Source organism: Lygodium microphyllum, chromosome 22 (genome assembly GCF_053477565.2).
Source record: "Lygodium microphyllum isolate KBCC chromosome 22, Lygodium_microphyllum_v1.1.10, whole genome shotgun sequence".
NCBI lineage: Eukaryota > Viridiplantae > Streptophyta > Polypodiopsida > Schizaeales > Lygodiaceae > Lygodium > Lygodium microphyllum.
Window position 1 is genome coordinate 100,067,780 of NC_141156.1, and position 144,179 is coordinate 100,211,958.

The 144,179-nt window shown below is 40.7% G+C and overlaps 1 protein-coding gene across 1 annotated transcript; it reads right to left on the reverse strand.

Moving 5' to 3' along the window:
* Positions 1–19,003: 19,003 nt before the first annotated feature.
* LOC148017441 (selenoprotein O) lies at positions 19,004–106,913 on the reverse strand. The gene is made up of 8 exons (XM_087663070.1): positions 106,272–106,913; positions 74,639–74,748; positions 66,676–66,732; positions 66,256–66,555; positions 45,149–45,408; positions 20,098–20,404; positions 19,719–19,992; positions 19,004–19,606 (listed from the first exon to the last, which is right to left on the reverse strand). The coding sequence occupies exons 1-8, from the start codon at positions 106,854–106,856 to the stop codon at positions 19,352–19,354; spliced, it is 2,148 nt and encodes a 715-aa protein (XP_087519196.1). The 5' UTR covers positions 106,857–106,913; the 3' UTR covers positions 19,004–19,351.
* Positions 106,914–144,179: the final 37,266 nt, after the last annotated feature.

Genomic DNA, 144,179 nt, shown 5'->3' on the forward strand with positions numbered 1-144,179 from the left:
TTGTGGTAGTAGTGGTGATGCATGGTCTAAGAACAATGGAGTCTATGACTTGAATGATGATGTGGATTTGACAAGTTTAGTCTACAACTTTTCTTGAGTTGTAGTAGTGGTGTACGGTTGCTATTGTTGTAGTTCTCAATCCTCTGATCCTAGATTACTATCAGTGGTTACTATAATATTGAAATGCCTTGGGAGAAGACTAGTTGAAGGTTGATGGATAAGTTGTGTACATTGCTCCATTTGTTCATACCATAATTTCTCAATCACCATGATGGATGGCACGAGGCCATCAGGTTCCTTCATTGATGACAATGCAAGTAGTGCCCTAGAGGGTAGTAGCATTCAATAAGGCTTTCATTGAAGTGACCAATGCTTTGCCCATTTAGGGTTTCTAAGTTTAGATTGCCCATCTTGCTAATGACACGGATCGTCTTACTAATGACACAAATAGGATAGGGTCCAAGTCTCAAACATTAAGTTTTTGCTTAAAGACCTTAATTGAGTATGGTAGCACAAGGTCACCTTTCTCAAAGAATTGTATCTTAACATGTTCATCAAACAAAGACTTTTGGTGGGTTTTCTTGGCAAGCAAGGCAGCATGAGTTGCGAGCAACCATATTTCAATCAAGCATTCTAATTTTGTAAGGCATTCAATCCAAGCTTTTGTATCTTCCTAGTGTTCTCAAACTAGATGCTCTGCTTGGCCATTTGCTGTGTATAATAGGGACTAGACTTTTAGTGCAAGATCAAGAATGTGAACAAAAGGTATTCAATAACTTCATTCAAAAAATGAGTTCCTTCATCACTCACAATCTCAATGGGGTAGCAGAGGTAGGAAGTAACCTACTACCATAAGAATTCAGTCCTGGTTCTAGCATCAGTTTTTATTGTGGCCCTCTCCTTTGGCCACTTAGTTATGTAATTGATAGCTATGATTATGTAGTGTGAGGTGCCTCCTCCAATAGACCTGAAGGAGTCCTCTAGTAGTCGGCTGAAATTCATATTCATGCAAATCACCATCCTGTCTCCCCATGGGAAACCTTGGACTTAGTTGAACATCGGAATCTCATTTCTACTTCACAGGGAAGCATGAACAAGTCACCCCTAACATCAATCTAACGCCCACCTAAGAAAGACCACTTTGTAATCAATCAAATGTAGGAGTGAGGTTAACACCACACTTGGTTCAAAGAGAGTGAGAGACGGGGGAGAGTGTAACTTGATTCCCCTACCCATAAGGTAAAATCCCCCTAAAACAGTGTTAAACTTGGTAACTAATCCTACCGGTATGTGGAGGGTCACAATTTAATCAGCTCTATCTAATGTTGAAAAGTTACCCAACTTATCGAGCCCACCCAACCACATGCGTCCAATCGTCAGGATCAAAGCCTCCCACTTTCCTCGATGGGTTTGCTTAGTTTTCTAATTAGCAAATCATACTACCACACTATTTAGACATATAAAATCAGTCTCCTTTTATTACTCCGTTAAACTAGGTTTGTTAAACTCAATCTTTAGCACATAACAAACAATTTGAAAATCAGATACTTTATGTCACCATCACTCCGTAGAGTGATACAAAATTGTCTTTCTGCAAAAAGACACCGTCCAACCTTCCAATCCCTTGGGATTGGGATGTATGTGATCGCACTCCATCCCAATCAACAGGGAAATTTACTGGCTCAGAGCCCCTCTAAGCTTCCGTGAGCCTCAAGAGCCATCCTCATAATAGGGGCACTTACCACTTGTCCCTTTGCCCTCTCATGTGCTCGAGTGATCAAAATCAAAAACACCTACCTCCCTCGGAAGCGTAGGACCCCCACCCACAAGTGAGTTTTTCCACACTCCGCAGAGTGTAAGGGAGCATTGGATTGGGGATCCCAATGTCTCGAACCACCACAATCCACAACTCATTCGAGATGTGCAAGCTTGGAATCATAAGATCCATAATTCATCATTCACAAATCTAAAAGCAGTCATAATCATAGGTCATTTTAACACAGTTGCTAATGCGATGCATAGAATCTATGCTCTTCATCAATTTTCATATTCCTTCCTAAAAAGCACTTGATAATACTAACATGCTTTTACAATTCTAAGTTCTAACTAATCGTGATCCATATCTTGGGTACTAACCTGATTATCTCCATTTGGCCATCCATCGTGACTACGGTTTATAGCCGCAACCTTGATTTGTTGTGGGATGGCTGGTTCTTCAGTTTGAATGGGTTCGGGGTTAACCTCTACTTGTGCTTCAGCATCGTGTTGAGTTTTGTTAGCAACAGCGACCACCACTTCCTCGTGTTGGGGAGGTCTCTGAGCATGACCTCGCTCAGCATCTCGACATCTCTTGGGAGCCATGGAAGAAGCTTGATGGGTTCGAGTAGCGCTTCCATGTAGAAGTGGAGAGAGAGAGAGAGAGAGAGAGAGAGAAAGAGAGGCTCGGCTGATTGCAACAAAGCTTCATTACATCAATAGCAGTAGAGAGACATGTGCATGGGTCGTTGTGTGTCTGTGTGTGTTCTGATGTGATACTCTACCCGTGTTTATATAGTAATCAGAGAGGGGGAGGGGAAGGGGGGGAAAGAGAGGGCGCCTGCTTTTTGGCATTTTTTATGACATCATCGACGACAAAGATTTTCACTTATTTCTACCCTGCAACTTGTTTGGATCATAACTTCATCATATGAACTCCAAATATAGTTGTTTGGATACTCAAAACAATCAAAACGCATATGGTCGACAAGCCAATATGGGCAGAATTGCGAAAATCCATCAAAAATAGGCGAAAATAACGATTTTTGTAAATCGCGTTATTTTTATCGATATTTTATCTTGGACGACTTATTCCCTTCAAAATAAGTCACAATATATATTTGAATTCATCTAGAGTGGAAATTAAGTCATCTAAACATGATACTAAAGATTTCAGACTATTCTAGTAAACCAGTCCTACTTCCTGTAAATCCTATAGGGATTCTGCAGTTTTTTTCCATGTGTGGATACACAACATCAATTAATTTTCTTTGGAATGTATATGCACATTGTTTATTAAAATAAACTAAGTAATGGGGACATTACATTCTTCCTTCCTTAGAGAAATCAAGATGTCCTCATCTCAAGAGAAATTGGGGGTATCCTTTCATAAGGATTGCCTCATCGACCCACGTGGCATCTTCTTCAGGATAATCCTTCTATTGTACTGAAGCATAGCTGCGTTCCAATTGCTTGGAATAGGCAAGTACAAAATTTAGAGGTGAATCTAGAGTCTCGGTCACACTGATTATGCTCTTTGGTAATCCATGTGCCCTAAATACTTCTTTGATAAAGACTCGAGCAATGTCAGATGACTTATAGGTTGTTTTGACTAGGATCAAGTGTGCAACTTTTGTCAATCTATCAAGCACTACCATGATGGAGTCATATCCACCACTAGCAGTAGGTAATCCAACAACAAAGTCCATACTTATTGAGTCCCATTTCATTTGTGGAATGTCTAAGTGTTGTAACTCTCCAAGAATATTGATCATTTCTGCCTTGACTCTTTAACAAGTCAAACATTGAGTAACATACTTTAATACATCCCTTTCTAATCATGGCCAGTGATAGCTCTTACAAACTAAGTTGAGTGTCTTGGCATACCCCGGATGTCTTGCAATGGGGATGTCATGTGCTTCCCATAAGATCTTGGTCTTCATTTTTTGGTCTTTTTGGGATACAAAGGCGGTCATGTTAATATAGACAACCATTGCTAACACAATAATTCTTAATCTTAGATCTTTCTTTGTTAGATCTTTCCCCTTGAAGTACCTTAGCCATGATTCCTTCATATTCTTTATCTTGAGAAATAGCTTGGCGTACAACCTAAGTACATGGTTATTAGGCATGGATATGATTCTTAAGCTTCGAACTTCTACAATGCTATTAAGAAAGGATTATTGGATTAATGCATCTGCAACAACATTGTCCTTCCCTGGATTATATTTGATTTTAAAATCAAACTCTTGCAATATCTATATCCATCTTCTTTGGCTCATGTTTAGGTTAGCTTGGGTGAAGATCCACTTAAAACTTTTATGATCTGTCACTAAAGTGAATTCCCTTCCCAATAGATAGTGTCTCCATAGTTTGAAGGTATGGGTTACTGCAAGTAACTCAAGGTCATGAGTAGCATAGTTGGATTTGTAGGGTTTCAATTTTCTGGAGTATAGGCCACTGGGCTTCCTTCTTGTACTAGCACCCCACCGATTGCAAGTCCACTTACCTCAGTGATCACTTCAAATGGTTGATTGAAGTCAGGGAGTTTTAATACAGGTGTAGTGGTTAGAGCTTCTTTAAGCTTATCAAAGCTTTCTTAATGCTCATTGGTCCAAACGATTATTGTATTTTTCTTCAAAAAATTTGTCAAGGGTGCAGCAATGAGGGAATAATCCTTGATGAAGATTCAATACCATCCTGTCACTCCCAAAAATTCTCAGATTTCTTTTACTGTCTTAGGTATTGGCCATTCTAGGATATATTTTACTTTGGTAGATTCTACAAATATTCCATTAGTGGAAACAATGTATCTAAGATATTCAATCTTGTTAGTGAGAATATGGATTTACTCATCTTGGCATAGAGTTCATTTTCACGAAGTGTTACTAGGGCGATCTTTAAATGACCTTCCTGTTCCTCTATTGATTTGGAGTATACTAGTATATCGTCAAAAAATACTAGCACAAAATCATCTAGAAATGGTCGAAAGATGTCTTGCATTAGATGATTGAATGTAGCTGGGGCATTAGTCAATCCAAGTGGCATGACTAAAAATTCATAATGACCATACCTAGTGCTGAAGGTGGTCTTTGGGATATCTTGTTCCTTGATTCAAATTTGATAGTATTTAGACCTTAGATCAATCTTGGAAAAAACCTTGGCTCCGTGTAAGCAATCTAAAAGTTCAGCTATCCTGGGTATAGGGTACTTGTTTTTTATCATAAGTTGGTTTAGTCCTCTGAAGTTAATGCAGAGTCTAAGTGTTCCATCCTTCTTTTTCTGGAAGAGGACAGGCGCTCCCCAAGGTGAATTACTTGGGCGGATAATTCCTTGCTCTATAATTGCCTCAGTTGTTCCTTAAGCTCAATAGCTTTAGGAATAGACATTTTGTATAGTCGTTCGACTCCAGGAATCAACTTTATCTCATGATCAACCTCACGCTTTGGAGGCAGTTGAGTCAACTCTTTTGGGAAGACATCCTCGAAGTCATTGATCCCATTTGGTCCTTGGGTGATTGCATTAGCTCTACCATTTCCTCTGGCATTGGTCATGTTGATACCACGGTTTGGGTAGCCCTTCCATAGTTGTTTATTGGACAGCTCCTTTGTCCATTTCGAGAGATTTCCTTGGCCATAGGTTTTGCTCGCATAAGAGCATCTTCAAGAGTCATTGGTCTCATTGATTCAAGGTAAGTGTCCAAAGGTAGATTTAGTTCTTGGCAGGACCTTGCGATCTGTTGAGATGTTGTCATTGGGGGTGCATATTTGCACAGACTCACAAACTTGGAATAGTATCCTTCCAAGGTTAGGCTTAATTGTCGTAAGTTGTAGAATTCATTCATCTTGATTGATTCAAAAGATGGGGGAAGATAACGTCCTTTCACAACTTCTTTGATCTCCTCCCAAGTTTGGGAAGCTTCTGTTACCCCTCTAGCTCGAAAAAATTGTTTCCACAAAAGCTTAGCTTCGCCAGTAAGATGAAGACGAGCAGTCATGGACTGATTTGCAGCAGTAATTTCAGCGGCTAGGAAACAGTCATCCAAAGCCTCAATCCACGCTTCTGCATCTTGCTCCACCTTGGGTCCTTCACCACTAAACCTAGGTGTTGGTGTTTGCTTGAGAAGAAACTTCTTCTCTTGGAGTTCCTTGTATGTTTCATCACTTCGCACTAGTTTGGTGATTCTAATTATCTCCGTAACTTCTTTGTTACAAAAATGAGGTGCTGTAGGAATCGATAAGACTTTGGGAGATTGGGATACTCTGGAATCTCATAAATTCTTTACTTTACACTCCTGTATAAGGGTTATCCTATCAAGAGAAATAACCTTTGTATATTGATCATACACCCATTTATTTCTCATTACAATTTTTCAATCTATATATCTTACCTTATCATTTTGAAGAATATCATACTTATAAAGTCCTATCAAATTGAGGTCCTCAAGCCATTTCAACAACTTGAGATGTACTTTCACATCTTCATTTACAAAGTTGAGTCTAAGTACAGGTAAGGTTCATCCCTTCCCTAAATTTTGGCTCCAGTTTTAGCCCCTTCGTAAGCTTAAACAATTCCATAGACAAGTCTTCTCTAAGATAGCCATTAAGCTTTCTCTTAATTCCAGTATGTCTAACTGGCACACAAGTAGTGAAGTATATAATCTCAAAAATAACTCGCATAAAGTGTACATCATTAACTTCTCAAAGGAGCTCAATTCTCATCATAAGCTCATAACTCACACTCTTTAAAAATAATAACGATACTTTATATTTATGAAAATATTTACAAAGATGTATTTGATCATACTATGATCTACCAATACATCATCTGATGGATCCTTTCCTCATGAAAAGTATCAGGGTCTATATTCTCATATCTTGGGGGATTCTCATGTACATGGTAAACAACATAATGTGGTGGTTCCTGGGGATGACCAAAACATCCTGTACCAAAATAAGGCCTTCTTGGTACTACAACAACTCTCTCAGGTGGTACTATTTGTAACACTTTCCGATATACCCACAAGGTTTCGAATAAAGGCTCATCCCCAATTTTTAGTAACCGCTCAGCAAAGGCACTGAACAAAAGATATATCTTAACTATCCTTAATCATTCAGCCCATCGAATCCTCCATAGTTCATAATGAAGAAGGATGTTATGCCCATAATATATCTCCATATGTGACCTTTTCCTTGGCCATAAATCTCTCACATACCATGAGTTAGGAGGAGGTTGCAATATAGTTGTAGGAATAAAGATCATTTCCATTATCTCAAATATAGCCTCGCGATAGGAGAAATTATTCGACCCTAAGGCTACTTGATACATGATGGGAAAAATATCCCGCAAATGTGTAGCTTCCTCATCACTAAGTTCCTGATGAGCACAATGTGTATGCTAGTGTTAGTGCGAGATAATCAACAACAATTTCCTTCAAACATGTGGTTATTTTCTTAATTCCTTTTATACGTTGACTACTTAATCTTACACTAAAAGCTATTTTGAAACCTAGGCTCTGATACCACATGTGAGGTGCCTCCTCCATCAACATCTCTTGGGAGCCATGGAAGAAGCTTGATGGGTTCGGGCAGTGCTTCCATGTAGGGGTGGAGAGAGAGAGAGAGAGAGAGAGAGAGAGAGAGAGAGAGAGAGAGAGAGAGAGGCTCGGTTGATTGCAATAGAGCTTTGTCACATCAATAGCAGCAGAGAGACATCTGCATGGGTCGTTGTGTGTCTATGTGTGTTTTGATGTGACGCTCTATCCCCGTTTATATAGTAATCGAAGGGGGGGGGAAGGAGGGAAGCGAGGGTAAAGAGAGAGCACCTACTTTTTGGCATTTTTTATGACATCATCGATGACAAACGTTTTTGTTTATTTCTGCCCTGCAACTTGTTTAGATCATAACTTTGTCATATGAACTCCAAATATAGTTATTCGGATACTCAAAACAATCAAAACGTATTTGGTCGACAAGCCAACGTGGGCAGAATTGCGAAAATCCATTTAAAAAAATAGGCGAAAATAACAATTTTCATAAATTGCGTTATTTTTATCGATCTTTTGTCTTGGATGACTTATTCCCTTCAAAATAAGTCACAATATATATCTGGATCCATCTAAAGTGGAAATTAAATCATCTAAACACGATACTAGAGATTTCAGACTATTCTAGTAAACCAGTCCTGCTTTCTGTAAATCCTGTAGGGATTCTGCAGTTTTTTTCCATGTGTGGATGCACAACATCAATCAATTTTCTTTGGAATGTATACGCACATTGTTTATTCAAATAAACTAAGTAATGGGGACATTACATGTAGCATGCTTGCAAGTGTACTAGACAACATAGCTAATGGGTCCCATAAACTTTATCCCCTAGTTTTCAAAGGTTTGTTGGGTGATTACAAGGGAAAGCACCATTTTTTTCTTTCTGATTGTTGGAAGCTTAGTTCTTTGAAATTTTTTGCATTGTTTGACACAATGAGTGATGTCTCAAAAGAGAGTAGGCCACCACAACTAAGAATATAGAACGTTCCTTTCTATGGAATTTGCATCAAAGTTTCTTGCTACAATTCCTCCATGTTCTTCTTTTAGCACACCCTCTATTTCACGCTCACAAATGCATCTATGAAGAATACCATCTTTCCTTAGTTGATAGAGTTGACTGAAAATCATTTGATAGGGTTGGGTCTACAATTCCTCCATGATCTTCTTGTAGCACACCCTCTATTTCACACTCACAAATGCATCCATGAAGAATACCATCTTTCCTTAGTTGATAGAGTTGACTGAAAATCATTTGATAGGGTTGGGTCTTAATCATGAGATGGATGAGATGCACCTTTCCAATGGGTCTCTCTAGAAATCTACTTTGTAATACATAGATGATATCACCTACCCAATAAGGTACAAGGTCTCCCTTGAAGAGTTGAGATTCTTGTTGTACACAAAATAAATGGGTGTTGGGGAGATTCTTGTCAACCCTAGTTGCTTCTTCTTGCTGGTGATATGAAACATGTCGTTGGAAATAAAATGTTGCTTCCCCTGGTGTATGGCCATTAAAAAATAAAATTGTAGCAAAAGTAGAATCCATCTAACAATGTGACATGTAGCACAAAGCTTGTTCACCAAGTAGTGTGTGATGGTCTATGAAAAACATGGGGTACCCAAAAAAGAGTGTCAAAACTTCTTGAGAATGAGAGCATCACTATTCATTCATGTTCTATGTCATGAAATAGCTCATTTTGTATTTGATGAGCTTTCTACTAGAAAATCTTACTAGAAAGTCCATATTATGCTCACCAAGTTGGTACAACATAGCTCTAATTGCAATTCTAGATGGGTCAATAAGTACATGGAAAGCAATTGTCCAATCCAAGATTCATAAAGTTAGTACAATCATGAGAGCCTTTTTTGGAGCTTCATTTTATGAATCCTAGCATTCGTCTATCTAGTCATCATTGCACACAACTAGTAGCTTGTAAAGAGATCGTGCTATGGAAGCATAGTTTAGTACAAAGCAATAGTAGTGGCTAGTATGTCTAAGGAAACATTGGATGCTTTTGTGGGTGGTGGGAGATTCACCTTAATCTTGGTTGTCTCCATTGCAATGCAACTCTTAGATATCACATGGTACAAAATGATGCAGTATTTAACCTTGAATTGGTACTTCAAGGGATTCAGAGGTACGTGGTATTGCAAACATTGCTTGAAGACTAGTAGATGCTTTTCAAGGTGTTTCCCCCAACCGGAGTGAACATAGGGATCATCCACAAATAATTCAAGCCAACATCTCAACATGTCTTTGAAAATAGTAGATCTGAGTCTTTCGAAAGTGGTTGGTATCTTTGTCAAGCTAAAAGGCATGACAATGTAGGCAAACACCCTCCATTCAACGGCACAAAGACTATCTTAGGCCAATTATCTAGGTGCAATGGCACCTAATTATAGCCCAAAAATTCATCCAAGAATATGTAAGCTTCCTTCCTTGCCATGCATTCAATCATGTGGTTTGTGTATGGCAATGGCTAATGGTCTCTTTTCGTTGAAGCATTTAGTTTTATGTAGCTAATGCAAACTTGACTTTTATCATTTTTCTTAAGTACCATCATGATGGGTAATAATGAGTCTATATGCTCAATCTCGTAAATAGATTGCTACTTTTATTAGTTTCTCTAGCTCTTCTTGCATGTGTATGCATAGTGAGGACTCATGGAATAGGGTTGTTCTTTAGTGGGCTTGGTGTCCAATCTCAAAGGAATAGTATGTGTCAATACTTGAGGTGAAATACCCTTGAGGTTAGAGTAATTCCAAGCAAACACATCATGATACTCCTTGAGTAGATTGACAAGTCGCTATTTATCTTCTACAATGAGATCCTAAGCTTCATAGACTAGTTTAGGGGTTTCCGCTACTTTAATAAGGTTGATCTCCTTGACCTTCATCTAGCCCTCGATGGTTCACTCATTTGGCCTTCCCTCTTTGTGTCAAACAACACATAATGACCGATCTCTTTTTTTGTATCATGTAAATCATTTTGGGAGATCATATGGCTTCTTCTAACCCTTAATATCTAACTCATTTTTAGGTTCAATGTGTTTAAGATGTCTATGCTTGAGATGAATCGAGAGTTTCATTCTAGCTTTGCAAGACCAAGATGGTGGCAGTATTTTAGGGTTTGAATCTTCACTCCCATTGGTCTCTCTATGTTGGAGCATCAAAGGAGGCTATGTCTTTTCCCTTATCAACCAACAATATTTCAAGAGTGGAAACTAGTTCTAAAGCATATCCCATTTGCCCATAGCCTAATATATCTAGATTCTCCACCCACTCAAGTTTGGATTTACTTCTAAATATGCTCACATCAAGGAGTAACCTCTTGTCTATGATGGGTTTGGATCAGTCAAGATTTTATGTATCATTCACCATCAATATCATAGTTGGCTAAGTTGGTATCTGTATCATCATCTTCTTCATCATTTGTAGATTCTTCGGTTTCTTCCTCGATGTCAACCTCTACTCGATTTATAGTAGCCTCACATACTTATAAATAGCCTCACAAATGGCGTGTGACAGGACAACCAATTAGCCCTCAAAATCACTATTTGCTTAAACATCCAATCGACCCTTAAGAGATCCACTGTATATTATATTAATTCATGTGGCGCATCATCCAAGATCCTCACCCTTATGCTAACTAGCCTACCCACTTGAAGCCTCCACCATATTCAACCACCCTTATCCATTTGTGCAAATGATGATCATTAGAAGAGACTTCAAAGGTCAACCTAAGCCACATTATTCATCTAGTAGAGCCATACAAGTGACAATAGCTTAGAAGAGACTAATCCAAGGCTGTTGCTTTTCCACAACATCTTGGTGATCAACTTATAGGAGAGTTAGTCTAGACTTACTAAATTCACATTGACACAAAATTGTCTTTAGCCTAGCGCTAAGCATGTAGCCCATATAATGTGGGGCTAGCAAGATCAATTTCCACTCTTGACATACTTTTTTAATGGAAAAAAGTGGGAAAATATGATGGGATGGACATGTGACTAGTGTTTCCTCCATATCTCTATTTCAATTGTTTCAAATAAATGTATATCTTATTGAAAAAGAATATTTTTAATTTGAATTTCAAAACTCCCTCCCAACTATCATTGCACATGTCATATTCAAAATAGTGAACGTCATATTCAAAATAGTGAACAAGACCACTTATCTCCTAGGAAAGCCACCTTTTTGGCAAGGCAATAAGTGGATAAAATGTGCACTCTATCTCTCATTAGCACATCTCAAATATTTGGTAATTAGAAAATGTATTAACTCTTAATCTAAATGGTCTATTTGGAATCCATATTTTCCCTAGAAGTTACATCCTACATATGCGGAGACTCCATAAGTTGGGTAATTTTCCTAATTATAGTAACGATGCTTTACAAAATGGTTTGTCGACCTTAGCTAATTTGTTTTAGGGGAATGTGATTGAGGCCATGCTTGCTAGCCATAGAAGGGATCTCACACTCCTTAGCTCACACTCTCTATGAATCAATTGTGGATTCAGTCATCTTATTTTGAATGCTCACACACCACAATAAACACAATGTTCCATTCAACTAGATAACCATAGGATTGTACCTAAGCTTAAAATTGGATAATTGTAGGATTGGACCTAAGCTCACAATAAACGTAATGTTCCTTACAACTAGATAACCATAGGATTGAACCTAAGCTCACGATAGTTTACATCCACTAGTAAAGCCAAAAAGGATGCCATATTTATTTGTGTGGCGGAACTAGGGGTTCCCTAAGTGGCTAATTCTAAGTATACGAGGGAGCTTAGATGATATCAATTATGATTAGAAGATCGTTGACTACCATAGGGCACCACTCTTGGCCTAGCTAAGGGCCAAGTACCTTACACATATCAAAGAGTTGCAAAGGTTAATACAATGATTAAGACACCTAGAATTTTATAGGATATATCGTAGGCATTGTACATTAAGAGTTATCCATGCAATCTTTTTGTATGCTACTAATGGAACCTTATCCTCATTCTTATGTATAGAAAACCATCAATGTGCAATATAAGCAATTTCTCTTGTTGTAGTCAATTGGGCACTTCTATGACCACTTTGCCTCACGCTTCTCCACACCTTTTGATCGAATACAACTCTTCATTTACAAAAGATCTTAAACCCCATGACATTGTTGCTCCTCTCACAAAAACAAAGTAGATATTTGGCATTTTTGTGATATGGCAATCTACTTTGATTGTTTGATTATTAGCTTCAATTTCCACACATGTTTGGCCCTTGAGTACACATGTGACAAAGGCAATGGCCATGTATAATGTCCAACAATTATTGTTGGGATGCCACCTTCTCTTGTCCCATGTTGTGGTGGTTACTTCATTGTCACAAAAATCTAACATCATTATATCAAGTATTGACCTCAACTCTTGCTTCAACACTTTTCCTTCACCTCTCTCTCTATCTCTCTAAGACATGGTCAGGGTGATGCACATACCAATCTTGTGCAATCAGTGGCTATATATAGAATCTTTCATTTGTCTTATTTTTGACCTAATTTAGCTTTCCATCCAATGCTTACCTTTGGTACCACATGGCACATGTCATGGATTCAAGATTCAATCTCGAGCTAATCATTAAGTTTGAGGAAGTCATTAAGCCTACCCACATCCATGGATATAATTATTAGACCTTAATTCACGTCCTATGGCAACTCCACACATTATATGGGCAATTGGTGATGACTTCTTAGTAAGTCATTACATTTCAATAACAATTGTAAGTGAATGGTGAGCCACAAGGTGAATCATGACACAATCTAGATATGAACTCATCTAATACTTATGAAATAATTTTCTTGCTCCATCATGCTCTTGTCGAATGTGATGCATATTTTAAAACAAAATCTCCACATGATCCCAATAACTTGAATGAATTGAAGAAGAAACTTGAGGGATCTATCTACCAATAATTCATTACACATTCATAACATTCCTCCACCCACTAGGCCCAACGATACTAAGTGGTGTAATTCCCAATGATTAAATAATCCATCTTAATAAAGCAACTTTTTATCATTCATTGAATACAGACTCATTGATTTTTTTAATAATGTGTTTTTAATTCATGTTAAATATTTACATCATCCCACGAAGATGCTTCAAACTTACTTCAATCAATTACAAACCTTGACAACTCTTTAAAAAAACTCTAAAAGTAGAAGACCTTTTACCTAGACTCTTCAAAGCATTCATAATTTTTATTTACAAAGGGTCTCTAAGGAGACAAAACTTGGCTACCTTCCCAAACACCTTCTCATTCTAATGAGATGATATGTGTATGATCACCACCACTCTAATCACATTCCAATGAGGGGCCTTTGCCTTTTCTAGCTAAAAAGAATCACCAAAAAGGGCTACCTTGACATCAATCTTAGCCTATAGACCAATATCTTCAGCCCATTTGATAGATGCCTTCCATAGGCCTCGCACCTCATTACACTCTTAGAACAAATGCTGCATAGACTCTATGTCCCTTCCACATAACCCCCAAAGTGGAGAAATGTTGTTGAATTTTGAGATGCTTTGGAAGATGCTAGACTCATCGATTTCCCAATGATGATATAGCATGTATTAAGAAATTGAATTTATGTCATAGATTATGTACTCAAATAATGTTTATGTTTGAAGAATGAAAAATGTATTTTCCAAGGATGCACAGTCTTCTTCCTCATTGGTGTGCTATATTTAAAGTCTTATCTTGGCCCTCCAAATGATCTTGAAATTGTCCTTTTTTTTTTGAAACCTCTCAAGATGTACTCTAGTCAAAATGGTTGATTGACTAAGAACATCTCAAACATGTAAGTCACATATATGTGAGTGCTCCATGACAAGTATGACCTCAAGGTGACATGCATGTTTAAATCATTATAACTATTCGAACCTAATAATGGTGATAAAGAAGGATACAAGCATGATGTAAAAACCATTTCTTTTTAATGTTAGAGCTTTGTTCACATAGAGACGAATTATTTATCATGTGAAGTATTCATTTTGAAACCTATGTTGCTAACACATTTGAGTCCAAGAAAATCAACAAGGTTTTGGGGACTAATTACTATCACTCATTAAGGGAACATTTGCATATACTCCAAGTAAAATATCTTTTGTATATGTTAAATAACATATCTACCATAGCATAATGAGAGGTGGTTTTCATGTTATGATTTTTTTAATCTTTATCTATCTTCATCCATTATCAAGGTGTATTCTTTTCTCATATGGAAAAAACATGTTATCTTTGAGGTTATGCTTGAAGGTTAGCCCTCTATTTAATTTTATTCATTAAATCTTACTATTCCCTTTCTTCCTAGAAAGAGCTAATATATGATGACTTGTGAAATTTCATTAAAATTTGAACTTATCCAATCAACATGGTTGCAACGTGTTTGGATTGAACTTAGAAATAGTAACAGCTAAATAAGTTATATGGCAAATATCTAGATAGTATTAAAGGCATAATCACCTACATTGTACATGGCCAAGAACCATGAGTAGCCCATACATGACATCATGTATCTATAGCCCATACATACACCCATGCATAGACAATTTTACGAGTAATTCTAGCTATAAGGATAGGCCATGCATATGCTTTCACTAAGCAATGAACTAGGTATAATTCATCTAAGAAGCCCTTAAAGAACATTGCCACTTGTTTTCACATGACCTTCACTAACACTATTGGGAAAATGAAGTTCTCCTAATTAACATTACTATCCTTACTCCTACAATTAATATTTCTCATGATTAACATTATGATATTCTACATCTTGTTTCTTGCAATCTGCAATAATGTTATTACAAAGAGACTGTATAAAACTACAACCTAATTCTTGTCACGATGGGAAGATCACAAGTTTTCTTTTAGAGCCTTATTGGCCCACCTACCAACACCAATAGGGTAGCCCCAAAGAACCCAATACAAGATCCATGAAGGTCATCCATACAAATCAACTAAATTTCTCTTTATAATGCAACCTTTACCAACCAACTACCATCATGACAATAAATTATTAACTAAGGACTTTACATCCAAGGCTGTTTATATATCCCAAACACATGTGCAAGGTTGTATATCCCAACTTTGATAGTATTAATTTTGAACAAATGCAAATCAACCTAAATTAAATTGTTGTTTATCTAAAAACGCACAGAGAAGAAAATGCTAAAATAGTCCTAAAAAGGATGGTGAAGAAGGATTTGAAAGGATTATTACCGAGCAAGGAGCAATAGGACCTAGCAAATCTATTCACCTAAAAACTCTTTTATACATACACATATGCATGCCTACACATGCCCACACAAACCCCATGCACACAATTGTGTATAGACAACACTTTGTGTGTGGATCTACATGTAGTAAGGTTAAATGTTTTATCACATGATGTGAGTGAAAGGTACATCAAAATATCTAAAAAATGATATTTTTTTTCATTGGTTCAAAATAAATATTTCATTGTACATTAATTTTCTCCCCTCTTTTGAGTTTCGATAAGCAACTTGATTCCCTCATGTCCCCACCACCAAAAACTATTATGGAAAACTAAGGACATGACTTTTGAGATGTGATTGGGCCTACCCATGAAGCTAACATGAAAGATTGTTTGCACTTCACCCTTTATGAATTATCTTGAAAGGCACCCTCATTAAGTTCAACATTGAAACCTAGCAATTCGATTTGAACTATGAAACTATCAATAATGTCCAGTTAAATAGGATAGGTGAGAGCTATTCACAAAATGTGCTAGCAGCAAACTTTTGCCACATTAATGAGGTGCTAGGAGAGAGACACGTGATGAGGTCTAAGTGACCCAAAAGGAGAAACATTGAATGTATATATAGGGACTATTGATTGCAAAAATACAATTCCTTCAAGATTAAATATTTTGAAAATAATTCTCTCTTAGGATGTAACATAGAGATGGAAGGTTTCATGCCTCTCATCGTTATAGCACACTAAAAGCTTCCTTGGTTTAGTAATTTTAGGCCAAAAAATAGCTCAAGAAAAATGGAACTCCTAGTTATAAACAACATATTTTGAACGCCAGAATGCAAACCACGCAAACAAACTATTAAACATGTGTAAGGCATTCAAGTAGTGCAAGATATCAAAAGCCAAAGTATGATAGCTTTTGCATCCTATATTTTGGATGACATTATTAGTTCACTTAATAATGCCATGCAACTAGTTTCTCCCCAAACTTGTGAAGTGGCAATTTGGATTCAAGCCTATGGAATACTGCTCTCTTATTAAGTACAAGTGCAATTGCCTATTAGATATTTTTATGCCACTTCAAATTGTTCTAGCTCAATCAATATTATAATATGATGTGTACTTTTTAGAGCATGCACAATAGTAGGCTCTCTAAATGCTATGAATAGTTCACAAATGCATGGTTCTCAATATATCACATACATTACAATACTTCCATCACTATTTGTGCTAGTCTATTTATAGTTGCCTTGAACCATTTCTTGTGAATCAAAACTTTTCTATTGTTTCTAGAAAGTTTAGTAAGATGAAGTATTAATAAATATTTTGCATGACACATTAGAGTTAAAGGGAATAGTGATTTGAAACATCTATGTACGAATGTGTTGGCAACCAAGTATTTTACCCCTAATCCCAAGTTGCTTATGTAACATTGCACAGATTGATATAACCTTCATTGTTGTCACACACAATTCCATACCCTCACATAGTTTACAAAATAGCTCGACTCTACAAAGAACAATCAAAACCTCAATAATTTTACTCTACTTTCAACGACTCTCTCACCCCTTCTCTCTCTAAATATATACACTTCAATGGCCTCTAGTTAAATGAAGACTAAAGGTTTTAGAATTATGGCAACAATAGATACCCTTCACTATTTAAATGAAAATTAACATGCATTCCACCCCTTGTAGAGCAAGACACCCTATAAGTTTAGACATTCACGAAATATCAAAACATAGTAATCTTTTAATCTCTTAGCACTTGTCTTGTAGCTTTAAAAAAAGCCACTTATGTGGCTATCTAGACCCTTTAAAAAATTTGTTCACATTAAGAAAAAAGGGCAAAGAAATTGTTCAAGGAAAATGTGATCAATCCAACATAGTAATTGTAAAAATAAAGAGTAAAAATATGTGAAGTAAATATCTTAATGGCCAAATTTGAAAACATTTTTGCAAAAGTAAAAAATAATTCTAATTACTTGATTATGATATCACAATGATTTGTTTGTGATCAATCAAACATAGTAGTTGTAAAACATAAGAGAGTAAAAATGTGTTAAGTAAATATTTCCATGGCTAAATTTGAAAAGATTTCTTCAAAAATGAAAAGTGACTTTAATTACTTGAATCAAAATCATCTCAAATCTCAAAATTTTATTTATCAAGCTAAAACCTCCAAGAAAAATACAAAATTCTTTGATTAAATACAATTAGAATATTTATTGACTTTTCCTATAGCTCAAAATAGTGCTTAGTATGTTTCGCGGACTTTCAAATTTTCAATATTTTCTAGATAGTAAACATTCACTTGAAACTTGTTTCACACCTCCAATACTCTCAACTAGTAGCATTAGTCAAGTCCCATCAAAATTTAGTACTTTACACATCTTAAAAATGTCTAAAGCCACAAAAGTGGCTTGCCAACTCCACTTTTCTGGCAATTTACAATACTAATTTTAACAACTTTTAACCATCAAGGGGTTTATAAGCTTCTCACTATTCCTTGGCACCTTCATAAGCCTTGTAATTGATGGAGGGCACAACATTTGAAAAAGAAGCCATCATCATTTCTGGAGATGTCTCTTGGTTGCATTGCTAAATACCCATCAACTAGTGGTCAAAAGTATTGCATCAACATCTAATTAAGGATGCATCTTTGGACTTCAAGGAAAGATAAATGCAAAGACTCCTAAATATTTAGTCGTATTTCCACATTTGAGACTAGGTTGTTGGTATTATCAACCATCAATAGACTTCAGAAATAAAATCCCATCAAAATTTGATATTATATACGAATCTTAGTTAAATAGAGCCTGAATCCACAATATTGGCTTGCAACCACTTTTTTGGCAAATCACAATAGTGAGTTTACCAACTTTTAACAATTAAGAGCTTTATAAGCTTCATTCTATTCCATAGATTCAAACATCGGATTCAATTATGGTGCATTCATAAGGCTTGTAATTGATGGAAGAACAAACTTCCACCATTTGGAAAAGTAAATTATCATTGAAACAAAGTGTTTTTGTGAAGATGTACCTTGGTTGCATTGCCTATTCAACTAGTGGTCAAAACGCCTATTTAAGGATAATTAAGGATGCAACTCTAGATTTTCAAGGAAAGATAAATGGCAAAAACTCTCAAATTTTTCTTAAATTTCCCTTCATTGCTAGATTTATCAATCTTCACATTTGGAATTAGGCTTTCACTATTATGGACCATCAATAGACTTCAAAACCATTGATTCTTCCTAAAATTCATGGATAATTGATGAGAGGCTTATATGCAACTCCTGTTTTCCCTCCCAAAGCTTATACGCTTCTCCCTCCACATATTGAAATACATGAAATCAAATAGCAATAGCAATGGTCACACCCAAGATCCTTCATAGCACAACTGTCAGATTTGCTTAAGATCCCATTTCCAACAGGACAAAGATTGAGATTAATTATTTATTAACCGTTTTTCAGCTTCACAAAATAGTTAATCTGCACTGCATGGAACCATCTGACATTTCACCAATCTGATTTCCCTTCATATATATCTCATCGACATTTGTACACCGCCGACCAACAGAACCATTATCACAAGCAACAATAGTTTGTAAGTAAATTAACATTTCTGGCATGAAGCTGCACAAAAAATCAACACCACCTACTCTCATCTAGGACACATGAGGAATTTACATTGCTTTTCCATGTACAGAAAACATAAGGGGATATTAACACAATATGAGGATTTCCCCTTCTCGAAACTTTCTATATTTCAATCCATTCTTGTGTATCCTATGAAGAGCAAGATAGCATGCAAACCCCTGGGCGGTAAGCCCAGGCAGGTGGAAGCCTTGCATATTTCTCATTCTCTGGTTGCTCACTGTAGGGCTTTTCCATCACTTTTAGAAGCTTTTTAACTTCACCATAATCCCCCTGTTCAGCTGCATCAATGGCAAACTGGCAGAGGTAATTGCGTAGTACATACTTGGGGTTTACAGAATCCATATTTGACTTTCTTATCTCATCCAGTACTCCTTCGGCAATTATCTGCTTCATGATGAAACCGGTCCAATTTCAAGAGTGAAATTTTGCTTACATGCAGTGTAACAAATCTCACTAATACATGATCTCAAACTTCACAGTTAATGTTAACACTCACCTGCTTTGTGTACTGTTGCATCCAATCAATCCATGCTTTCTTCCTCTCTTTGCTTGTTTCTAGCAACACCCCCTTTACTGGCTTCAGAAGCTCTTCATCTGTAACATCCAGAGAGGTCTTCACATTTCCCAAGGCACGAAAGCAATTTGTGTAGTCTACTTTGTCAAAGGCCATATTACTTAAGAGCTTGTTGATGAGATCACGATCGTACTCCTTCAGACCAAGCTTTTGTCTCATCATCTGTTTATATTCATCCATAAATCTTTCTCCGTACCTGAAAGATGTGACATTAGCTTTGCAATTCACACCCTTACACAATTACCACCTGTGTGAAAATGCTCCCACAATTACTATCTACATTTCCCCATGGAGAGGTTACCTGTTAAGGCCTAGCTCAGCTTCCTCCTCAGAAATCAGCTTGCCTTCTTTCAGAGTAGTTGCAAACTGCATGAGATTCCACAAACCAATGTCTGGCTGATTTGCAAAGCAGTACCTTCGCCCTGGTAAATCTGTGGTGTTTGGTGTGAACTTTGGATCAAATGCATCCAAAAATCCAAAAGGTCCATAATCGATAGTCAGACCAAGAATACTCATATTGTCAGTGTTCAAAACACCATGTGTGAAGCCGACGCCCTGCCACTTGGCAACAAGAACAGCAGTTCTTTCAGCCACCTCAATAAACCATGCTGGAGAAACCATGCAAGCCATCTTAGAATTAGTAACCAGTCACATTATCTAACAACCACCTTATAATATAGGGTAACACATAAAACCTATTTAGTGAACTATCCTAAAAGCTCAGAATTCAAGCATCGACAGAACAGGAGTATAGAAAACAAAAGCAAGGGGTTACACTCATCGTCAACCATCCAGCTTTAGGGACAGATTCAACACCTATATGTTCTTAAAGCATCAATTTCAAACATAGTTGTCATCTAATCCACATGACCACAGATTTGTTTAGATGTCTGCCTTATTGATTAATAGATAAGCTACATCTGCCCTCACTTTCACCATGCATACATGCAACCTTTATTTGTTTGATCACCGGCCTCTCTTGACCATGCCCAAGGTTATTTGTCAGAATCAACCTAAGGGAATCCACCAGACATCAATTAAAGTACTCCTGACTATTTGAACAAAATGCACAAGAGGTGCGATGTGAACTAGACCACATATCTGTGAATAATTCTGTAAAGGCTAAGAACTTACCATCACTGACAGAGAGTGGTTAAGTACGTTTGTGGCTGCAAGAAATGGCTCAGTCTAGAGGTAATTCAGACAGCCAAAACTCAGGAAGGTGGCACCTTGTGACAACCAAACCCTGGAAAAGCACCTGAGGGAAACTTTAGCCCTAAAGGCCAGCACAGCCGTCACAAGGCTGGTTGCAGTCGGCCTCAAGGGCAGTTCACATTCTGAGAACCAGGTCACCTATCTGCGAGCTGCTAGGGTGGTTTGGAGCTTGATGGTTGAGGGTGGTTGGTCACTAAGTTGATGGCAGCTAGGACAGAGGAGCAGCCCAGTGCAGCCAACAGTAAAGGCAGTGCATCAGACAGTGCAACCCATGAGGGTGGTTCTGAACTGGCCTATACAGCCAAAGGGCAGTTCCTCATGTCACTTGGATGATTCCAAATAGGGACCCCAGCTAGGGTGGTGCACCACCATATTAGGGTAGTTCTACCCAAGTACCATTGGGGCAGTTTATGGCTGCACTTTCTTGCAGCCAGGTTAGCCAGTAAGGCAGTCTTTGGGACAGTGTAATCCAGCCATTAAGGCAGTTAGGCGAGAGTGTCAGTGACGAAGAAAATGGAGAAGTATGTGCTGCATGCTGCCATAAGGCTCTGCCATAGGAGACTGCCATACGAGATACCATGAATATGGTAGATCCCAGGTCAACCACTCTTTGATGAAGTACAAGGCTAATATGATCAAATGCAAGCAGTTTTCAACCTTGGATGGGCACCTGCAAATACAGATTTTCCCCTCATCCAAAGTGTTGCATTGACAAAAACACAATACCAATGCATGATTTATGCAAGGGATAATGTAAGTGTTACGCTCAAACAGAATGTGTATGCAACACTGCCACCTCAACAATGCCCTTGCAGGGGAATTTTTTCACTTGCCCAAAGTGCCCTTTTACAAGTATGAACTATCAAGATGCAGATGATGATACAAAGACATGAATGAATAATGTGACCAAGATCTTGTAAGCACCAAGAGAAGAAGACCTTGTCTCTCACAATCAGAAAGTAGAAGGAGAAGCACGCACCCCCTCTCACCCCAACATGTCAATCTTGATGCGGAAAGGGAGAAGCACCCATAGAAGATGAGTGAGATGCGTGTCCAGCCAAAATGTATTAAATGAATGGCCTCCATGGTGGCCTCAAGGAAGACTATAACTTGACCTAGAGAGAAGCAACATCCATGTTGGTTCAGAGTGTGACAACCAAACAAAGAGCGGCAAACAAGATAACTATCCAAGTCTCGACTCCGATTAAAATGGTAGGTCATCTAGGGTTTAACTCCAAAGGCTTAATTCCAACCTGAAAACAAAAGTTAGGATCTTAAGTTGTAGGTCATCTCATTGGCTCTTCATTGATGCCCTTTACTCCATTTTTTGGGCTTATTAGAGTGTCTAAACTCACTTAAGGTAGCTGTTACCCCTAGTCACCTAGGCTAGGGTTCAAACTTAGGGATGCTAATAATGACTAGTTAAGCCATTTTAGGGCTAGATTTGTCTATAAAAGAACACTTTATGCAACCCTAGCATATGAAGTGAGGCATTATTCATCGTGATCTTTTGAGAGTTGTACTTTCATTCAATCATTAGCACATTGGCTCCCATGTGTGATTGAGTATTATTGTGCTTCAAATCTCTCTCTCTCTCTCTCTCTCTCTCTCTCTCTCTCTCTCTCTCTCTCAAAAACACACACACACACACACACACAAAGCAACCCTTGTTTTTAATTTTTAAATATGGGCATGGGGGGAGGCACACGACCAGCAACAAAGCCTTCACCATAGGAGTCTTACCCACTACAAGAGCTGAAAAATATTCAAGGAGAGTTAACAGCAGTAAAACAAGAAATGATCAAGGAGGAACATATCAAAGAATTGCAAGAACAGCCATAGACTAACAGACTAAAAACAAAAATTGAATTCACTTGATTCAACACTTTTTTGTAAAAAGGTTATTTCAGTAATCAAGAAGAATGAGAGGATGAAAGTAATAATAATATTTTAAAAATTAATATAATTAGGCTGAAAATTATCTGAAAATACATTTAGAAGGCCACCACATTTAGCAAAATGTGTTTGTGCAAGTGAGAGAAAGACTATTAGAGGTTGCTAGAGCTCATTCCAATTTGCTGGAGATTAGGAGAGGAGGAGAGAGAGTTGATGCTGCAATTTTCCAACCATTAGAGATAGGTGATAGCCCTTGTAGACTGTATGTAGGCAGGTGACAACAATTTTGGAGCCCACAAGGGTAGGCAATCGCATGTGGGGCTCCTGTTGATGGTGGGTTGTGGTCAATCAGCCATTCATAGCAACGTAGCACTAAATTTGAGCCAATTTTGGTTACGAAAGTCTGCAATTTCCATAGTCACAAGGGACATTAAGGTAAATCTAGGGGAACACGCACGAGGATGACCGTCCGGGCTCTTGGGCGCCCGAACGGGGTTAAGGGGAGCCTAGAGAATAAGAGAGTCCAAGAACAGTAGGACTCACCAAAAGTGGACGGCTGGCAAAGGAAACGGGGAGAGAGGTGCCAGCACTTATCTAGGCGAGGTTGGGTGGAGAAACGAATCACTCGTGTTCACAGAGGAGAACAGTTTTTCTTCTGGCTTGATAGTCTTCTTTTGAGTCATCAGACATTGGTATCAGAGCTTACAGGTTTAGCCGTGTGGATTCGTGGAGTTCTTCTACGAAAAGGCAGTGACGGATTTTCAGGTCCCGCTATCCATTCAGTCGACAGTCGACGGTTGATGGGTCTTACAGGTCCCGCTATTCGTCTCAGTCGACGAGTTACAGTCGACGAGTCTCGCCGTGAAGTCGCTGGTTAAGTAGTCAGTCGACGGACCCGTAAAGCCGCTGGTCAAACGTTAGGTGACATGACACATCACGTAAAACTTGACGTGACGTGTATCTATGTCATGTAACTTATCGAGGGGGCAGCTACTTTTTCACGGAACGTCGTAGGCTGAATCGTGGGCCACCGAATCCTGGTCACACCTGTCCGTGAACGCCCCTCCGTGAACACACCAACGAAACACACATTCTTCTCCTTTTCACAAGCTAAAGCTGAAGTTATTTTCTGATGCGTGTTTGATCAGTCGACTGTGTGTTCGAAATTCTTCTTTTCAGCCTCGACTGCATTTACATCACAAGTACAAGCTCAGCAGAGAGCAAATTCAGGAAAGGGGCATTGATGGCCTACGTGATTATTAAAGAAGGGGGCTGAATACTAGTCATTTCTGCAAAGAAGCTCCATTTCCTGCGTAACCGACTTTGTTCGGGCGATAAAATTTATTCCTTACTCTTCGGGTTTATTTTCAAACCAGCAACAATTGCTTGCCATTAAAATCAGGGAAGTACTTTACTTTGTATGCAAATTTCTTATCTTTGCTTTCCAATTCCAGTGTATTAATGGCAGAAAAAGGAAAAAAGAGAGTAATGGAAGGTTCTAGTTCTGGGGACCACCCTATGGTAGATCCCCAGGAACCAGAAATGCAAGAAGAACAGTGGGAAGAATTTTTTGCTACACGAGAGCAATTTGATGATCTTACTGCTCGTGTGCAAGCTCAGGGGGTTCAAATGGAATTTTTAACCCAAACACTCACTGAAATAAAATCTCAATTAACTTTATTGTTAGAAAGAGATAAAAATAAGATACAAAACTCGGATGTCCCATCTTCATCGAAAGATTTAGATGTGACTATGCAAGATCCTAAGGAACCCCACCATAAATTGAGGGATAATCCAGTTCTAAAGGATATGAAACCACCTCAATTTCATGGGGAGGAAAAAGATAGGAATAAAGATACAATCTTTAATTTCCTCCAAAAATGGGAAGATTTACATAAACTTAAGAATACCCCACCACATCTCCAAGCATTGGAGGCTAGTTTAACTTTGGGGCCCAAAGCATATAAGTGGTGGCGAACTTTAAAGGAGGCAAATAAAATACCTGAAACTTGGGCTCAATTTGAATCCGTCTTTTTGAAAGAATTTCTTCCTGAAAATGAAATGGAAAGAAATTGGGAAGATTGGGATTATGTCAGACAAAAGGGACGACCCCTGCTGACATATCTGGAGGAATATCGTGAGATAATCCTCAAATTGGAAGGAATAGATGAATTTCAAAAAACAAGAGGATTCATTAGGGGACTAGATAAAGCATGTAAAAAGAAAGTAAAAAGGAGTTCACCTAAGACGCTGGAAGAGGCAATTAAATTTGCATTAATTCATGAAGATAGTATGCGTCCAGGTACACTCACTAGTCTCACTGATACGGAGCCCAAGAGGAATTGGAAACCTCAAAATATGTGGGCAAATTTAAAAGAAAAATGCCATTCTTTAAGGGTAAAAAACAACCTTTTGAAAAGAAACCATATGTGAGGCCAAAGTTAAGTCGTGATGACTTTGATAAGGCCAAAAAAGAAAAGTTGTGTTTTAATTGCCTATCCCCTAACCATGCTGCTTGGAATTGCCCTCAAAAGAAAAAGGGGAAAGATAAAGGAAAGGATAAGGACAAGGGCAAGGGAAAAGAAAAACAAATCCATGTAGTGCAGACCTTAGAATTAAAGGGGCATGAAAAGTACAAATCTTTAGAGGTCTTGCACATGGATGTACAACATAAGTATTGTATGTCAACTTCTATGTGGCAACCTACTTTTGGGCCACATGATTTACTTAGAGTACATGGATTGATAGCTGGAAAAAGGGTTAGAGTCATGATTGATGACTCTGCCACGCATAATTTTATAAATTATGCACTCGTCAAAAAATTGAAAACTTCCCCAACAAAAGAGTGGGCATCAATATGTTGTTCGTATGATGCAAGGCCAAGACAATAAAATATGGGATACAATGGTATCCAATTTGGAAATTGAGATTCAAGGATATAAAGATAAACTTGATTTCCAAATTATGAACATGGAAAGAGCTGATATTGCTCTAGGGAGGGAGTGGCTATGGGGATTGGAACCATCCTTAAAACGTAGTTATCACCATAATACACTGAAATTTGAAAGGGATTGTAAGACTTTTGTCATTCAAGGTGAACATAAAGTATCTGATAATCCTTTGCTGTGTTCTACTGAAGTTCAGAAGCTGATAAAGAAGGAAGTTTGTGAGGTATATATGTTATGATCTCTTCCTGTACATAACGCTTTTACTTTCTGTAATATAAAACAACAATTTTCTTATGTTTGTGAGTTGAATGTTAATAATGAATTAAGTAGTTTGTTAGATGATTTTAAAGATGTGTTTCCTTCTGATTTACCAAGTGGCCTTCCACCAGATAGGGGTGATATAAATCACCCAATTGACATAAATAAGGATACACACCCTATTTCTAAACCACCGTATAGGTTAAGTGAAACACAGCATCAAGAAGTTGAAAAACAAATTAAGGATTACCTGGGGCAAAATTCTTCACAAAGATAGATTTAAAATCAAGTTATCACCAAGTAAGCATTAAGGCACAAGATGTTCCCAAGACAGCATTTCGTACTAGATACGGACATTATGATTTTTTGGTGATGCCTTTTGGCCTCACTAATGCACCAGCTACCTTTATGAAGCTGATGAATAGTGTTTTACGGCCCTATCTAGGACATTTTGTAATAGCCTTCTTGGATGATATCTTGATCTTTAGTAAATCAAAAGAACATTTGGAACACTTACAATTAGTATTCCAACTGTTAAGAACACATTCCCTTTATGCGAAGAAAACTAAATGTGAATTCTTTGCACGAGAGGTCAAATATCTGGGGCATATTATCTCGAAAGAGGGAATCAACATGGATCTAGAAAAAGTAAGGGCAATTATTAAATGGCCACCTCCAAGGAATCTGGAAGAGCTGCAAATCTTCCTAGGTTTATCTGGATTTTATCATAGATTCATTCGAGATTATGCCAAAATAGCTGTTCCAATGACAGACCAACTTAAAGAGAAAGGAAAAAGTTTTAATTGGGGAACAGACCTCTAAGATGGCTTCGTAAAGACAGAGAGAAAACCCATGAAACCACTGAGCACGAGTGATTCTTCTCCTCCCAACCACGCCTAGATAAGTGCTGGCCCCTCTCATCCGTATTCCTTTGCCAGCCGTCCCCTTCTCTAGAGTCCTACTATTCTTGGACTCTCTTACTCTCTAGGCTCTCCTTAACCCCGTTCGGGCGCCCAAATGCCCGGACCGTCATTCTCGTGCATGTTCCCCTAGATTTACCTTAATGTCACATTAAATGTCACCTTTAATGTCACATTCCATATTTATGACCTTAACGTGACATTAAATATCACTCTTAATGTCACATTTCCTTCCCCTTAAGAATCGGTTTCGTCCTCGAAAACGATACTTGGAAGGTCTAACTATAAATCGGGAAACCTTTTCTTTAAAGTACTTACTCGCTCCCATGTTGAGCTTTCTTCTGAACAATCTTTCCACTTAACCAAACATTCCTGATAAATAGTATTCCTTGTTCGTCTATTACGAACATTTAATATTTTTTCTGGTTCATGTGGATTAGATTGGTCATTGAATAGCTTCTCAATATCATCATTTAAGATTAAATTATCCAAATCACCCAGCTTCTTCCTTAATTTACTTACATGAAAAACTAGATATATTTTACTACCAGCAGGTAGTTGGAGCTTGTAAGCCAATTCTCCCACCCTTTTAAGTATTATGAAAGGACCACAATACCTTGGTGAAAGCTTTGGACATTGTCTCTTTTTTATAGTTTTAGTTTGTTCAGGCACCTTAAGATAGACCAATTCTCCTTCTTCAAAGGAGATGTCTCTTCGGTGAGGATCTGCATATGCTCTAGCTCGATTTTGAGCTTTTTTAATATTTTCTTGAGCAAATTTTAACATACTATTCATATCCTCCAAAAAGTCTTTAGCTGCTTGAACCTTTTCCTTATGCAGACCTACTGCAAAAGGAGCTCTGGGCTGAAACCCATACATTAACATAAATGGACTATATCCAGTGGAAGAGTGCTTGGCACTGTTATATGCAAACTCTGCTATCGGTAAATACTCTTCCCAATTAGTTTACCTTTTACTTACATATGCCCTAAGCATATCTTCAAGAATTTGGTTAACCCTTTCAGTTTGCCCATCTGTTTGCGGATGATCCGCCGTACTCATGCTAAGTTTAGTATCCAATTTCCTAAATACCGCACGCCAAAAATGGCTATCAAATTTTCTATCCCGATCAGAAACTATATTTGCCGGAAGGCCATACAATCGGTATATGTTCTCTACGAACAATCTAGCCAATTCTAGTGTTTTAACATCAATTGAAGTTGGAATGAACCTAGCCATTTTGGTTAACCTATCCACAATCACCCACACCGACTCGTGCCCCCTCTGTGTTCTAGGTAAAGCAACAATAAAGTCCGTGGAGATACTCTCCCATTTTCCCGAAGGAATTTCTAATGGATGGAGAAGTCCTCCCATTTTTAATCTTTCAGCTTTATTAACCTGGCATTTATTACATTTGACCACATAGCCAAGGACGTCCTTATTCATTCCAGGCCAATAGAACTGCCTTTTAATAAGACTATAAGTCTTATTAACTCCTAGATGTCCCGTACTAGGGGTATCATGACACTCAAAGAGTATCTGGCACCTTATTTCTGTATCTTTCGGGACACATACCCTACCCTTGTAGAGTAAATAACCATTATCAATGGTAAAATTCTTCCACTTGAATCCAGTTTGAGCAACCCCTAATGCTCCATTTCCTTGTTGAACATCCTCAGATATTCCTTCCTCAGTAGAAGCACTTTCATTTGGATCCCCATTTTTTATTGCTTCCCATATGTTGGAATATGCGGGATCAACCTGGCATTTCCCTTTTAAAGATTCAAGCAAGTTGGAAGTGAACTGAGTAAAACTCAATTCATTAATGATGGGCATTCTGCTGAGTGCATCAGCTACTATATTATACTTTCCTTTTCTATATCTTATCTCATAGTCGAACTCTTGGAGGAGTTCGGCCCATCTGGCTTTACGCCTGTGTAAATCCGGTTGATCATTAAGCCACTTAATGCTTTCATGATCCGATAAAATCAAAAGTTTGGCACCATACAAATAGTGCCTCCATTTCTTCATTGCACGTACTATTGTATACAGCTCCCTCTCATAAACAGAATAATTCTGTTTTGCACGATCTAATTTCTTGCTTTCAAAAGCAACTGGTCGACCTTCTTGTAATAAGACCGCGCCTATTGCCTTATCACTGGCATCAGCTTCAATCACAAATGGTTTATTGGGATCCACTATTAATAATACTGGAGCTGTAGCAATAGCTACCTTAAGTTTTTGAAAACTTTCATTTTGGTCTGTTCCCCAATTAAAACTTTTCCCTTTCCCTTTAAGTTGGTCTGTCATTGGAACAGCTATTTTGGCATAATCTCGAATGAATCTACGATAAAATCCAGATAAACCTAGGAAGATCTGCAGCTCTTCCAGGTTTCTTGGAGGTGGCCATTCAATAATTGCCCTTACTTTTTCTGGATCCATGTTGATTCCATCTTTCGAGATAATATGCCCCAGATATTTGACCTCTTGTGCAAAGAATTCACATTTAGTATTCTTCGCATAAAGGGAATGTGTTCTTAACAGTTGGAATACTAATTGTAAGTGTTCCAAATGTTCGTCTCTTGATTTACTAAAGATCAAGATATCATCCAAGAAGATACTACAAAATGTCCTAGATAGGGCCGTAAAACACTATTCATCAGCTTCATAAAGGTAGCTGGTGCATTAGTGAGGCCAAAAGGCATCACCAAAAAATCATAATGTCCGTATCTAGTACGAAATGCCGTCTTGGAAACATCTTGTGCCTTAATTCTTATTTGGTGATAGCCTGATCTTAAATCTTTGTGAAGAATTTTGCCCCTTGCAATTGATCAAAAAGATCTTCCATTCTGGGCATAGGAAATTTATTCTTCACCGTTATTTTATTAAGTGCTCTATAGTCAACACAAAGTCGCATAAAACCGTCTTTTTTCTTTACCAATAAAATTGGTGAAGCCCAAGGTGAATTACTGGGTTGTATAAACCCTTTATCCAGGTAATCCTTTATTTGTCTTTCAACTTCTTGATGCTGTGTTTCACTATTTATATCCTTATTTATATCAATTGGGTGATTTATATCACCCCTATCTGGTGGAAGGCCACTTGGTAAATCAGAAGGAAACACATCTTTAAAATCATCTAACAAACTATTCAATTCATTATTAACATTTAACTCACAAACATAAGAAAATTGTTGCTTTATATTACATAAAGTAAAAGTATTCTGTACAGGAAGAGACCATAACATATATACCTCACAAACTTCCTTCTTTATCAACTTCTGAACTTCAGTAGAACACAGCAAAGGATTATCAGATACTTCATGTTCACCTTGAATGACAAAAGTCTTACCATCCCTTTCAAATTCCAGTGTATTATGGTGATAGCTACGTTTTAAGGATGGTTCCAATCCCCATAGCCACTCCCTCCCTAGAGCAATATCAGCTCTTTCCATATTCATTATTTGGAAATCAAGCTTATCTTTATATCCTTGAATCTCAATTTCCAAATTGGATACCATTGTATCCCATATTTTATTGTCTTGGCCTTGCATCATACGAACAACATATTGATGCTCACTGTTTTGTTGGGGAAGTTTCAATTTTTTGACAAGTGCATAATTTATAAAATTATGTGTGGCAGAGTCATCAATCATGACTCTAACCCTTTTTCTAGCCATCAATCCATGTACTCTAAGTAAATCATGTGGTCCAAAAGTAGGCTGCCACATAGAAGTTGACATACAACACTTATGTTGTACATCCATTTGCAAGACCTCTAAAGATTTATATTTTTGATGGCCCTTTAATTCTAAGGTCTGCACTACATGGATTTGTTTTTCTTTTCCCTTGCCCTTGTCCTTATCCTTTCCTTTGTCTTCCCCCTTTTTCTTTTGAGGGCAATTCCAAGCAGCATGGTTAGGGGATAGACAATTAAAACACAACTTTTCTTTTTTGGCCTTATCAAAGTCATCACAACTTAACTTTGGCCTCATATATGGTTTCTTTTCAAAAGGTTGTTTTTTACCCTTTAAAAATGGCATTTTTCTTTTAAATTTGCCCACAAATTTTGAGGTTTCCAATTCCTTAGACTTGGGCTCCGTATCAGTGAGACTAGTGAGTGTACCTGGACGCATACTATCTTCATAAATTAATGCAAATTTAATTGCCTCTTCCAGCATCTTAGGTAAACTCCGTTTTACTTCCTTTTTACACGCTTTATCCAGTCCCCTAATGAATCCTCTTGTTTTTTGGAATTCATCTATTCCTTCCAGTTTGAGGATTATCTCACGATATTTCTCCAGATATGTCAGCAGGGGTCTTCCCTTTTGTCTGACATAATCCCAATCTTCCCAATTTCTTTCCATTTCATTCTCAGGAAGAAATTCTTTCAAAAAGACGGATTCAAATTGAGCCCAAGTTTCAGGTATTTTATTCGCCTCCTTTAAAGTTCGCCACCACTTATATGCTTTGGGCCCCAAAGTTAAACTAGCCTCCAGTGCTTGGAGATGTGGTGGGGTATTTTTTAATTTATGTAAATCTTTCCATTTTTGGAGGAAATTAAAGATCGTATCTTTATTCCTATCTTTTTCCTCCCCGTAAAATTGAGGTGGTTTCATATCCTTCAGAACTGGATTATCCCTCAATTTATGGTAAGTTTGGGGTTCCTTAGAATCTCGCATAGTCACATCTAAATCTTTCGATGAAGATGGGGCATCTGAGATTTCTATCTTATTTTTATCTCTTTTCAATAATAAAGTTAATTGAGATTTTATTTCAGTAAGTGTTTGAGTTAAAAATTCCATTTGAACCCCCTGAGTTTGCACACGAGTAGTAAGATCATCGAATTGCTCTCGCGTAGCAAAAAATTCTTCCCATTATTCTTCTTGTATTTCTGGTTCATGGGGATCTACCATAGGTTGATCCCCAGAACTAGAGCTTTCCATTACTTTTTCTTTCCCTTTTTCTGCCATTAATACACTGGAATTGGAAAGCAAAAATAAGAAATTTGCATACAAGATAAAGTACTTCCCTGATTTTTAATGGCACGCTGTGGTTGCTGGTTTGGAAAGAAGCCCAAAGAGTAATGAACAAATTTTATCTTCTCAGACTAGAGCAGTAAAACAGTCATGCTGGAAATTCAATTTCCTGACTTCAGTCGTATATGACATCCTTCTGTCCCTCTCACAGCAGTCGCAGTCATGTCCATCTCAGGAGCAGTTGCAGTAACCCGTCAACAGCAGTCGTGACAAAGTCACGTTTCCTCGTGACCCCATGCCTGATCCTCGCGACCCCACGCCCGGTCTGGTCTGGTCCTCGCAACCTCACGTCTAATCTTTTTCCTTGCCCGTAACATGTCACATTAATGTGACGTGGCACGTCTTACTTTTCTTTGTCTTCACGGCCCGTCGCGTTTTCACGGCGCCTGGCACGTTTCACCTTTCTTTTCCTTCACGGCCCGTTGCGTTTTCACGACGCCTGATACTCAAGCGACCTTGCAAAGAGTTGACAACCTGGCGGGCGACTGACGATCTGGCGTATTATTGACAATCTGACGAATAACTGACAATCTCTGATAGACAACGGATCTGATCGTTGAACCATAGGCTCTGATACCAATGTAAGATGGCCTCGTAAAGACAAAGAGAAAACCCATGAAACCATTGAGCACGAGTGATTCTTCTCCTCCCAACCACGCCTAGATAAGTGCTAGCCCCTCTCATCCGTATTCCTTTGCCAACCGTCCCCTTCTCTGGAGTCCTACTATTCTTCGACTCTCTTACTCTCTAGGCTCCCCTTAAACCCGTTCGGGCGCCCAAATGCCCGGACGGTCATTCTCGTGCATGTTCCCCTAGATTTACCTTAATGTCACATTAAATATCACTTTTAATGTCACATTCCATATTTATGACCTTAACGTGACATTAAATATCACTCTTAATGTCACATTAATGTCACAAGACCAAAATGAAAGTTTTCAAAAACTTAAGGTAGCTATCGCTATAGCTCCAATATTACTAATAGTGGATCCCAATAAACCATTTGTGGTTGAAGCTGATGCCAGTGATAAGGCAATAGGCGTGGTCTTATTACAAGAAGGTCGACCAGTTGCTTTTGAAAGCAAAAAATTAGACCGTGCAAAACAGAATTATTATGTTTATGAGAGGGAGCTGTATGCAATAGTACATGCAATGAAGAAATGGAGGCACTATCTGTACGGTGCCAAACTTTTGATTTTATCGGATCATGAAAGCATTAAGTGGCTTAATGATCAACCAGATTTACACGGGCGTAAAGCAAAATGGGCCGAACTCCTCCAAGAGTTCGACTATGAGATAAGATATAGAAAAGGAAAGTATAATATAATAGCTGATGCACTCAGCAGAATGCCCATCATTAATGAATTGAGTTTTACTCAGTTCACTTCCAACTTACTTGAATCTTTAAAAGGGAAATGCCAGGTTGATCCCGCATATTCCAACATATGGGAAGCAATAAAAAATGGGGATCCAAATGAAAGTGCTTCTACTGAGGAAGGAATATCTGAGGATGTTCAACGAGGAAATGGAGCATCAGGGGTTGCTCAAATTTGATTCAAGTGGAAGAATTTTACCATTGATAATGGTTATTTACTCTACAAGGGTAGGGTATGTGTCCCGAAAGATACAGAAATAAGACGCCACATACTCTTTGAATGTCATGATACCCCTAGCGCGGGACATCCAGGAGTTAATAAGACTTATAGTCTTATTAAAAGGCAGTTCTATTGGCCTGGAATGAATAAGGACGTCCTTGACTATGTGGTCAAATGTAATAAATGCCAGGTTAATAAAGTTGAAAGATTAAAAATGGGAGGACTTCTCCATCCACTAGAAATTCCTTCGGGAAAATGGGAGAGTATCTCCATGGACTTTATTGTTGCTTTACCTAGAACACAGAGGGGCCACGACTCTGTGTGGTGATTGTGGGTAGGTTAACCAAAATGGCTAGGTTTATTCCAACTTCAACTGATGTTAAAACACCAGAATTGGCTAGATTGTTCGTAGAGAACATATACCGATTGTATGGCCTTCCGGCAAATATAGTTTCTGATCGGGATAGAAAATTTGATAGCCATTTTTGGCGTGCGGTATTTAGGAAATTGGATACTAAACTTAGCATGAGTACGGCGGATCATCCGCAAACAGATGGGCAAACTGAAAGGGTTAACCAAATTCTTGAAGATATGCTTAGGGCATATGTAAGTAAAAGGCAAACTAATTGGGAAGAGTATTTACCGATAGCAGAGTTTGCATATAACAGTGCCAAGCACTCTTCCACTGGATATAGTCCATTTATGTTAATGTATGGGTTTCAGCCCAGAGCTTCTTTTGCAGTAGGTCTGCATAAGGAAAAGGTTCAGGCAGCTAAAGACTTTTTGGAGGATATGAATAGTATGTTAAAATTTGCTCAAGAAAATATTAAAAAAGCTCAAAATCGAGCTAGAGCATATGCAGATCCTCACCGAAGAGACATCTCCTTTGAAGAAGGAGAATTGGTCTATCTTAAGGTGCCTGAACAAACTAAAACTATGAAAAAGGGACAATGTCCAAAGCTTTCACCAAGGTATTGTGGTCCTTTCATAATACTTAAAAAGGTGGGAGAATTGGCTTACAAGCTCCAACTACCTGCTGGTAGTAAAATATATCTAGTTTTTCATGTAAGTAAATTAAGGAAGAAGCTGGGTGATTTGGATAATCTAATCTTAAATGATGATATTGAGGAGCTATTCAATGACCAATCTAATCCACATGAACCAGAAAGAATATTAAATGTTCATAATAGACGAACAAGGAATACTATTTATCAATAATGTTTGGTTAAGTGGAAAGATTGTTCAGAAGAAAGCTCAACATGGGAGCGAGTAAGTACTTTAAAGAAAAGATTTCCCAATTTACAGTTAGACCTTCCAAGTATCGTTTTCGAGGACGAAACCGATTCTTAAGGGGAAGGAAATGTGACATTAAAAGTGATATTTAATGTAACGATAAGGTCACAAATATTGAATGTGACATTAAAGTGACATTTAATGTGACATTAAGGTAAATCTAGGGGAACACGCATGAGGATGACCGTCCGGGCTCTTGGGCGCCCGAACGGGGTTAAGGGGAGCCTAGAGAATAAGAGAGTCCAAGAATAGTAGGACTCACCAAAAGTGGACGGCTGGCAGAGGAAACAGGGAGAGAGGTGCCAGCACTTATCTAGGCGAGGTTGGGTGGAGAAACGAATCACTCGTGCTCACAGAGGAGAACGGTTTTCTTCTGGCTTGATAGTCTTCTTCTAAGTCATCAGACAGGACAAGTTGTGGGGATGGGGATGAAAACAAGGATGGAGGCAAGAATTGCCATCCCTCGTTACCATGAGAGGGGGATCTAACATGGGGACGAGACTAGGACAGTATGGGGACCGGATGGGATTGAGACAGGAAGCTAGAAAATGGACATTCTTATTAATATTGAAATTTGTCTCTACAACTTCCTCTCTATTCTCTTAACCAATTCACAGCTTTTCTCAACAGATCTCAACTAAATTCAATTATAGGAGGGGACAATTGAAGAATTTATGCTGCTAAAACTCTAATTTACAACAAAAATCAAGGTTTACCAACCACCCTGAGAAGAGTGCTCAAAATTCAGGGCCTAGTACTTGAAATTCAACAGCTGAAATTCGAAGATTTCACAAAATTTCAAGAAGCTAGCCAAGCAATATTAAGTTTGGGGCAAAATCTATCATCCAAGGAGCAAATTCAAAGCCAATCCCCAAGCAAACCAAGGGTCAAATTGGTTCAAAGAATTGTTGGTTGCTACGGACAGCAAGATGTATTAAAGATTGAAGGATATCATGTTAAATCTCAATGTACTTCAATCTTTAGCAATAGAAGTAAAAGAAATACCACAAGGTGTGCCAATTATAGGGCCCACAAGGTATCATTTGCCAAAGATTAAGTGGTAACATTTGTATTTTTAATTTATGTGAATTTTATGCTGCTTGTAACTAGTGCTTAACCAGGTTATTTACCACCCTTGCCAAGAAGGTTGGTCGGTTTCAATTATATACATGGACATGACAAAGAAGATAGAGGTGATGAAGCAAACCAAGTCCCTATAATGAACAAAGTGTGCAAAGCAAACCAATTAGACCTACTCCAACTCAAAAATTGACCAATAGAATTATCCAAAGTCAAAGAGGCACAGAAATGGCAAGTGGACCGTGTATCGAGAAAAAAAAAAGCAATCATCAAGGACTTCAACACCCCACTTCCCTGAAAATAAATATATCTTCTAGTGTAATTAAGCTATCGTCTATACATGTGATGGAGCATGATGTTGTAATTAAAGCTCTTATTAGTCAAAAGGGCTCAAATTTTATACTATTCTCTTTTTTCTTTTATGTGCTTTCATGGCACCGATACCCAAAGTAGAAGGTATTGAATCACTCAATTTGTCTTATAGTTGGCCTCCAAAGGACATTAATAGCTCTAGCTCTCTCTCTCTCTCTCTCTCTCTCTCTCTCTCTCTCTCTCTCTCTCTCTCTCTCTCTCGTGTGTCCCCGCTAGAGGCACCACAAGAGGATACCACGGTATAGGCAATACTAGCACATCATCGAGCAAATATATGCCGACGCAAGCCTATCCATGTTAGATAAACCCATGAGAGATATCTTGGGATATTATTGATGCCCATATCAATTCCACATTGTACTAGATTCCTAGTGCTTTTTTAGCATTTTCAATCATTCATTGTTTCCTAGCTAGATATTTCCTTTTAGATTATGGTTTCTTTTTTATACTTGGAAAAAACATGACAATTCCTTGAACTTCACATGTATTTATTTTTGTCTCATAGGCAAATTTGGCTCTTTTGTCTCTCTCTCTTTATTAAGAGTAATTATACAAATTACAGAAAACATACAAGAGTACAAGAGTAAACAAAAACTAAAGAGATGGCATAACAGCTAAGGAAACTTATCATAGGCCAAAAGACTAAATCCTCCCGAGAGAGAACACCTAAGTGTGAAACAGGATCCAACTACCAATGAAGAAGACCTTTCAATCTGGCAACATGGCTTTGAGTACCATAACTAGAATCAAAAGTAAGAATATTCTTGGTGACCAAGTTATACAAACAACCATAGAATTTGAGAAAATGGAACATTAGGGTAAAGGAGCCAATTACAAAACGTGTGCTAGTAGTGAAACACATTCTCGACACTAGCAAGGGATAGTTATAGAATGCTTTGTGGACACTTGCAACAGTAAATGAACGTGGCCACTTCCATTGCATGAGAATGTGGGACCCTTGTTTCACTATTGGATCTATCTTGTCAAAATTTTTGGCAACCGCCTATTGATATTTCAAGGGCCATTTTTTTAAATATGATTTCATTTTTATGTGCGGGATATCACTAATGTCCATTGCACAGCCAGAGTAAAACAGAGATTTATTTTGTTGCTTCCCCTTGATATCACAAACAAGTCTAGAGCAAAACACTAGTAGATTTTGAATCAATTGATGAGAGTGTCATGTATCAACTTAATTGTTCCAACACCGGCTAGTTTACCATATCTTCACATGTCGCTACACAATAGTAGAAAATTTCACTTTGCCAAACACCCAAACAATCCCGACACATTTCACCAAATCTCACACGAGAGAGACCAAATCTTCCTGACCAATGAACAAAAGATAAACTCTACCAAGAACTCCATCATGGAAGTGTAAAAGAAGAAGGTGCCATTAGAAATATGACTTCTATAAAGGACCGAAGAAAAGGGCAAGCTACCAATCAACATTCTTCAAAGAAAGACCTTGCATTTGGATGAGGTTTTATCAATCTATCCTTCGATAATAATCAATTTCCACCATGACTTGCTTTTGTGAAGGCCTCAAACAGAATTAGCTTTAGCTACCAACTAGTGATGATCCCTAACAAGCAGGTGATAGATTGGACGAATAGAAACAACCTCGAGATGCAATCGGATTGCAAGTCTCCAATCCTGCCAAGGATAATATAAAGGCTAGGAAAAGGCTGTTGATCTTGCAAATGCTAGGAAAGCATGTCCCACAAAACACAGTATCCGTGAGGAATCCGAAAAGAACCCGTCAAATGCTGCAAAATGACATCAAGACACCTCATGCTAGCAATGTTGCATCAGCAGTAGGAACCAATCCAATCATGCCATTTGATTAAACTTGGGCCATCATCCTGTTTTTCTTTCCATGAGACTAACCTAGCAACCAACAATTCAACATGCAAAGAGTTGGCATGCCTCCACTAGATGCCAAACTACCTTTGAAAGCACAACCTTCCATCAACACACCAAATGAGTTGATCCAATAGAAGATGATATGGTAACTAACTTATCAGTGTTAAGCACACGCCACCAAAAGCCATGGATTTTAGTATTCCCATGCACAACACCCTAGTCCTTCAGAAGATAGTGAGCAATGGAGACCCGAGACTGATGACCACCACACATGGCTTGAAACAACAACCATGGATTTTAGTATTCCCATGCACAATACCCTAGTCCTTGAGAAGATAGTGAGCAATAGACACCCAAGACTGATGATCAGCTCACATGGCTTGAAACAACGACTAACTGAGGGCAACCCTACGAGTCTATACATCCAAAAGCAACAGCACCAACAATGTTTTTAGAAGTGCAAACATGGATATAGGAAACCCAAGAAATACCAATATGCAAGAAATCCCTTTTTGGCAAACATGGCTCCGAGAAACCCAAGAAGTATCACCATGTAAGGAACCCTTTTTCAAAACCATACAAGGCAATGATAGGATTTGATGGTTGTCCACCTGTCCCTTGCCACTAACTTGTCCGATGACTAGCAACTAAATGTCGAACTATTCACAAGAACAAGAAGTAGAAAATTTACCGATCCTAATTGACTTGTAACCTTTTTAATAAAAACACACTAGATTGGCAACTTGAAGAAGTGCCTGTCCAAAATCACAAGTTATTTTAGAGGGCATGTTTAAGTAGATATTGATTTAATTGGAATTAAAATTAAAAAAATGAATCAAAAATTACCAAAAGGATGGTTCAAAGTCGATTTTATATTTCGAGGCTAGGACTAGGGACTCGAGAGCTGAGTCAAGACTCCAAAGACTCGAATTTCAAAATCTGGATTCTCAACTTTCAAGAAATCTCAGAGAAGTTTAGGGTGCGGCCCATACATCATACAATGTTATGCTTAGTTTGGTTGGTCGTGTTGTTGCCTAGAGCCTACTGCTACTATTCTAGAAGATTAGATATACTAAACCAACACAATAATGACACACAGCACACCTACATGTACTATTCTAAATAGTCTAAGGTCTTGCCCTCAACTCAAGAAGCATCGAATCTTCCAAGCTCCAGCTCTCAAGATTTAATGTGTAAATGTGATGTAAATACCTTTGTCTAAATGTTGTGCAAGGAGGAAGAGTTGGACTCTCAGAGCCCAAACCCAAGTTCACACCAGGGCTCGAGTCAACGCTCATTGTTGCTCTTTGTTGCCTGCTGCCACTGTTGTGGGCCATGGCCACCACTGTGGGTCATGACTTGCAACCACCATTATGGACCACGGCATAGCTGCCAGTCTCCAATTAAGCATGGCACAGTTGTCAAGCGGCCAAGCCAACTAGTGAACCACTTGCTCCGTCCAATGGAATATCCTATGATTCATTGGCATCCAATGTGAGTCTCAATGGACTCGTACTATCAATTGCAACTTCATAGCGGTTGTATCACATGTTGATGTGAGTCGTGACCCAAGGAGTTGCAAGGACTGACCCAGTTAGCAGACTGTCACATGACGCATGTTAAGTGACACCAATCCATTGCCCAATCCCACTTGCAGGCTACTTGTGAGTCTGTGACATGTAGCTTGACCCAAGCATCAATGACCAGCTTGACTGCACCAAACATGGGGATTGTTCGATGGTGTGAGTTTAAGCCAAACATGGAGAGTGCGGATCACCATCATTGTCAAGGGTTTTTGCAATTATCTCATTCTTTGAGCTTCTAAAGGTTGATAAATTGATTCTCTTTAGTAGATTAAATCATTGTGTGATTGGAACAATGGCATGCAACATATGCTCTTTTACAAACTATTAGAGAGGCAACATTCTCCAAAATAACCACCACATATAGCACAAGGATTTGGACTCTAAAGACGAGAAGTTGGAGCAGTGGCATCATTATCATTCTCCATATACTTGATTGCTACATGCCGTATGACACTTGAGGTATGTACATATCATCCTTCTTTAAATATTTAAATATAAAAGTGATATTGAACAAGTTAGTTGATTATCAATACATGCTTTTCTTATATAGCAAGTTGCTATTAATATGGCCACTATGAGAAATAAAAAGAAAAGCAAGAAACATAAAATTCTTAAAGCGTCTCTTGGATCACATGTTTTACCAAGACATACGGGTCTTGATGCATCAAATGTTACAAATCTTCTCACTAGTATTGATTATGGCCTAGACAATTGTGAGAAAGAACATCATAAAGTATTTGTTGAGCGCTCGAAAATTCATCAACCTTTGGTCTATTGTATTGTAGACAATGATGGAGATGAAGGGGTCAAATGCAAAAGGTGCTCATTCGCTCACAAGGCAAACACGTTTTCCAAACTTGAAGAATAAGTGCAAGGAAGAATGTTGGCATTTAACATGTTCACCTTATAGACAATTTGCTATAATGTGAACGCATGGAAGAATGTGAAAATGACAATACTTTGAACCTAACCAACTTGATGATAGAGAGAGAGAGAGAGAGAGACACCAAATTAAGAAGGAAACCAGCCTCTATCCCTTTACAGAAATGTATTGAAACAAACCACATGCACTAAGTGCATAAACCATATACAAAAGAACTGATTTACTGTAATTCTAAAAATTAGCATTTTTAAACCCTAATTTCTACAAACTCTAGGTAGCAAGCTAATTTTCTTCTTTGGTGCTTGGATTATATCAAGCTAAGTAGAAAGTGCTTCTCAGATAAGAGATAGATAGGAGAGTACAAAGCATATTGCTGAAATTTCAGCATGAGAGCTTATCTCAAATAAAGAGAGAGACCTTTAATATATTGATGCGGGCTTGGGAGCACAAAAGTGAAAGGTAGAAGCTACAAATGACAAGTGTTTGTTGAAAATGACGAGTATAGGGACACTTGTCTCTTCAAAATGACACGTCCTATTCTAGATGCCACATGTCACTTTTCTAAAGAAAAAACTTCCAAACCTTCTACTCTAAAAATCTCTCAAAGGATTTGAGATAGCTACTTAAGACAAAAATTTTCCTTGCAATATTCTGGAGCCTTTGATACAAACAAAATTTCCATTTGAGCAACTTTCAAAAATAGTAATCTCTTAAATTTTAGGAGTCATTAAATTTCAATCCTAAAGAGCTTTATTATATAGATTCACCGATTTATGGTTTATTTATTTGATCATGAGTATCTAGTTTCACTTTCTAAAGCCACTCACTATTTGGGCTTCTAGTCAATGTCACTATCTGAGTCTAAAAAGGTGTTAGTCGTCTGAGCTTTCTGGTTAATCTGACCACCCAACCAAACTTTTTCTTTCTCTTGGATATCTCATCAATAATGACCCAAGTATATAATTATAAGGCGTGCTAGCCATTGGCCACCCTTAAATAGAAAGATAAACATTTAATTATAAAATACTCAAATAATACAGAATGCCTTTCAAATTACATGAGCATCAAATTAATTTGGAATCATTGAGCCAATATGTCTTGGTAATAATTAATATGTAAAAGGTTGGTTACATTACTATTGATACTACCCACTCAGAGAGCTTTATAAAGAATATACATAAATAGATAAGAGTCTTAATATACAAAGATACGCAAGGTGTAATGCATAAACACTATTTGCATTAGGAATCTATGTGTGAAGATGATGTCACCAATCCACATGAGATATATGATAGTGCAACGGAACATATGGTATTTTTATGCAACTGCTACATCACAAACATAATCAAAGCTTCACGAGATATGTTTAGAGATTATTTTAATGTATTTAAAGCATCAAAGTTTCTCTTTCCAATAGATTATGATAGTAATATAGAAAAGCTAGATACTTTCACCAAAGAATGATTGCAAGATTCTGTGGACACATTGGTCAAAATGCAAGTTCTTTGATTAGTATACAAAAATACAAAGATGAAAGATCTTTTATTACAAGAATGCGTAATTGTGTTAAGAAAAGAGGAGGAATATACACTCAACTTGGTAAGAGTATTGCAATCATGATGAGTAAAAGTATTCATTTTCATCAATGATCAAGTTATGGAGAGCATTATTAGTCTTGCCTCTCCCTTCAGTTCCATGTGAGAGGATTCTCCAGGAAAAATAAGATCAAGGGTAAGCTTTAGAATCAATTGTCACTTCATACTGAGTTTATTAAGGTTTGCCTAGCATCAACATTGAGATTAACACTTGTATCCAATTTTCCAAGGTAGTTAGCTATGAAATGGCCCACAGGAGAAACAATGACCACTGTTAGAATTTGACATGCATCCCTACTCTTCACAAGACACTTTCTATTAGACCTTGTCATTCTGATAAGAATGGCAAATTTGAACGTTGCGAATACATCAAGAATCATCATAAATTTATGCTTTTCACACTATTATGATTATAGTCATAAATATATAGCACGAAAAATACAAATGCTAACACTTGAAAGTGCTAAGCGTGTAGATCTCATAGTTAATGACCTTTTGTTAAGTTTCTATAAGCTTATGACATATGATATGAAATAAATAATATGGTCTAAATATCCAAGTAACGTACCGTTTTCTAATCAAAATGCATAAAGATTTTAATATCTAGCAAGTGTTGAAAAAGTTATTGTATACAAGTCTACAAAACACAAAAGTAACATCTAATAAAAGCATCGAGATATTTCTCAAGTTGTTTGCAAGGTACCATATCTACTATTCTTCATGCCCTTTCGAGCATCATAGCATTCACTCCATGACGCTTAATTCAGATTGATACTTTGGGGGTATGGTTAACAAGTTTGATGTTGATGATGAACACCTTGTACATAGAGATTTGGCTAAAGGCAAATAGTCCATTGTGGATGGATCATGGCATAGTTCCTCGGACGGCGATCATAGTTCACTAGTTGGTGTGCCCGCCTAGCAGCTGCACCACGCTTCGTTGGAGGTTGACAACCTTGTAGCTACACCACGGCCCATAGTTGTGGTTGCAAGCCACGGTCCACAATGGCGGCAATACACAACAAGCAACAGCAAGGAGTGTTGACTCGAGTCTTGCTATGAATCTAGGTCTGAACTTCGAGAGTCTAACTCCTACTCCTTGCACAAGATTTAGTCATAAGGCATTAACCTGATCTACAAGTAAACCTAGACAGAATTGCGAAAATCCTCTCACAATAGTCAAAAATGGCAATTTTCGTAAAAAAACATCTCTTTTATATTTCTAGGTATGGACAAGTTGTAGCACTCAAGATAAGTCCTTGCATGTATTTTAATCCACCCAAAGTTGTCATTAAGGTTGCAAAAATTAATAATGGAAACTATTTCTGTAGACTAGTTTTGAACCCGAAAAAACATGCTCGCAACTTGATTAAATCTTCCATAAGTATATATCTAAAATGCTTATATAGATATTTTCCCTTACTTTTCCTTCACTAAATATGTAGCCACGCAACGTGGTAGAAAGTAAATTGTTACTCTAACACCAATGAGACGCTCCATAGATCTCCAACTTGCACACATGACATGGCATAAGCCATATGAGCATAGAGAGAAACATAAAGCATTGGATATCAAATGCACTTGCCAACCACTAAGCCAAATAGGCTCACTTCCAAGCCTCCTTGAACCTCGAACGCACATGTCAGGCCAAACTCCTATTGCAAGGGATGATGTCATGATCAACACACTTACCAAACACTAAGCCAAATAGGCTCACTTCCACACCTCCCTGAGCCTCAAACCCATGGCATGTCACGCCAAACTCCCATTGCAAGGGATGATGTCATGTACCATCAGCTCACACCATCTTGATGTGTGATTGGAGATGCCTAGGGTCCAAAGTGTAAGTAATCAGGACAGAGAGATTGGATTCAATGCTAAAAGATGGATTGAACAGAACTTTAAGGGCTTTCCCTATCTCGCAAGGGATGTCACACAAATGAGCTTTGAGTTTTTTTAATAGGACTCCACCACCCTAGCCTTAAGGCATGTTCACGCTACAAGACCCATTAACCATCCTAACTTTAGGTCACATTCACACCTAGTGACCAAATGATCAATGGCCAATGACCAATGTTACGAGCATCCATCCAAGATGTCCAAGGATGTAACACAATGAAAGTTGCACCCAAGACAGCTAGCTTATAAAGTGCAACCTGTGCACCAACAACATCAACTTCGTCCTAATATAAACAATTCAATCTACAGCCAAGTGTGACACATGTATCAATGTTCGAGGTCCTGTTGGATAGGTATTCTAGAATCTATCTTCAAATTCAACAGATATTTGTCATGAAATTCTAGACAACGATCCAACCACAAGATAGTCTTTGAGAGTTCTACTACAAGAACATAAATTGAAGTTCAAGCAGCAGAAGCAAGAGCTAACTTTATTATAGCTAGGATTTCTGTTTCATTGGATTATTTTGATGTCATTGCATCAATATTACTTTTCTTCTTGCAAAAAACCTAATGCTGGAGGAAATCACAGAAAAAGGTGTAAAGGCCATAAGTCAAAGAAGAAGACAATTCACTAAACTACTATTAAATTGACTCTCTTCCAGGCACTGCACTGCCACTCAAAAGGAACAATTGCTTGTGAGATACTCACATGCTGCTGCAGTTCGTATTCATAACTATTATGCAGAAAACATAATTTTTATGGTGATAGACACAGAGAACAACAATCACTTTTCAAGACGTAGATTGTGACTAACATTACCCAGATTTATGAGTTCTTTTTGCTTTGAGAGACCACAACACACCATATTTCCGTCAGTTTTGAAGTTACTTCTAAATAATCTTACCTAGATATTTATTATTTTCTGGTGATAACTCAATTGTGTCCTGGACTCCCCCTGAAGTTGGATCCCCCTGACTTGTTTGCGGCTCTGCACATAGATTATCAAATTCTGAAAAGTGATGCCGGATTGCATAATCTGCTAACTTGCGAACAATTTGAATATCTTCCTTAGTTCTCGCTGCATGTATTTGAAAAGACCCAATCCGAAGGAACGATTGGGCCACACGACAGACCACTGCGCCTGGCTCCTCCTTTGGATTACCACTGCAGTAAGAATAAAATAAGCATTAACAATGTGATTACAAAAACTTTTAACATCATCAAAACCTGCACCAGATTTCCCTCCTGATATAAGTTGCCAGACATACTGCTTGCTAACTTTACTGGTCTCAGAAGCTAATACTGCACCTTTCTGTTCAGATTGTTTAAGACATCTTTCCCCAATAAGAGTTAAATCATAGATCAGTAAATCAGTGTAAAAGACCATATAAAACAACAGTGAATCAAGATGAAAATGTACAAACAAAGAGGGATTTGTCACCTTGAAAGTCATGTACGATGGGCTCCCGGAAAATCCAATCAGGGCATCTCTAGTACCAACACGTATAATAAGCTAGGGTTATGGAATGCAGTAATCAACATTGAATCAAGATGGAAATGAACAAACAAAGAGGGATTCGACAATCTCCCTGGCTGTTATGGACAATGGGTTTGAGATCTTTAATACCAGCATAGCACTGATTAAAGTCAAAGAGAAGATGAGGCAGCCTCTTCTCTTCAACAACCATTTGAGATCAGAGTCTGGCCATACCCTGGGACAAAGGAATCATCTGTGTTGGGGGGATTCTCCACACAGCTTGCTTTGAATAGTAGAAAGATGGTTTGTTTTTCAAGATTTACCGGACATGGAAGGATAAGTCTGGAACAAGGTGCCTGAATCCCAATTGCTGAGGAAACCTCCCCTCTCCTCTGCACATTCTCAGAATCACCTTGGAGTCCACCTGGATTCTGATCTACCTTTGACGACATGAAATCTAAATGATCACTTGCTGTCCACAAAAAGACTAGCTGAATACCACGGAAACTGATGATCATACATTGAAAACCAGGCAACTGATAATCAACCTCTAATTATCATAATCTGATGCATATACAGTTTCAGAGCTGCAATGAAAACCATAGCCATCTACATACCAGCTACAATGACTACTACAATCAATAGTGGCCTCCTAGCAGACATTTTGTCAGCAAACAGTACCTTGGGTGCATGCTGAAAACACAAAAGATCCACTGTATACTAGAGTTTTCCATCACTAGAGGACTGGAAATGCGGCTCGAATTGAGAGGCTTCTAGGTGAAGCTGCAGCAACTGAGAATGGCCTGCCAAGCCACCCTCTTCCATCCATTTGGCATCCACTAGTGAATAATTCTCAAATTTCACCAAGTACCTCTTGGAAACTTTACCTCTAATCTAGTAATCTTCCTTAACTTCACCTTGCTTCCTATTCGGATAGTCTCTTGCCACGTGCCCCTCCTGCACACATACAAAGCATTTATTTGCAGCCATTCATTGGTTGCATTGTTCAAGTGATTCCCAAGTGTTTCCTTGTTGTTTTCGCCTTTGAAAACTTCTTGGACAGCTCCTCATCCTCATCTTGGACACCTAAATCCTTTACACAGCAAAACATCGATTGTAGCAAGTTCAGTTTCCAACATTTGGTATCAAAGCCATACACATGCACGTTCTGTTCAGCCACCGTCAGCCAGTGCCACTCCGCCCCAACTCCTGCAGCCACCAGCTCAGCTCTCAACCCAACGAAAAGGAGTAGTACGAGCTGTATCTACAGCACATGCTCCACAATAGTAGGTACTTGATGATACTTTACCTTCAATAGTGGAACATGTAGTACAACAAGAAAGGGGTGCTATAAATGCAGCAAAAACTATTCCAAGATGGCTATTGCAAACTCTCTAGGATTCCAATCTGGTCCCTTTAAAGGGGAGAAGAAGAAATATATGTTGAAACAAATATCAATTCATGGTTGGCCAAATGGACAGTATATTTTGATTTCATTCGATTCAATAATGCTCAGCGTATCGAGCAAATACAAATCATGTTCCAGGGGAAGGTGAATGCTTGGCAAGTCAAGCTATGCCCCAAGCCAAGACATGGACTCATTTTCAATTTGCTTTTCCAAAATGTTTCGTGACCAATGATTGGATTGAAGATTTTCAAAAATTATTTGAGCTTGACATGGGGAAGAAAACCTTGGATGCATATGCACAAGAGTTTAAAGATATGTTACACAAAACAAAGATCTTGGACAATCCTAAGCACTACTCTATATGTAATATCTTTTCGGATTGCTGTCAAGTACCAAAACGAGGTGCTCCACAATCTGCTTCACTCACTCAAGGATGTCTACAAATATGCAAAGAATTTTAACAATACTTTGGTTGTGAGTAGGAACAACCAATTGACGGGGGGTTACTATCAAGTTGCTTCTATCTGTAAGTCAAAGAAGCCATTTACCCTATCAATAACTCAATAGTCATCTTTGCAAATGCTTTTTTTTTTTAAATAGTGTAAGGTTACTCACAGTAAGGATCACTCGAAGGGTCATTCTTTCACTTGCCATCAGACAAATCACTTTCGCGATGACCAAAAGTGCCCCAAAAATAAGAAGGCCAAGTCTATTTCTAAGACTTCAATAAATGCCCTTGAAGCTCCATGTATATCTTCTCAAATTTTATTTGAAGATTATGTAGTTAATGCTAGTATTTGCAATAGTAGTTCCATTAATAAAACTCTATTTAGACAACATGACCTTTTAAAGGTCCTTACGCATATAAATGGCCAAGAAGTTAACACTTTTGTTCAATGATGACTCTACTCATAATTTCATTTGTTCTCAATTGGTACAAAAACTGTGACTTCACATGCTAACCACTGACTGAATTTATTAAGTCTGGTATGCGATGGGCCCTACCGTGAATCATTGCAATCAAAACAAATAAAAGTAGTGACAGTTGGATTGAAAAATCATTAACTAAATTTTGATGTTAAAATTATGTGTATATTATTTTTTGTGATTGTTGAGGATAAACAACCCTTGTTGACATGGAAACAACGATTAAGCTCAAAAGAAAGTACATGATTTTATAGTTAATGTATAAAGAGGAGTATTTATAAAAAAAACCATGATATGCTAAGAATGATATCGATGTGGTTGAGGCTCATAAGTTGGAAGTCCATAAGGTAATGGTACCGTTGGATCGATAATCATCTGATTCACAATGTAGTTCAATTTCTTAACATGAATTCAATTATGGATTCAATATTACATGAGTATCTCAATATCTTTCATTCAAAACTACCTAACGAACTTCCATCATCTTGCGAAACCTTAGACCATAGAATCAAGATGTTACTCAGAAGCTATCTCATTCCTTAATAGCCTTATAGATTTAGCCTGAAAGAGAAAGACGAGATAGCTAGACAACTTCAAGCTTTAAAACAGCCCAGGATTATGCCACATTTTATACTAACCAACGCCTACTACTCAGAAGCTCCACGAAGGCATGTGGATTTATCTTAAAGTCCCGGAGTACTCCGATTCAATGACTACCAATAAGTGCTATAAATTGTCTTCAAGGTATTGTAATTATTTCCAAATTACGAAAAAGATAAGCAGTGCATCCAATCAATTCACCTTATCCAATTCTTCACTCTATGTTCCATATGAGTCATTTGGAAAAACAATTGGATAAGGTGAACTAATTGTTCCAATTAAGGAAGTCTCGTGGTTTAAGGATATTGCTCATTACATTCCACTTGAACCCAAATTAATTCTTGACCTTAGAATTAAACAATCCCGTCAAACTATTTATCTCGAGTATTTGGTCAAGTAGAAAACCATCCAAAGATAGAGACTACATGGATGAAACCAACCTTCCTCCTTGGATAAAGTGGTAACAACTTGAATTAACAATAATTACATCAAGTTATTAATTCACATAAATTGAAATGCATATTTAACCTCTTAAATCTTAGACAATGGACAGCTTATTGGCCCCAAAGCTAAGCACCCCTTTCAGTATTTCTTTATCTTTTATTGAAAATGGATGGAGTACAGCTAAGATTCACCAATCTCCTCCACTAATAACTACTACTTGTTGTCATTACTGACTAGTAAGCCTTCAAACCCGTTTGGCCCTTGGTTTGCTTGGCAAATTGACCTTCACCCTGCTCCTTGTGAGAAAAATTTTGCCCCATATTAAAATTGGTTGGCTAGCTCTTGGATCTCCTTGAAATTCTTCAGTTTCAATTGCTGGAATTCAAGTGTTAAGCATTCAATTTTGGGCATGCAAGCTATCAAACACTAATTTATGCTATAGATTAGGGTTTATAGCACAGATTAGTCAATATCTCCACCTCCCATGGCTGATTTTGCTGAAAATTGCTATGTGAGGATGAGAGAGAATGCTGAAGAGTGAAATTTCTGATTTTCTTCACAAAAAACCACCTTTAATTTGGTGCTGCCCTGATCACAACTCCAATTTGCAATCACCTTCAGTCTCGCAGACCAAAACAGCAAAATCCCAAGTGTTGCTATCTGCCTGTTTTGGACCTTTTGGGATTGTCACCTAATGTTGTAGGCCTTCAAACAGCTGTTCTTAGCTTTTGAAGTATATCTCCAATGCTGTAGAACACTTCAACAGCCTCTCCTCCCTCTCTAACAACCTCCTCCTCTCTTACAATGGTGGAATAAACTTCCATCAACCCCCAAAAACGTTTTTCTCACTTACATGGGCAAGTTTTGCTAAGTGGCAACCTTCTAATCCCACTTTTCAGCATTATCCAATTTATTAAACTAATCTTCAAAAAATAATTTTAAAAATTGATCTTAATAATTATTTTAGTGATAAAAATTTAATTTCACCAACCAATAATTAAATTGGCTAGGCCAAATTGTCTCCCAAGTATCCTAGGGCAATTACTCACCCTTAGACTGGCATTAATTAATTAATGCCTAGTCTCTAATATCACCACTGATATCAATGGCCAATAATTGATGCCTAGCGTCTAATGTCACCACTCACATTAGTAGCCAATAAATTAGTCTAGGCTCAAATCTAACACTAGGTGCCACCTAGTATCTATCGGGCATAACTTATTACAACTTTTGCCTTTGGCACCAACTACTATCTCAAGGTCCCAAGTCCAACATTGTGAAATAATTAACTTGCACCTCACATGTGCAAGTCACATTTACACATTTGATTAACTCTTAATCAAATGCTAAGCAAAGCAATAAAGTTTCACATTGGGAGTTGATACGTTCATTGAAGCATTTATTTCCTCACTTCGTTCTTGAGGATATTACTGAGGGTAGCCATCATTCACAAGGGGAGCAATATTACGTCCTTCGACATATGAATGTGCACTAGTAGCATTGGTCATAGTGGTAATGAAGTGACTTAGTGAAAATACACTAAGGGGGTTAGGGCAACTTAGTCCTATTTATAGGACTCACGGCCCAATTGTCCGCACCTATTATGTAATTGCCACTCTTGGACTCTTGGATCGTTGGCCAACGCATCCGTACATCGGAATGGTTTGGGCAAGTGGTATGGAGCACCAACTCTTGGGATATGGGGATGATCCAAAATGCTGCTAGCTCCCAAGCTCGAGGGTGAGCTTGTTTGGCTCTACAACCGGAAGATAAATCTGATGTCCAAACCCTTTTATTGCAAATATGGCTTGTGTCGTGTATCTTGTGCAGATTGGACCCTGAGGGGACATCTCACACCATGTCATGCACTTAAGTGGAACATGATAACCCTAGTTAACCACAAGCCTTTTCAATGCTACTCACCTATCTAACACTTCCCACAACCTCCCATTCTTCCAAACTCGTTTCAATGGATTAAACTTTACAACTTGGTCTAATTTAATCTTGTATGTTTTGGAGCCCCAAAACTTGCGGGACTTTATTTAGGAGTTAAGCGGGACTATATTCAGGAGTTAAAACCCCAACCTGACCCTCATTGGTTCTTATATGAGATAGTCCACTCTTGAAAGGGCAAAAACACCATCACAATTATCAAGCTCATGCAAGGTTCCACGTCAGAGTTTCACTCACAACTACAACATTCTGAATTTGCAAGGCTCCAAGATCTCAAATCACTAGAGGGACAACTTGACTATCAAGTTAGCAAAGAATTTGCTTGTTCAATCCACTACCATAAGCCCACCAAAGTCAAATGACAACCAATTCACTTTGCTCATGAATAAGCTACCTCCTAAATATTTCTGTTTCATGCAACAAATCATCTCACAACTTCATCACACACCTTTTATGAATTTGAAGGACCACTCTTGCATTACATAAGGTAGATTCACAAAAAATCCCCTGTCATAATCAAAAGAACCCCTTGTTTCCAACCCTCAGATTGGGAAGCAAAGGAGGCAGAAAAAACAATAATAAGACCTAATCAACGTGAGCAAAGTAACTCCACACCCCCCTCCTCGGATTGAAACTAGGTCGGCAAGATATCCCTGAGAAAAATGAGTATCGCCAATATTACCAAAAGACCAGTCATGTTGATCAATATTATTCAAAGGCCTTGCAAGAGTGATCCACCCAAACACCGACCCTCTACTCCACCTAAGACCTCAAGTATATTGAGAGGGCAATATGGCCCTCTAGAGCAATGAGGGGGTCATTGCTCTAGCACATGTGGCGTGTCCACCACATCTAGAAAGTGCTCACGCTAATCAATAGAGTCTCGGCGGTCATATGGCTACTAGGCCACCCCCTCAACCAACCCCTGTCATAACACCTGAGGAATTGTCTAATTGGTCCACTAGCCCTTCCATGGACTCCAGAGTTACCATTGTCAAAATGATGTGGATTAACAAAAGCAAAGAGACAGAGTTGATAGCGCTACGATAAACACATAAAACTGAGGTTATAGCTCACATGGTTGACAAAGCCTCATACATAAGCTAAAGCTTCTCCCACATCTCTAGAGATGTTCTACATGAGGTAACTGCCAAAAGGGCTTCTTTCAAGGTGCATAGAAGGAGAGCTGAATATGCATTGGCATCCGCATTGTCCCAATCAAGGATTGCTTTCTCATAGTTGTGTTCGTCCCAATCAAATGCTAGACGAGATGGCTTTCGAGGACGCAAGGCAAACCTTGAATCAATGTACCAAAGCCACTTCTGCACAAACCGAGCTTTCATCACACCATTGCACTCCGGGCTAGATAGTCGGTCATCAATATTGCAACATGGAGGAGCCATTGTAGATGAGATGCAGAGAAGAGAAGATAAGCGGTATGATAGAGAGGTACTTAGCTGCCCACACCCCATCTGGTCTTGCTGCTGGTCCACCTCAGCCTGCTACCAGTCTGGGGGACATCGCCATCAATGGAGGGCATCTATGGTCTGCTGTCCAGCCAATCACCTGATGCTATGACCTGTTCCACCCTGCATTTTGGAGGCTAACTGCTGTGTATCAGCTGTTCTAGTGAACCACCCCAGCTGGCAACATCAGTCCAGCTGTTTTCACCCTATTTCCAGCAGCTGATACCCTGTGTTTTGCTGTTAGGCCGGTTGACCTGCAGTCACCATTACCATCTAGAGGCACACAGACTGTTGGCATCATCACAGACATTTGCCCACTGCATTTTACCAGTGTATATCTGTGTTTTTGCTGCCATCTACATCCTTGATGTCCAGACACTGTGGAGTACTGCCCCCTCTATTGGCATCACCATCATCATTCCAGCTTGGTGGACTACTACTGCTGCATTTTGGGGATCCATCACGAGTAGGACACACTCCAACAGTATTCTTGATCGCCTCTGCTCTAGTCCTTCAGATGAGGAGGTTGGAAGCCCCCTGATTTTATCATTCATATTCTCTTTCAGCATTCTACAGATTGTGTTCTACATGATGTCATACATTTTGCATTTCTCTAGGTTTGCCGTAACGTTTGTTAAACAAGGTTGTCCACTTTCACCAACTCTCTTTAGGTTACCCATTGATGAGATAAAAGATTATGTTGATAGATTGGGAGGAGATGGAGCTAGCCTTAGGGGAGTATTGATACCTTCACTACTATGTATTGATGATATTGTGCTCATCTCAAATACTCCGTGGGGATTGCTATGGCATGTGAAGATATGCTAGGGTTTGAGCTGAGGAAACACAACATGTACAACCACGACTTAAACACAAGACTCAAACAATGACAAGCAAAACTCAAACCCTAAACGCAAACCACAAATGCAAAACTCAAAACGCAGACGTAGAGACAAACACAATGAGAAGAAACTCTTAAGTGAATGAATGACATAAATGTATGTAAGAGCATACAAAATGCCCAAGGGCAAAGCAATGGAGTGTCCGAGAGTGACGTCCACCGAAGACGAATCCCAAGTGCTATGACCACCAATCAAAGTGACAAAAGGCAAGGAAACACCAAATGCTGATCACCAAACTGAGGAGAGACAGAGACAACTACAGAGGATGATGCCTAATGACGTGGGTGAGGCTACAAAACGCAGCAATAGAACCCTACAATAGAACACTGCAGTAGAACACAGTAATAGAACGCCGCAATAAAACACCGTAGTAGAACGCCAAGTGGAGATGGTGGATGGTAACCATAAACTACAATGTCCTCCAATAGGGATGTGAGCAACAACAGTAGCAAGGAGAGAGAAGGGTGAATGAATAAAAAAGGAGAGAGAACTTGCACAAAAGTGATATGTTGGAAGCGATAGGGTCACAGCTCGAGCAGGAATGAACGAGTGAGTGTGATGGCTTGAGAGAGTGTGAGCAGAGTGAAAGTACGAGACAATAAGAGTGTACCAACAATATGTTGGTACACAAAGAATAAAATGTATTTATACTTGGGGCACGTAAAGGGTGCATTCACATGTACAATGTGCCTGTACTATACATGGAGGTTACCGGGCCTTTATATCCCAACAACCTTCCACTTAAAGGTCCGATATGAACTTCTAGCTAACCAACTCCCACTAGTCGAATCCAATGCTCGTCCTGAGCTTTGCTTAGACTTTTAGTGAGACCATCTGCAGGGTTATCTTGTGTTTTAATCTTGGTCAATGTGATTTGACCATATTTCAAAATCTGTCTGATGAAGTGATATCGCACATCTATATACTTTGTGCGTGAATGATACATGGAATTCTTAGCTAGATACACAGCACTCTAGCTATCACATCCCAAAACTGCAGTACCCATAGACATGCCGAGATCATCTGCAAGTCTGCTCAACCATATAGCTTCCTTAGAAGCTTCAATAGCTGATATGTATTCAACTTCATTGATACTCAATGCAACAATATTCCGCAACCTCGAACACCAAGAAACAACCCCACCAGCAACTGTAAAGACATACCGGATAGTGGACCTATGAGTGTCCAAGTCACCTGCCATGTCTGCATCACAATAACCCCCTGCATAGCTAGCTCCCACTTACTGCTGAACTCACATGACTTGGCCTCTTTGTATGTAAGAGGCTCACCATCATTTGTAAGCATCACATAATGCAAGGAGGGGTTAAACCTATGTGGTTGCCTTATTACACATGTAGACCTGCATACCCAATGATCAACAATTTCAAGAATTGGGTCTACATCTAGAGGTATATTATTTTCAGCATTCATTTGCTGTTGTAAACCATTTTCAACATGTTGTTCATGCTGTACAGCACCTTCATTTTCATTTCCAACACCTGCATTTTCATAATTAGCAAGTCTATCTTGATGTCCATGACCTCCTTGTGCTTCTATTTGCTGTCCATCATCATCTGGCTCAAAAATAACCGGCTGATCATCAGTTTCAGCATGTGGTACAGCACCTTGAGGCTCATTTTCTGAAGTAATGGGTGGCTGTAAACTCTAAAATTTCACCTTTTTCAGATCTTCATTAGAGACTAAAGAGCCTTTCAACAATTTTGCCTCATTAAACACAGCATTACAGCTGCGAATAATTTTCTTGGACTGAGGTAACCACACTCTGTAGCCAAATTCACCCTCATCACCATAGCCCATAAAAATGCCTTTGGTGGAATTTAGGTCAAGTTTGTTCCTCAGCTCATCCCTAACATGTACAAAAGTATCACAGCCAAATATGCGTAAATGGCCATATGAGGCCGATTTGCCAGACCAAATCTTCTCAAGGATGTCATTATTTTAAGGACCTATTTGGAGAGTGGTTACAAATGTGAACTGCAATTTTGAGTGCCTCTCCCCAAAATGCATGAGGGAGATTAGCAATGGACAGCATGCACCCCACTCTTTCACATAAAGTCCTATTATATCTTTCAACCACCCCATTTGAAGAAGGGTTGTAAGGGGCTGTAAGCTCCCTCTTAATACCATGCAAGTCACAAAAGGACTTGAATTCAGTCGATGTGAACTCACCCCCATTATTAGTTCTCAAGCATTTCAACTTTCTACCTATCTGAGTGGTCACAAATGCATGAAAAGTTTTAAAAACAGCAAACACTTCACTTTTCTTTTTCAGCAAATACACCCAAATCTTCTTGGAACAGTCATCAATAAAGGAGACTAAATATGCAGCACCACCCAAAGATTTCATGGGCATACTACATACATCAGAATGCACTAAGTCCAAGACATTGGACTTACGAGAGACACCAGAGTAAAAGGAATTTTTTATTTGCTTTCCAAACTGACACTCATTACAAAAATCAAGTTTAGAGCCTTTTCCTTCAACTCTCTTCAGAGAGGTAAGGACATCAAGTCCTTTTTAGCTCATATGGCCTAATCTCTTATGCCATAACTCCAAGTGGCTGCAAATTTCAGCAACTACAAGAAACTTGCCATTCAAGGCTTTACAGTGCAAACAATACAATGAGCCCTTCTTGGTTCCTTTTGCAATCAGCATGGAACCCTTTTTCACTTTCCACAAACCACCACCAAACAGTGTGGTGTAGCCATGCAAGTCAAGCTGACCAACAGATAGTAAGCTCTTTTTAATGCCAGGCACATATCTAACATCTTTCAACACAAGCTCTTGACCATTGTCTAAAGACAAGTGTACTGTGCCAATTCCACCAATGCTACAAGCATGGTTATTTCCAAGATACACTTTTCTATAACTGCCTGCATTAAACATAGCAAAACACTCCAAGCATTAGTTACATGGAAAGAGGCACCAAAGTCTACAATCCAAGTCTGAGTGACACCTTCATCAACTGACAAGAGTGCATCAATCACATCAGCCTTGGTAATCTGCATATCCTACATGTGACATACAAGGACATCATAATCAATTGCACATAATACATCAGCCTCTGCATCTGAAAGCTCTTCTATGACCATGCTAGAGGCCACATTGGCCTTCTCTTTGCCTTTGGTTGTCTCCGATGCATCTGTCTTTTCTTTCTTCTTCTTTTTATCTCCTGCATTTTTCTCTCTCTTGTTCCTTCTTGTAATACCTACAATCAGGTTTCTTGTGGCCCTTCTGACCACAGTGATAGCAAGTAATGTCACTCTTATCCTTTCCTTTGCTCTTGCTCATGTTTCTGTGTCCTGCATTTGCATTTTTCTTTTCAGCCCTGCCTCTTACATTATAAGCTGAGTTGCTGCCTTCTCCACTAGACATACGTCTAATTTCTTCATTCAAGATAGAACCCCTCACCCCATCATATGAGAGATTGGGGTTATTGCTGAGTGAAACCACGAAGGTTTCCCAAGAGTCAGGCAGTGTCGTGATCAAAAAGATCGCCCTCAACTTATCATCAAAGTCCAAGTTTGCATCTTTGGGCTGATTTAGAATCCCTGTAAATGCACTCAAGTGCTCAGTTTGCAGGCTTTGACTCATCCAGTCGCATATTCACCAACTTTCGCATTCAATGCACCTGATTAATAGTTGTGGTGATCTCATAAGTAGTTTTCAGCTTCTCCCATATTACATAACCTGTGTCTAAACCCTTAATGTCTGTCAAAATGTCATCAGTGACCCATCTTTATGTAAGCCACAACTCTAGCCCAATCTACATCAGACGTAAGTGCGGGTTTATCTTCCTGCAAAGCATCCTCACAATCCTTCAAGAACAAAATGCCTTGCATACGGTCTTTCCAAAGGTCAAAGCCATGACCATCAAACCATTTGATCTCCATCAAACTCTTGATGTCTGAACCGGAAGAAATTGCAGCCATTTTATCACGAACACAAGAGTAAATGCACTAATCTGCGGAAGCACAAGCCGAACCAGTAAGATACCTTGCTGTTTTTCCTCAACCAGAAATAAATCTCTGCTGTTTGTACATTAACCAGCCACTCGACGGGCAAAAGATGCAGAAATTTACCAAATTCTGCGCAAATCCCCAAATTTTCAAGTCCAAAATTGCATGAATGTCAGTCAATCTGACCCGGTTGAGTAAAGCTTTGCCAATACATAAAAAGCCCCAAATTTCTAGGATCCAATGTCAAGAAATTTTGCCCAAAAAATGTAAAATTTCGACAAAATTGGCAAAATCCCCAATTTAATTGAGGTTAGCGCTCACAATGTCTACAATTTCTGACTCAAAAGTCACTGACATACATGAATTGTGTCAAATCTGGGAAAAGCCCCAAATTTCTGGCTCAAATCCTCACAGATCTGTGATTTGTGCTTCTAGCATGTGAACTCCCGTCACTGGCAAGTGGTAATGATTTTAAAACCAAAGGAACTGTCAGGCGGGGGTGCAAGGGGGTCCATTGACCCTTTAGGCAGGTCATGTGGCCTGTCCGCCGGCGACTCGACGACTGGCCGTCACAATCCGCCCGCATCGGCTGCTACCTGGTCCCTTCCATGTGCCACTGCCCGTTTTGCCCACGACCAACACGCTTGGTCGCTTTGTCTGCATGCATGATCTTCTGCCGTCATGCCCGCGTGTGCCCTATAGGTCATCGTGACTCCCTATAGCGTGTGCCTGCTGGCGCTGCCTGGCACGCTGCGACTCTATCGAGTGCACCTGTTGTCCCGTTGAACAATCAGCTGCAGCAAAACTCCAAGCCCAGCAATCGTCGCCAGAATCTTGGGAAGCGTACAAAGTCTTGGCTCTGATACGAGTTGTTGGAAGCGATAGGGACGCAACTCGAGCAAGAGTGGACGAGTGAGTGTGACGGCTTGAGAGAGTGTGAGCAGAGTGAAAGTACGAGTCGATAAGAGTGTACCAACAATATGTTGGTACACAAAGAATAAAATGTATTCATACTTAGGGCACATAAAGGGTGCGTTCACATGTACAATATGCGTGTACTATACACGGAGGTTATCGGGCCTTTATATCCCAACAGTGATAAGGCTAGGTGGGCAGCCTGTATACTTATAGATGTTGAGGGATGCCCCAAAAATTATAGTTTTGGGGGACCACTAAAACTCTCTCAAACCGCACACCAATTTCGCATTTTTCATTAATTAAGTGTATTTTAGGGTGGCTTAAATATGTTAATTAGTTGTAAGCATGTTTTAGCTCAACACCCCCTCTAAGGCCCAAAACTAAGCCGAAAAGGGAAGGTCTGCAATGTTTACCCCAAGGCATCCCATCCCAAAGCAACCAGGGCATCTGACAAACGGTACACGTCACCTGCCCAGTGGCCTGCCAAGACTACAAAGGCTATGCTTATCTTACCAAGGGAGTCCAAGTAGTCACCCCAAAGAGGACAAGGCATCAAACAGGGTGCATCATCAATTGGCCAATGACATACCAAGCCCTATAAAGGCAGATGGAACCACATTGAACTATTGATTTATTTTTTTGTTTTTTTGGGTTTTTAGTTGGAAAGTTAAGTTGAGGAGTGGTGGCCGATTAAGTAATAGTGATCCAAAAGATGAAAGTAGAAATGCTACACCTCAACACATCACAAACAGTACAAGCTTCCCATTCACCATAGTAGCAAGAAAACACTATTCCAACCCATTGGGAACGTGGGAAGGCATTCCGCATCAAAAAAAAATGTAAAAAATGCCAAAGGAACAAGGGAACGCCTGTGAAGATAAAACGATTGGGGAAACATGGGGGAACGTGAAGGGGAATATCAATATTGTCATTCCCCGAAGGAAAACATTAGAGACAGGTGTTACTGGGACTATTGAAAGTCACATAAGAGGTGTCCGGATTGTCAGGAGTAGCATGTAATGTTACGACTCACAAGCAATCATTTCAGCCTCTAGGTAAGAGAAAATTGTCTAGCAAACTGCATCTCTCTCTCTCTCTCTCTCTCTCTCTCTCTCTCTCTCTCTCTCTCTCACAAACAGGTTGAGTCTCATGGAGGGTCGACTTATGCTTTGATTCCTAGGTAGAAGTCATGGCTTCATTAAGATCAAAGCGTTCAAGCAATAAAGGATCCCATCCTAGTTGGCGGAACGAGGTTGAGAAAGTGCACCATTATGGATCAAGGGAGGTGCAAAGAAATGGAAATGCAAAAGGTGTGACCATATTGAAAACAGAAAGATCCAATAGTGTGAAGCAACAATTATGCCATGTTGACATAAGAGCCCAAATAAATTTCTGCCCATAAACCACACCCGAAATGCAAAGGCAGCTCTTAGCAAAGTACCCAAGTGGATAAGACAAAGCATGTGCAAGGAAAAAGCAAGCAATCGATATCTCTTTTTTTAGTGAACAAGGTGATGACATAGTCATGGACAATGGAGCCATGCATAGGAGACTTGGAACTTTTGCATTCTCACACTCCCTTCATGGAAAATGCAACAAGCAGCAAACCTTGGAAATAGCTTGGGATCCTCGTAGAAAGGAAAGGGAGGATGTAGCAATGGCAAGGTTTTTCTACCATGATCGTGTTGCATTTAATGTTATAAGATCATGGGCGATGGAGCCATGTATGGGGAACTTGGAACTTTTGCATTCTCACAATCCCATCATGGAAAATGCAACAAGCAACAAACCTTGGAAACAACTTGGAATCCTTGTAGAAAGAAAAGGGTGGATGTAGCAATGGCAAGGTTTTTCTACCATGATCATGTTGCATTCAATGTTATAAGATCTCCCTGCTTCCTTGGGATGGTCCAAGAGATTGCAAAGTATGGTCCAACCTATAAGCCTCCGTCATATGAGACATTGTAAACTATTTCATTGCAGTCCAAGATTTATGTAAGGCGAGATGAAATGCTTATCACTCACCTATGCACACAATAGCATATGTATTGCATCTTGAGTTCCAAGGGTGTGGTCAAGAGAAGCATGATGAGGTAATGCAGGTTGGGACGACATAGTGCTTTCTAGGTTGGTTCCCATTGATACTAAGAGAAGATTGGTGAAAGATGTTGGGTGTAAAGTCCCTTAATCTCCATGTGTATAAACACATACGGGTGTGAACACACCCTTATTTGTACTTTAACATATAAATACATTTTATTCTTTGTGTACCATGACGGCTCATACACTCGTCTTGGGATTCTCTCACTCTCACTCTCACTCTCAACATTGCTCCTGCTCCATTTCTATCTTGCATTCCATTGCACACTCATCCCAACAAACTAGTATCAAAGCTGCAACAAGAGTGTGCAAGCTTCCCAAGAACAGTGCGAATCGGTTTCAACTCGCACGCTTGAAGAAACATCAAGTAACAGTGTTTCACATTCGTTTTCTCCTCAGACAGGCCAAGCGTAGCTTTTCCAACCCAGCGTGGTAGCAAACATGTGCATCATGGCAGCAAGCACTCAATCCCACGTAGGCGACAAGTCAGTTTTGACTAGGCAAGGCACTTGACAGTGTTTCCAAGCAAGCAACGGCTTTGGCGGAGACCACGCAACAGCAAGTGACTACTCAAAGCAACTCAATAGCTGCCTTTCTTCACGTTTCGGGCAATCCTTTTTTTCGTCAGTTTTTTTTTTAAAGAAAATATAGGGATTATTGTCAAAAGATGATGTACCAGTGAGACAATATGGTTGGCGGGGAGGAACTCGGAGTGAACTCGACAAACATGGAGAAGAGAAGAGAAGAGAGAAGAAACTCTGATGAATGGAATGATGAAGTTCTGAATCATGGAGTGAATGTGATACAAGGGAACAAGGATACAGTAGCACAAGGAAGATGATGATGACAGCCACGAACCACGAACCGCAATGTCCTCCTAAAGGGGTGTGAGGGTAGTGGAGAGGCTGGAGAAAAGAGGTGACTAACTGAATGAGTCAACCGTGGTGAATGAATGAGAGAATGGCCTATAAATAGGCATAGTCAGTCTAGGATGGCGCCCCCTTTTTGGGGCTGCAAACCCTAAACGCAAACCCTAAGCGCAAAATACAGAAACGCAAAAAACGCAAACTACAAGTGAAGGGTTTCTCAACACCCCCTCTCAGGCCCAAAAAGGGGAACAAGAGAAGAGTGAGGTGGAGATGCAATGCTACATGCTGAAGAATGCTCGTGCAACAGGTGCCACTTGGACAGTGTCCCTCATGGGAAAATTGTTCACTTGCCTAAGTGCCCTAGTACAAAGATGATGAAAACATGCAATGCATAGAAGGAATGTTGGACTTTGTGCGGTGCCGAGAACCATAAGGATATGTCCGTACTCGATCTCGAAAGGTGGCTCCATACTGACCAAGTGACGAAGAAGATCCACCTTATAATTTGAGAATACCACCTGAAAGGAGACCTTTGAAGATAGTCAGGAGACTGGATGAGCTGTAAAACCCGAAACTCAACTTCAGGAGAGAAGCCACTAGCTCCGTGACTCCATGCTGGAAGGAATACGAAGGCCTAGCCACCAAGTCGCTACTGAAGACCCAAGGGGCCTAATCTAGATAGACCCTCTAGATCCTGGGTATTAGTAGAAGAGATGACTGGTCGAAGACAGCACAGCCACCCCAAGAAAGTAGAGGATGAGTGAAGAACTTCATGTGGAATAGATTCCCCCTCTGAGGTGGAAGATGAAGGGGCCCCCGCTAAAGTCAAAGAAGTAGATGTCCCCTCTGAGAGCAAAGAAATAATATCCCCCTCTGAAGTAGATAGGGAATCCAAAAACTCATGGATCACGGACTCTGAAATGTCTGATGACGAAAGAAGTGACGTCGGTCATGCTGAAGAAGGTATCTGGGATGCCGAAGAGCTTCCAGAGGTAGCCTCTCAAACCTGAGTAGTTGAGGGTGGGAAAGGGTGGGGCTCAGAATGAGCAAGAGGTAGGCAACAATCGCTGTCTCTCAGTGGAGCAGACTGGGTAGCCGAAGAAGAGGAAGGAGTCGACCAATCACTATCTCTCGAAGGAGTAGACTGACGAGGAGATGGTATCAAACAATCACTGTCTCTCGATAGAGCGGACTGCAGATCCGTAGGTCGTGGAAGCCACTGTACCTGAAAATAAGTAAGAGAAAACTGCCACTGGCATTGCAACGATCTCCAGGAGGTTGTAGCGCTAATCGATCCTCCATGTGCTCGAAAGGACTTAGTGCGCATCAGATGCGTCTTATTGCCTTGAGCATAGTACGTTGATAGCTAATGCAGAACGATCTTTGTGGCCCAAAAAGGAGAGGTGGCACAAGGAGTCCCTAGTGGAAGACGCATATACTCCGCGGGGGGTGGGGAGCAAGGGTCGAAGTCGTTAAGCATCAGTGGTGTGTCCAATGATGCCACAGTAGGAGCACCCAGTAGTCTGGTCATCTGTTGGTAAAGAAGCCATGGAGACCAGTGTGCCTTGCTAAAGAAGGGAGAGGTCATCCACCATGAATCACGAACCGCAATGTCTAACTCCTCCTCAAGACCGTAATGCCCTCTCACAATCACCAATGATAAAGACACCTGATAGGGCATCATAAGATCCCCAAAAAAAGGTACCTAAAACATTATAGGTTAAATCGAGTCACGTGTGAGTCTTGCTCAAAGACTAGCCTCCCCAAATACCACAAGATACTCTTTAGAAGAGTACCAACTCTGATACCATGTGAAGGTATGCTAGGGTTTGCACTGAGGAAACACAACATATACAACCATGATTGAAACACAAAGACTCAGACAGTGCAAGCAAAACTCAAACCCTAAATGCAAAACACAAACACATAACTCAAAACTCAAACACAGAGAGAAAAAACTTCGAAGTGAATGAATGTTGTAAATGAATATAAAAGTGTACAAAATACCCAAGGGCAGAGCAATGGAGTGTCAAAGAGTGACATCCACCGGAGACAAATCCCAAGTGTTGTGACTACCAATCGAAGTGACAGAACGTGAGGAAACACAAATGCTGATCACCAGAGTGAGGAGAGACTAAGGCGACTACAAAGGATGATGCCTGATGATACAGGCAAAGCTACAAAATGCAGTAGTAGAGCGCGGCAGTAGAACGCCACAATAGAACACGATTGTAAAACACCACAGTAAAATGCCACGATAGAGCGTCGTGGTAAAACACCATAGTAGAACGCCACAGTAAAACACAACAGTAGAACACCAAGTGGAGATGGCGGATGGTAACCACAAACTATAATGTCCTCCAATAGAGGTATGAGCAGCAATCGCGAGGAGAGAGAAGGGTGAATAAATGAAAAAGGGCTGAGGGGTGAGAACCTACACAAAAGGGATGAAGCTAAATGGTAAGAATTCTATCTATTTATAGATGTTAAATGGTGCCCCAAAAATTAGGGTTTTTGGGGACCATTGCACTACATGCCTTTTGCCAAGACATAGACCTTATGGTGAGAACATTGGAAAGGCCAAGGTTATCTTATTTAACAACTCCACCCAATGCATCCGACAATCAATGCCTTAGTTGTGGAGCAGGCCAAGAGATATATCTATCTAGGGATTACTTTTGCAAGGCTAAAATTTTCTATGACGAGAATAGCATAGAACAAGGTTGACTAGAGATAATGTTAATACTAGGAGCCTTGCAGACCCAATGTGCACACATACAATTCAACCAACACTCGACATTGGTTGCATCAACACTAATATAAGGAACCCCTATATGGTGGCTGAGCCTCTATAACGGGAGAAGAACACACAACAGAGCAACCACCTCTAGACAAAGGGGAGATTGATAATGAATCATAACAAATGGAGAGGCCCCTGGTGATTATGATCTATCGAATGATTAGGATCAAGATATCAATGTTGCATGAAATACAGCAAAGATAGGATCATCACCTATCGTGGTTGGCGCCCTTTCCCTAACTATCACTTTTATATACAGGCTTTGGAGCTTCCTGAGACAAAGATACTCTATACTCGCTCTAGAATCATCAAATCGCTAGCATTGTAGGGCCACACAGACTACTAGCACACATAGACAAGCATATGGTTACAAGCACATGGACTACATATGGATCACCTCTCACCTCCATTGTACAACATGTCCCTTTTCCTACAGCTTGTTCTAGAGGAGCTCAACATGATCATCGAGGTGGACATCGTTCAACTACACACTACCAAGACATGGGTCATGGGTAACACCTACAGAGCCTTTAGGGATGAAGATGACTTTCTATCGAGACAATCTACCCCCTGATAGGATTGTGATTCCCTCAAGGTGCATAGACACACCTCCCTCATAGAGAACATTGTGCCATTGAGCAGCTATGCACATCCCCACACTAGTGGTGGATAGAGACCAATTGCTATGGAGCAAATTCACTCTCCTCCTAAGAATCAAATGCCAGCTTTGGCTAGAGACTAAGAAGTACATGTAGGTGTGTAATGTACTAAGAGATCAAAGGGCACTTCCACTACTTATTTCAAGAGAGATTTGGACCACTATCTAGGGTGATGGACTTTTCAAATAAGTGTAGCCCGGGACTCTTCCTTTTCAACCTACAACAACAAAGAGAGCACCTAATGCAGTCTCAAGGGAGGCACCTTGAGGATCTAGGGCAGTGCACTCCTAAAGACCTTTCCAAAGCTGCTGCCACATCCTATCCTTCACAGCGCACCTTCAATAGATCTGTGGATCCACCATGGGTGTTACCTTGGATACAGACATTGCAAACGCTCAGCCCCACACTTTGCCTGTCCACATCCCTGCTTGATGTACCATTCTAGGTTCCACCAAGCACCTGAGGGAAGTCCTCATGGGGTCTTCAATCTTGTTGTCTAGTGTCACATACCTAAAAACATAGGATTTATGCCAATTAAGGAGAAGACTTAAACTCTCCTAAACATCTCCATGATTGCTATAAAGACCCTAAAGTTGCATTCATCCCCATCTAACTATATTGATGTGTGATCCTCAAACTCCATGATCAAGTAGCTTATCAAACTCTGGAATGGGTAACCTGCTCCCTCAGATACTTGCAGACCTGTCTTTGACAAAAGAACTTGTACAGTCATACATTTTTCCATATTTGGAAGCTTGCAAGAGAATGGAGAAGAAGCCGAGTAGTGGGAGCATCAGATGTTAAAGCCTTGTCAATGTCATTAAGTTTTGTATTGTGCATCTTCCTCATAGCTTTGGAAACAAACCTGGGTGACTGAATAGCTATCAAATTTTTAAAATGTTGTTTCTTAATATATTCTTGTTAGTTGAAATGTTCTTGTTAGTGGAAGCTGAGTGAACAGTTGGTGCAACATAGCAGGGAACAGTTAATCAAATCAAGTCAGAAGACAGATTTTAATCACGGATGCTAATCAGAGGCAAAAGAATGTACACATCATGAATTCCACAAAACGACACATTGTAACTCAACAGCTAGTAAAGAGATTAAAGAGCACACCTGAAAACTTAGCTACAAACTAGGATTGATGTATCCAAATCCAAGACTGAAATTTTCAGTAACAAGAATAATCACAACACTCAGATGCACATCGTGATATGATTAAACAGAATGCATAGCCAAAGGAAAAGTGAAACTGAATCATTACGGCAAGTGTCAAAGCAACAATGTATATGCATAGCTCTCCACCTTTTTGAAACATGGTTTAACATCTTGTGCATAGAACAACCTACGCTAAAGGTTTACATTGATTGAATTGCAATGCTAACATAAAGCCCTTTTGACATGCCATAACTTGGCAGTTCTTTTCACACTCCACAGCAGAAGCAGCAAAATAGAAGGAACAGTAAATACAATATAGAAGTTTGCAATCTCATAAGAGAAAACATACTCATAGAACATGTCTCGGATAACACCATTTCCTGTTGTTACAAGACAAAGAGCACGAGTTGTGGGTACTCCGAGAAAATGCATTGCTTCACTGCATAAGAATTCGCGTATGCTACTGCGAAGAACTGCAAGGCCATCAGCTGAACGACTATAGGGAGTTCTGCCTGCACCCTTCAGCTGCAATTCCCATCGCTCACCTCTTTTATTTATAAGTTCACCCAGTGTGATAGCCCTTCCATCTCCAAGCTGACCTGCCCAGAAACCGAATTGGTGGCCTCCATAGCATTGAGCATATGGCAAACTGCATGCAAAACACAATTCATGTAAACATATCATCTTTTAACACTTTTTCTTTCATGTACTTCTGCCCAGTATTTCACTCTGCGATAATCACTACATAAACCTGCAAACACATCCTCACCTGCCTTTCAATGGTTCAGCACCAGAGAGAATGTGCGGAAAATCTGGCCTTTTAAATCTACACAACACATGAAAGTGATATAATTGAGCTTGATCAAGAAAAAAAAAGTCTAAAAAGCAGTTATCATTGTATGAAACCTTCAATCCAGCTGAAGCCATTGTTATATCATTTATATTAAAGGATGAGAAGCTCTACTAAAGTGTCACAGATACTACCATACTATCATTGTTTTTTTCATACGTTTTCCATATGCATACACACATGGATATGGAAATATGGTAAAAGTATCCCCCCCCGGCCAACCCCCTTCCAAAAAATAAATGTTTTCATATTTCCAAGGACCAAAGTGTACTACATGCATTCTAGAAATGCATCACAATGATTAAATTACGAACATCCAAAGCTTTGTATAATTAATCACTCCACAATATATCCAGAGTCACAGATTTATAATGCTCAAGTACATAGACTTTGTGCTCTGTTTTAACCTCAGATTTCAGTTTAGTTCAGAGAATTTATTGGAAAAAGAAAGATTTCGGTAATGTAGACTTTTAGAAAGAGCGAATAAGCCATGAGGGGAAAAAAATGAGTTTGAACCCAAAAGATTGGGCCAATACTTCTATTTTTTGAAAATTTTCATGGTCAAATATACTATTTTATGCCATATGACTTTTTATTGAACCAAAGTTAGAAATGTATGGCATTTTTTCCATACTACAATCAATTAGAAGACAAAACGAACATCAAGCTAATAAAAGTAGAGCCAATGAAAGAGAGGATGTTGAAGGAGTAATACTAGTCAACACGCCACACATGAAAGTGTGTATTGTTGCCATCAACTCTTAAGTTTGGAGTGCCTTTTATTTTTTCTTTTTTCTTTTTGCCGCGGGGGAGGGGGGGGGTCGCGCTTTGTAGCTATGCCATGCCGTTGCTATCGATTGCACCTATATAGGGAGTAGTAGTGACTCAAAGCCCTGCCTTGTTTCCACTCTACGTGTGATTCCCTATGCCCAGTGGTGAACCCTCTTATGTGCGGCGTCACGAGGGTGTAGTCCTGGGATGTGTCTATGTTGTCCCGCTTTTGGATTGAATAATACAAGAGTATACCTTGAGCTCATATCGTGTTACCTTTCTGTGCCGTGTTGAGTGCGTAACGAGTGCAGGTTTATCACACTTGGTATCAGAGCAACTCTTGCTCGGAGTGAAGAAGTGCTCACGGAAGCAGGAGGAAAGATCCAGTGCCCCGAAGAGATCGAAGTCGTGACGACCCACAGCGTGATGCCCCACGTCGTGTCGCCCCACGTCGCGACGCCCCCCCGACGCGTCGCCCCGGCGTAACGCCCCAACCTCGACATCCCACCGTCTGAAGACGTGACGCGGCTTCCCCGCGGCACGACCCACACCACCACAGGCGAAACGCGGCTTCCCCGCGTCGACACCACCACCAACCACATGGAGGAAGAAAGGGAGAACATCATCCTCCTGACATTGGAGGAGAGGAAGAAGAGTAGGGGACAAGAATGGAGAGTGGCCCAAGAGGAGAAGGTGGCCGGACTAGAAAGACAATTAGATGGTATGTCAGGCATGCTAGAATCAATATGGAGGAACATGCAGATGAAAGAGGAAGAGGAAGAAAGGAGGAAAAAACTAGAAGTAGAGCAGGGCTATAGAGAATGGGTGAGTCAACAACAAGAAGAGGAGAGGAGACACCGAATGCAAGAGGAGATGGATAGAACGGGTAGAGAGGAGTCATCTAGGAGGGCGCAAGATACAAGGAAGGAGAAGGAGAAAGTAGTAGAATTAGGAAGCAAAAAGAAAGACAAGAAGAAGGAGAAGAAACACCATCGCAAAGAAGAGGAAGATAGCAGTAGTTCAGAAGATGATTATGGAAAATTCAAGATGCCCCAACCCGCCAAGTACAAGGGAGAGAGAGATGGGTTGGTTTTGAAGAAATGGATCGCAAAGGTGGATAGGTACTTAAAATATTCAAGAATCACCGAAGACAGGAAGGCGGAAGTGGCAGCCATTTACTTGGAGGAGGACGCTGCCAGTTGGTACCTGTTAGAACAAGAGCAGGGCCACACAATCTGTTCGTGGGAAGAACTCCAGGAAGAACTGAAGGACTACTTTATTCCAAAGCTGGAGAAATTCAAAGTGAGAGATGAATGGAGAAACCTCAAGCAAGCACAGGGAAAGATGAAAGAGTATGTCAACAAATATAGGCAAATCATGCTGCAGCTACCAAACATGGATACCGACACTAAGCTACATGGATTTTTGTTTGGAATGCAAGAATGGGCTAGAAGAGATGTGGAGAGACAGGAGCCAACAAGCTTAGCAGAAGCCACGAGAATGGCCGAACGACTGGTGGACCTGGAAGGCAGAAAAACAGCATAAGGGCATCAAAACAAGTTCAACAACAACTTCAACAACACCTTCAACAACAACAACTCCTGGAACCAAAGGCCCAATGCTCCTAGAGGGGCATTCACAGATACAAGGAGTCAAAACACCACTAACACCACGGCCGTATCCCAAACCGCATTAGTACCAAGAGGAGCGGCAGGGAGATGGGGAAACAATCACTACAGGCCAACCCCTAGCACATCATATGGGCCCGCAGGATCAAACACATCATGGTGGAGACCCCCAGGCCCTTCCACCGGCATCAGATGCTTCAAATGCGGAGGTCCACACTACCAAAACAAATGCCCAATAGAAGACACAGCTTCATCGAGTGGATCAAGGGTAAATGCAGCTTGTGCATATGGAGGAGAAGAACCACAACCACCGCGTATCCAGGAAATTCCAAATGGGAGTGAAGAGAGCATGGACCACCCAAGGGTAGGGTCAGTTAGTGCCCGACCCCAAAGCATGGCAGCCAGAGTAGCGGCAATCCACCATCTATACATCAAAGGTCGAGTGGGCGAAGGAAACCAACCTATCATGGTGGGAGCAACCCACAACTTCATGACACCACAGTGTGCAGCAAAGCATGGATTGAAACTATCCAAAGCCCCAGAAGAATTAACAGTAACATTCGCACAAGGAGAAGCCAAGGAAGTAAAACAAGTCTTTGCAGTCCAAGTGGAAGCCGACAAGTGGAAAGCGAAACTCAACTTCTTAGTAATCCCCATGGATGATTTTGAAGTGATATTAGGCTTAGAATTCTATGACAAGTATGTCATTGCAATGTTTGGTAAGGGTGTGAATGAAATGATGCTAGATATGCAAGGAGAAGGCGTGAGAGTACCATGCGAAAGAATGCAGCTACCTGGTAGGACCCCAATCAAGGTGCAAATGAAGGAGAACAAGCCAGGAGTATCATGCCAAACAATAAAACCACCTACAAACCAACCAAAGGGCCAGACCCAAAAAGCACCGGTCCAAGGGACCGTCATCAGGCCACGTATCATGACATGCAGTGCAAAGCAAGTCGAGAAATCAGTCAAACAAGGAGATATGGTCTATCTGTGTATGATCCGACCAATTGAAGAAGAAGAAGATGGGAAGAAACCCAAACAACAAAAGAGGAATACAAGAGTGGCAAAAATACTTGAAGAATTCAAAGATGTAATGCCAGCCGAACTACCCAAGGGTCTACCACCCAGACGAGATGTGGATCACAAGATTGAGTTGATTCCAGGGTCTTCTCCACCGGCCCGTGCTCCCTATCACATGAACCACACTGAGCTCATGGAATTGAAGAAGCAACTATATGAACTAGAAGAACAAGGATTCATCCACCCTAGCAAATCCCCCTTTGGTGCTCCAGTGTTGTTTGTAAAGAAGAAGGATGGGGGACTTAGACTCTGTGTAGATTATAGGGCTCTTAATAAAATCACCATAAAGAACAAATACCCTATGCCCCTAGTGGAATACCTCTTAGATAGACTGCATGGGGCCAAGCACTTCAGTCGGATTGACCTTAGATCAGGATACCACCAAATCCGCATAGCCGAAGAAGATATCCCAAAGACAGCCTTCCGCACCCAATATGGTAGTTTTGAGTGGTTAGTATTAGGGTTCGGCAAAGCAATGGACTAGGCACATTTTATGGCCTCATGGATGGAATTTTTAGACCGGAGATAGATATCTTTGTCATTATCTACATAGATGACTTCCTAGTCTACAGCAAGGACCTTAGAAGAGCACAAACAACACTTACGCCAAGTTTTTGAGAAACTGCGGCAACATCAGTTATACGCCAAGCCAGAAAAATGTGAATTCGTAGTGAAAGAATTGGAGTTCCTAGGCTTTATTGTAGGAGCAGATGGAATCAAAGTGGACCCTAAGAAAGTGGAAGCTGTCCAAAAATGGCCTGTACTAAAAACTGTAAGAGAAGTGCGGGAGTTCCTAGGCTTCACAGTATTTTGTCGAAGATTCATCAAAGATTACAGCCTCATCACTGCCCCCCTCTCCCACCTCACCAAAGAAGACCACTCATTTACATGGGGGAACGCGCAACAGGAAGCCTTTGAGCAGATGAAGAAGTGCATGAGCCAAACTCCCGTCCTAAGGTGCCGAACTTCACCAAACCCTTTGAAATCTCTACAGATGCATCTGACTATGGCATAGGGGGTGTACTGGTCCAAGAGGGACACCCCATTGCGTACGAGTCAAAGAAATTTACTGATGCTGAAACAAGGTGGAGTACACATGACAAGGAAATGTTGGCAGTCATCCACTGCCTTAGAAAATGGAAGCACTATGTTCAAGACAAGCATACAATAGTCTTCACCGACAATATCTCCCTCAAATACTTCGAATCCCAACCCAAGTTATCAGCAAAGCAAGCCCGCTGGCTAGACTTCCTAGCCGAATTTGACCTGGAAATTAAGCACAAGCCCGGCTCTACTAACAAAATAGCAGATGCCTTGAGCCGGAAAGCTGACCTGAAAGCTGTTAGTGTTGTCAGCAGCAACTTCATAGAACTTGTCAAAGAGGCCCTAGAACAAGATCAAGGCATGCACAAGATAATCAAAGATATGGAAGCAGAGAAGATCCCCCATGGAATGTACACTTTAGAAGAGGGTATTCTATTTTTAGACAAAAGATTGTATATCCCCAACAATGTGGAATTAAAGAAACTCATCCTACATGAGATACACGACAGCAAGATTGGAGGCCACAAAGGACAAAACAAAACCTTGGAGGCCCTTAGGAAGCAGTTCTTTTGACCGAACATGAAGGAAGAAGTGATAGACTACATCAAAACTTGCCCCACTTGCCAAATGGTCAAAGCACCCAGATCAAGACCAGCCGGACTACTACAACCATTACCAGTATCTAACCGCCCATGGGATGTCATCAGCATGGACTTCATTGTGGAACTACCGGAGTCCCATGGGTGCACAATCATCTTTGTAGTGGACTATTTTTCCAAACAGGCCCACTTCATCCCGGCCAAACCACCACTGAATGCCAAGGAGGTAGCACGCCTCTTCTTCACACATGTATTCAAATTGCATGGCTTACCACTGGCCATTGTATCAGATAGAGATGGAAGATTCATGAGCGACATGTGGAAGGAACTCTTCAAGACTCTGGAAACCCAACTGAGATTCTCATCATCCTTCCACCCGGAGACAGATGGACAGACAGAACAAGTCAACCAAGGCATCGAAGATTACCTCCACAACTATGCTAGAGTGGATCAGAAAGATTGAGCCTTGTACCTTGATGTCTTGGAATTTCACTATAATAGCTCCATCCACTCGGCTACAGGGTACACTCCCTTTGAGTTAGCCACAGGAAAAGAAGTCATCACACCACTGGCCTTAGCATCCGGAGTGGCCAAAGCGGAGGATCAAGATGCAGAAGAATTCTTGAAGAAATGGAGAAATCGCAATGCAGCAGCTAAGCAAAGTCTCGAGCGGAGCAAGATAACAATGACAGAGCAAGCAAACACGAAGAGAAAGGATGTACTATTTGCCAAAGGAGACATGGTCCTAGTGAGCTCTAAGAATATGTGACTTCCCAAAAACATGACCCCAAAGTTCAATCACTGCTACTATGGACCCTACCGAATCACTCAAGTGCTGAACGAAGTCACTTACAAGCTGGACCTGCCAAACAGTGTTTGTGTTCATAATACATTTCATGCTCGTCTTCTGCGCAGGTTCTATCCCGACAACCAATGGGGACGGCGCATACCAATGCTCCATTCCAATGGTCCCTTCGAAGTAGAAGCATTCCTCCGACGCCGAGAACAAAGAGGCTTCCCTGAATACCTCACCAAGTGGCGTGGGCGTCCACTCAAGGAGGCCACTTGGATCTCAGAAGCAGAGGCCCGTGAACGCGGAAAGGATGCCTTCGCCCTTTGGCTCGAGGAGAACCCCCCTGCTCCTTCTACCGACCCTTGAGCCGCCCCAACACTCCAACAAATAATGTGGTTCTCAATCATAGACCTCAAATGTGCCTCCACTCCTCAAATGTAATCGAGTCGAGGGTGGACTCACATGGTAGCAATCATCACAAACAACTCCATCAAAAAGAAAAAGCCCCAATGTCTTAGTGCGGCAGGCACTGGCCAGTCTGATAGTATAGACTGTGTTAAGACCCCGCGGTCCCTTTAGACCGGCAAACACTTACCAGCTTGCTAGGAAAAGCTGCGTTAAGACCCTGGATGAGTCAAATAACAAAGGCTACCCTTAGATTGCTGAGGTCAGCAATCCAGTAAGCGGGGGTGAGTATAAGGGCTTTGTAGCTATGCCATGCCGTTGCTACCGATTGCACCTATATAGGGAGTAGTAGTGACTCAAAGCCCTGCCTTGTTTCCACTCTACGTGTGATTCCCTATGCCCAGTGGTGAACCCTCTTATGTGCGGTGTCACGAGGGTGTAGTCGTGGGATGTGTCTATGTTGTCCCGCTTTTGGATTGAATAATACAAGTGTATACCTTGAGCTCATATCATGTTACCTTTTTGTGCCGTGTTGAGTGCGTAACGAGTGCAGGTTTATCACGGGGGGGCAGGGGGGGTGTTTGTGTTGTTGTGGTTGTTGTGGTTGTTGTAAGGGCTTTGTAGCTATACCATGGCATTGCTGCCAGAAACATATAGGGAGTAGTAGTGACTCTGAGCCCTGCTTGGTTTCCACTCTAATGTGATTCCCTATACCCAGTGGTGAACCCTCATATAACGCCGCTGCTGCTGGGTGGTGGATGTGTAGTTTGGTTGGTCATGGCGGCATGTGGTGGGCTGCTGCTGCTGCAGCAGGTGTTTTGTGTCTCAATGAGATCTACACTTCCCCATTTTCCATCCTCTTGTGCATGTCTGACCTGCTCCCATACAAGACCTACACATAACATAGCCTTCTATGTATGACCTATTACTTTTCCCTAAAAAATATCCCTATCCAAAAGATTCTAGTGGCCAATTTTATACACTTAAAAAGCTGAGCACAAGTCCTTAAAATTTATCCAAGGCTGCTCTTGCAAAATAAGCAGTCAAACAATCCATCTGATTTAGTATTCAATACAGTTAGACCACCATGCATTTTCACTGTGAAGAATAACTTCAATTGAAAAATTCTAAAGCTTTTTTGTTAGTTGAGTTTCTATAAAGAAGTCCGAAGTGTTGGCGGTGTAAACATGAATTGGGATACAATACATGCATGCATTACACATGCGTCTGAGAAACATTAATGCGGTACGTCTACTCTCAAAAGTGTTGTGTGAGTATGCATTGGAATACAATACATAAATGCATTAATCATAATTGTGGAAAACATTAATGTAGTGTGTCTAGCCTACATACATATGCAAGCAAGTACACACACATGGTTTCACATTTGCTAGCAATTATTCATGAAAACCTGAATCAGACACTCTCGTGCTTAATAAAATATCACATCTTTACTTTCAAAATAGTGGCTGTTTGTTCCATGAAACTCAATCCTTTTGAAATGAGCTGTCAATACGAAGGGGTGATTCAAAAGGACACAATGAAGGGCAGGAGCATACTCGTCAGCATCCAAATCCAATAACTCTGCACAACTCTCAGACCATGCTACAAGTTCTGGATGATTGACTTTCACAGATGGAGCCACCTTTGTATAACAAGAATGCAAGACCTGTCCACACAGAAAGAAGTCAAATAATTACTTTGTTTTGAGATAGAAAACATGCAGTTCTCTCCCATCTTACAATAGTACTAGGAGTATTTTAAAAGGCAAGAAATAAATACTCGTAAAATGGGATGGCTACACTAGCACAGCACATTTACTGAAAAGCATCAGGAGTATTTAAAAGGTAAGAAACAAATACTCATAAATGGGATGGCTACCCTAGCACAGCACATAGACATGCACATACATGAATCCCCAATAAATTTGAACTGATAAACTTTGTTCACACTAGGTCGCTCCTTGACCCAAGGCTACGACCAATGCAGGGGCACATATCCCAAACGTCCCAAGGATGTAACACTGCCTGTAACACCCCACTAGGATCCATCCTACACACAACATGAATACAAGCCATACAAGGACATAGACAAACCTAAAGCAATGGAAGTCGTGCTCCCCTCCCAACCATAGAGCCAATACAGGCTCACTCCCAAGCCTAAGAACCAGCCATTAGAGGTTCAGCTCCTGTTCTATGACAGCTTATCCACAATCGATCAGTGTGTGGGCAATCAGCCAGATGACAGTAAGGCAGACAGTGTCAGAGAGCAGCAAATGCGGAAGCGTGTGGACAAGACTGAAAGACAATGAACATGAGAGAAGATGAAGAGAGAAAAGAGACAATAGAACACAGAAATCTGCAGTCAATGAATGATGAAATGAGGAAGGCAAATATACAAACAAGCTGTCGAAGTATCTCCTCAAGCTGATCTATCTCAACACCTGAAAAAACAAGTGATTGGGGACAGACTGGGGCTCAGCCTAAATAGCTGGAAAATAACCATTAAAAATGACTAGGTCAGCCAGTTAAAACTAGCCAACCAACTGCCAAACTGCGGACTCCACATAAAATAATGGTAAAAACAGCAATCTGCAGCAGATGTGCCACGTGACACTGCCACCTGCCCACAAATTGTCCAACCTGCCCAGTAGAAGGTTCTCGCTCCTAGTGACTACAAAATGCCCAAAACTGATAGGAAATGTGTGGTTGTGCCCGAGAGAACTAAATATACAATTTTAGCCTTACAATGCCCGTCTAAGGGATGACTAAATCTCTAACACCCCCTCTCAAATCCTAGACAAGTCATAAGGCTCAAGGATTTGGAGTGATGTCAAAGAACCACCTGAGGAAGCGCCTTCATGAACAAATCTGCCAAATGGTCCTGTATCTTGCAATATACCAAATCAATGGTCTCATCCATCTTCTCCCATATGAAATGGAACTAGATCTCAATGTGCTTCAACCTAGCATGAAACACAAGATTCTGTGCCAAGGCAATGCAACATTCATTGTCGAAATGAAGTGTTGTAGGACCTATTTGCGAGCAGCCAAGCTATCCTAGTAACCTCAAAACTCACATGTGGTAGAAGACTCTCCTCTATACTCCACCTTTGTAGAAGAAAAGGCATATTTCACTGCTTTTTACAACTCCACAAGATAACATCTACACCCAAAGTAAAGCAATGTATTGTTGGTCAACCTCTCGAATCCAATATAAATCTGTCCAGCCTAAAAGAACCAAAGATGAATCGCCAATACCTACTAGATAATAAATACCAAGATCGGGGGGGCACCTCAAGAACCGCACAATCCTCATAGCAGTCTTCCAATGAACAAGCTTGGGTTCACTCATGAACCCTACAAGCAACCCTATAGGAAAGTACAAATCAATTTGAGTGTTAAGGAGCCATATCAATGATCCAATCAACAACCTGTAGCGGGTAGCATCTACCGCCGATGAATCTACATGGACCCTAGCCTTCCAATTTGAATCCATAAGAGTAGAAATAGCCTTGCATCCCTCCGTCTCAAACGTACTCAAGCTCCTACACATACTGTTGTTGAAAGATGAAAATCCCCCTAGAAGTCTACCAAATCTCATGACCTAAAAAGAAATGAAGGCGGCCCATATCCATCATCTTGAACACCTCATGTTGTGCCTCTTTTGCCTACTCGACCTTCTAGGCATGGTCACCTATCAAGATGAGATAATCCACATAAAGCACAAACAACGCATGCCCTCTCGCTGAGATGTGGATATATAACTACAGATCTCAAGAGGAACATCAATACCCTAACTTCCCTTGAAGGAACAAGTCTATCTTCTTGTTTCAAGCATGTGGAGCCTGTTTGAGACTGTAAAGGGCCTTTTTCAACCTGTACACTTTGCCATTGGATGAGGAAAAGCAAAGAGGCTACTCTACATAGATTTCCTCCTTTAAATCTCAAACTTCACATCAAGCTGATAAACTGGCCATCTCCTATGGCTGCCTAAGGCAAGAACGGCCCTAATAGTAGCCATCTAAGCTATAGGTATAAAGGTGTTATGGAAATTCACCCCTAGCTCTGTTGTGTGAAGCCCTTTGCAACAAGCTATACCTTGTGCTTATCTAGAGTGCCATCATTGTTAAACTTGGTCTTAAAGACCCATTTGCATCTAATCATCTTCCTATGAGCACGCCAAGACAGTGGACACAATATCTCCAAGTGCCATTCCACTCAATCGCATCCTACTCTTGCTCTATAGCTTTCTTCCAATGCTCTGACTATAAACCCTCCTTCACAGAGGTGGGCTCTAAAACCAACCTTCCTTCCGTGGATGGATGGTAAATCCTTGATTACAACTTAATTATAGCAGCAAACAGTTAATGCAAAATCTGAAAATACAAATTTACCTACTAATCTTGGACAATGCACATCCGATTGGCCCCAAAATCGGCACCCCTTTTGGTATTTCTTTAGCTTTGTTAAAGAAGAAGTTGATTTACAATGGGATTCTCCCAATCCCTTTCGGTATTTCAACTCCCCTTGCTATTCAAAATCACCAGCAAGCCTTTAATCTGATTTGCCCCCTGATTCAGGCAATCAATTGGCCTTCACCTCCTTTGATAGAGATGGAAAATGCCCCAAATTCAATTATTTGCTAGTCTCTCCACTTGAATAGGCTAAAAACAGCTTCAGTCCTGTTGCATCCAAGTCTTGGAGCTTCCAATTTCTGGCACGCTTCCCGAGGCTGCTGCTAAACCCTAATTTCTGCTACAAATTAGACTTTACAACAGAGAAATCTGAAATTTCTCTGCCTCCAAGGGTCCAAATGTTGAGATCTTCGGAGCAAAGTTATGAAATGGCTGGGAGATGAGAGAGAAAGCTGTAGAGAGAGAAAATTCAGAGTTTTGTCACAAAGAATGATGAAAATCAGTCAAATGCAGTTCACAACAGCTTGTAGATGCAAAAAACTGAAGAAATCGATCATTTACTGCTACTGCCCCGTCTCAACAACCTGCAGATGCTGTCGCATACTATTGATTGGTCTTCTCTTGCCCTAGGCTACCTCAGAAGGTCCTCCATGGCTGCAAATCAGACCAACAGCATTTCCTCCCTCTCTCTTGCAAATTGAATCCACTAAAAATGCCTCTCTCCAACCTCTAAAGACATTTTTTAGTCTTGCATGGGCATTTTTGACAAGTGGCAGCATTTCCAAATGGTTTTTTCAGCATTATCCATAATTAAATATTAATTTTCAATCTTTAAATACTGAAAATTAATCTAATAATTTTTTTGGTGCCCAGAAAAATAATCTGACTGGCTAATAATTAAATTGGCTAGGCAACTTCGAGTGTCCTTGCGCCATCTTTGACCATCGGATTGGCGTTAGGTACTATTAAACACCACTTCTCTGGTGTCATCATCAACTAACACTTATGGCCAAATGAATAACCTAGGCCAACAACTGATACTAGATACCACTAAGTACTTGTGTGGCATAACTTATAGCATCTTTTGCCTTTGACATCCCGTGATTTCCTCGCATCTTGGGCTTGTAAATTTACTTTAACCCCAACTGCACCTCACATGTGCAACATTTACTTAATCATGTGATTAAAAATTAATCCACATGTTAAGTGAGGTTTCAAAAATACATGTTCTCATGACAAGCTCCCTATCTTGCATTGCACGAGACATCAAACAATAGTTAGTATAAACAAGCTTGGTGGAGTGCGTCTGCTTCCTCCAAGAGCGTTGATGGCAAACCTACAGCTACCACTCCTCAAGGGCTCCCTCAATTCCTGAATCACAAAGTGTATCACAAACCCAACAAAGGGAGGCTCAATAGTCTCCTTGTTGCTTTGCCTTTGCCAAAGTAACTGGAATATTCATAGGGACCGGGCCAGCTCAACAAGTGAATCTGATGGTAAAGCAATCTCTTTCTCCCTGTAGAATGAAGCCTCAATAAGCAAGGGCTCCAAAAGCACTGGAGAAGGTGCCCAACTTTCACTTGGATCTCCAAGGACGGGTGCTCAACAACCCCCTCTATAACTGGGAACTTCAAACCAAACATCTCAACTCCTATATACCTCCCATAAAACAAGATCATAAAGTCTATATCCTTGAAATAATAAGCTATAACCCACGAACACCTAACTTTTAGAAGCCAGTTCAAACTTGTCTCTCTTTTTCTTTGGGGCATGAATCTCACAAGAATATGAAATTGTATTGCGTTGCTTAGCATTTGATTTAAAGTTTATCAAATATGCTAATGTGACTTGCACATGTGAAGTGCAAGTTAATAATTTCACAATGTGAGACCCAAGACCTTGAGATGTTAGTTGGTACCAAAGGCAAAAGTTATAATAAGTTTACTTGACAGATACTAGGTGGTACCCAATGTCAAATTTTGATCTAGACCAATTTATTGGCCGCTAATGTTAGTGGTAACACTAGAAACTAGGCATTCATTAGTTAATTAATGACAGTCTAAGGGTCAATAACTCCTCACGGACACTTGGGAGACTAATTGCCCTAAGCAATTTAATTATTGGCTGGTGAATTAATTTTCTAGACACTAGAATAATTGTTAGATTAATTTTCAAAATAAATAATTAATTCAATAAGCTGAATAATGCTGAAAAATGAGATTAGATGACTCCCATTTGGCAAAACTTGCCCATACAAGTGAAAAAAACGTTTTTAGAGGCTGGTGGAAGTTTATTCCAACCATTATGAGTGAACAAGAGGCTATCTAAAAACAAGGAGATACTGCTAATGTGATTTGCAGCCACCAAGGACAATTCCTACAACAGGTGACACTAGTCTGAAGCCCTCCAAGAACAAGTGACAACAGCCCAAGGTCCTTCTAATATAGGTGACACCATATAGGACAAGGCAATAAAATTTCTATTGGTTCTACACTATAGGTGATAGCTTCCATGGCTGTTTAAGCAAGGCAACAATAGTTTTTCAGCATTTCTCGCAGCTCTGAAATTTCTCTCTCCACAGCATTCTCTCTTATCCTCCACCCATCTCTCAAGTTATCTTAGCAGAATCCAACCATTGAATCATCAAAAATAAAGATATTAGAAAATATTTGCTATTAACTAAAACCAGCCTTCCTCCTTGGATAGAGTAGTAAATAACCTAATTAAGTACTATTTACAGCAATTAACAAATTCATAAAACTGACATGCATACTTTAGCATGTAATATTGCGCATTCGACACCTTGTTAGCCCCAAAACTAGCACCCCTTTCGGTATTTATTTACCTTAATTGAAGAAGAAGTTTTATGTACAATGGGATTCTCCCAATCCCTTTCAGTATTCCAACTCCTCTTGCTGTCCAAAATGACCAAGAAATCTTCAATCTAATTTGCTCCTTGATTCGGACAGTCAATTGGCATTCAACTGCTTTGATGGAGATGGAAAATGCCCCAAATTCATTGATTTACTAGTCCCTCCGCTTGAATTTGACTAAAAACAGCTTTAGCCCTATTGAATCCAAGTCTTGGAGCTTCTAATTTTGGCACGCTTCCTGAGGCGGCTGCTAAACCCTAATGTATGCTTCAAATTAGGGTTTATAGCAAAGAAATCTGAAATTTCTGAACCTCTAGTGATCTCAATGATGTAATCTTCGGAACAAGACTGTAGAAAGGCTAGGAGATGAGAGAGAATGCTGAGGAGAAAATTCAGACTTTCTTCACGAAAAACTAAAGAAAATCTGTCATTTGCTACTATTGCCCTATCTCAACAACTTGTAGATACAAAGAACTGAATAAAATCAATCATTTACTATTGTTACCCTGTCCCAACAGCATATAGATGTTATCACCTACTATTGATTGGTCTTCTCCTACCCCTAGCTGCCTCAAAAGGTCCTTCAATGGCTGCAAATTAGACCAACAGCATCTCCTCCCTCTCTCTTGCAAGTTGAATACACTAAAATGCCTCTCCCGCCTCTAAAGACGTTTTTCAATCTTACATGGGCATTTTTGACAAGTGACAAGCTTCCCAAATGGTTTTTCCAGCATTATCTATAGTTAAATATTAAAGACTGAAAATTAATCTAATAATTATTTCAATACCCTAAAAAATGATTTGACTGGTCAATAATTAAATTGACTAGACAACTTTCATTCTTGAGTGTCTTTATGCCATCTTTGACCGTCAGACTGACATTAAATACCATTAAATGTCACTTCTCTAGTGTCATCGACAAACACTTATGGTCAAATGAATGACCTAGGCCAACAACTAGCACCAAATACCACCAAGTACTTGTGCAGCATAGCTTATAGCAACTTTTGCCTTTGATATCCTATGATTTCCTTGGGTCCCAAACTCGTAAATTTACTTTAACCCCAATTGCACCTCACATGTGCAACATTCACTTAACTATGTGATTAAAAATCAATCCACATGTTAAGCGAGGTTTTAAAAATACATGTCCTCATGATAGCCCTCCCTCTTAAACTCCTTGCAATCATCCTCGATTACACTGTCAAATGCATCAAAAGCATAATAGTGGATTGAAATGTCCACAAGGCATCATAGTTAACACAACATTGCGCATTGTTGCTCACCCATTCCATATGCCCAACACATGCTGAAAATGACCAGTCAATCATAACATAACATAAAACTCACAAAATATCTTAAAAACATTGCCAGATTATCATGTGACATGCCTATTTCTCATAATCTCAACTTATCTAGCATAACCAAGCATAAACCATGGCTAAAACATCAATGGCATCATAACATAGGTTATTGTCCATGGAGCCTAATGTAAACCATTGAAAATCTAATCATAACTGATCACTTGCTAATTTGAGAACTGATCACAAACTGTTGCAAATGTGACCCCAAATTTATCACAAGCTCATTGTAAAACTAACCAGCAATCAATGCAAAAACTGATCGCAAAAGTGACCATAAACGGTTCTCAAGCTGATCAAAAACTGAGCTGAAACTGATCATAATTTTTGTCTCAAAATTGAGGCAAATTTCATGCCAATTTGATCATAAGCTGATGCAAAAGTATAGTTCTAATATCCATGTGAAACTTATATTCATCTCCATACATCTCACAATGACTAGTATACTAAGTAGTGACCTCATGGCAAACATACTGTCAGTACAGTACCTTGGATACATGCTGAATACATCCGAATCCACTACATACGAGAGCTATCCATAACTGGAGTGGAAGTGCTACCTCCCCCTTGAGCATTAGGCAATACTCTGGACCCTTGCTCTATTGAACCTGGCGAAGTCCAAACTAAAGTCAACTCTAACCGAAAGGCATCTAGGTAAAGTTGCAACGACTGAGGATGGTCTACTAAGTCATCCTCTTCTATCCATTTGGCATTTGTTGGTGAATAATTATGAAATTTCACGAAGTATCTCTTGGAAACTTTACCTTTGACCTTTCTTTCCTTATGTGTCAAAATCTGCTCGGGTACTAAAATCTCATCTAGCTCCTCAACCTTAGACTAAATTTTAGCAGATATATTCTCTGGCACATCACCATGAAAAGGCCTCAACAAACTGACATGAAAGGCATTGTGTATCCACCAATGTGGACGTAATTTCAGCCAATATGTCACATCACTGATCTTCTCCAATACCTAGAAGGACCCATAGTATCTCATACTCAACTTCGGATATAATGTTTCTCTTCCTTTCCTCTTTTTCAACCTTGCCTTTTCAAAACACAACAATACATAATCACCCTCTACAAACTGCAATGCACGTCTATGGCAATCAGCTGCCCTCTTTTGCTTTTCTTGCGATCTCTGAAGTACATACTTTATGTTTGGATAGGCTACATCCAAGTTTTCCACATAATGATCAACCTCAAAGTCTTATCCTTAGTTTGCAGAATAGGTGGTATCTTATTGCCACCCTTAACCACCTCAAATGGAGCTTTGCCCGTAGAACTATGCATTGTATTGTTGTAAGCAAACTCAACCAAGGGCAAATACTGCTCCCATTATGACTTGTGGTCTGACTCAAAAGATCTAGCACTATGAAATTTGCTTTCTCAGACTGACCATCTACCTGTGGATGGAAGGATAATGAGAATTTCAATGTGGTACCCATATTCTCAAACCACCCCTTCCAAAATAAACTCGTTATGCGGAAGTCTCGCTCATTAATGATTGACTCTGGCATACCATGACGCTTAAAGATGTGCTGCAAAAATAATTGTGCCATATGATCAGCCTTTATTTTCTTCCTCACCGAAATGAAATGAACTTCTTTGCTAAACCTGCAAATGATAGTCCATATCACAACATTGCCTGTAGGTATCTTAGGAAGCTCAAAAATAACGTCCATTGCAATGCTATGCCAAGGCCTATCTAGAATAGGCAAGGGCTACAACAAACCCGGCATCTTTTGCCTATCATACTTGACCTTTTGGCATATGATGCATGTCTTAACAAACTGTTCTACATCATGCCCCAAAGCTTGCCAATAAGAGAAATGCTCCACTACCTTGACCATGGCATCAATACCTCTGTGTTCTGCATACAAAGAAGTATGACTTTTAGTGTAACTCTAGGCCTTAACTGCTTTGTGACACAGTCGTCCATGCATCATCAGAAATCCATCTCTTAGCACAAAGTATTCATACCTTTGGCCATTGCAAAGCTAATCATAAACATTAACAAAGTCCGAATCAACAACATATTACTCTTTCATGGAATCCAAATCAGTGTGATAAACCATGGTGACGACTGAAATTGGTGGCTTACATGACAGTGCATCAGCCACAATATTCTTTTTATCATCCAGCTTATTCCAAGCAGTCATGATGTCCACCTCAAAGGTACTTGTCAACCAATTCCATCCAAACATTTGCTTGAATTGTACCCACACTAACAGTGCTCTACCTTGCATCAAAAGAATGGACAACTACTGTAATGCATTCCCTTTCAGAAAAGTGGTTGCCTTTCGAATCTTCGAGGACTCCATGAAGTTCCCCCCCCTGAATAGGCTGCATCAAACTGCTGAATGAAAGTCAAAGCTTTCAACCTATCTTGTATACCACTGAAGGACTCATACTTCATTGCTTTTCCACCCTCATCATAGTCTTTTGCTGCCCCTTGGGTATCAAATTGTCATACATTGGCTATTGCAAAAAGGGTGCATTTGCTGAATTCACATCAAAACCAACACTAAATGGAGCATGTGCATAACCAGCATTCATTCCTTAAGCCCCATAAGCATTCGGGGGTGCAGATGCAGTACCAAACATGAAACTTTATCCCCTAGGCATCAAGCCAGTGCTGCCATACATAGGGTTTTGCATATTTTCAGCCATACCTGAATACATTGGGCCTTGCACACCATGCATTGGTTGTTGCATACCATAGAAATTTGTGTCATACATTCCCATATGTGGGATCCTTGTCCAACCATAGCACAAAAAATCGTACTTGCACCAAAATATCCTTGCTGCCTGTCATAGCATGCATGCCTGGCTGTCCAAAATCCATTAGATTGGCACTTCCGTGATGGCCTTGCATTTGCATTCCTTGCCTCGTAGGTACCAATTATTTTATTTCATTAATATCTTTGAAAGCTTCAAATGAAGGGTTTGGCATTATCTTCGGTGCATCTTGCTGTCCCAAAGGTGTAGAAAACGTCTTTTTTTTCTTGCCTTTGCTGTCCTTCTTTGGAGCATTCAAAAATCCGGTAAATTGAGGATCCTCTATCAATTCAGTATAGAGATTTGCGAAAGTGGAGGCCTTGACCACTCTAATCCACACAACAGTGACACCACCAGCCAATTACGACGAGTACGTTGCCGAGCTGCTCTCCCAACTGGAGAAGGCTAAGGAGGAAAAGAAGATAGCTGGCTGAGTTGGTGGCGGAAAAGGAGTTGGTAGCTACATTCCAGCTCAAAAGCAAAGAGATCTCTGATCTCAAACAGGAACTGAAGACCAAGGAGGACATGTCTCGACTCATCATATGTTTCTAGTCCTGTCTCGACTCATCATATGTGGCTAGTCTCTTTTGCCCCATGGTCGTGGTCTCCATACTCTTTCCCTGGGCAATTTCTTTATTAATAAAATACTGCATCCATGCCACAAAGTTGGAGACATCTGCGCTGCGGTGGGGATGCTAGGGGTGAGGGTGGTTGGTTCGGTGGGAGGCACCATGAGGGGAGGACTAGGGTGGATAAGGGCCTTGCCTTTGCCTTCAAGGACAATGGGCGGTGTGATTTCTGGTACCTGCGTGCTGGAACAAGACCCTTCTTCCCTCAGCGGGCTCAAGGCTCCCGGATCATTGGCCCTGCTCTGTTGTTCGATTGACCGGTGTATAGCTTCGGCCAAGTCCTGCTCCTCCTTTCTTCTCAGTTCATCTTCTTCCTCAACAGCTCTTCTTTGCCTTTCTTCTTCATGTGTCCAACAGCAACATTTTCAACTTATTGTCCATGATTTGAACCTTGTCCGAGGTGAGACATTGCATTTCCTTCATTCCCAGGTGAATGTTCATACAAAAAGGCATCATCACTGCTTGAGTCCATCTCACTGTATGAAGACATATTGCTGTAATTTCTCAGCCGAGAGTAAAAATCAGCACTCGCACAAAGCTTTGGCTTGCAATCAAGTGCTTCGGGCCCCACCAAATCAAGGGATTGAGTGGTATCCTGACAATGGAACCATGAAACCAACCTTCCTTCTCGGATAGGGTGGTAAATAACCTAATTAAGCACTGTTTACAGCAATTAACAAATTCACAAAACTGAAATGCACACTTTATCATATAATCTTGCACATTGGACACCTTGTTGGCCCCAAAATTGGCGCCCCTTTTGGTATTTATTTAACTTAATTGAAGAAGAAATTGATATGCAATGGGATTCTCCCAATCCCTTTCGGTATTTCAACTCCCCTTACTATCCAAAATGACCAACAAGTCCTCAATCTGGTTTGCCCCTTGATTCAGGTGGTCAATTGGCCTTCAGCTACTTTGGTGGAGATAAAAAATGCCCCAAATTCATTGATTTGTTGGTCCCTCCACATGAATTTGACTGAAATCAGCTTCAGCCCTACTGAATCCAAGTTTTGGAGCTTCCAATTTCTAGCATACTTCCTAAGGCTGCTACTAAACCCTAATTTCTGCTGCAAATTAGGGTTTATAACAGAGAAATCTGAAATTTCTCAACCTCTGGTGATCTCAATGCTGTAATTTTCAAAGCAAGGCTATAGAAAGACTAGATGATGAGAGATAATGCTAAGGAGAGAAAATTCAGACTTTCTTCGCGAAAAACTGAAGAAAATCTGTCATTTACTGCTACTACCCTATCTCAATAGTTTGTAGATGCAAAGAACTGAAGAAAATCAATCATTTACTGCTGCTGCCCAATCTCAATAGCCTGTAGATGTTGTCACCTGCTATTGATTGGTCTTCTCCTACCATTGACTGCCTCAAAAGGTCCTCCAATGGATGCAAATCAGACCAGCAGCATCTCCCGTCAGAGTGAAGCAATGCAAAAGCAAATGACTGACAAAGAGTAAACAAAGAGAGAAGAAAGAGAGAGAAAGAGACATGAAACACAGAAAACCTGCAGTGAAGAATGTTGTATAAGGATGCAGAATTATACACGGGTGCAGAGAAAATATATGCATATGTCTCCACCTCGAGGATCTCGATCTCCGTCAGCCCCGAGAGCACTCTCCGCAGTCAACTGAGATCTGTCAAATACAATGTGACAAGACTACTAGAAACTCAACCTTTTAAAGGCTGAAAATAATAGCCTGAAATAATCAAGTCAGCTGCTTTTAATGCAACCGATTGCAATCATTGTCCTATCAGAGTGCAGCGATGCGGAAGCGTAGGACAAAGACTGAGATAGAGTGAACACAAAGAGAAGAGAGAGAGAGAGAGAGAGAGAGAGGAGACTGTGTAAACGCAGAAAATCTGCGGGGTAATATGCTGTATAAGAGTGCAGAAATACACAAGGGGACAGAGGAAATATCTACGTATGTCTCCGACTTGATGACCTCGATCTCCGTCAGCCCAAGCACAATTTGTCTCACCAACAAATCTTCAAGATCAAAATCTGAATAATGAATGCTGGAGTGAGCCACCAAACAGGCTATAAATGGCCGAAAAAATAGAAAATCCCAACACCAGGTCGACTGCATTTAATGCAGGTGACTGCAGGAAATCTGGCTGACTCCACAGCAAATCTGGCCGACTGCAAGTGCTGACGTGGCACTGACATCCATACTGTCCAATTGTCCAAGAGATGATTGTCTAACATCCCCTCTCAGATCCTGGACGGGTCAAAAGACTAAGGGATCTGGAATACTGTTGAAGAAGAGCCTGGGAAAGCGCCTTCAGGAACAAATCTGCAAGATTATCCTCCATCTTGCAATACTCCACATCAATGGTCCCATCCAAAAGCTTCTCCCGAATGAAGTGATACTGGATCTCAATGTGCTTCGTCAGGGCATGGAATACTAGATTCCGGACCAAGGCAATGCAACTCTCATTGTCACACCGCAGAAGAGTAGGACGAGTCTAGGGGCAGCCAAGCTCCTCCAACAATCTCCGAAGCCACACAACCTCACATGTGGTGGAAGATGCAGCCCGATACTCCGCCTTAGTAGAAGAAAGGGCTACCGTATGCTGCTTCTTGCTACTCCAAGAAATAACACCTGTACCCAAGATAAAACAATAGCCTGTAGTAGACCGTCGGTGGTCCATATCGCCAGCCCAATCCAAGCCACTCCAACCTGCAAGAACCAGATCTATAGCATCTGTACCTGCGGGATAAGAAATCCCTAAGTCAGCGGTCCCCCTCAAATACCGAAGAATCCTCAAGGCAGCCTGCCAATGCACCTATTTGGGTTCCGTCATGAACCCTGCCAAAAGACCCACAGCAAAACAAAGATCAACACGAGTGTTGAGAAGCCAAATCAAGGATCCAATCAACTGACGGTAGCATGAAGCATCCATCACGTGAGAATCTACGTGTGAAGTGGCCTTCCAATTCGGATCCATAGGAGTAGTAATGGGCCGACAAGTCTCCATCTCAAAAGTCACCAAGAGCTCCTGAATGTACCTCTGCTAAGAGATGAGAATCCCCATCTGAGACTGATAAATCTCGTGACCCAAGAAGAAATGAAGTCCATCATCTCGAATGCCTGATGTAAAGCTGTCTTGGTCTCGCAGACCGTCGGTGCATGATCCCTTGTCAAAATCAAATCATCAACATACAACACAAACACACAACCAACCTCAAAAGTGTGCACATAAAGCTGCGGATCAGCCTTGGAGCACCGATATCCCAACTTCAACTGAAGAAACGAGTCAATCTTCTCATTCCATGTACGCGGAGCCTGCTTGAGGCCATACAAGGCCTAAACTTTCCCATCCGAGGATCCAAAGCCAGGAGGCTGCTCAACATAGATCTCCTCCTGCAAGTCGCCATTCAGAAAGGCCAACTTCACATCCAACTGATAAACAGGCCATCTCCTATGGCCAGCCAAGGCAAGAACAGCTTGAATAGTCGCCATACGAGCAGTGGGGGCAAAAGTATCATGAAAATCAATGCCTGGGCACTGAGCAAACCTTTAGTAACAAGGCGAGCCTTGTGCTTGTCCAAAGAACCATCGCTAAGGTACTTGGTCTCGAAGACCCACTTGACATCAATCACCTTCTTGTGAGAGGGACAAGGCACAAGAGACCAAGTGCCATTCCTCTCAATAGCCTCCAACTCGGCTTCCATGGCCTTCCGCCAATGATTTGACTGCAAAGCCTCCTTCACTGAAGTGGGCTCTCGATCCTACAGAACCTAGGTCAGTAAACAATAGTTGGAGCAGACAAGCTCCGAAGAATGTGCATGGTTCCTCCGTGACCTCCGCGGTCCTGTCAGAAGTGGAGCAGCGGTGGAAGCATAAACATGTGCTGAAATAAACTGCTGAAACACAAGACAAAAAGAGAAAAGAAAAGAACACGATACAGATGAGAACTCAGATGTATGCACGGGAAATGGAATCTGTATATCTGAACACGAGACAGTCGCATACAACAGTGAGTCACTGGCTGCGTGGGCACTGGCACTGGCTCCTCTCTCCACAGAGTCTGCAGATGGTGAAATGAAGTGACTGACTGAGGAGGAGCCACTGAGTATAAATAGGCTGAAAAAGTGGAGAGCAATAATGCTGGTCGGACAACATTAATGCTGGCCGACTAGTGCATAAAATGCTCCACTGGCATAAAATGTCACACCAGAAAAAACCTAAAATACCTAATAAAAATGCCCAGCCTAGATCAAGCTCAGACTCACACATGAGCTGACAAATACACTGCTAACACCCTCTCTCAGATCATGGGTGATCTGATACAATACAAGAGTACAATGAAAAGGGATCAGAAAATATACAACATAGAACCACCAAGTAGAACCATGGATACCCAAGCAGTGGGTGATCAAGCCACCACCAAGGTGCCTCGGAGAGAACTTGATGTCGATGTCGATCATACCAAACACCTGAAAATAGAGAAGATCATAGCATGTCTCTGTGTCCATCACTAATGTCTCGCAGTAGCATACAAGACCATCCTGTCAAAAATGCCTCTGAACATAGGTGACCATGGATTCCCTGCCTTTGGCCAGACCACCAAAGTGTCCCCTCATGTGAGCTCCAGACGAAAGCCTCCCGCTCTCTGACAGATAACCAGCTCAGCATGAACCTGGATGTCAATCCCAGCACCAGGATTTGATTCCGCCAGACTGAAGTCGATGCATCAGGGACGTCCCTCTCTGGAACCTGTGCACCTGTATAAAAGTATAGATGAGGCGCGGCTGCCCCATCTGAACACCCGCTCACACTCCCTCTCTGGCACAAGAGAGTCATGAGGGATGACCTCATCACCACCACTAGAAAGCAGCCGAGGAAGGGGCCACCAAGCCCTTCCCGCAATCCGAAGAAGAGGATCCCTTCCGCACCTTGGACTTCACCTTGGTCGGAGGATCGGAGTCGGAGTCTGATGAAGGAGAGGACTCATCGGTAGAGTCAGCATCCAGCTTCGTCTTCTGCTCCTTCTTCCTGGAAGCCGCTAACTTCTTGCAGTCCTTCCGCAAATGTCCCTTCTTGCCACAGTGGTAACACTGGGCCTTCGACTTCTTCTTCCCGTCACCCCTCTCTGAAGCTACATAAGCCTCACCTCCATAATGTGCCGGAAGCCGCCCCTGTAATCTCAAGGATGTCTCATGCTCAAGAAGCATCGAGGTCATATGTAACTTATCATCAGTGGAAGTGCACGGAGGAGCCATATGGAGAGGATAAGAAGAGAAGTAGAGAAGAGATGGAATTTAGAGAGGAAACACAGCCAAAACACAAGCACAGATTGCAGAAAATGAGAGTTCACATGCAACATAACCCAAAATCTAATCAATAGAAGACAAAATCTGCTGCAGAAAGTCAAAAAATCAGTCAAAAACTGCCAAAAACAGAGAAAACGGCCTGAAGTAACAGTCACCCAGCCACGAGAGATGCTGAATCAGCAAAACGCAGGCTGTAAACTAGAGAAAAAACAGGTAGAAAACTGTCGCCAGCAGCTGCAAATGAAAAACGCAGGCAGCAGAGGGTGCGTAGGCAGCAGAGGGTGCGGAGGCAGCAGGCGATGGCAAAACTGCAAAAAACGCAGGCTGAAAACAGCCCCAAAACAGGTCGCCTAGCTGCGACAGCGGTCGTCTGATCAGCAGGGGTACAAAACAGTCCTGAAATCAGCAAGAAAACACAGCAGAAACACAAATCCTGAAAACTGATACCATGTCAGAAGTGGAGCAGCGGTGGAAGCATAAACATGTGCTGAAATAAACTGCTGAAACACAAGACAAAAAGAGAAAAGAAAAGAACACGATACAGATGAGAACTCAGATGTATGCACGGGAAATGGAATCCATATATCTGAACACGAGACAGTCGCATACAACAGTGAGTCACTGGCTGCGTGGGCACTGGCACTGGCTCCTCTCTCCACAGAGTCTGCAGATGGTGAAATGAAGTGACTGACTGAGGAGGAACCACTGAGTATAAATAGGCTGAAAAAGTGGGGAGCAATAATGCTGGTCGGACAGCATTAATGCTGGCCAACTAGTGCATAAAATGCTCCACTGGCATAAAATGTCACACCAGAAAAAACCTAAAATACCTAATAAAAATGCCCAGCCTAGATCAAGCTCAGACTCACACATGAGCTGACAAATACACTGCTAACAGGTCCATCCTACGGTTCCCACTCCTCAGGGACCCTCTCAATCCCTGGATCTCGAAGGGTGTCACGGGCCCAACAAGGAGGAGTACGAACCTCTCCCCGTCACTCTCCATCTACTGAAGACTCAGGAACATCCACCAACGGAAGCTTTTGGAGGGTGGCCAGTGGAAAAGAAGACTCTGAATCTGAAGAAGAATCTCCATCAAGAGGCTCTGGCTCCAAAGAAACTGTCTCGAGAGCCCAACTCTCCCCTAGATCTCCAAGGACGCGGTGCTCCTCACCCCCCTCTATGGCCGGTACTTCCACAAACCGCACATCTCGACTCGTGTAGACATCCCGCTTAACGGGATCAAACAAACGATAACCTTGGGATTGGGAGCTGTAGCCAATAAAAACCTATCATCCGGAAGCCGCCTCGAACTTATCACGTTGCATCTTCGGAATGTGCACATAAGTATCACACCCAAAGATCCTAAAATAAGAGACATCAGGCTTAGTCCCGAAATACGCCTCAAAAGGTGTCATCCTGTTAACGGCCGAAGTGGAAGATCGATTAAGGATGTGAACTGCGGTAGCCACTGCCTCGGCCCACAAAAACTGAGGTGTCTGTCGGTGCTCCATCATGGTGTATGCCATCTCGATCACACTTCGGTTCTTCCGCTCCAAAATACCATTCTCTTGGGGAGTGTTGGTGTTAGCAAACTCCTGGTGAATGCCCCTATCTGCACAAAAACGAGCAAACTCATTAGACATAAATTCACCTCCCTTGTTTGAACGCAAGGTCTTCGGTCGCCAGCTAGAACGGTTTTCCTCAAAGAGAAGCCAATCCTTGAAATGAGAGAAAGCCTCGAACTTCAAAGTCAAGAAATAGGCCCAAGTCATCTTGCTGTAGTCATCTACGATCAACATGAAGTATAAGCTCCCCTTTAGGGACTCGGTCCTCATCGGGCCACAAAGATCCGTGGATACAAGCTCCATGGGTGAAGGAGACCGCCTAGAAGCTTTGTTGGAAATCGCATCCCGATGCAATTTCCCACGAATGCAGGAGACACATGGCTAATGGCTCACCACTATGTGCGGCAAGCCTCGGACAAATGACCCTCACGACGCCTTCCGAAGGTACTCGCAGTTCAGGTGGCCAAACCAAGCATGCCATAGCTCAGACTTTGTCTGAGACGTAAGAAGAAGAGAAGAGCTGAAGAAGACTTCAATTTGTAGACTCCATTCTCCTCATACCCTGCAGAGAGAACCTTTCTCGATCCACGATCAAGAACTCGAACAGTATCACTGTCAAACTCCACCAAGAGGCCAAGAGCACAAATCTTATAAACCCAAAGTAAATGATACCCCAATCCTGGCACATACAACACCTCAGAGGTGTGGGTACCACTACGTCCATCTGGAATAAGTTGCATCTCACCCCGCGCAACAATAGATACAAAAGAGTTGTCTCCAATGAGAATCTTCCCACGCGAAAGTCGCAAATGGGCAACACCAACGGACAAAGGAGTCATGTGCCGTGAGACACCACTATTCACAATTCACTCTCGAGCCTGCGGAGCTGTCATCGCAGCATCAGAAGTTGTCGATGTAGAGTTCTCAATGACTGCTAAGTGTAGAAAAGCAGCTAATGAGGGTGCAGCCACCGCTCCAGAGTCCTTCGTGTCCTTCTTCTTGGTATCTTTCTTGTCTTTGTCGAGGCAATCCTTCTTCCAGTGATTCGTCTTACCACAAATATGGCAAGTTGATTCCTTCTTATTGTCCTCCTTCTTCTTCTTTTGGTCCTTCCCCATCTTCTGAGAGCCTTGGCCAACCAATGCCTCCGATTTGGAAGCATTCTGTCTCTTCAATTGTTCCTCCTGGTCTAAGACCATAGGAACCAACTCTTCCCACCGAAGAGTCGACTCCCGCCCTGAAGCAATAAGAGCGGAATAAAAAGTACTGAATCGTGACGGCAACTGGGATAGTAAAGTAATCGCCATGTCTTTGGAAGAAATAGACTTCCCCGCATTTTGAACCTGCATCTGAAGCTATCGAAGCTTGTTGATGTGTTCCCGAAGCGAAGAAGACTTATTCATGGACAAAGTCCGTATTTACACCTCCAAAGAAACCCTCTTCATCAGGGCCATCCGGTTGGACATCTGATCGAGCTTCGGCCATATCTCACGAGCCACCGTCAAGTGCTCGATGTGAGCTATCACGGCTATGGTGCAAGACAGAAACAGAAAAGATCGAATCTTGGCATTCAGTTTGTCCCAATGAGACTAGGCCTTAGTCAACTCCGCACGAGCATTGGAAGAGAGTTTCGACTCATCCCTCACCGAGGGCCTATTAATCTCCTCCATCACTAGTTCCACCAAATCATAAGACTCTAAAATGGCCAACATCATCACCCGCTAGATGCGGTAATTGTCACCATCAAGTTTTTGATCCATTGGAAGAGCTGGTAGGACAGGCACCTTCCTGTCCATGATCGCCTAGAACTCCAAATCAATCTCTGAAGACATGTTAACCTGCAATACCTGCACAAACGCAAAAGCTGTAAACACCCCGAACAACATAGTATGCTTAACAATTATGAAATTCGCTTGTTTTCGAGACTTAATATAAAAGAGAATGAACACTTAAAGCTAAAAATGAAAATTACTCACAAAATTTCAGCCATGAAAATGTAAAAGTAATGGAGACAAGATTGAGGGTTGAAGATAGGCAACCCCCCCCCCCCCCGGAAGGAATGTATTTTTGCTCAACCCAAGTCCCTTAGGGAAGAGCTCAGTTACAATCAACCTGAGAGTGAGGAGAAGTAATTCTCACTCTCACAAGATCATGCAAAGATGTACAAACACACATGCATTATCTATTATGCAATGATAAGAACTGATTTCTTTACAGTATGAGAGAAGAAAGAGGGGAAATCATCCTTTCTCCATCGTTGATCAGCAGTACATGGATAGGGCTTGCTTCTTATTGCTAAAATGGAAGAAAGAGCTCGAGAAGGAGGTGCTGTAATGAATTTACAGGCTTGATGTCCTCTAAAACAGTTGTGATAGAAGAGGAAATATGGAGGAATTTGATAATGGAGAAGTGGGGGATGATGATGGGGATGGATGGGGCTAGTTTCTGACTATCTATGGGTGCTGTACATGAGTTTACAGCAAAGAAAAATGATGTTGAATGAAGAAAAACGAGCTCTTATTTATAGGAGAGGGAAGAGCTAGTACAAAAGGAGAAAGTGAAGTAGCACAAGACAAGTGTCCACCAGCCACATGTCATGAGATGTGACAAGTGGTGGGACACTTGAAAACTTGTGTGACAAGTGTCTTAACACTTGTCTCTTCCCTATGGCCTTCCTTTTTGGGCTGAATACTGTCAAGAATAGAAAACCAAATTTAGTAAGCACGGTCAGAGTATAGAATTTACTATTTTTAGAATGACATTCCTATTTTCTGGGACTAGCATTTTTAGACTAATTCAAGGCTCCTAAAATTTAGAGACCTCCTAAAATTTAGGGACCCCCTAATATGGGTATCACATGAAAGCTTTTTTCGTGTACATCGCAAAAACGGTATCAAAATCTTCATGTGACTTTCCTATGCAAAGAAATGTGCATTTCAAGCTTTCAGCCCACACATGCACTTTGTACAAGCATTTCATGATCATGCCATCTTGTTGATTGTAACTGTCTGTTCTAGCGGATCTAGCCCACACTTCAAGGCATCAATCCTTTCTGTGTGCGAGTCTAACCCTGATATGCGTGAGTTCTAGTCACAGGCGCCCAATCGGGCCATATAGGTGAAAGTGTGAACTATCTTTTCTCTAACCCACCGCATGGGTCCACCATAACCTATGACCACTCATCAGTGGCCAGCTCCAATGCACTTTTCTTTATATCTAATTAGTACAAAGGAAACAAATTTAATAAATCATTATATAGACAAATTAATGAAAAAGGATACAAATTATGTTTCTATAGAGTTGTGACAGCCCTCTGGCTTTTATTCAACTGTCCTCAGCTGAAAAGCTTCTTGATATGGCTGAAGAATGTCTGGGTAATCCTTCATGAATTTTCCATCTACCCACTGTGCATCTGTTGTGGGTAGATTCTTGAATTTTAGTAAGAATTTTCGTGTCACAAAGCCACTTCTTGTGGTTTGATCCTTGTGAAACAAAATCTATTCAGGTTCCAAGAGTTGCTCTGTTTCTTCAACTTCTGGGGGATCTTCAATAATGGGTTCCTTTGGTTCTGGTCCTATGTAAGGTTTTAGCAAACTTACATGAAAAGCATTGTGTATTTTCCAATGAGCAGGAAGCTCAAGTCAATAAGAAACTTCATTTATTTTCTCAATCACTTTAAAGGGTCCAAAGTATCTACTGGAGAGCTTTGGAAAAGATGAATTTTGACCGGAACCTTGTTTGAGCCTGCTTTTATCAAACTTTAGCAAGACATATTGACCTTTTTCAAAAGCCAAAGGTCTTCTTCGTTTATCTGCTTACTTCTTTTGTCGCTCTTGGGCAACTTTGATAGTGGCTTGAACTTGATCCATTGCTGTTTTTAAATCTGAAACAAACTCATCAGCAGCAAAAATATTATCTTTAGTGCAAATAATTGGAGGAGGAATCACTTTACCCTGTACTATTTCATTTAGAGCTTTCCCTGTGGATGAGTACACTGTATTATTGTAAGCAAACTCCAATAATGGAAGATATTTCTCCCATTGTGACTTATGTTCACTAACATAAGCTTTCAACATATCCAAAAGAGTGAGATTCATCACCTCTGTCTGGCCGTCAGTTTGAGGATGAAAAGCTGAGGAGAACTTTAAAGTGGTTCCCAAATTCTCAAATAAAGCACGCCAAAAGTTACTTGTGAATTTGGAGTCTCTATCTGAAATGATCTCAGAAGGCATACCATGTAATCTGAAGATAAATTAAATGAAAAGTCTTGCAGCTTGTGCGGATTTCAATGGTTTATGACATGGAATAAAATGTGATTGCTTGCTGAATCGATCAATTATGACCCAAATCATATCATGACCTTGAGGTGTTCTTGGAATACCTGAGATGAAATCCATTATGATAGATTCCCATGGATCTTTGGGCACTGGAAGAGGTTGCAGCAATCCTGGAGTCTTCTGCCTATCATACTTGGATTTTTGGCATACTAGACAAGCCTCAATGAAGTTATGTATATCTCTTCGTAATGTTGGCCAATAAAAGTAGCGCTCAATTGCACTTAGAGTGGCTGCCCTCCCTCTATGCCCTGCTTGCTGTAAATTTGACCAAATTGCTGCAAAATCAGTATCTTCATCATAAGTATTCTTCATCGTTTGAAAGTCTTCATGATGAGCCACTGTAATAGTTGCAATGCGAGGCACTCTAGAAAGTGCATCAGCAACTACATTTTGTTTCCTTGGAGTGTACATAATTTGAAAATGAAACATAGACAAGAAATTTTCCCATCTTGCATGTTTCTCCTACAAATGCTTTTGAGTCTTGAAATACTTCAAGCTCTGATGATCAGTTTTAATAAGGAATTCATTGCCTAAAAGATAATGTTTCCATATCTTCAAAGCATGAACCACTGCTAAGAGCTCCTTTTCATAAATGTCATACCTTTTATCCACATCATTTAGACGGCGGCTTTCAAAGGCTACGGCATGGCCTTCTTGGTTTAGCACTGCACCAATACAATCACCGCAAGCATCTGCTTCCACCACAAATGGTTTTACCAAATCTGGAATGATAAGAACAAGTCCAGAAGTAAGAGCTGTTTTCAGCCTTGTGAAGGCTGTCTTCTCTTTTTCCTTCCATTGGAAAGAGGTCTTCTTCTTTGTAAGGTCATGAAGTGGAGAAGCCATATGTGCAAAATGCTTGATGAAGCGGCGGTAATAAGAGCATAAGCCAAGAAACGATCGCACCTCATGTATATCATGAAGATGAGGCCATTCTTGGATTATCTTTATCTTTTCAGGATCCATCTGAATCCCTTCAGAAGAGATGACATGCCCAAGGTAATTTATTTTATGCATGAAAAAGTCACTCTTTTTACCATTTACCAAGAGTTGATTTTGTTGAAGTAATTGTAGAACAATCTCCAAGTGCTGATGATGCTCCTCTTCATTCTTGCTAAAGACAAGAATATCATCAAAGAAAGTACCAACATATTGTCGATGCTCTCTAAAGATACGCTCCATCATTCGATTAAAGGCGGCTGGTGCATTGGTTAATCCGAAAGGAACCATCAAGAATTCATAAAGACCGTATGAAGTGCGGAAAGCAGTTTTGTGTACATCTTGTGGTATTACCCTAATTTGATGATAACCACTCTTTAGATCAATGCGGCTCAAAACCTTTGAGCCTCCTAGACGATCCAAAATGTCGTCAATTCTGGGAATAGGAAACCGATTCTTCACAGTGACTTTGTTGAGGGCTCGATAATCAATGCACATCCTAAATGTGTCATCTTTCTTTTGAACAAGAAGAACCGGTGAACAAAATGGTAAGCTACTTGGCCTAATTAGCCCACGGTTGAGTAGATCTTCGACTTGCTTTCTGATTTCTTCTTGTTGAGGACGGCTCACACGGTATGGTACTATATTAGGAGGAGAACTGCCCGGAATAATATCAATATGATGGTCTTCTGGCCTTTCTGGGGGAAGCTAATAAGGAAGATCTTCCGAAAAACAATCTTTATACTTTTCCAAGAGCTGAAGTCGCTCTTGGTTTTCAGCATTCATATTATCTTTTACATCAGTGACATAAAGCAAACAACATTGAACACAATCCTTAATTGCTCTAGAGACTTGCATATGGCTTACCATAGGTATGGTGTCTCCAGAAACTCCAGCTTGGATCTCGTACTTCTTGCCTTTGTTGGTGAGTTCTACCTTCTTTTTCTGAGAGAAGATGATTGAATCTACTCTATGATTCCAGGGCATGCCAAGAATCACATCGCAACCATCAAGATCTCCGATACAGAAGGTATCTTCGTCACTGTAGCCTTGAATTTGAAACTTGAGCTTGCCAATGTAGTGTGTCACAGTCTTCATTGTGTCACCTTCATCGGCATTTAAAGCTTGGCGAACTTCTGCCGGAGTGTCAATCTCTTCATTCTTTAATCCAAGCTCTTTAGCTAATTGCAAGAAAATGACATTTTCATTCGCCCCAAGATCTATCAAGAATAGTGTTTGCTTACCTTGCAACTGTCCCCAAGCTTTTAATAATTTGCGCATCTCTGGAGTGTGAGTTGTGTTTGTAACTACATCACTGATAGCATTGATTTTCACTGGCGACCTAGGCTTGTTGTCAGAAACCTTGCTTTGTCCTTTGTTTGGACATTGCTTCGCTATGTGGCCTGTTTGTCCACATTTAAAGCACTTCTCTTCTTTTATGAAGCGCTGCTTTTCTTCTTCAAAAAGTTGCTTTGCTTGTGGGTATAGATTGGAGTGAAATTGAGGAGCATTAGGAGGTGCATAGGGCTTCATCTTCTTTTGATTTGATGACTGCTTTTGCCGCTGTTTTTGTCTTTCACTTGGGGCTGAATACTCCTCATCATCAGCTACTCTCTTTTTATCATTCTTTTGGAATGATTTGTTGCCATTGTGCTCCATTTCCCATGTCTCAGCATGGTCAATGAGTTCCCTAAGACTAGAACAATGATAATGATTAAGAGCAATATGAAGTTTAAAATGCAAACCTCCTTCAAACTTCCTAAGCTTTTCCGAACTGCTGATCTTCTTGAAATGTTGGACCTTCGAAAGTAGCTCCCAAAATCTCTTGGTATAGTCACCAAGTGACTCATTTTTCCTTTGCCAAAGCCGATCCCATTCCATTTTTACATCTCTTTTGAAATGAACAGGAAGAAATTGGCTTTGTATCATGCGAACAAAGGACCGCCATGATTTTGGGGCAGCATGATCATATTCCAACCCCGTCCACCAAGTATGGGCTAAGTCAGTCAAATGTAAAGCTACAAACTTAATCTTTTCTTTTTCTTTATACTTGTCACGACCATACAAAATTTGAAATTGACGAATAAACTTCAGAAGAAGATCAAGATTTCGGGAACCATCATACATACTGAACTTGATCCTCTTTTCAAGTTGAGATAGTGACTTAGTCTTCTTCTTCTTCTTATGCCTTCGTCCATGCCCGGATCTTGAGGTTGAAAATGGTGAAGTGCTTGATGGAGATGAAGATGGAGACGAGGGTGAAGAATGTCGACGCCTTTGACGATGATGAGGTCTTCCACGAGAAGGGTGTGACTCTTCGTCACTAGAAGAGGGTCCATCAGAGTAGGCGCCAGATGACTTTGAAGAAGAGGATGAGCTTCAACGCGATCTCTTTCTTTGTCTTGAAGTAGAATGGGACTGCCTCTTAGAAGTAGTTGGACTTCTTGATCGGCTCCTTTCATTGGTATGGCTTTGTCTCCTTGAAGTAAATGGGCTTCTTTCCTTGAATTCTTTGGGATTCTCAACTTTTTCTAGTTTGAGAAGTTGCTCACGAATTTGCTGATTCTCCTCTCTAAGACTTTGAATGGCTTGAAGGATAGCACTTAACTAATCCATTGAGACTCTAAGAAATGCTCAAACACTCAATGCAAGGGCTGAAAACAAACAAACTTATAATTGTAAGCACTACCAGTGTTGGGGTGAGGACCGAGCCAAAGCTCTAATACCACTGCAAACGCCCCGAACAACGTAGTATGCTTAACAATTATGAAATTTGTTTGTTTTCGAGACTTAATATAAAAGAGAATGAACACTTAAAGCTAAAAATGAAAATTACTCACAAATTTCAGCCATGAAAATGTAAAAGTAACGGAGACAAGATTGAGGGTTGAAGATGGGCAAACCCTCCCCCCCCCCCCCCCCCAAAGGAATGTATTTATGCTCAACCCAAGTCCCTTAGGGAAGAGCTCAGTTACAATCAACCTGAGAGTGAGGAGAAGTAATTCTCACTCTCTGAAAGCTTTTTTCGTGTACATCGCAAAAACGGTATCAAAATCTTCATGTGACTTTCCTATGCAAAGAAATGTGCATTTCAAGCTTTCAGCCCACACATGCACTTTGTACAAGCATTTCATGATCATGCCATCTTGTTGATTGTAACTGTCTGTTCTAGCGGATCTAGCCCACACTTCAAGGCATCAATCCTTTCTGAGTGCGAGTCTAACCCTGATATGCGTGAGTTCTGGTCACAGGCGCCCAATCGGGCCATATAGGTGGAAGTGTAAACTATCTTTTCTCTAACCCACCGCGTGGGTCCACCATAACCTGTGACCACTCATCAATGGCCAGCTCCAATGTACTTTTCTTTATATCTAATTAGTGCAAAGGAAACAAATTTAATAAATCATTATATAGACAAATTAATGAAAAAGGATACAGATTCTGTTTCTATAGAGTTGTGACAAAAGCAACCCCCTCTGACTATGAAAACACAGCCTTCTAGGACTGATTCCTCCGCTGCCCAAACCTTCTTCACCCGCCAGGAGGCGATGAAAAAGCAAAATCTGCAATGGAAGGCCTCAAACACAGCCTTCCTCATCTACGAACAGCAATAACCTACAGAAAATTCACCGATTAGACTCCTTTCCCGCACGCCCATACTCGCTTCAACCCTGATCCGATGCGTAGCTCTTCCGCTCACCCTCGAAACCTGGAAACGCAACCTTGTGTCACGCTGAAATCTCCTCTTCAAATAGGTTCAACCCTCAGTCAGTCCATCTTCACCGCTCCGATACCATGTCAGAGTGCAATGATGCCGAAGCGTAGGACAAAGACTGAGAGAGAGTAAACACAAAGAAAAGAGAGAGAGAGAGAGAAAGAGAGAAAGAGAGAAAAGGAGACAGTGTAAACGCAGAAAATCTACGGTGTAATATACTGTATAAGAGTGCAGAAATACACGAGGGGGCAGAGGAAATATCTGCGTGTGTCTCCGACTTGATGACCTCGATCTCCGTCAGCCCGAGCACAATCTATCTCAGCCAAAAAATCTTCAAGATCAGAATCTAAATAATGAATGCTGGAGTGAGCCACCAAACAGGCTATAAATAGCTGAAAAAATAGAAAATGCCAGCACCATGTCGGTTGAATTTAATGCAGCCAACTGCAAGAAATATGGCTGACTGCACAGCAAATCTGGCCGACTGCAGGTGCTAACGTGGCACCTGCTGACGTTGCACTGACGTCCGTACTATCCAACTGTCCAAGACATGACTATCTAACATGTCCAACCATGGCAATGCTAACGTGGCCACAAGAAATGACTCTCAATATCTCCTTCCCCTCTTGCACGCTAAATATACTAAAATGCCTCTCTTCAACCTCTAAAAACGTTTTTCAGTCTTGCATGGGCATTTTCGACAAATGGCTGCCTTTCCAAATGGTTTTTTCAACATTATCCATAATCAAATATTAATTCTCAGTCTTTAAATACCAAAAATTAATCTAATAATTATTTCGATGCCTTAAAAAATAATCTGACTGGCCAATAATTAAATTGGCTAAGCAACTTCCATTCCCAAGTATCTTTGCGTCATCTTTGACCATCAAATTGGCATTAAGTACCATTAAATGCCACTTCTCTAGTGTCACCAATTGACATTTATGGCCAAATGAATGACCTAGGCCAATAACTGGCACCAGATACCACCAAGTACTTGTGCGGCATAACTTATAGCAACTTTTATCTTTGACATCCTGTGATTTCCTGGAGTCCCAGGCTCGTAAATTTACTCTAACCCCAATTACACCTCACATATGCAACATTCCCTTAACTATTTCCAAATGTTAAATGAGGTTTCCAAATACATGTCCTCATGACATAAACATTACTTTACAACAAAAATTAAGGTTTGACAGCCACCTCAGGATATGTCCATAAGATACCATTAGCTCTATTTGGCACGATCCACTAAATCTCCTGCGATGAGCTTAGCTTTTGCAAACTTATTTCGTGTCCTTTGCTAGCAAGCATTATCTTTCTGGTCTTTTCTAATATTGACAAGCAAAGTCATCTATTAAAATGACACAAAATTGAGAGCCTAGGACTTTAATTCCAACAACAATTGAAATTGAGGAATTTCAAGGAGATTTAAAAAGCCAATCAAACAATATCAAATTTGGGATTGAATTTGTCTTTCAAGCAGTAAGGTGAAGGCTAATCCCTAAACAAACCAAGGGGCAAAGTGGTTTGGAGGATTGTGGATCAATTTTGACAACAAGTGACACTTGGATTAGCAGAGAAGGTTAAAGGATCTCGGTTGTACTCCCATTTGCAATAGAAGTTAAAGAAATACAAAAAGCAACGCGTTTTAGGACCAACAAGCTATCCGATGTCCAAGACTAAAGTGATAACATTTGCATTTTCAATTTATGTGAACTTAATGCTTGTTGTAATACTGTTAAATCCAATTAGTACCACCCTCTCTAAGGAGGAAGGCTAGTTTCATGGTTCCATCATCGAAATACCATCAATTCCCTTGAATTGGTAGGTCCGAGGCACTTGATTGAAGGTCAAAAGTTTTACTCTAGTACTGAAATTTTATATTCAACTAAGCAATTACAATAAAAATGTCTTCAGATAGTGAGATGGGATCGAGCAAGGATGATGCCTCTCAATCTGAAAATTTCATAGCAAGGCCAACTTAAAAGTGTCAATCCAATGTTTTTTGGAAAGCAAGGCATGCATGCAATGATGGGGCAACCATCGTACTTTGGTGGTGGCACTAGTTTCCATGCTATGGTGGGTTGTGGAGCGCATACGAGGATCTATGATACAACTCCTTATGATATGCAACAACCAATGTATGGTGTGCAAGGCCCAATGTATCCAGGTATGACTGGTAACATGCATAACCCCATGTATAGTAATGTTGCTATGATGTTGGGGCATAAAGTGGCAAGTTTAGCAATGTATATAAATAGCCCACTGTGTTTAGGACACATGGTATCAATGTCGGTCATACAAATGCTCCATATAAGATTGGTCAAGATATTAATGTAGCTAGTAATGCTTCCATGAGGAAAAATGTAGCTCTTAATGCATGTAATGTATGGAAAAATATATCTCAGTATGGCTGGTAGTATGCAAATTTCCATGCACAATCACATTGCAATGGTCATGTTATGTACACATGAGGGGCTAGTCAATTGGATGTAATGTATGGAAAAATATATCTCGATATGGCTGGTAGTATGCAAATTTCCATGCACAATCACATTGCAATCGTCATGTCCAGTACACATGAGGGGCTAGTCAATTGGATGCAATGTTGCATATTAGTTAAGTTGGAAGTGTTGTAATGTGAAAGTATAAAGCATCGCAATGCTTAAGGGAAAGAAAGGCCTACAATCCAGTGGAGATTTTGAGGCAAGTTTCCATGTACTTCTACGTAAAGTTTTAATATTGTTTCATCTATGATGGATGCAATGGATGGAGAAAGATAACCTTGCAAATAATCCTCAACGACACAGTTTAAATTGAATGTTTTTCAAATAGAACCGATTTTGGATTGGGTTGTTTCAAGCTCAACAGAGTATAGAAGATCCAAAGTATCCTAGGAATGAAACCATGAAACCACCCTTTCTTTTGTGGATGAGTGTAATTCCTTGATCAAGCACTTAATTACAGTAATTAGTAAATAAATATAAACTAAAATGCACACATTTTCTCTTCAAAATCTTGGACAATAAACACCCTATTGGCTCTAAAACTCTCGCCCCTTTCAATATTTCTTTAACATTATTGACTGATAGATTGGGTATAAGCTAGGATTCCACAATCTCGTTGGCTGATCCAAAAGCCCCTTGCTAATGCAATCAGCACACAAATTGGGCAAATTGCTCTTTAGATTTCACCAAGACTTGCTCTTATTGGACCCAAATGGCCAAATGTTGCCCCAAAAATTGATTCACAATGAATGGGTTACCATCTAAAATCCCTAATAATACCACAAATTATAGCCCAAACTCACAATGGATGGGCTGGCATCCGAAATCCTTGACAATACCACAAATTACAAGTGTTGGTTTCAATATACGATGTCTTCTATTGATTGCACGAGTCTGAAGGTGACTGCTAAATCCTAATTTCTACAAAAATTTAGGTTTAAACCCTCTAGTGTCCACCAAATCTAGCTAAGATTTGCTCCAAAGGACTAAAATAAGCTGAGATCTTCTAAGAATGGGCTAGAGAGGGTAAGAGAATGCCGAAGTTCAGAGATTCTTCAGAGAGAAGTGGCTGAAATTGATTGTCGTCCACCCTGATCAGCCCAAATTGCTGTCACCTACTCTCAAGGAAGTGTCAAACTGATGTCATCTACATTAAATGTTGTTGTCTATATTAGAAGGCATCATAAATGCTATCACCTACATCACCAAGGTCTCTACAACTGTGGCAATCTCTTGAATGTCTCCTCTGAGGCAAATTTTGATCACCAACCTCCTCTCTCTCTCCCACAGGTTGAAAACTCACTGAAGGACTAAAACCAAACCCAAAAGATGTTTTCCTTAGTTTGCATCAGTCACCACTAACACTTAGTAGCCAAAAGTTTTTCCTAGGGTCAAAATTGGCACCAACTTACCACCAAAACCCAGTTGGCATAACTTATAACAACTTTTGTCTTTAACACCCCCCCACTGCATCCTCGAGGTCCTTGGCCTATTGCCATGAAATAACTACCATGTGCATCACATGTCCTAAACAACCTTGCACATTTGATTAGTAACTTAATCAAATGTTATTAGCACGATTAAAGCATCTCAAAATTTCACGTCCCGTGATATATTACTTGTGGTACATCAATTTACTAACTAGACATGTGTCTAAGGATTCTCCTCTTGATGTTTGACCTGTTTTTTGGCAACTCTAGCCAGCGATGTTGTGGCCGAAGGGGAGATTGCAAGGGCGGACAGAGATGGTGATGTGGCGTTGGGGTTAGTAGCAGCTAGGGTAGGAGTCGAGGGGGCGAGAGCTGGGCTGGAGGTTGGAATTGGGGATTGGGATCTTGAGCATCTTGTGGATACGACAAAGGCAACAACTGGGAGCAAGGATCCGAGAGAGCAGCCCAAAATCTCTGAATTGTGTCTTCGCAAGTATCATGTAGGTTCTTGAATCTGGCTTGCAAGCCCTCCAATGTATCCAGATGGATGAAGTGACTGTTTGCTAGATGTTAGCCAGTCTTCCGCGCAAGACTGACTACTATGCTACAGCTCGTTGGTACTGGTCTTGGAGGGAGTCAGCCAGATTCAACCAGGCTTCATAGCAGCCATGTGCTATGGAACTAGGGCCCATAGGGCCTTATTGTCTTGCCACACGTGCTGCACTTCACTTTGCAAGAATTGAACCTGTTGCTGTAGCAACTGGTGGCGTTGGAGACCTTTTGCCACATATTTTAAGTAGCATAGGGTGGTCTCTTGAAAAAACTCTGCCGGAATGATGAGTTCTTGGGCAGAGGTAAGCGGAGGGGCCAGGGTAGCTGTGGGAACTGTTGGGATAGCAGTCATAGTGCCACTGTTGGTGGAGTGGCTGGAGGTCTGCGCTTGAATCCACTTACCTTCCATAATGCACTAATCACAAATAAACAAGTTTTTGGTAACATTCATCTTGCTGCTGCCATATTTCCTTGGAAAATGTGTAGAACTTGGAATATTAACGGATGCTAGCATTAAAACCATTAGGGATTTCTTAGGTCTAGATTTGGGTACTCGGCATTACCATAACTAAAAGTTTTGCTAAAGCTTCTGTTTCAATATCTGAGTGGTTTAATTTGCAATCATTAAGCCTCAACTTTTGGTGAATGCCGATCAGGATGCACCTTTGCCAAAGGATGAAGCAAAAGCATAGTACTTGCACCTTATCAAGATTGTCCAAGAGCAGATCCAGCGGCAGAAGAGGAACAAAGCTGACTGAAATTGAGAAACCAAAGACAGAGTGCGATCAGCAGACCTGGCGCACGGGCCCAGCTTCCATCGTATCGCCAGGAAGTTCCCGGACGAACGAATGGTCCCACTTGATTTCCTCGAGCTTTATCCCAGAGGCAGAATGCGAGGATGGCGGGGAGGCTTGCTCCGTCTCCTGAGCGCTGCCATTTGTGGGGGGCGACGCGGCGATGGTGTCGTCTTGATGCGGCGGTTGCTCCTGCTGCTGCAGGGACATGGCACGGGGTCGGATGGACAAGGGAGGGGGGAGGTGGCAGCAGCGACCGACAGGGGGCTGTGTGCGGTAGGGCGATGCAGCGGCGGCAGCGATGGTGGAGAGGGCGGGGCGCTGCGGCCTCTGGCGATGGCTATGCCTGTGGAGACCACGGGATGCGCGATTGATGAGGGGGGAGGAGGGGGAGGAGAAGGCGTGGCTGCTATGGCTATGGCTATGGCTATGACGGAAGGGTAGCAGAGCCGCGCTCCGGGAGACGGTGTGAGTGAAGGGCGACGTCGACGAGAGAGCGGCCATCGTGGATGGGAATGGCGCCCTGCCTTTGATATGTTTAATCATCATCATATCATCATCATCATGGTTGTCATGCATGATCATACATGATTAATGTGGTTTCTTGATGATGTCTCTGATGATGATTGGCATTTCTTCATTTCCCCGACTTATGGACAAAACAAACCGCCACGTATAGGCCTAACCTTGTTTCCCCGATCCCTTTTGTCATACGACACATCAAGACGCAACGTTGCTGTAACACCCCCAAGGTATTCTCAACCTTGGGAAATATATTTTTGGAGAATCCATGCAAAAGCCTGCAACTTGAAAAGTGGTTTTTTTTTTGCCTAAACCTATGCCGGCTTGAAGAGCTTGGGTGAGATTTTTCTATTGAGAAAATTGGGTAATGAGACTTTTAAATGTGACTGTTTGTATCTTGTGTGCGGCCTTTGAAATCTGTCATGGTCAACAAGACAGCCCTCTTCCCCTCGTTTTCTCTTGCACACACGAAGAAACGTTCTCACAACAACTTCACACTCTATGTAACTATCGCAAAGCAACACTATGAAGGAAGAGATGTCGTCATGCTACCACACAACAACTTCACTTCCTTCACTTTTTTTTTCCCTTTGCAAAACTTCTCTTCGTCCACTTCTATTATCTCTCTCTTTTGATCATGTGGAGCCTAAGGTTTTACTTGGGGAGTTTAAGTTGCATGTGTATCTATGTGTGTATAGACACATTTGCTTATATAGGGGGCACAAAGTTTGGGAACATTACAATTCTACTTTGGGCCTACAAATTGTGATAGGCTCTCTCTCTCTCTCTCTCTCTCTCTCTCTCTCTCTCTCTCTCTGTGGTAAAAGTTATTAGCGTTCCGTGTGCACGGAACGCTAGGCCACTTCGCGATAAGCAAGATATTGCATAGTAACTTCGCTCAACAATCCATTTCTCATCTTTCTCTCGCCTCTTTTCTCTCTATGTTTCTAATTTTTTATTTACTCTCTCTCCCCAAATTCCTTCTCTCTCTCTCTCTCTCTCTCTCTCTCTCTCTCTGCCTTCTATTTTAGTTTATTTTTTCTCCTATCCTGATTTTCTCTCTCTCTCTCTCTCTCTCTCTCTCTCTCTCTCTCTCTCTCTCTCTCTCTCTGCCTTCTATTTTAGTTTATTTTTTCTCCTATCCTGATTTTCTCTCTCTCTCTCTCTCTCTCTCTCCCCTTTTATTCTCCCCCCTCTCTCCTCTTTTTTCCTTCTCTTTCCCTCTCTTATTTTTTCTTTTTTTTCTTCTTCTTTTTTCTCTCTCTTCATTTTTTTTCTTTTCTCTCTCTTTTTGTTCTATCTCTCTCTCTCCTCTTTTTTCTTCTCTCTTTCTCCTTTATTTTTTATTCTCTTTCTTTAAATTTTATATTTTCTCTCTCTATAATTCTCTCTACATGTTCTCTCTCTCTCTCTCTCTCTCTCTCTCTCTCTCTCTCTCTCTCTTAAAGTATGTAAATTTTATATTTTTTTTATATAATTCTTTATTTTTATGTTTATATTCTCTCTCTTCTCCTCTCTCTCTCTTCCTCTCTCTCTCTCTCTAAAAATATTTAAATTAAAAAAAGACTTTTCTCTTTTTTTTCCCATCTCTCTTCCTCTTTCTTCGTCTTCTCTCTCTCTCTCCGCTTTTCTTCTCTCTTCCCCCCTCCTCTCTTTTCCTTCTCTCTCCTCTTTTTTCCTTTTTTTCTTTTTTTTCTTTATATTTTTTTATTTTAAATTTATCTTTCCTCTCTCTATAAATCTCTCTCTATGTTCAAATTCTCTCTTCTTCTTTTCTCTCTCTCCTTTTCTTCTCTGTCTCTCTCTCCTCTCTTTTCCTTTTTTCTTCTCTCTCTCTCTCTCTCTCTCTCTCTCTCTCTCTCTCTCTCTCTCTCTCTCTCAAATTTTATATTTTCTCTATAATTCTCTTTTTCTCTATTCCCCCTCTCTCTCCCTCCCTCTCCTCTTCTTTCTTTTTTGCTCTTTGTATATATATATATATATATCTCTCTCTCTCTCTCTCTTTTCACTCTCTTTCTCTTTCAAGTTTTTTTCTCTCTCCCTCTTTTCTCTCTGTATGTTTTTTCTTCTCTCTCTATTTTTCTCTTTTCTCTTTCCCTTTCTCTCCCCCTATTTTCTCTCTCTTTCAAATTATATATTTCCTCTTTATCTCTCTCTCAAAGTTAAAAACTATATTTAAAAATGTTGAATTTAAAAAAAGACTATTCTATTTTCTCTTTCCTCCCTCTCTCCATCTATTTCTCTTTCTTTTTCTTTTTTTAATCATTCTCTCTCCTCCTCCTCCTCCTCCTCCTCTTCTTCTTCTTCTTCTTCTTCTTCTTATTCTCTCTCTTTTTCTATCTCCCTCTCAAAGTGTATGAAAAACTATGTTGGAAAAACTTTAATTTAAAAAAATAAAAAACATTTAATTAAAAAATTTTAATCTAACTGAGAGAGAGAGAGACTTTTAATTTAAAAAGAAGTCTGATTTAATTAAAGGAGCAAAAGAGAGAGAGAGAGAGAGAGAGAACCTAGTCCCTACAAAAAAATTTAACGTAACAGAGAGAGAGAGAGAGAGATTTGATTTAAAATGAAGTTTGATTTAATTAAAGAAGAGAGAGAGAGAGAGAGAGAGAGAGAGAGAGAGAGAGAGAACCTAGGCCCTACGAATGCGAGAGAGAGGGGGAGGGGAAAAAGAAAGAGAGAGATTATAAGTGAGAGAGAGGGGAGGGGGTTTTAATTTAAAAAAGGGAGGTGAATAGGGGCTTTAATGAAAAAAGGGAGGAGGAAGAGAAAATGAGAGATTACATATGAGAAAGAGGGGAGGGGGATTTGATTGAAAAAGGGAGGTTTGGAAAAAGGGGTAGGTTCGGGAAGTCCTTTGGAGGTTTAGGGCTTTCCAAACCTACAACCCTCAACCCCTTACATCATGCGCATTGTCATTTGCTTCCTCCCTACCATAATGAGTGCCCTATAACATACACACACATATAGAATTGAACCTAAGAGAGTTATTTTTAAAGCCTTGCTAGGAACCTAGATCATGTCTCTCACACCTATGATTCCTCAACCTATCGTGTAACACCCTCAAGGGACCCTTCCCGAAGTGCAATCCCTCCTTGCCAAAGGCCTCTATAGTGGCCTTAAACACCTTCAACAAAGACTTCAATGTGGCCCTCTCACCCCAACACTTGCCTCCATTGACCACATCAATAGGGATGCCTTCTTGTCTAAGCCCATCCTCCCCCAAAGTGGCAACCTCCCACACCTCACCTTCCTCGCCCTCAACAACAATTCCCTCCCCAACGCCATCCATCCCCAATTAGGCAACCTTAAAAGCTTGCAAAACCTCTTCATTGGCTATAATAAAACATTTGGAGAGAGGGAGAGAGGAGAAGAAAAAGAGAAGTTTCAAACCTATGATGCATGTAGCACTTGCAATTCCTCAACCTCTCATGCAACACTCTTAGGGGCCCTTCTCTATTTGCAACCTCTCCTTACTTTCAACCTCTATGGAGACCCTCGATGCCTCAACAATAACTTTTGCAAGGCTCTCCCATTCCAAATCACCCACTTTATCCACCTCACCACCACCATCTCGGTGAGAACAACTTGTTAACACCCACTCCCCCCCCCCCCCCTCCCCCAAAATATCATAGCCTACCATGCATACAAAGTTTTTAAGAGTAATAAAGTTTCTTGTTGGGTCTATCTATTTATTGTGTTCTATAGTATATTCAGGAGTTCTTGTTCTAATATTTCTTTCTTCCATTTGCCTTCTCTTTTCTTTGATTCGTAGCAAATTCAGGCTGTTTACCGCAGCACAGAGGAGCGGGAAAATGGAGAAAGGAGATAACCGAAAGGGTTCAGGACAAAGGAAGAAAAAGGCTCCCCGGATGGAAGTCAGACCCTAAAAATTTTGAATGATGACCTCTCTAGAAGGCCTCAATGTCGCCTCGAGAAAAGAAAAGAGTAAAATCGCACCATTAATTGTGAAAGCGCTCCCAAATCCTTGTAAAAGAACGCCAGGCTCACTCCTGTACAAATTGTATGCACTAGTTGGGAATGGGATAAGTTAGAACGGTGGGAAATAGGAAAAGAGGGCCTAGGCTAATGGCCGGCCATATAAAAAGTAGGGATGACCGCCCAAAAAGTAGGGCATGTATATAAAGTTCAAAAGTGAATGAGAAGATCATTCTTGTGTGTAGCCAAAGCTTCTTCTTTTTTTCTCTTGTTTCTTGCCTTCTTGCTTGTGCTTGAGTGAGGGATTGAGGGAGTGAGTGTGTGAGAGTGAGGGATCGTAGAGAAGAAGCTCCCCATATTCTCTCTTCATCTTCTCTTCTCCTCTCTTTTCTCGCGCAGCTATGGAGGATGGAGCTTGACGGAGAGGGCTTGAGCTTGCTTGAGCTTGCCACAAGGATCGTGGAGCTACCGAGTGTAAGAGAGAGGAGGGAACTCGATCAAGCATCAAGGTAAGCTCACTACACCCGTAAGGTAGGCATTGCGCGTCGACTATGTGAGAGGTAGCCATAGCCGCTCGGCTTGAAACGCTTGATCAATAAGCGGTTCGTAGGTCTCAGGGTAGAGCTCCGTAGCTCCCCTTTGTAGGCCTAACCCCCAACAATGTAACTATGTAGCACTACTTATTGGTGCTTAGTATCACCACCTTGCTACCATAATCCATTGCCCATTACTTCGCTCCTTTCCACTCCATATCTACCACTCCTTTATTATGTTAGCTACTCATCCGTACCTCCTCATCTATATTGTTGGTTTGCCACACTATTGACATTTACTACTCTTGTTGTGCTTCTTGCTTACCATGCAATTGGCATCTACAACTCATGCCATGCTATGTGCTTACCTCCAATTCGCCACAGAGAGAGACAGAGAGAGAGAGAGAGAGAGTGTGTGTGTGTGTGTGTGTGTGTATGTGTGTATACATGCGCAAGCTATACTACCATGCTACTAGCTTGCCTCCATTATGCTACAAAGAGGGACAAACAAACAAACAAACACTACAAGGAAACAAAGCAATAGCGACGGCGGCTAGTGACACCCCACAGAGAAAAAAAAGCAGGCCGAAACCCAAGTGCGTTTCATTTCGCACATTTGTGAAACTTTTCGAGAGGGAGACGAGAGAGAGAGTGACCGTTTTGCATAGAGGGTGAGAGAGGGAGAGGAAGAAGGCTTGTCACCGCCGCCGCCACCGTTCGCGAAGGAGAGGAGGAGCCGCCAAACCCTCCTGCAAATCTTTACGGTGAGTCCATTCTCTCTCTCTTTTACTTGTTTAGGGTTTAATTTGTGTATATTGAGAGAGGGAGAGGAAATGAGAGAGAAAGAGAGGGAGAGGGAGAGGGAGAGGGAGGAAATGGGAGAGAGAGAGAGAGAGAGAAAGAGAAGGAGAGGGAGGAAATGAGAGAGGGAGAGGGAGGGAGAGAGAGGGAGGGAGAGGGAGAGAAAGAGAGGGAGGGAGAGGGAGGAAATGGAAGAGGGAGGGGGATGAAATGAGAGAACGAGAGGGAGGGAGAGTGTATTCTCTCTCTTTTTATTTTTATTTTGTATAAATTGTGTATATTGAGAGAGGGAGAGGAAATGAGAGAGAAGGAGAGGGAGAGGGAGGAAATGAGAGAGGGAGAGGGAGGGAGAGAGAGAGAAAGAGAGGGAGAGGGAGAGGGGGAGGAAATGGGAAAGGAAGAGGGAGGGAGATGGAGAGAGAGGGAGAGAGAAAGAGAGGGGGAGGGAGAGGAAATGAGAGAGGGAAAGGGAGACATTAAACATAATAGGGGAGAGCGAAAGAGGGAGAGGGAGAGGGAGAGGGGGAGAGACGAAAACATAATAGGGAAATGAGAGAGGGAGAGGGAGGGAGAAGAAATGAGAGAAGGAGAGGAAGAGAGCAAAAGGAAACGAGAGAGGGAGAGGAGAGAGAAAAATGAGAGAATGAGAGGAGAGAGAAAAAGAGAGAAGATGTTAAAAATAATATGAAAAGAGAGAAAGAGAGGATGTGGGTGAGGGTGAGGGAGAGGAAGGGAGAGGAGAGAGAAAAATCATTAAACCTAATGGAGAAAGAGAGGGTCAAGGTGAGGGAGGGAGAGGAAATGAGAGAGGGAGAGAAAGAGAGAAAGGGAAATGAGAGAGGGAGAGGAGAGAGAAAAAGAGAAAAAAATCATTAAATCTAATAAAGAAAGAGAGAAAGAGAGGGAGAAAAAGAGAGAAAGGGAAATGAGAGAGGGAGAGGAGAGAGAAAAAGAAATGAGAGAGAGGAGAGAGAAAAATCATTAAACCTAATAGGGAAAGAGAGATAGAGAGGGTCAGGGTGAGGGAGGGAGAGGAAATGAGAGAGGGAAAGAAAGAGAGAAAAGAAAATGAGAGAGGTAGAGGAGAGATAAAAAAATAAGAGAGGGAGAGGAGAGAGAAAAAGATAAAAAATCATTAAATCTAATAGAGAAAGAGAGGGTGAAGGTGAGAGAGGGAGAGGAAATGAGAGAGGGGAGAAAGAGAGAGGAAGGGAAATAAGAGATGGAGAGGAGAGAGAAAAAGAAATGAGAGAGAGAGAGGAGAGAGAGAAAAAGAGAGAAAAATCATTAAACCTAATAGAGAAAGAGAGAAAGAGAGGATCAAGGTGAGGGAGGGAGAGGAAATAAGAAAGGGAGAGAAAGAGAGAAAAGTAAATAGGACCTTACAATAAACTCATCCTAGGCTTATAGGGGTTAGGCCGATCCTCAACAAACCTAAGGGATATATGGCTAGAGAGCCCTAACATACTTGTGCCTCCCAGAATAATGTTCTTCTTGCAAAGAGACCTCTCATACATGGGGCTTGTCCTAGCCTCCACCATGCAAATATACAATGAAGGCAATCAGCCTATCAATATGAAAAACATTCATTTTTCATAACGTAATCCCAAAAATAACTTGGATATTCCATAAAAATCAATCTCTTCTTAAAAAGACAAATATAGAAAGCTAAAATAGCATCATTTAAATGCTTCGCAAAACTAAAACAGCATCACCACAAGATCTCTTAGGAAACTCATCTTCAACTATCAATTTTAATTAATAAATATAATATAAAATCACTTGCAAGGAATGACACTCTTTTATCATTAACCCGCTTTATTCCTTAGAATAGTCTTAGGAACAAATTTCTGCTCTAACAAGCATATATTTGAGCATAATAACTATTTTAAGGTTTATTCCATGAGTAGTAGTAGTATATATGCAACCATCAAGCTAGAGATCATGCTTTGGTATCTGTGGAGATCCCAATCTCATGCCCTCATAGAGATTATAGTGTGCAATAGTGTGGAGAGAAGATGGGTGAGTTGTAAATGGTAAAGGAGAATTCTATTGATGATGGAGAGAAGATGAGGTGAATCGCCAATCCTATTCTTAGTGAGTGCAACCTACCCATAGTCATGGTCATCGTGGTCGTGGTTGTAGTCATGGTCATGGTCATGGTCGTAGTCGTGGTCGTCGTGGTCGTCGTGGTCGTGGTCGTGGTCGTGGTCGTGGTCGTGGTCGTAGTCGTAGTCGTGGTCGTGGTCGTGGTGGTCGTGGTCGTGGTCATGATCATGGTCATAGTCGTGGTCGTCGTAGTCATGGTCGTGGTCGTGGTCGTCGTAGTCATAGTCGTGGTCATGGTGGTGGGTCGTGGTTGCAGTCATCGTAGTCGTAGTCATGGCTGTGGCCGTGGTCATAGTCGTAGTCGTAGTCGTGGTCGTAGTCGTGGCTGTGGCCGTGGTCATAGTCGTGGTCGTAGTCGTGGTCATAGTCGTGGTCGTGGTCGTGGTCGTGGTCGTGGTCGTGGTCGTGGTCGTGGTCGTGGTCGTGGTCGTGGTCGTGGTCATAGTCGTAACGTAGAAAAAGAGAGAGAGAGATGGAAGGAGAGGGTAACAATTTAAGAAAGAAAAAAAAAGAGAGAGAGATGGAAGGAGAGGATAATAATTTAAGAAAAAGAAAGAATGATAACAAAAACAAATTGTTTGTTATAACTAGACAAAATGGAAAACGATGAAGGTCCTGTTGTTCAAGATCGCGAGGCATATCTTAATCAGCATGTCCCATGTCCTTGCTCTCAATGCAAGCTAGCAATTAGATGAAAACGTCGATTGTCTATAGAACACGTACGACGATTTGGCGAGTTTCAATCTGAGATCATTGATCAGGCGATTGCAGATTTACAGCAAACGGTAAGAAAAGTTAATATCAATCATGCATTGTACTCGTAAGCTAATTGAATACCATATACAATAAGATTGGGTCTGGCTGGCAAATTTTCTATCCAGGGAGGTGATGTCTCGTCCCAAGGAGGAGTGCACTCTTTGTGGCCAATTAGAAGAGTTCGTGGGCGTGCGATGAATGGAGTGCATGAGCCAATCCATCACTTGCAAGGCCAATCTCTATTGTCAATGCCAGAGGAGACAAGCAACCTTCCAAACCTACCTACAATCTTGGAGCCTAAGATGGAGACAATGATCGATGCATTGATTCCCATGGATGTTGAGACTTCTAATCCGCTTAGAGAGGAAGCATCCATACCATTATATGATGGGTGCCGAGTATCTCGCCTGAAGACACTGCTTGCACTCTTAAGTGTGCAAGAAAAATATGGGTGAAGCGATGCGAGTGTGACCGAGTTGTTCATGTATCTTGTACATACGCTTCGTTGATTTTTTTTCGGCACTATTATTAAAAACATTTGTGCTTTTTCAAGGTGTTTATGATTTTTTTCAAATAGGGGCCCCTTTTAACTCCCTTACCCCGCAACTTGATGCAATGCGCCTCGAGTTGCTACCAGCTTAACCACTCCATCTAACCCAAAGATTAGACCCACAATGGTCACCTTTTTGCCATCCGGTCACATAGACCTCACTATGTTCAGGAGGATAGTGGGGAGTTTGATCTACATGACAATTACAAGGGCAGACTTGAGCTACGCTGTTGGTCTTGTGAGTCAGTTTATGCAAGTACCTAGAAAGCCACATTTGGATACAGTCAGACGCATATTGAGATATGTGAAGTCCACATTACATTATGGACTTTTCTATGAGGCAAGTACAGATGTACAGGTGTTTGGATACACAGAAGCAGATTGGGCTAGTAGTATGTCTGATAGAAGATCTACTAGCGGATACATGTTCTCTCTTGGTAGTGCAGCAGTTGCTTGGAGCAGCAAAAAGCAATCTACAGTTGCTTTGTCGAGTACAGAGGTTGAGTATAGAGGTGCTGTTGTTGCAGCATGTGAGGTAGTATGGCTAAAAAAGTTAATGGTTGATTTGGATGTGCAGGTGGAAGGTCTAGTTGTCATTTATTGTGACAACATGAGCAGTATACAGTTGGCTAGGAACCCTGTGTTCCATGCCAGGACAAAACATATTGAGGTACACTACCACTTTGTGAGAGAGAAGGTACTAGCAGGTGAGATTGACTTGGTATATGTCAGCACACAGGATCAGATAGCCGACATCTTCATGAAGGCATTGGGTACAGAGAAGCTTCAAAAGTTTCGAAGCTTACTTGGAGTTACAGAGATACAGTTGAGCTTGAGGGGGAGTGTTGAGATGACAAGCTCAACACATGCGGACATTGATGATGGACCGCCTGGTTAGATGGGTCCACACATCTACACTTAGCACGTCAGTGGTCATTATAACTCTCACATGGTCACTAACTCATTACTTATTATATTCAGGTTGTTACACCTATTTACAGCTGGCATAGTTATAGCGCTAGTCGACTAGTGTAGTCGGTTATGCATTGTTTGACTTAGTAGGCCACTTTCCTTTATGTTGCATCTTATCTATACTTTGTGTACATTGTAAAGAGTGTGGAAGAAGAAGAAGAAACCAGCAAGAAAACGTTTTTGGCCTCCATCTCTCTTCTTATCTCTTGAGTGAGCTTTTCCTTGTGCATTCTGTGTGTGTTCGGTGTAGCATCTTGAGCAAGTCCCCCCACCATGCGATTCTTGACATAAGGAAGACCTACTTTGCTAGCTAATGAAGTAGGAATACGAGGAATATGAGTTGAAAGCTATAGGTATCATCTAATCTAACACACCCCATTCAACCTCTCCCATCACTCTAGAGCCACCCATAGTTATGGTGCCCTTTATGGACATGCTAGAGCTAATAGGATTGGACACAAGTGATTTTGAAGAGTACTGTATAGAAGAAGAGGAAGCCCTAGAGTAGAAGGAGACCTAAACAACTATGATGAAAACCTTGAGATCTCAGTCCACAAAAGATAATGGAACCTCCCATTCCCTTGGCCTTCTACCATAGGAAGACGAAGAGAACCTATAAGAGGTTATGCAAAGATACTAGGAGAAGGAGGAATCTAGCACTTCCATAGTCAAAGTTAATGAAGAGAGCATGTTTATAAGATCACTTCCCTCTCTCATAGTATGGGTGTTCATATGAATAGCTAAAAATAATGCAATGAAGTGTTTAGATATAGTAGATTGTAGAGCTCATTAGATATAGTAGATTTTAGAGCTTATTAGAAACCCTCAGATCTCAAGGAAGCAAGGGAAGATACCTAAAAGTGAAGCCTATAGAAGCACTGCTAAGTTTACCCAAAGGGCATTATCCCATTTTAGAGAATAATAAGAGGGCTTGGGAAGCCTTTTGTTATTTGCAAGAGAAGAAAAACAAGTAGATCCACAGTATTTTCTTTATCCATAAATGCATGGTAAGGAGTACCAAGAGAACAAACATGATAAGTATAATTTCCAAAAGATTTTCAATGTTAGAGCAACCCACTCCAAGGAAACATTACTATTCCAACCTGCTATGCTCCTTTGGTTATTTTTTGGAGAACTTTAACAATGTCCATGATCCCTTCTACCTACAATTACCTTAGACTCCTCAATCAACTTCTACAATAACTAGTGACATCATATGAAGATAGGATACCACCTCTATTTTTTGATACAAATGCAAGCATCAATCAAGTGGTGATGGTTTGCCTTCACCTTTAAGCCCTAGTACTACCAACATTTTGTGATAAGTTATTGGATGATATGGTGGATAGCAAGTTCACCATGTACACTCATCCCTTCTACTCGGAGTCATGATTGCAGTTTCATGAATCAACAAAATATATATTCTTAGAAAGAAATGTTTCAACACATATAGACCATTCCCTAAGTGATGTGTCTTCTCTCTTCAATCACTTCTAATTAGTTCATTTATTGTATCAAAAAAGGAAAGAAAAGAGAAAAGAAGAAAAAAAAAGGTAAAAATGTGCATGGCATCCTCAATGTACCTAGGGCGATACCCTAGCACACTCCCACACATCGCACCCTCCCTCAGGACAACATAGGACACATCAATAGGACATTCTAGGCATGGATTTGGGAAAAAGAAATGGATTTGTAAAATTTATTCTATTGAGAATCGACTTCCTCCAATGCAAATTGTAACAATCACATTGAAATTTAAGCTTATACTTTGTATTAGTCAAATCTTTAGTTAAGACTAAGGTCTAGAAGCATGGAATATGAGCCATTACTTGTCAAAATTCCATATGAAGTACTTGATGTTTGGTAATATCAAGTGACATATACATGTGCCATATAGTTGACATCACATTTAGTCACATACTTGAAAGATATTCCAAGTATGACTTCTTTTCATGCATCCTTGTGATTGGGCAACATGTAGAATATTACTAGTAGGCTTTAAGTTTTAATAACCAAGAGGATTCTACATTTTTCTACTAGGAAGAAAGAATACAAAAAACCTCCATAAGGACTAATAGTTGCATTTCTTAGTACAAGCTCTCGTTGTCCCAATCTTAGTCCATGCATGTAGGTTAGAATATTAAAGTTTGCTCCTTCATTGATTAGAGCATTGGTGATATGCTCTCATTTTGTCATTGGTTTGACCCTAAGGTATTTAGGTGGTATTATCTCTTTGTCTTTAAAGTTGATTTATGTGGCTTTTCTCTTTTTGATTGAAATGTTACATCTTAGAGATCCAATTCGGCTACTATTGGGTTCATAGTGTTTAGGATAGTCATGAGCATATGTGTAATACTACATATATTGCAGCTTAGGTCTATCTAAAATTTTTATAGAGGTTCTTGTTTTTCTAGATAGTTGTACTGCATGTGTTCTAGTTAGTGGCAATACCAACACTCAATTGTTTCTTGAGGGTTCACTCCTTTCTTGAAAGTTAATAGCATAACTAGAATGGGGTAGAAATATATGGGAATGCATGAGGACCACTAGATGGCCACATAAGGGTTTGTATATTCTTTGTCATCATAGTTTTCTTCAACAAAATGTACAAGAGGATTGTTAGATGGATAAGTAATTATTGGGCTAGGATGTTTAGGATTTCTATTGTAAGAGTGGTTAGTTCATGATTCAATGGGGCTATAATACTAAGTGAGGGGGTTTTTGATGTGATAGAATATTCATGTGGGGAGTAGGGTAGGGTATCCTTCTAGGGGCTTGCCAATAAATTGTATCGTGCTTAAAATGATTGGAATTAGGGCATAGGTTGAGCCTAGAGCACTCCAATGATAAGTGGTCACAATGTATGTGACACATGTTTGATCCATTAGTTCATGGCTGTTCAAGGCCATATAATGGCTGTTCATTGTTGTTCAAGGCCATATAATGTTAGTTCATGGCCTCCAAAAGCTTTGAGAGCTTGAGTTATTCCTGCAAAAGGACAATTAGGAGTTGTCGTATTGTTCTAGGCTTGCCATTGCTTTGATTTGATTACAAATTTTATGTTCCTAATACCCTTTAGTCTCTCAAATCCTTTCTTATAGATGTCATCTGATTACCTCATTGAACACCTTGTTTGGACATTGAATATATCATATGGCTGATTTGTTGACCATAGCCTTGTAGACTCTCTCATCATGGATACCTTTTGCAAAGGCTTTCATCACTGTTTTTGTGCTCTACCTTTCGATAAGTGGGATTGTCATACACATGTTTCACACTTTAGCCATGTAATCCTTTATGCTTTCCCCCTCTTGCTACTCTTTGCTAATAAGTTGAAGAATAAGATTATCCTTGTAACCTACCTCAATGAAGCACATTAAGAAATTGTCTTTTATCATAGATGATCGTGACTTTTATGTAGCATCCAAGCCTATGAATCATAGCCAATTGGGACTTTTTTGTAACATCAAAGCCTATGAACTAGGTTTGCATGTGGTTATCCAAGCATAATTTGAAAGCTTGTGCTCTTTTTGAGTCATAGGTCATTGGCCTCACAAATCTACTCAAATTTTTCTATTAAGTAATTAGGAATTGATTCCCACTTGATATTTCTCCATTTGTTTAACAACGCTGGGGAAATTTGGATTGCTCTTGCATCGCAAGATTTCTTCCTAGTCTAATCAACAACAATCTATTTGTTATGCATATTCCTACTTGGAGTATTTTGGAGTTATCAAGAAGTTGTATTGTACTAGATTTGACTTTGAATTGGTGAAAGATCTCATCACTCTTGAATTCGAGATCAACCTCTTGATATTATCAATTTAATAAGTTCATTCTTTTTGAGTAGCTATGTTTAGGTCTAACCAGTAGTTGAAATAATCTTTTACTTGGGCTTGTAGAATCAATATCCTATCTAGTACAACTTTGTCTATTAAGTTGCTTGTGTCAAAATTTTTTATATCCCCAAACTTTTGTATGGATTCTTGGATGTCTTGGGAAATTTCCTCATGGAATCCTCCTATTTCCATCCTATTGGCTAGTCTTTCGATTGTTTTGAGGGTGGCTTCTAAGTGATTTTGTTAATGAGTTATTGGATGGAGATATCCTCTAATTTTTGCAGACTCATAAAATGCTTGGACTTGTAGATTGAGAAGTCTCATCCAGTATTCAAAACTTTAAAAAATATAATAGCTTTTTAAAAGCAAAATAAATCTTTTTGACTCTTCTCACTAGTGCACGAGTGCATATGTGTGTGTGTGTGTGTCCACTAGGTTCTTAAAGAATGTTAGGTGTCTTTTTTTTGTTGAAGCTTTAGGACTTGGTTGTGTATCTTTCCTCACACTCTCAATTATGTACACGTTTGGCACTTCTATTTATGCCTAATCTCTTAACCTTAGCATTAAGCTACCTCAAGCAATCCTTAGCAATGGGCTTTCTTATTTAGGCCAATGCACAACCAAACATGTTTCTTGGAAACCAAGTTGAGTAAGTACTTCCTAATGTTCGTACTAGTGCTTTAGGCAATCAAATGAAGCGAGTAGAGCTCACTCGAGTTTTGCTTAGTTAGATAAGAGGATTGATTGTATTAGGCAAGGATATTTTTGATAGATTTCATTAGATTAGGTTCTAGTAGCATCATGCAAGCAGTCTTAGTCATTTTGGCACTAGCTTTTTGTCACTATCTCAAATACTTGGTGCACACCTAAGTGTGTCATCGTGTTGAATTTAGCACATAGTGTCAATGGGTATTTTACTGAAGGCATTAATTGCTAGGGATTGAAGAGAAGAGGTGTAGAGAATAGGGATATGAAAAATGTTAATCTCAATGCAAAGAAGCGAAAAAGAAAGCGAAAGAAAATCAAAGATGCAGGGCAAAGTGGAAACAACCGGCCCAACAGAAAAATAGGAGAAAGAAGGCCAAACATGCAGGAGCAACTTTAAAAGTCTAGGGCAAGTGCAAAAAGGAAAATGCACATATTAAATATAAAAGAATACCCTAAATTTTTGTAAAAGAGGACCAAGCTCCCTCCTGTGCAATTTGTAAATGTAGATGGACATGGGTGAAGGAACAATGCAAATAGGAAGGGAATGGGGAAAGATGATCTACGCTAAAATAGCCGGTCATGTAAAAAAGAGATTGATGCCCAAGGAGGAAGTATGTATAAAAGGCAAAAAGTGAATGAAGAAGCTCATTCTTGTACGTGGCCAAAACTAGCTCTCTCCTTCTTCCTCTTCTTGTTCTTGCTTGTGCTTGTTCTTGAGAGGGGGAGTGTGAGGGAGTGAGTGTGTGAGAGTGAGGGATTGTGTTGGAGAAGCTCTCCATCTTCTTCCCCTCTTCTTCTTCTCTCTTCTCTTCTCTTCTCTCTTGTCTCACACGTGGCAATGGAGCTCCGAACTTAGAGCTTGAGGATTGAGCTTTCTTGAGCTTGCACCTTCAATGGTGGAGCTATCGGAGAGCTCGTGCGAGGAGGAAACTTGATTGGGCACAAAGGTAAGCTCAGTACACTTGTAGGTGGGAGAGTGTGTACGGCTACGTGAGAGATAGCCATTGCACTTGGCTTTAAACACTTGAAACAATAAGTGGTCCGTGGGCCTTGGCGGTCAAGCGCGAGCTCTCACATTTTGGTTTCATTGCCAAGACCATGGATTCAAGCTTCGAGTGCTTGCATGCTTCGAATTGAGCATTGAAGTAGGGTTTGCCTCAAACTAATGTTTATGATAGGTAGGAAGTGGGTAGGAAGCAAGGAATTCAAAGGGCATTCAATCTCCTTTGCAAGTAAGTTTTTTGATTTTTAGGACTTAGGTGGGTAGGTTGGAGTAGCATAGGTGTTTGCTTTGTGTTTTGGATGCATTAAGACAGAAAGAAATAAGGAAAAGAAGGGAAACAAAAAGTAGGGTTACTGCTCTTAAAACAAGGTAAAATAGGGAGAAAAAGGGCTTAAATGCATTAAGGGAGCAAAGAGAGAGAAGGGGGAAGTGATAGCACAAGAGAGAAGGGGTTTAAAAGGCCAAGAAGAGGGGGAGAGAGCTTATTTATGTGTATTCAGTTAAGAGAGAGAGAGAGAGAGAGAGAGAGAGAGAGAGAGAGAGAGAGAGAGAGAGAGAGAGAGAGAGAGAGAGAGAGAGAGAGAGGTGTAGGTACATGGCAGAGCATAGATTTGCTTACCAATTCATATTTCCACATCCCCGAGCCTTGCAAGTATGCTCTGAGTGCCATTTGGTGCTTGTTGATTATAGTCAGGACCTTGGTTGCAATGTTAGAGTAGGAACTTGGAGCATTAAATTAGTTTTTTTTTTTGTTTGAGGCCTCCATTGCTACATTTGGACATCATTTGTTGCCTCGGATGGCCTCACCTAACTCTGACACTCAGACTCTTAGTCCACTTGGACAACAAAATTTTTTTTCGAGTCTGAGACTCAGACTCGGACTTAGACCCTGGATCTCATTTGGCCTCGGATGACTAAGTGCCAGACTACTTAGACTTGGACGAGTTGGCCTCGAATGGGCATTTGACCTTGAATGAAGGAGATACCACACTCGGACGGGCACGTGACTTAGACTCAGACATTTGAGTTTGCAACTTGGACATTACAACTTGGATGCTGCCACTTAGATGAGTTTATAGAATAGCGACTGTGGCACATCAAACCCATCCCAGGTTTGGTAGGGCAACCTAAGTCCAAGCTAGACGACACTCCTATAGGCCTCCAGGCGCATAGAATGACTCATAGAGCCAATAGATTTAAGAATGGTGACCTAATGGTCTCCAAAAATGACTGTGATTATCATCCATTAGTTGCTTATCCTGCTAGAGACTTGAATTAGCTAACCGAGCATGTTATCTCTCAAATGACACATCTAGAATGCAGTAGAGACCAGAACAGACCATCAAGAGTGGCTGTCACCTATACAAAGAAGTTGTAATTAGCTGAAATTGATTGGAAAGTGTGTGATCTGCATTATTTTCATTGAACTCATAGACTGCATCACTTAAAACACTTGGAGTGCACCAGAAAAGTAGAAAGCTTGATTTTGCATAGAGCACATCGATAAGCACCACTCGAGCATTTGAGTGCATGTAATGTTGAGGATTGTTTTGGAACTCATGCAATATAACATAAGTCAACAAACCCACTAGTAGGGGGAGACCCCCATATGTTAGATGAGTTATTGAGCCGCTTATGGAGCAAAAAAAACATGCATGATTAGGGATATAGCTTTACCTGATCTAATCAACTTGATTGATACCCTAGTTGCTCAAGAAACTATTAACATGTTAGGAGCTAGCACCGACTTGGGAGACAATGAACTCAACTTGGGAGAATTCCCAACTAATATCCAACAACTTGTAAACTAGTATGACCTATGAACCAAAATGGTGCTTCATGGTAGACAGGTCGAGGAGATCATAGCCGATCTCGAGGAAGAGTGAAAGCTTGCAAGAAAAGCATTGCAAAGCATAGCCGCCTACAACAAAGAGTAGCGAGCTTAGAAGTTGAGACAATACATAGAAATGCAGGAGGTCCAATGCATCTTGGCTCTTGCCACAATAGAACTAGGGAAAAACCAAATGTTGAGAGGAAGAGAGTACTAGAGGCGGCTCTTACATTGAGTGAGTTTCTTACAAAGAAACTCTTAGATAATACAACTATAGATTAGAGTGGAGCAGCCAACTACGTTGCTATTGAGGCTAGGAATCACCCCGAATTCTAAGAGCAAAACCAAGATACCTACGGTTGCTAAGCAACTTGACAAGTATCAGCTTGGTAATGGCCTGTACAACTTCGTAGAGATGTTTGAGCAAGTATGCCATGTGAATGGCCTCACGAACCTTGCTCAATGCGCACAAGATTTTGTACTTTGCCTAGGAGACAAAGGATGGAAGACGTGGTATACTAGCCTACATAATGTTGAATGTAATAACTTTAATAACCCTAATGATTTATTCATTACGAGATTGTCTGAGGCAGGATACTCTAACAACATCATTGTCAGATTGATGAATGTCAGCAAAGGGACAAGAAGGATATTGGAGACTATGTTACTCACATGCAGAGTCTCTTTAAGAGAATCCTAGTGGTAGAATGACCTAATGAACGAGCGATCTCCATTGTATTCATGATGGAATCCAAAGCAAAGAGCTTTACAAGGCCTTGGTGGGCAACTCAAACTTGTAGAAGGAAGTGTTAGCTTGGGTCTTTGAAGAAGCCATATATGTGGACAACTTTCTCAAGGAGAGAAGCTCAAGAGACACAACTAGAGATAGCATTGTCTCTAGATCCTTAGAGCAAGCCATGGCCATTGGTGAAAGATCTAGCTAGAGCACACAGGACAAGGAAAAGAATGTTGATTAGAACTAGGAGTTGGCGGATATGAAGCCGGAGTTGGTTAAGCTTCAAGAGATGATGAGAAGGTCCACACAACCTCATGTGGAATGCATGCATTGTGAAGGAAATCACCTTCCAGCCAAGTGCTTGGATCCTAGATTGTGACCATGTGCTAATTGCGGTAGGTTTGGCCACAGTGCGATGCATTGTAGATTATCGAGATGATTCCCATACCCACAACTGTACAATCAAATATATTACCTAGGGAGTAGGCTAATGAACTTTAGAAGGGGAGCTCCATTAGCTCTCCCAGTACCCAACAACTCAAAGCCAACCGTCCCTAGGATGGACATCAACCCTATAGGGATACCTAGGCCACATAGATCCACTATGACCCATCCACGAAGGACACTCCGATACATTATGTAGAGGAGCTGAATGAGAATGAAGAGTACGTAAACCCTTATGTACATCTCATATGACGAGGAGGGCAACCCCATCTTGATGGATTTTAGACTAATGTGATAGCGTTAGGTAGGGAAAGAGGTAGAGGTCCAGGAGGATAGAATCAATAATCCATCGCATGCTAGACTTGTGGTCAACCAAGGAATATCACATCTCATTGCCCTAAAAGAGAGCAAGCCAATCGAGACAAAGTCAACATGAGACGTCCAGAGTGTGGGATCACACACTTGTATGCGGAGTGCCCTAGGTGGAAAACCTCCACTAGTTTGACAATAATGCCATCTATACCATTGGGGCTTTTCAGAGTTGAGACACTTGATGGTGAGGCCATGCCAATTCCATTGAATGTCATGACCTAAGCACAAACTAAGCAAGCCAGTATCTCACTACTTGAACCTAGCAACCTTGACACATCTTCAATAAGGAAGAAGAGCCATAATAGGAGAAGGAGAAAAAGGGCTAAGGTGAAGGTTATGCTCAAGACATATAGTACCACCATATTACCCAAGGGGAAATAATTCACATACGCAAAAGTGGTAACATCTACTCAGAAGACAATAGAAAAGGGAAGTGGCAATATTAGGGCATATCCTGACCTGAGGCACCAATTGGAAGTAGTAAATAAGGTCAAGGAGTGGGTAAGAGAAGCCCAAAATCAGCTGAAGGATGCTGAAGCCATCACTCAAGACAAGTTTGATGAGCTCTCTAACGTGAGCACACTAGTCTCGCCTACATGGGTAGCATCGCATAGACAAAGCCTAGATGCTATAGATAGGCATACCTCCTGAAATCACTAGCAAAAGAGTGTGGAGCCTGATAAAAAGAAAGAGTTGGCAATATACTCTCATGACATTGATATTAGCCCTTATGAATCTACCTTTGAGAGATTTTCTTAGGTAAAACCTGACAGTATGGCAAATGTTGAAGCAATAGGTAGAAGGACATGACAAACTTGGACTGATCAGCTTGCCTTACCACTACACAACAATGCAAGTACCGAGCTTAATCCTAAACTCAATGCTTAAGCCCTTACACATAAATGCTTTTGCCAAAGGTATAAAAAGGTATGGAGTCTTACTTGTTGTAGCATTATGAGATGCCATGAGAAAGGGAATTGTAGATACTGGAGCAGGAGTTAGTGTGTTGAGCCATGTAGTCCTGTAGGCCTGGGGTGACCCACCTGTGGAGACTACATGGTTTAATGTTATGCTGGATAATGGAATGAAAGTTAGACCATTTGGAGTACTGAAAGATTGGCCCTTGAAGATAACAAGAGTTCAACTCTCAATGAACTTTATAGTCATGAAGGGAGTGGGCTACAACATCCTACTAGGCCGATCCTGGATGCAAAAACACGAGCAATAGAAGATTGGGGTAATGGTCTAATATTCTTAGGCAATAGATCAGATGTCGTATGAGCTGAGATGGACATATGTTGGAAGACCATGCCAATTGACCTAGATGCCATCTCTGCCATCTTGAAAGGAGAAGCAAAAGTCAAGAATTCTTACGGGCCACTAACGAAGTATATCCTTTGCCCCAAGGAGGAGAAGGATTGGATGCATGTGCTAGCCACCATCGTCTACCACTCTTAGATGACAAGGAGGATTATAAGAGGGATGCAAGGATAGTAAATGAGCCCCACAAAGCCACACCATCTCAACTGGCCAAGAGTAGGAGCACACCATTGATACCGGTGTGCATGATGGGCAAGAGCTCTAGTAGTTGACATACCATCTCAAATGGCCAAGAGCAGGACTACGCCATCAATACCACTATGCACAATGGCCATGAGCTCTAGTAGTCAACCAATAATTGTCCCTACCCATGTTCCATCTAACAAGTTTGAACTCCAAGGGATTCTTGAACACTTGATGAGAGAGCTAGATGGTAACCTAGCTGCCAATCTCAAACCCCTCAAGGACCTCATGGAGGAGCCGAAGTGGCAATGGACCAAAGTGCATGACTTGAACTCATTGTACAATTGGGCACTAATTATGAATGAAGAGAAGGATGAGAGTGGAAGCCTAGAAAATAATGAGCAGTCAAAATATAAGGATTCGGATGATGAGTTTGAAGATTGCTACTCTTCAAATGAGGAAAGTGAGGAAGAGATCGAGACAATAGAGTACGATAAAGATGACCAAGTGATCGAACGGATATGAGTAAACTCCAAGCCACAAAAATCAACATCTTTAGGATCAAAAGAAGAGTTATCAGGATGAAATGTGATCGAACTTGGTTGGACCAGCTAGGTATATAGACTATGAGAGGTGCCGGATTAGTTCAACCTAGTAACACACCACTCTTCAGAACTAAATCGGCCTCAGAGCTATGGCCACCAAGGGAAACTCCTTCTTCTAGTGAAGGTTTTGAGTTAATTCGAGTCAGAAGTGAGATCCAAAAGCAATCCAAAAGTATCATGACCACCTAAAACCAAATGCACCAAGAGGGACCCGCTAGTTCACCTAAGGCATAGGTGGTTGAAGGAGAAAAAGAGGAAGCAATCAAAGGGATTAGAAGCCGAAGAGTAGAGGAAGATGCATGATCTATCAAAGCGCTTCACAAAGTTAAAAAAGGGCGATAGGGTAGTGATCTTGTTGGAAGATAAGAGGCAAGGACAAGCAAGAAAACTAATAGACACCTGACTGAGAAGAAAGAGGAGGCTGATCTTATCATTCTCCTAAGAGATTGCATGGATGTGTTTTCTTGGTCCTTAGATGAGCTAAAAGGAGTAGATTCAAGGGTTGTGACTCATAACATCCTTATGACTCTCGATATAACACCAGTTAAGCAGTGACCACACATGATGAATCCAAAGAACACACATGCCATTAAGAAAGAGACAAATAAGTTGTTGAGGGCCAGATTCATCTATGAAATTGAGTACATGGATTGGGTGTTACCTTTAGTAATTGTCCTGAATAAAAATGGAAGGATTCAAGTCTATGTGAATTATACAGAGGCCAATAGTGTGACTAAGATAGACAACTGTCCACTACCCTACACCGAGCACATGCTTGAAAGAGTAGTAGGAAAAGAAGCCTACAGTTTTTTGGATGGCTTCTCAAGCTACAACCAGATGCAAATGCACCTTGATAATAGACATAAGACAACATTTGTGACAAAATGGGGCGTATTTTCCTACATAGTCATTCCATTTGGATTGACGAACGCACTAGCTGCCTTTCAGCACCTCATGCATGCCATCTTCAAAGACATTCGTAGGCGAGAATTGGAGGTGTTCATTGACGATCTATGTATCCAATCTAGCTAGAGGGAACACCTAGATAAATTTTGCATAGTCTTTGAGCAGTGTAGACTATATATTCTCTCCTTGAACCCCTTGAAGTGCTAGTTCTGAGTAAAACACGAATGTATCCTAGGGCATGTAGTGTCTAAGAATGGCACTGCCACAAAATTCTCCAAAGTCAGAGTCATTGTCGAGTTGAATGCTTCCTAGGACACACAAGGTACTATCGACAACTCATTCTAAACTATACATTAATCACTAGATCCCTTTACAAAATTTTGATTGTTTTTGAGTGGATCAAGGAATGCTAATGTACCATGAGGAACTAAAGAAGGTTCTTACAACTGCACTAATCATACGAGCCCTAGATTGGAACATAACATTCCACATGCACATTGATGCATCAAAGTTCACCATGGGAGTTTTTTTTCTCCAACCTGGTGAACATAATCTCAATTATCTTGTGAGCTTTGCTAGTAGAGAACTCACAGATACAGAGATGAATTGCTCCACAATGGAAAGGGAAAACTTAGGTATGGTGTTCACTATAAAGAAGTTCCGTCATTATCTTTTGGCTACGCCCTTCATCTTCTTCGTTGACTATCAAGCCTTGCTTTATCTAGTGAACAAACCTTGCACTATAGGATGCATAGCTAGATGGTTACTTTTGCTTCTAGAATTTGACTTCTTAATGGTTGTATGTAAGGGTAAGCAACATTACATGGTAGACCATTTGTCTCGCATGCCCCCATAGGAGAAGCAACTGAATAGGGCATCGTAGATGACTTACCTGATGCACATCTTTTCAACATATCTAACGATGAACGAGACTTGTTTAGGACTGATCTAACACCATATTGGATAGAGGACATAGTTCAAATCCTAGAGTATGGATTGCTGAAAAGACCAATAAAGAAGGCTAGGCTAAAGCACCTTATCCTCAAGTTTTAGCCCTATCAGCTAATAGTTGACCAACTCTATAGGCTAGGATAGGATGGGTTATTGTGAAAATGCATATGTGAGCATGAGATGCATGATGTACTTACTAAAGCACATAATGAAATTGCTGGAGGACACTTCAGCGCGGGGGGAGACACTACAACACACAAGTTGTTGGAATCTCAACTGTGGTAGCCCATCCTCTTTCACGATGCAACTAAGTTAGTGAAGCATTGTGATGATGTCATACTGCTGCGCATTCGAGGTGTGGAATCCACCAAAAAGTCGTGTGTGTGACATTTGTTACTTTGTACATACTTAGTTGTTGTGTTTGCATTTTGGTTCTGCGTGGGTAGTATAGTAGAGAGAGGGGTCTTTTGCTGCCTTTCCTTTCAGCTGGGGTTGCACCTGATAGGTCCTCCTTCAACAATGGTGGGCATGATGGGATGCTTTTAGCCTATGTTGAGCAGGGTCAAGGTGAGAAGACATTACAACTATACAAACAGATGCAAGAGGAGGGCATTTTCCCAAATCAGCAGACATTTAAGATCACATTTCAAGCATGTGGTACCCTCATTGAGAAGGAAGATGTTATGAGCATGGATGGGAAACCAAGAAAAGTTTCTTGGGAAATTTGCTGAGCATTACATGCAGATGCTCACAAGAAGGGCTTCACTTCAGATGCTTTTGTTAACATCACTCTTGTTAGTATCTATGGTAAATGTGGCAGCATTTTAGAAACAGAGAGCATGTTTGATGGGCTGTTTGATTAGGACATTGTTGCATGGAATGTTATGATCTCACAATATTTTGAGTTGGGTAAGGCAGAGAAGGCTCTAGAGATATATAGTCAAATGCTAGTTGAAGGAATGAGTCCCAATAAGCCAACATTTCTTGGTGTCCTCCAAGCATGTGGTTCACTTGCAGAGAAGGGATGTACTGTTGCTTTAGAGATTGGCAGGGCATTGCATGCTGCTGCTGCTGCACCAGTGTTACATGCTCCTGCCTCTCGCCGAAACCTTGTCAAGGAATGCCTTTCTGATACCTTGAGCCCTCCACTAAAGTTTGAAAGACCGCAATTGCAACTTGTCTCTTAGGTTTTGATTTCTCTAAGACATCATTTGTCTCAAGGATGCACGGTGCTGTAACACAGAGAGGCTCATCAGGTTTATGTTGTAGCAAGTTTATTGGTATTGTTGCTGATGGTGGACATTCGCAGCCATGTTTCAGAGTGTCCAAAAATGTTGGTCAAAGTCTTCTTTTTCCAACAAGGTGGTTGGAGAAGTGTGTTTGCCAGAGGCAAACACAGAAGTTGAGGCTTGTGATAGTGAAAGCAGATGCTGCCACCAATGATGGGGGAAATCCAATTGCACCTCTTCAGCCAGAATCTCCTAGTGGGTAGTTTCTAGTTGGACTACTCCAGAGCCATCCTCACCTCTTTTTAGCTGCTATTGAGCAACAACTTGAGAGGCTTGTTGAAGACAGAGATGTTGCTATAGGTCAAAAGGGGTTAGCATGTACGGCAAGTGTGGCAGTGTGGAGAAAGCAAAGAAGACATTTGATGCTTTGTCAGACTGCAACATTGTGTCATGGAATGCAATGCTTTCAGCATATATTGAGCATGGTGAAGTCGAGAAAGCTATGGGCCTGATTAGGCTAATGCAAAAGGAAAGGGAGAAGGCCACTTTTCTGGAAAAAGGGGACCTGCTTTGTATCGAGCCTGAAGAAAAACAGAGAATCGAATGGTTTATGGAGCGGAGAGGAGCACATTGTGAGAAAAGTGCCAAAGGACCAAAATCCCCATCTATAAGGACAAATGACCCTAGTAATAGCATGACAACCCTTTGAAAAATGGAGAATCGACTTCATTGGGCCAATTAGCCTTGCAACGCGTGCTCACAAAGGTAAAGTACATAATTGTAGCGATGGATTATCTCACAAAATTGGTGAAAGCTCAAGCCACTAAGAAGAATGATTCTAAGACCACGGCTAAGTTCCTTTGGGAGCAGGCAATCTCATGATTTGGCTACCCCATTGAACTAGTTAGTAATCAAGGCACGCACTTCATTAATGGAGTGATTTCCCATTTGTTATCCACCTTCTTGATCATCCATAGAAAATCCTCATCATACTATCCTCAAGGTAACAATCATCTAGAATCTACAAGTAACATCTTAGTAAATATCCTAACTAAGGTGGTCTCCACCTCATGCATAGATTGGGACAATAAGCTCATGGCACCACTATGGGCCTATAGAACAACTTATGAGATGGCTATGGAGCAAACACCATTCAAACTAACCTATGGGATAGAAGAAATATTGGTAGTGGAGTGGAGTTCTTTGTTCCAAGCTTAAGAGTGGCAATCCAAGAGTGATGGGATGGAAAGGAAGCATGGATAGAATGCCTGGTAGAGTTAGAATGCCTAATTGAGACCCGGCCCTAGCGACCCATGTATTGATCTACGAGAAGGAAAGATGCAAGAGTTGGTTTGACAAATATGCCAAACAACACAACTTTGAGCATGGTGACCTAGTGTTGTTGTACTCTGTAAAGGACCATAAGTAGAAGATGAAGTTCAGAGGATTGGGACCTTTCTAGGTCCTCAAACTAGCAATGTAGAGCTTGAGACTCTAGAGGGAGAGGGGATAGGCTTATTTAATGGAAGTGGCCTCAAGAAGTACTAACCTCTAACACATCTACTACATGAGCCTCCAATTCTAGAACAACCCATGAACATAAGAGTCACCACCATCACTGAGATAGATGATGAGGATGAGGAAGTAGTAGCACTTGCCTACTTGTGCATATCGATCATTGTCCATAAGACACATGCCTTTCATGCACTCATTGGGCGAAGGGAGCTATCTTTGATTATCTTACACACAACCATTGGACCCTCATTAGTAAGCCCCAGTTGTAGCCTACTAATGCTAAACTCAACCCGTTTGGGAGGAAGTCTTCTCCACTCTTGGGAAAGTACAAAGTAGCAGTAGCTATCGAGACTGAAAGTCTACCAATGATCTTCTATGTGTTGCCTAACACTAAGGATTCCAATAAGGAAACACTCCTAGGATGCACATTCAAGAAACAAGCACATTGTAATATTGATTACGACTCACACTGTATTCACCTTACCATTGGCAGTGTTTGAATAGTGATGACTTTCAACAAGGGCAACGTAGCTTCATCTAAGCCTGTAGTGCCACTAGTAGAAGAACCTAGTAGTAAGCCTAAGGAGGGGAGTTGTGACTTGTCCCACCCCACCAAAGAAAACCGGCCACAAAGTCTCTATAACAAAGCAGGAGTTAGAAGAGCTAAAAAAGCTAGCCAACTCTATCTTTTCCTTCTTGTGGAAATGGTATGCTCTCCATCTCCAATGGGAACAAGAGGGCTACCAAATTGTGACCAATGATGAGTAGAGACATGCAATAAAAACCTCTAAGTATGACCCAACTTATGTCACTCCTACCTTCTTTAGGGTCTTGGCACTCACTCGTAATTGATCGTTAGAAGCTCATGTTATGGTCCACCCCTATTTGGATCGACTCTTGACCAAGGAAGAACTGCACATCCATAGTAGGATGACCTCTTGTGACTTCCTAATTAATGTCCTAACCTACATTACATGCGTAGGCTCTAGGCCATATGACACGGACCGTCACACACACTTTGAGTATAACCTGTAGTTCTATGATTAGCTCATGAAGGAGTAGAGTCTAGCTTGCTGGCACTTTTCACACCCTTAACCCTTCATCCTCCAATCCTAGGAAGGATCTTCATCATTCTTGGGGTGAAGGGGGTAAGCTGGACAAGGAAACATGACTTGAACCTCAAATCAAATTTTAAAAGTAAAAAAGGATAGTTAAAGTAAACTTGTACTTGAGGAAAATTTTCATGAAATTTTTGTTGGAATGTGTAGATTGCTTGAAGAAAAAAGTAACATTTTACCATTCCATAACATATATTTTTTATCCTCTTATCTTTTTGCAAAAAATCAACTAATAGTGAGTTGTCGCATCATGACAATAACCTGAGATGGCAAGGCACCACTACAAAGTTAGCAATCTTCCATTCTCAAAAGAGGAGTAGGCCAAATACAACCTGGTTGTTGAAACGAGAGCCTTCAACCAGCTCAAATAGAAGAGCATTCAAAGAAGATAGGGTAATAGAGGAGCAGACGGTGAAGCAGATCATTGACGAGTGCAACCTTAGCAAGTATCTAGAGAAGGCTGACCAAGCCATTGATTATAGCAAGTGTATGAAGTTCCTATGCTCCTTTGATGCTAACAAGAACCGTGGCACAATGATGGTGAGGTAAGGAGAGGAGACCCAAAGAGTAGAAGTCAAGATGAGTCTTGAACTGGTGGAAAGGGCTCTTGGGCTTGTCAGCAAGCCAGAGAAGCGGACAAAGAGAGAATTGTACAACATGTTGGGGATGGACAAGGGTTAGGTGTACACCAAATGATGGGATCAATTTAGTCGACATCCCTAACCCCAACATTAGACTATAGGCAAAAATGATCCATGCATTGTTCTCGAACTAGAGGTAGAATGCTTTGATAAGCACAATCGGAGTACCACTGCTCAAGATCCTTGCAGCTTGGATGAAGTCAACTGGAATGGATATGTGCATAAGATCATCAAGTTTTTAGCAAAAGCACCAACCATGGGCTCTAGAGTAGTGGGTGGGGAATCTCTAGCTTCCACGACAGAGACAACAAGAAAGAAACTAGTGGCCAAAGTAGCTGACATAGGGTTTGGAGGGGTGCTAACCGGCATAATCCAGGAGGTGGTGGGAGATGAAGAGATGAAAGAAGTGATGGAAGAAACAACTAAGCACTCACTAGCCCATGGGTCACAATGCGTTCACCCATTAAGGAAGAAGCAGATCAAGCTACAAAGAAGAAGAAAGCTCATCTCCAAGCCCTATTATAATAGGAGGGTTCGAGCCATAGAACCATAAGTGTGAATGAGGTAAGGAGGGATATGTCCCATCAAGCTAGGGAGAAAAGGAAAAAATTATTATGAGAATTACAAGTAAAAAGAAGGGAATCACATCACAAGGGAGCATAGACTTAGGAGATGCACATAAATAATCAAGGCAGCTAGAAGAGAAGCGAAGGAGGAAGCAAAGAGAGGAGGAGGAAAGGCTAAAAAGAGAAGACAGTGAGCAGATGGCTCTTGCCATTATATTGTCAGTTGAGCAACCCTCCCAATCAAAAGAGTTGGCAAGGAGGAGCCTAGAAGATGAACCAAGCACCAGTTTTGTAGTAAGCAGAAGCAACTCAAGGACTTGTAGTGACAAGCAAGGGGAAGGCTCCATTACACCCACCATTTCCTGTCATGGTTGACATGCCTACCACCACATAGGAAATTGTAGAAGCCATGGTGAACCAAAGCAATGTGATGACTTGGGTGCAATACCTAGTCAACATAGTGTAGCAGCTTAGCCTTGTGCCAAGTATAGGAGCCTTAGAGCCAGTGAAGAGGCTCGTGGCTATAGATGCAAAGTCAAGGAAAGACCTGAAGAAGCCCAGAATAGAAGCCTTGATGACATCCATACCCTTGGTTGCTATGTTAGTGCCAATGAGTTATGATAAATACATAAAAGAGCTTCTAGCCCAATTGGGAGAGATGAAGGCATCACTGACAGAGCTAGAGGTAGAAAGAGAGGCATTCTTAGCTTTTCAGCTAGAAAAGACAAAGCAAGTAGTCATCCAATAGAGATAGATAAATGACCTGAAGAGAAAGAGTTGGAAGTGAAGGAGGAAGAAGGAAGCACAAAAGAGCCCCATGAGGCAAAGACGAGGGAGAAGATAGGGCTGGAGATGGATTTTTGAGCCCTCTTACAACAAAATAAGAACATGGAGGAGCACCTTGAGAAACTGAGAAAAATCAAAGATGAGCTTATCGAGGAGCTGGAAAGAGTGAAGATCCATGCCTATGTAGAGTTCCATAAGGAGAAACAACAAAAGGAATGGCTACTTCAAGAATCACATGATGCAAATGCGCAAAAAGATGAGGTGTCAGCTAAAAGGCTAGCAGAGGTGAAAAATGGACTCCATGTGGCCCTCCTAGAGCAAGAACAATTGGAAGAGTAGCTGAATCACCACAGACATGATAAGGATAAGATGCTCGAGATTTGGAAGGAGCAAGAATAGATGGTAATGAGGTTGCCTCAATGCTAGATTCATGGCATAGAAAGGATGGATAGGGCCATCACTTGGGAAGAAAAGACAATTGGAAGGCTCAGGGACCTTGTCGAATGCCTTAACTTAGTGGAAAGTGAACCAATCATGACACTAGCAAGGGCGGGAGTAGTGGAGGCAGGTATAGAAGTCTAATAACTAGCCCGCTTGAATACTGTGCTACATGTGACCCAAGTTGAAGATGAGGACATAGAAGAAGGGCTGAAAAGGAAGTTGAAAATTATAAGAAGAGCCCTAAGGTATGGTCTTGAAGAGTATAGCCCCGCAGCCAGCATAGCCTAAGTGCAGAGCAACAATGGTAGTACTTGAGGTAGGCTAGGCTCTTGATAAAGGAGCTAGAGGAGTTAGGATTCAAAAAGCAGGCACAACAGATGCAACAGTCCACTAAAAAGCTGAGAGAGCTAGTGCAAGAAAAGGGGCCAGACTTTGAGAAAGGCCAAGATGATGAAGAGCAACCACGTGAACCTAGCCCACCATTTTAGGAGACACCACTTGAAGATCCCAAGGGAAGCATCATTCTAGAAAGGGTGATGGAAGCAAAAAGGAAGAGAAGAGAGATGGTAGAGCACAGAGGAGGCTAAGGGCCCATCCATAGCAAGTTCTTGAAGTCCAAATCCTGCAAAGAGAAGAATGGTATCTTATGAATTGGGCCTAGGAACTAGCTATCTAGGAGCAGTGGGGGAATAAGAGATCCCAAAGACCATCAATGGATACAAAGGCCAACCAAAATGAAAATGACGTGCCTAGGACTCCAACCTTGATGCTTGGTTGGCTTTCGATAACATCATACTGGAGGAGCACAATGATCCTACCTACATGCTACATTTGTTGGAGAATAGGGATAGGCTATAACCTAGATGTGCATAGTAGGTATGACTTTCCCAAGATCTATAATGTGAACATAGGGAGTCTAGAGGAGTGCTTAATCTTCATTGAGTAGGACATTCACCTATCCATCCTGCACTTTGTTAATGGATTTTCATCATACCCTAACCCCGCGTTCATCACTACCTATAATTACCTTAGGGTACTCAGGATTTTGCTCAAGAAAAAGCCCACAGTAGAAGAGGCCTGGGCTACTACTACTCTTTTTTGTTGATCTCAATGCAGGAATTGATAGTTACGCGACAGCCCACCTCATGATGAGGGTCACACTCTTACCTTCCTTTTATATGGTGGTCCTTGAAGATATGAATGATAGCCACTTCACCAAGTGCGGTCACCCCTTCTTGTCAACAACACCCCTAGATGTACGTATCAACATACAAGGCTACTTGCAGAGCACACCCTTCCTTACCAAGTCTCTTTGGCCTCCTTACAATGTAGCTCTTGAAAAGAGCATTGGGATGATGTCTAGTATGCTCCCTTTTAATATAATAAATATTAAAAAAAGAGGAAAGAAAAAGAAAGAAAGCAAAAAAAAGACAAAGATGAAGCACAAGAAAACATGGAATTCTCATGTACCATTAGAGTGCCATAGACATTGCACCTAGGGACAATTATATTCCTAGCCTCTTTCCCCCAGTTCACACTTAGGACACATCAAGGGCGGGACAGGCCTAGGGATTTTACACTCGAGCCTACTATTAGACGTTGTCAAGTGTTTTTCTGAAAACTGAAAAGCCCCAGTCAAACTGTAGTTAGGTTTGATTTTTGCTAGCTTAGTTGTTTGCGTGACAGTTTGTTTTGTTGTTTCATAATTGTTTTGTGTTTGTCTAGCTTAGGATTTGCTTCTGTCATTTTGTTTGATTTGTTGAGTGTGAAACTTGATAGCCTTGGTCAAGCTTGGTATTTTTTTGAACAGGATGAAGCTTGTGTTTGTCAATAGCTACATAACATTGAGGACATTGAGGAGCTAGGTATGTTATCTTGTCAAGACTCTTGCACATCATAGGGGATAATGGGTTCACGAGCACTTCACATTGCACTTGTTGCTGCACTGCACTTGGGGGTTGTCTCCTATTCTTATCAAATACTTCAATGCCATGGGTTGGGATTATGCACGCTTTGCACCATCGTTGAGCACTAGCACAGCATGAGGTTCGCTGCAACTATATGCAGTAAATTTTAGATGCACGTGCACATGAGAGAGCACCTGTCATTGAGCACGCACATTTCTTGCACGCATTATTTGGGATGTTCATCACAAAGTTAGGAACCTCTGGTTGAGAGTGTGAGGTGGTTGGGTGAGTTAGAGGGTCGTGAAGGATGCCATCAATTGTGAGAAGGGTTGTTCATATTTGGTCAATATCTTGAGGACCATCATTTTCTTGAGAGATTGTGAGATTTTGGATGGGTGGGGTGGAGTATATCATATCTTTTTTATGAGAGTTGAGAGGTGAGGATAAGGATTTAAATAATTAAGGAACTTTTGTTTGCATTTTGCATGAGGCACGATCACATCTAGATAGGCTAGGCACAATTCTTCAAATGCATACATTATTTTTGTGTGAGCATGGATTGATTGATTGCATTTAATGGATCCGACTTTGCATATTTTTTTTAAATCATGAAATGATTGGGCACGAAGTTCATTTAAAAAACCATATTCCTGCTAGGGCATACTGCATAAAAAACAGGTTCATATCCAAACAATGCTTATTTTGAAGACTGGAGGATCAAAGAAAAAGATCGTATGTCTTACATTGTCAACGAGTAATTCTTGAAGAAAAAGAGGACGTGTGGTGAAAGTGTGTGCAATTACAAAGAACAATAGACCAAGGAAGGGAATAAGTCGTCTAAGATAAAAGATGGAGAAAAATGATGCGATTTACAAAAATCAATATTTTTGCCTGATTTTGACGGATTTTCGTAATTTTGCCCGTGATGACTTGTCGACTGGATGTGTTCTGATCGTTTTGAGTATCCGAACAACTATATTCGGAGTTCAAATGACGAAGTTATGATCTAAACAAGTTGCAAATAGACATAAAGCAGGAAAAAAGAAAAAACTGAAAAGCAGTAGAAAAGTAAAAGCCAAAAGTTGAAAGAAAAAAGCCTAATGTCTGTGAGTGTGGATAGAAAACTATATAAGGAGATGAGAATGGAGAGTGAGGGGCCTTCCCCCTTGATTACAATTGTATTATGTGAGAGAGGAGAGTGGAGGGTCGCATGCTAGAGTGAGCTATTGTCATGCTAATTTGAAAGTTGGAGTTTTTGGGTATCAAAGCGCTGAGCATCGGCTCAAGGTTGTTAAGGTACGAGAATATATTTTTCTTGGTTTGTTTTTGAATTATTTGTATTTCCATTGTGTGGTTGTGTGATACTCTACCTACATTCGGGTTTTTACTTGTTTTGAGCTTCAAGAGGCATTGTGTTTTTGTCTTGTTTTTATATGTGGCTTGTGATGTATTATCGAATATTTAAAATTTTCAAGTTGTATTGTGCATTCAACAAAGTTAATTACCCCAAACAGCACTCCTTAACATCTCGTTATCGGGTTGTGAGTGAGGCTTGCTCTCGATCACCGCTCGTGTAACAACGTGTCTCCCTAAGTCACACCCACAACTCTCCCCTTGCATAATCTAGGTCCTCAAGTGTGGGACAACACCACAGGCTTGCAACCCAACTCCTAGTTCCACTAGCACAGCCACCATGCATTGCACAGTGAGGTAGGTACACCCTAGGTAGTGCACTTTTTTTTTTCCTTTTTAGGTACATTTGATAACCCATGACCAACCATTGACCTTAGAGACTCTCATTGCCCACTTGATCTCTTCTTCGCCTCCACCATCTCACATCCATTTTGTTATGCTTTTTCTCCATGGTTAATCTCCCCAAAGCCCCATCATCGACCCACAGGGCAAACCTTTAACCACCTGCGCCCTCACCAACAAGTGCCATGGGATTGGCACTCAACTAGCACAATTGTAATGCTAGCCCATGTGCAAAGGAAGCAAAAAAGAAAGTGAAAGAATATCAAAAGATATAGGGTAAAGCAGAAAAATGTGGCCCAATGAAAAATAGGAGGAAAAAAGCCAAAAGTGCAAGAGCAACTTTAAAAGTCTAGGGCAAGTGCAAAAAGGGAAAGTCACAATTTAAATATAAAAGCACACCCTAAATTTTTGTAAAAGAGCGCCAGGCTCCCTTGTATCAATTTATAAATGTAGATGGACATGGGTGAAGGAACAATGCAAATAGGAAGGGAATGGGGAAAGAGGACCTAGGCTAAAATGGCTGGTGATGTAAAAAAGGGATGGGCACCCAAGGAGGAGGTAGGGCATGTATAAAAGACAAAAATTGAATGAAGAAGCTCATTCTTGTATGTGGCCAAAACTAGCTCTCTTCTTCTTCCTCTTCTTATTCTTGGTTATGCTTGTGCTTGAGAGAGGGAGTGAGGGAGTGAGTGTGTGAGGGCAAGGGATCATGGTGGAGAAGCTCTCCATCTTCCCCTCTCTTTTTCTTCTCTCTTCTCTTTTGTTCTCTTGTCTTGCATGTGGCAATAGAGCTTGGAGTTTGGAGCTTGAGGATTGAGCTTACTTAAGCTTGCACCTTGGATCTTGGAGCTATTGGAGAGCTCATGGGCAAAGGCAATGCAATCAGGCATGAATGTAATCTCACTACACTCATAGGTGGGAGAGTGTGCACAGCTACGTGAGAGGTAGCCATTGCACTTGGCTTGAAACACTTGAAACAATAAGCGATTTGTGGGTCTTGGTAGTTGAGCGTGAGCTCTCATAAAAAATTAAGAAGAAAGAAAAGAGAATTAATTTAAGATCCAAGAATCACCATAAGAATCTATAGAGAAGCCTCACATTGAATACTTAGTTAGCAAATAAGAATCAATACATTCACTTGAGACAATAGCTCAAACCTTATGTTTCAAGACAATAGCCCAATCTATCTAAGATGATACCTTAGAGAAGAAACCCAAATAATGAAAAATTCTTTGTTGTACATAAGCTTCGATCCAATGCATAAAATTTGTATGTTATGAGAAAACCTAAGATTGATGTAGCACATGTCAAATATCATCATACAAGAAGGCTTCCCCAGTGATAGTATGCATAGGAATCAAGGAAAACCCTTTCATATCTTGAATCTTTGATTTCATCCTTTCTTTGTGTATTTACAATAGTAAAAAAGAGCCTTTCTCAAGATGTATTCAAAATTAATCCTTTACATGCTCTAGGCATATGTCCAAATCATACATTGATATGGTTCTTGTAAGTGGTTCAATATCATGTAAGGATAAGATGATTATAGTAGTAATATACCATTTTTAATAGTATAAAAATCTATTCTAGATCAGTCTAAATCAGTCCCACATTCAGTCTTTTACTCTAGTTGATAAGGACCAAGCTTAGTATACCAAGCATACCTGACTTCTTGTACATGACCCAAAAGCACTTAGAAGTAGGCCAAATTTTACTATAGCAGTTATTCATTTTTGTGAATATCATACATGCCTTCTTCTGCCTATGAAATTAGGCCACAAGCTCCTCCAAAAACTCCTCTTGTGTTTATCACTTCTTATGCTCTATGTCTTCCTTGAATATAGCTCTTCACTTTCCTTCTTCAAGAATTACTTGTGCACGCTCAAACTTCTCCCCTCTCTCCCTTTTGTTTACATTGGTGTGCTTCTCCCTTTTCTCACATTTTTCTCATTGCCACATCCTCTTATGTTTTTTTTAAAAAGAAATTCACCCATAAGGATTCATTAAGCCTACTACTAACCTCCTAACTTCCCAATGCTTGACTTTACTTCTCATGTATTAGGGAGACAAAGATATTGTTGTGATATTCAAATAGGGCCTTGTGGAGGTTATTCCATTGCCAAGTGTGGCTATTGAGTAAATCTTACATGATCAAGAGATTGGTTTCTTTTTTGTCAATGAAACATGGATGCCATTGGCTCAACAACTTATGTAACTCAAGCGTGTTCATTGGAATATGACATCCCTGGTGAGAGCTTGTGGCACCACTGAGCCAAAAGTAGTCATAAAGAGAAAGAAAGATACCAAGACACACTCCACTTGATATTGATTGTTTGGATAGTATAGTCTTATACTCCTTGTTTACTCAAGCATTCGTGAGCTTCTTGATATTCATGTTTCTCCATGAATGGAAATTCCAGAGCGATAACTTTATATATTTAGTCTTGCTCATCTTGGGGGGATGTAATGTAGATTGTGAGAGGTTGTTGAACAAAAGGGTAGCTACCATCTCCTTGTAGCATTCTAGAAATTGCATCTAGGTCCATTTAAGATGTTTTTAAAGTCTCCTTTTTAAATTCATAATGCATCATTCATGTTCCCACTTGGGAAGACTAGACTATTTCCCTAGTCCTCTATGAGTCATTAAGTCTCCTTTTTAAATTCATAATGCGTCATTCATGTTCCCACCTGGGAAGACTAGACTATTTCCCTAGTCCTCTATGAGTCATTCATTTTGTATCCAAGGATGTCCAAGTAATAGACCATAGTCAACCCCTTTCATGAAGACAAGGTTAATTAAAAATTGTACCCAACAATTTTGATTAGTCAATCCTTCAATATACCTTGCAAGTGGACCTTAAATCCATAAGTGACAATCAGGTTGAAATGAACAAGTTTAGTTGGAGAGCTTTCCCATGTGAGGAGCACATTCTCATTAACTATGCCAACTCTAGTCCAAGTGTCAATGAATCTTTTCCTAGTAGAGTCCACAAAGGCTTGTATTGGAAGTACTACATGGCAATCTACCCCTTCTAGAATGTGTTAACCCCCAATGCTTCGTACATATGATTTTTATCAGATTTGCTATTAGTAAATACTGATGATATTTTCATCCTATTCTCATTGTAAATAGGGGTGATATTTGCTTCCCTATTAGAATTGCAAATAGTGATGCTTTTTGCATGTTTATTATCATAGCAAATAGTGATGCTATAGTGTGGGAAAAAGAAGTGCAAAATAGTCACAATAAAATTCTACAACTATTCTACTAGGAGAGAGAGGAAAAGAGGAGAAGAGTGATACGCACACACACACACACACACACAGACACACAGAGGAGGAGGAGGAGCTTGAAGAGAAGGCCACGCAAAGTACCAATGAAATCATAAAGAGAAAGGATAATAAGAAGATCATGTAGAAGAGCTTCAAGGTAGCAAACATCCATCTTCAAACCATGAGGTACGCCCTTTTCTATTAATCTCCATGTTTTCTTTACACATTGTTATTTATATGGGGGAAAGAGAGAGAGAGAATAATAGAGATTTATTTTCTACATTTCTATTTCTGTAGAGAGGAATGTGTGTGTGTGTGTGTGTGTGTGTGTGTGCGGAGAGAGAGAGAGAGAGAGAGAGAGAGAGAGAGAGAGAGAGAGAGAGAGAGAGAGAGAGAGAGAGAGAGAGAGAGAGAGAGAGAGAGAGAGAGAGAGAGAGAGAGAGAGAGAGAGAGAGAGAGAGAGAGAGAGAGAGAGAGAGAGAGAGAGAGAGAGAGAGAGAGAGAGAGAGAGAGAGAGAGACAAAGGGGGGGGAGATGAGATCAAAAGAAGGAGAGAGATATTAATACTAGTCCTATAGGAGAAAAGCCAAAATTGCAGCTATTTGTATACCTTCTTAGAATATTTACTTCTATTTATATATATCTTATCAATGAAACTCGTTTTAGGGTTAATGGTCTAGAGCTTGTGCCATCCATCCAGCTTTTGAATGCTTGCTATATGGTGGGGATTCTTTTCATCAAGTTTCTGAGTGGGATTGACATGTTAGTGGATGCAAGGTTTGAGATGAAATTAGGCTCTATTTCTAGTAGATAGTGGAACTTGCATTGCCATGTATCATTTGGAGTTGTGGTCTATTGCTCGTATGTTTGTTGGCTAAAATAGAGCAAATCAGTGGGGTAGAGTCACCAAGGTTCACAAGTTGAGTAGATGTAGGCATATGTGAGGAGCTAGAGATGCTATGAAGAATATTTGAGGCATTGTTATTGTACTATTTGCACTTAATACAAGAGATGTTTCCTCTTGAGTAGTCAAGCCTTTGATGTAATGTGTAACGTGCCCGTTTGTCCGATTGCAGGACACATCTTAGCAGCCCATTGGGAGAAGGGTCTAGAAGGCTCCGCCTGGCACTCGCAGGGAATGACACAGGGTTTGCGATCTAGGTCTTCCCGAGTCTACCCCGAGCGGAAGAGTCCAGCCGTTCCCACTTGGGATCGACCTGAGATCAGGGTTCCTTTCCTTCCGCAAGTCTTTAGGTCCTCATTGTCTTATCATCTCATCATTTGAGAAAAGTTCCTAGTTAACTGGGACCACCCTTCTGTAAGACGGACCTGAGTCATGTCCACCTCACTTTCCTTAGTTTGCTTTAGTTATCTAATTACCTAACACATTACGTTTTGACATGCAAAATCAGTTCCCTTAATTAAACAATTTAGTCATGGGTTCCTTCAGGTAACTTAGACACTGACACAAAAACAATGTCAAGTAAGTTTCTTTTTCTCAAGCATCTGTTCTTTATTTATCAAAATTCGGGATTACATCCAACATCATGCTCGAAGGCCATCCCAGCAATCTACAAGATCGCTGTTCCAACTT

Excerpts from the sequence above, each read along its gene's own strand:
- LOC148017441 (XM_087663070.1), bottom strand. The coding sequence starts at position 106,856 with ATGATCATGCATGACAACCATGATGATGATGATATGATGATGATTAAA. Across the intron at positions 66,556-66,675 it reads GCTGAACCATTGAAAGGCAG|TTTGCCATATGCTCAATGCT; the intron begins GTGAGGATGTGT and ends TTTTGCATGCAG. Across the intron at positions 45,409-66,255 it reads ATCCGAGACATGTTCTATGA|TGGTAATCCAAAGGAGGAGC; the intron begins GTATGTTTTCTC and ends TTCTTACTGCAG.